This window comes from Haemaphysalis longicornis, unplaced genomic scaffold (genome assembly GCF_048455015.1).
Source record: "Haemaphysalis longicornis isolate Haplotype H1 unplaced genomic scaffold, Haemaphysalis longicornis Haplotype H1 scaffold_4, whole genome shotgun sequence".
In the NCBI taxonomy this organism is placed as follows: domain Eukaryota; kingdom Metazoa; phylum Arthropoda; class Arachnida; order Ixodida; family Ixodidae; genus Haemaphysalis; species Haemaphysalis longicornis.
Window position 1 is genome coordinate 130191691 of NW_027526361.1, and position 132551 is coordinate 130324241.

At 47.3% G+C, this 132551-nt stretch overlaps 3 protein-coding genes across 4 annotated transcripts; 2 read left to right on the plus strand and 1 right to left on the minus strand.

Annotated features, from left to right (window-relative positions):
- The first annotated feature begins 15133 nt into the window (after positions 1-15133).
- Positions 15134-17068, plus strand: LOC144180003 (uncharacterized). Its single transcript, XM_077708414.1, has 2 exons — positions 15134-15614; positions 16092-17068. Exons 1-2 carry the CDS (start codon positions 15134-15136, stop codon positions 17066-17068), a joined length of 1458 nt encoding a protein of 485 aa, XP_077564540.1.
- A 2552-nt stretch (positions 17069-19620) lies between these two features.
- On the plus strand, positions 19621-53086 carry LOC144180004 (uncharacterized). The gene is made up of 13 exons (XM_077708415.1): positions 19621-19629; positions 20261-20386; positions 23640-23831; positions 26984-27251; positions 28830-28888; positions 30410-30492; positions 38987-39148; positions 40471-40533; positions 40829-40989; positions 44869-44948; positions 46294-46540; positions 49764-49818; positions 52842-53086. Exons 1-13 carry the CDS (start codon positions 19621-19623, stop codon positions 53053-53055), a joined length of 1719 nt encoding a protein of 572 aa, XP_077564541.1. The 3' UTR covers positions 53056-53086.
- Positions 53087-64855: 11769 nt separating this feature from the next.
- On the minus strand, positions 64856-72712 carry LOC144180565 (cholinesterase-like). 2 transcript variants are annotated; one of them, XM_077708893.1, is made up of 3 exons: positions 72621-72712; positions 69672-71169; positions 64856-65287 (listed from the first exon to the last, which is right to left on the minus strand). In XM_077708893.1, exons 2-3 carry the CDS (start codon positions 71141-71143, stop codon positions 65131-65133), a joined length of 1629 nt encoding a protein of 542 aa, XP_077565019.1. In that variant the 5' UTR covers positions 71144-71169; positions 72621-72712; the 3' UTR covers positions 64856-65130. The 2 variants fall into 2 exon arrangements, with proteins under 2 accessions (XP_077565019.1, XP_077565020.1); XM_077708894.1 differs by having other exon boundaries at positions 72615-72712.
- Positions 72713-132551: the final 59839 nt, after the last annotated feature.

Sequence of the window (132551 nt, forward strand, 5' to 3'; positions counted from 1 at the left end):
GCCCGAAAATTTCGTCCTGCGTTCATTAATTTCCAACTTATTCCTGAACATCTTATCTCTATTTTTCTTTGCTTTGCAGCGGCTTAGACAACAATTTAATAGTTGATTTTGCAAGAAGAGGCGGTAATTTTATGCTATCTAATAGCTCGCGAAACATTTGAGAAGGTTAACTCCTATAAGTATCCGCCCCATATGTGCTTATATGTATTTAATACGGCGATATAAACGCGTGAAATATTAGATGAAGCACAGGAGAACCGCTGGGTGATAAACTACACTGCTACAACTGTGTTTGCGGGCCCTCCGTTACCGAATGTAATGCCTACAGCCTACTAACAAGCTGATCGTACACAACGGCAGCATGTAATCCGCTCGCTAGGCATGGGCTTTTCAAGATTCAGTAACCATGCTTTATATCTGTGAAAAAAAATTGGACCATCTTTCCACGTGGGAACCCTGAGGGGATGCAAAGCAGTGGAGTAGTAGCGTGTTAATTGGTTGTTAGAGCAAAGACACGTGTAGTAGCGTATTAAATGTATTGTTTATTTATCGAGTAGTGGGGAACGTTTTGCAGCTTCTCGTTCGCGAAGCGAGGAATCCGCTGTTCGACGCTGGCGTTTCCAAGCGTTGTCACGTTGCCGAACGCCATCTGGATCAGCTACTCGCCGCTGGCGTTTCAAAGCGGCTTCTCGTTCTCGAAGCGAGGAATCCGCTGCTCGACGCTGCCGTTTACGTTCGGCGTCGCGAGCTCTCCTCTGTGCAGACTTGTCTTCGGAGGTGCTCGCGGTTCTGACAGTGTGCTGGCTGGCGCTAGTTGAAGGTGTGCCAGCCAGTTTGCTGACGGAATCGTTGGCGTCCACTTGCACTCATCGGACGGCGCAGTACCAAAGAAGCAACTGAGCGGAGCGCGGACAGGTTTATTAGATGCGACGCTGAGAACTTCTCTTGTCGTCGGCCCTGTCCTTCCTGCGTGCGTCCGTCGTCGTCGTCGGCGTCGTCGTCCGCACTCTCCTCCGCTCCCCCTCTCCTCTCCGATAGCGAACACTCTCGCGAGGGGCATTGGATTGGATTCGATTGGATTGGCTTGGCTTGGATTGGCTTGGATTGGAAATAAAGTGGATTGTGTTGGATTGTGTTGCGTCATAGCCGCGGCAGACGCACTGGCGCCGGCGCGTGCCCAGGTGAGAGCGAACACTCTCTTTAACATCTGCGGGTGTGCGGCCCAGCGTGCTCTCACTCCGCCGGTGGGCGGCGCTGCACGCGGTGCTGCGCACCGCGTGCAGCAAGAAAAATGGGCAGCGAGGGTGTTTAAGTACCTGTATATGAGGAGCGTGGACACGCGGTGGAGACGGAGGACCAGACAGCTGACCAAGCGGTACGGAAATTCGGTAGGGGAAAGTGGTGTTTACACAACAGTTAAAAAGCAGGTAAAGGCAGCAGAGACGACGAAGTGGGCACAGAGCATGGAAGCGAAAAAAACCCTGGAGACTTATAGGGCAGAGAAACGGGAAATTAAGAAGGAGGGATTTTATGACAATACGAGAGGCAGTACTTTGCTCTTCGAGGCACGGGCAGGGTGCCTGAGAACCCGGGCATACACGGGTACCTACAGGCAGCAGGATGAAACATGTGCGTGCTGCGGCAGGGATCGGGAAACTATAGACCATATTGTCAGGAACTGCACAGAGATACGACCACCGCGGGGTGAGGGGGAAACGACGCTGGTGGAGGCTTTGGGATTTGGGGCGAGGGTGAACCTCAACTTCAAGGCCATAGAGGTGACGAAGAGGCGACTGGAGTGGTGGTGGAGGAAAAGTAGGGAAGGGATGAGTACGCAGGCGGAGGAATCATACGGATCAGAATTTAGAACAGCGAGGGGAGAAAAAAAAACGGGGGTGGGGGCGATGAGTTTTAAAACAGGGAAGAGAGGGAGTAGGAGGGAGGATGCAAATATATTAGGTTAGCTGGGAGTAGGGCGAGTAAGCGTAATAAAACTGGCAAGTCGGTTGCTGACAACCGACGCCCCGATTCAAAGGGAAAGCCACTAATCATCATCATCATCATCGCATGTGCAGTACTCTCTCTCCGCGGTCTCCTCTCTTTCGGGCGCGCTGTGCATATAACCGGTGTGCCGCTCTCCGGCGGCCTTTCGGTCGACGGTTGCTCTCCGGTTGCGCTTGAACCCCCCTCAGCGTCGCATCAAACCAGGGTTCCCGCTAGGGGAGGTGGGCGTAATTTTTTGCAGAGCAGAGGGAGTGGAAAGGAGGAGCAGCGCGCATGCGCGTGATTGGACAGCTGGTGTAAAGCGGGGAGAGGAGGAGCAGCGCGCGCTAGCGCACAGGTGGTGTGGAGGGGAGGAGAAGAGAGAGAGCGGCGTTATCACAGCTGTTGTGGGGAGAAGGAGAGGTGCAGACGCCGGACGACGGAGGGTCGACTAAGAGATGTTTTGCATCTAAAAAAGACAGAAGAAGAATCCGCGGTAGAATGCAAAACCTTGAACACACGCTTCCCAGTCGTGTCAACCTGCTGCTCGGCAGCAAGGTTACAGCATTTTATCGGCACCCAGTTTTATTTGGAGGCTTCCCTCTATATAATAAATTTTTGCATGACTTTGTTGCACTGTGTAGTAAACATACACATAAATAGCGTTATGTCACACGTTTTTGCAAAGTTGCGTTCACGGGCGCTGAAGGCGTTGTGCGCGGTGGGACCGACCCAGAGTCGCGTGCGTCTGCCGCGGCTGGCGCTGTGCTCGCCCGGCAAACTTCGCTGTCCGGAGCCTATACGCCTCGAGCGCGGCCTGTAGGGGCGCCACTGAAATCCCCCTAGCGGCCCGTTTCGAAAGCAGGCGCGGGAGTCCCCGGCCCGCTCCCCCCTGTCGCCGTTGCTTTTGGGGCTCGTTCAAGACAGCGATTTACCGTTTGTCCGCGTTCGAAATACCGAATAACGTGGAGCAGGCACTCTGTTTGCAAGCGTGGTATGTTCACGAGAGTATAAACGTTTATGACGCGATATTAGTGAGATCTATATGAGCGCCAGGCGTGTGTCACAGGCCGGCGTCCCGAAGCCAGCATTTGCATGCAGCTGATTGCAATTCCGCTGCCCTGAAATTTAGTGACTGTGTCTCCGTAAGCAGTCTTTCCTCCGATGGTCATGTTGCGGCCATACACACTATGATGTAAATAGACTTTGTGCACATACAAAATCTAGCGGAGCACTCATACCTGACAGCACACAAGTTACGCCTGCCAATATCACATATCAGATATTGATCAGTACCATGAACAAGCTAATGCGGCATAAATTTCACAAACATTGTACCAAAGAAGTACGATGGATAATGCAAAATTACACTCCGGAGTCAGCACACGACGACAAATTTATTGCTGGGTCGTCTTGTCCCGAGCGAGGTGAGCGCTCGCAAAGATTCATCTGTTACATTTATCCTCCACGAGAAACGCGAAGATGGGTTTAAAGAGTAATCCGCGTCCGTGACCAAACTCTTCTTCGAAACACCGTCATATGAGTCATGACAGAGGGAGACTGCAGAATCTAGCATAAACCGAAATCAGAGACCCTTATCAGATACGACACTCTTCCAACGAGCCCGTGTGTACGAGATTTCGGCGCGCGTTAAGGCTCTAGGTGGTCAAAATTAATTCGGAGCCCTCCACTACGGCGTGCCTCATCGTCTCCGTTGCGTCGGCGCGTTAAACCCTGCAATCAATCAATAAACTCTTCCAACGACACCTCGTATCGCTTGTGAACTGCCTACCCAGTATTCTTCAAAAAATGAGTCCGCCGAGTGATCAGCCGTTTTTCAAGGCGAAAAACAAACGAAAAGTGAACACGCAGCTTGTGTGTGTGTGATTACTAAAACGTTCATTCGTTGATTTCGCTCCGCATTTGTAAACAACGCGATAGTTGAGCGTCCTCCTCCTCATCCCCCTCCCCCGCCCCCCGCCCATGTCTAGCGAAATATCAGGGCATTTCGCATCTACTTGGTCTGGTGAATACTACCTTGCTCAAACAAACGTCTTTAGCATTTCAGAAGCTGCACTCGTTTTTTTTTATTCCCGTACTATTCTATTTATTCCTTACTTGCAGACCATTCATTTTCCCGTGGTTTCATTAACATATACCTTGGTTCTTACTATAAGGCATGAGTGGGCACATATCTGACTTAACATTTTCTTTTCCGTACTTAATATTTTCGCGTGGCTTACATTCCCATAAAAGGCACTAGTTTTTGTCAGCTATTGGGTTATCACATCCCCGAAATATATTTTTCTACGACGTGCGTATTCGAAGCAAAGCCGCATTTGTTGTCCGCGCTGCAAAACGAACCAACCTTTTACCCAGGGACGGGGTTCTGCGCGCACCGTCGCCGCTCTTCCGGGCGTCGGCGACGGTAGCAACATATCACCCCTGCCACCTCCAAATACGTCAGGCACAAATGAATTCTACTGCCGCCTCGTTTAGACCTAATACTGGCACAGTAAGAGGTTGACTTCATTTTGCAGCGTGGACAACGAATGCAGCTTGGTTTCGAACATTTACATCACAGAAATATATGTTTCGGGGATGTGATTAGCCAATCCCGGACCTGTACGTCGTTAAATATGTGCCCACACACGGCTTATAGCAAGAACCAAGGCAATCAAATATGAAACGACGGAAAAATACATGCTGTGCAAGTGCGGAAGAAACATAATAGCTCTAACGAAAAAAAAAATACAGTGCATCTTCTGACATGCTAAAGACGTTCGTCGAAACTTACGCCAGGTAGGGTTCACCAGACTATACGAGAGATGCACTGCTATTTCGCGAGACATAGGGGGGGGGTTAGGGTAGGGGGACGCTGTGTAAAACTTCGGGGCGGAATCAAGCAATGAACGTTTTAGTAATCACACACACAAATATCGCGTTCACTGTCGTTTTGTTTTTCCACTTGAACAAACAGCTGATCGCTCGGCGGACGTATTTTTGGAAGTATGCAGGGTAGGCAGTTCACAAGCGATGAAAGGTGTCGTTGGAAGAGTGTGTTATCTGATAAGGCCCCCTGATGTCAGTTTCTCCTTTATTCTGCAGGCTCCCTATGCCATGTGACAATATTTCGAAGAAGCGTTTCGTCGCGTACGCCGATTATATTCTAAGCCCGTCTGCGCGCTGCTCGCAGAGGATATATGTAGCAGATGAATATTTGCGGGCGCTCACCACACGACAAGACGGCTCTTTGTCGCGTGCTGATCCCGGAGTATAATTTTGCACTATCCATCGTACTTACGTTGAATATTCCCGAAATTAACACACACTTGCTTGTAAATGGTGGTGATAAATGTCTGAGGTATAATATTGGCAAAAGTAACGCGCGTGCTATCAGCAGGGGTGAGACAGCCCAAACAGATTTGGGAGCAGTTTTCGGAGCAGCAAAAGTTCGATTTTGGAGCAAAATACTCTTGATTGGGAGCTGTTAAGGACATTTAACACATCGTCTTGTGAGCTTAAAAAATCATTATTTCAGCAATTTGCAGGGTCAAGAGCACATTTCAATCAGTTTTGAATACACAGAACACTCAAACAGCCTTACCTGAAAGAGTTTTTAAGAGTATCACAAAGTACTAACTGCACTACCTTTTTCCTAACTGGTGATATTGTGTTGCGCCTGCACGCAACACTGACAACAAAACTGCCGTTAACATTAGAGAGTTTTAGCAGTTCGTCTGTTCTGTTGGTTACTTTGTTATCGGGTTGACCGCACCGGTCTGCGCCTGCGCGCACGGAAGGGAGAGGAGGCGCGGACAAGGCGAAGGCAGGTCCGCGGAACTAATCCCCCTACGGCTACGAATGCCCAAGTGCCCAGACGAGTCCAGGTGAGCACAGTAACTATGTACACGACCGAACAGACGGACTGCTAGAACTCTTATCAAATTTAAGGGCTCCGAAATTGTGGCGTTTTTTTTATTTTTGTAATCCCAGGCTGCATTGTACAAACGACTGCAGTCACGGCAACAGTTGAGAAGCTTCGAGCTAACGGTCGCATAGCCCAACCAGCCTACCCGTTTCAGTCCCCGGGGCGCAGGTTCACCCTATGGTCATTTAAGTAGCGTTATTGTTTAGCCACCCAGATTTTGGCATTAAATTTCACTTTGCATACATCAAGTGTTATAGTCGCGTGCTATGGCAACCGTGCAGTCCTGCAGCTATTGGGTGCTGCCTGAACAGGTCGCGGCGCCGCAGCAAATCCCGCAACTTTCGTGTCGACCATTCCACCCCCGAGGCTCGCGATCGCACTTCGAAGCAAAGCAACACCTCAGCATTTTACAACAGCACAACCAGCCAAAAAATTCACTTAACGAACCCGATTATAGACGCGCGCACCGCGTTTCGCACTCAAGGACAAACCACGCTGAAGTCGTAGGCCCCACATTTCAATTAACTTTTTTCGAGCCGCCCAACTTCCCGTAATCTGGCACCAATCTCAAACCATATCCCCGCATTAACGTCACTGTTCAGAGCCACAACAGATAGAATGAATAGACTGGAACCCAGCTGATAGCGTAAAATAAACCCGGGGAAAATATCGGCGATACGCACTGAGCGCGTTGGTAGCAGCCAGATCAGGCGGCGGCCATGTTTGTTGCCACAGCGATGCCTAATCAAGAAGGCCGTTTCAGCGAACCCGGACGGAAAGCGAATCGAGTTTTAGAAGCTATCGCTTGCTTCGTTTCAGTCTTTCTATTTGTGCCATTTCTGTGTTTGCGATTGACCGACGACAAAAGCGGTGACCGGGATGCGGGAGGCTTTTGTCCCCGCCGAAACTGACATGAGCATCAAAATCCATGCCGTTGAGTCTCTTCTGGTGCAGTTTGGCGCAATTTTCGCAATTTTCGTGCTTTTGGAGGAGCTTGGCGCAGGAAAATGGAATCGTATCAGAAAGGCGCAATATGCGCAGCTGTCTCACCCCTGTATCAGGTATTAGTGTTCCACTGAATATGTAAGCGCACAAAACTGATTTACATCGTAGTGTATACCCGTAGCATGAAAATTTGAGGAACGGGGGGTTCCGGAGACACTGCTAGTAAATTCAGGGCAGTGTAACTACAATCAGGTCCATGCATACGCCGGTTCCGCGACGCTGTTCTGTGACACACACCTGGTGCTTATGCACACCAAATATTCCACACTATGATTGCGTCAAAAATATTTACACTCTCGTAAATACACCCCATTTGCGAACAGAGTGACTGCTCCACGTAAACATGGATTTCCAACGCCCGCGAACGCTAAATCTCAGTCGTGAACATGCCGCAAAAGCAGCGGCGACAGTGATGAGCGGGACGGAGACTCCCGCGTCTGCTTTCGAAACGGGCCGCTAGGGGGATTTCAGTGGCGCCCCTACAGGCCGCGCTCGAGGCGTATACACTACAAGAAACGGCGTAAACCGGGAGACGCGTTTCCAAACGCGTTAGGGTGCCTCGATTCACGCACGTCTGCAGTACAGGGTGGAGACACGTATGCGTTACGCCGCCATTTTGGGTAACCCGCTTCCAGCCGCAGGAAGTCATTGTATCAAAACCGCGCTATAATTATCGCCGCAACGCGGTTTACTGACGAAGTTGGAATCATCTTATGTTTCGCGTTGCTGGGTCTTTTGGGGAACGGAAAGAACAGCGCGTTGAGCAGCTTGACCCAATAGCGCGGTACGGGACCGCCCAACGGGTGTCTCCACCAGTGTTGTGGAATGGGCGTCCCCATTCCATTCCAATTCCATTCCGGGGAATTACAAGTTGCCTAAATTCCATTCCTTTCAATTCCTCTGAATGCCGGAACATCGCCCATTCCCACTCCGGGAATGGCCTGGCAGTTCAATTCCATTCCTCTAATTCCTCAACGTTTTATTGGGTGATTATCAAGTTACCAATGAACCCATCATTAAGCTGATGGTATTACAAGCATTACGAACTGCTAAAATGCGCAAAACACGTAACCAAGGTCGAGGGATAGTGGCTTTGTGGCATATCTCGTTCAGTGCAATCACCCTACTAATTCCCACAGGGGCCGTTCTCCAGGTAGTTATTATAGTATTTGCATGGTCAGCACGTCTCTAGGAGTTGTGATGCTTTAATATTTTTTAAGTGTGAATGCGTTAATGCTAACGTGACGACATGTTCTATTTTTGTGCTGACAAAAGTATGGTTGAAGAAGACATTTTATTCCTTAAGCAGTAAACACGCGTATGGAGTGGTCGTGAGCATGGTTAGAACTGTAATTTTGTTAACGAGGATGGGTGTCTCGATGAGAACCAATGCGCAGGGAGAATTCTTTTTTCTCTCGTTAGTGTATTCTGGGATAGTTCATTGGTTCGTATACTAATCTGCGTCTTGTTCTTTTTTCTTTTATAAGTTGGGAGATTAATGTTCACACTTTAGCACCACGCAACCTTTGGCTCTAGCTAACTGAAGAAGGACTTAGAGAATGAGTTGCGGCCCTGGACTCAGCAAAACTGAGTCCAAGGCCTGCATACCTAATTGTATAACTGAGGTCTGTATAACTAATTTGAGAAGTTGCATGCAGTGGAGTAGCAATGAAGGTTCCCCCAAGTGTCCTATGGTCTGGGCGATCAAACGAAAGAAAAGATGTAAAGAAAAATGATAACGATAATATTAGAAGGATACGTTCGGCAGCCGGTCAGTCTAGTGTTGTGGAAATCCCTACGCCAGAAAAAAGTGCGTATGTGTACTCGTTGATATATTGTAGGGTTTAACGCGTCGACGCAACGCAGGCAATGAGGCACACCGTAGTGGAGGGCTCCGGGTTAATTTTGACCACCTTAGGCCGAAATCTCGTACACACGGGCGTTTTTGCTTTTCGCCTCCATCAGGAAAGCGGCCGCCACGGCCGGTAATCAAACTGCAACCTCGTGCTCAGCAGCGCAATTAGGTCTCTTCGTGAATTTTATTTGCTGCAAAAAGGTCTCAAGCTGCCGTGAAAGGTCGAAAAAAAGTTTATTTTGGTTTCATTCATCAAAATTACGTAACAAAATGGTGTGAGCCAAATGGGCGCTTCGCCGTTCAGTTCTGAAAACACGAAGTGTAAATGACGGCTGCTTCAACGATCAGTTCTAAAAACAAAAAAAAAAGTAAACTAATACAGTTGCCTTCTCCCTGTGTGTTGCGCTTGACAAACGAACTGCTTAAAAAGAGGTGTTTGAGAGCCGGTTTCGCTTCGCTGTCAGTCAATAAAAGAGATGCCGTGGAAAACACGCATTCCACGTCAGCTGACATCACATTTACAACGAAAACTGCCCTTGCGAGTCGAGAAAGCAAGGGAAAGTGGCTAGCGTTCGCTTTCCGTTAGGTCGGAACTATTTAGGAACAAGGCTTGCAGCTTGCAGGTGCAGGCGTGACCGCAGTTCCTATCACATGTGCTCTCCTGTTTTGGGTGGATTTTCGAACCAATATTTTAGGCCTTCGTAGAAGCTGCTTCGGGCAAAGGCGTCCGAGTGTCTAGACAGGAGGGCCAGTATTACAAAACGTCCTGGGGGACGGGGCGGAGAGCGAAGGGAGATGGGGCGTAAGCTGATATGCGGAATTTAGCAGTGAACACAAGCACCGCGCCAGCGTCCCGATGACGGCGAGGTGGGATGCGATCACCGATGGTTCCGGCCGCAAAAAACAAAAGTGAAGCGTGGGGAGATAGCTCGCAGCCGGGGCGAAGGCGCCGCCAAGGTAAAAAATTGTTGTTGGGAGAGAAAGGGGGGATGCCACCACGGTAGTTCCCTACGACGTATACCGACGGCTTAGAGCCGCGTTTATTAGGCGGAGAATCGCGACGAACTTCGTAGCAGCGCTGTATTTAAGGATATAATTGTAGTAGAATCGCTGCTTATAAATATACCATGCTTGTAATCAGCCAATAGATTTCAACAGTACTGAGTTATTGTTAAATTCAAGACTCCGGCTTACTAATGTTTGAACTTGGGCTGGTGGGATCTTTTGCGGATTTTTGCATATTTTGACAAAAAACAGGGCGTCGAAGGCAAAGAGCGCTTTATTTGGGGGAAAATACATGTAATTCCATTCCAATTCAATTCCGGACAAAAAGAGCTTAATTCCATTCGCATTCCATTCCTTCAAGTACTGCAGCCATTCCATTCCCATTCCATTCCGGTGTCGCGAAAATGTGGAATGATTCCGGATTCATTCCAATTCCGGAGTGGTAACTCCGCAACACTGGTCTCCACCCTGTACGGCGGCGCTGGCATCGAGGCACCCGAAAACGCGTCGCTTCAGAGCGCTCCATGGCGATGTGTGATATCACTGCGCACTATTCTATTGTGCAACTGCTAAAAAAGGCCCTCGTTCGACCTCTGAGGACTGTTTAGTGGCGCTGACGGCATGGGCTCGAATCCCAGCGGGTTTAACCATTTTTCTTAATTTTTTTATTCCGAAAACGCTTTCTAAAATATATTTACGCGTTCTCGTTATTAAGGGGACATGTAGACAAAACTCAAGTTTAGTTCTTTCAAAAGATCGCCTCGTTAGAATCATACTGCCGCAACTTCTAACGTAAATTTCATGCGAGTTACTAGGTCATTTCCTGCACTGGAACCAATGAGATCATATGCACAGCTGTGCGATTGGTCGGGGCTAGCCAATGCAAACGCAAGTTTCGCAGGGCTTGTAAACTTGCAAAACGAGCTATTCTCGCTTAACTGTAATGCATGTTCATTTCATATCAGTAAGAATGGAGGGGCAAACAATGGAAGTTAGGAAAATACACGCAAGCACAGAAGTACCAGTGTGTACTGTTGTTGGTACTGCGTGAATTATGCTTGTTATAGCTGCACAGCAGTCTGGCGCTTTGTGATTGGCTCACGCTAAGCAGGCCGAGAGGCGTAGGCGACATTGTCCTACGTGACGCTGTTTGTCGACCATACGTCGTGCTTAACGAAACGATTATTGCCCACTGTAATACAAGCCAGGTGCAAATGCGGTCAGAAACAAAGGCTGTAAGCGGCCCTGTGCAGTATGGTGGCGCCATCTAGAAGGACTAGGAAATATAAACAAACGAAACAAAAATTCGCTCAATTTGGCTGTTGATAATCAAATGTGGCCATTATCGTCTATCAAAGAAAACTAAACAAATAAAGGAATAACAATCATGACGCGAAACCATAAAGGCCCCTTTTATATAGCCAGCTTGCGCGAGGAACTAAAAACAAGTCATAAAAAATAAACAAACTGAAAATGATCTAACAAAGTCACGAAGGTTTGTTTAGTTCAGCATTCTCACACGAATGACTGGAAGACGACCGAACGAAACAAGAAAAATCCCAGGAGAAAGTCTGCAAACGCCTCAAATGCGAAAGCATTAGCTTCGGCCTCGCATGTATAGGCACGATCGCAACTCTGCGCTCCCGTACCTCCTGTTACTATGCGCACTTCCGTGTTTGGCAACATTTCCCTGTTGCCGCTGAAGTACCCGTCATAGCATACATTACACCGACTCAAACGCGCGATACGATCAGAATGAGAAGGTGGGAGAAAATTCGCTTTCTTCAATTAGAGCACTAATTCCACAGAATCAGCGCTTTCCTGGCTTCGATGCCCCTGGTCTCCTGTCGTACCGGCCCGTTCATTTATCTAACCGTTGCACGCACAAGGAAAGCTTTTGCTCAGATACATGCATCGTGTTGATGTAGAGTGGAGGTAACGGACTGAGTTCTTAGTGTGGAGACATTCAGTACCATACTAATATATACTAGATGGAAATCTGACGCTGCAATCGCGGGCCGCCGTGGGCGGAGCCATCGCAGCTAGCGACGTTCCTCGTGTACTTGGCTTAGCGTGCCTAATGGCTTCTTTTTTCTCTCAAAACCAAAATCAACAAACAAGGGCAACATTTTTTTCTTGTTCATCGCGCATGAAGCTTCTATATACTCATTGGCATATAAATCTTTTGGAGCTTGAATTTTATAATAACAAAACAAATTTGAGTAATCTTTTATAGTAATATCGTTGCTTTTTTGCAGCCAGAGCCAACATTTAAGCCTGTTCTTGAACCATGCCAAGGACAAGTGGAATGTGCTGCTCGGTAAGTTGTAGTTGTTGTTCCACGTCTGATGGCGCATACCCGCGCGGCAATACGGTGACGGAACGCTCGCTGAAGTGGGCCTCCCCTAGACAGTGGCGGCTGATTTGCTTCTAGTATATACTAGAATGAAACTCTATGTGTGTATACCCGTGCTTGATTCACATACGATCGCAAACAACGTCTGACTGTGCTTTAAGCGCTGGACACATGTACGATTGGTACACGCGATTTGCATGCTATTGATCGTTACGACTGTCGCCACGACTAGTCGTACGCGTGAATATGAGACACATGACCCGATGCGCGCATACGATGCGTCGTCGGCGTCGCTTCGCCCACTGTTTTCGCTCCATGGTCAAATACGACGATCGCTAAGCTGAATTTGTAGATTCCGCGCGTTTGTTCGCAAGAAATGGATAAAGCAGACAATCGTGAATCGTTTTCTGCCTTCGGAAACAGTCCACGCACACGCCGGCCGCGCCTGCCAGCTGTTGTGCCAGAGCGCCTGGCCCAAAGGCGTTGCACGAGGCGACGCGCCGACAGCGAGGCTGAGTCACGCCTCTCCCTTTCGTCGCTGCGGCGCGGCCGAATCCTGCATCTCGGAACGCTGCGGCGCGGCCGAATCCCGCATCCCAGAACGCTGCGGCGCGGCCGAATCCCGCATCGGAGAACGGCCAAACAAGGGCATGTCGCTACGCCCGGAGGCGAGGTCACGCAGACGGCGGTGGCGTCGCCCTCCAATTCCCCATCGGCGGCGCGGCTGACTCACCGCTTCGCTACCATTCGTCGGAATTCAAACTTCAGGCAGCGAGAGCTCTGATTGGAGCTATTTGAACTTCTCGGGGCCCCAACGAACTCCCGGGCTATAAAAGAAGCCCGGAGGCTCTCATCGTCGGCATTCTTCGGCGGCTTCTCTCCGGCACCAGTCTCTTCGGAAGCACCGAGTGAAAAGGGTGCTGTCGCCTTTGTGCGAGTTATGTAACGTTTGCTTACCCTGTAAATACTGTATATAAATGTTACTTCAAGTTTTCGTCGGCTCGAGAACTTCTTCGCTCTGCTCTGCGCCGCGTCGATAGCGGACGGAGCAAGGCAACATCGCTACACCGGTGACTGCGCTCGGGTGGCCAGTCGCAACAGTTGGAGGCTGCGGTGGGATAGTCATTCCCAACAGCGGTGGCAGCGGTGGGATGGCCGATTCCCAACGTCGGTGACGAGCTGGATGCGAGTCACAACCTTGGCGACCGCCCTGGGATAGTCTTTCCCAACACAGCTTGGCACACTCAGCGGCTCGAACCGGCGCAGACCACGGTAGCAACCGCTTCTCGCTGCTCTTATGAATCAATCTGATCGCTAAAATGAAGTTCCACATGCGAGAAAGTAGGCGTTAGTGTGATGAAAAATTGTGCTGGGGATTGTTGTCAGGGCTTATTTTAAAAGCGGCGATCAGATATCTGCCGCGATGCAAGCGCACGGTGCGCCGAGAGGCCGAGAGATGGCGATACCTGCGCGACAGCATCGAAACAGGCTACGCAGATGTCTTGGTCACCGATCGCTCAAACGGCCGTTATAGCTGAAATAAAGTTTCACACGCGAGAAAGGGGATGATAGTGTGGTGAAAAGCTGTGTTACGGATTGTCATTCGCATTTTCACAGATAGTGGCGATCAAATATCCGCCAGGATGCTAAGCCCAAAGTTTCCAACACCCGAGCACCGCAAGCCGGTTGCGGGCGGTTGGGGCTCAACGGGCTCTCATTGGCTGTGGCCTCACGACGATCGCAACGATGGCACGACTGCATCTGGCTTGCCAGTCGCACGTCGTGAGCCTTCTCCGACCAGCGAACGACGCCAAAACAGGTCCTAACGATCAATCGTAACGACCAGTCGCATGCGAATCGCGTGCACAGGTCGTACATGTGTCTAGCGCTTTAACCTTCACAGCAGCTACCATTATCATCGCAAGAACAACAATGCCGCTACTTCACACATGATCATGATCATCATCAGCCCATTTTATGTCCACTACAGGACGAACAATTTTTGGCGAATTTCGAGAAACGCAAGTTCGGGAATGCGGACAAGTAGTGTAAGAATGCTCGCGCATTCTTGGACTATTTACAAAGCTTTTTACCGCTTCTTTGTGGCGAGCCATCATCATCATCACCAGCCCACCTACGCCCACTGCAGGGCAAAGGCATCTCCCATTATTCTCCAATTACCCCGGTCCAGTGCTAACTGCGACCAATTGATCACCGCAAACTTATTGATTTCATCTGCCCATCTAACTTTCTGCCGCACCCTGCAATGCTTGCCTTCTCTAGAGATCCACTCTGTTACCCTCAACGACCAACGGTTATCTTGCCTTCGCATTACATGCTCTGCCCACGTCCATTTCTTCTTCTTAATTCCTACTAATATGTTTTAACACGCGTTTGTACCCTCACCCACTCCGCTCTCTTCTTGACCCTTAACGTCACACCTATCACCTTCCGTTCCATTGCACGCTGAGTCGTCCTCAATTTAAGTTGAACCCTTTTAGTGACCTTCCAAGTTTCTGTCCCGTAGGTAAGTACCGGTAAGATGCAGCTGTCATACACTTTCTTCTTAAGGGACAATGGTAGGCTGCCATTCATTATCTGAGAATGCCTGCCGATTGCAGGCTAGCCAACACTTCGTCGAATCATTTTCAGGTGCTTTGGTCGTATCCAGCTTTTCCAAGGTTTCAAAATATTCATACCGCCCTGATTAACAGCATAATATCCCGCCGCAGCTACCCACATTTACTCACTTCAGAAGTGTCTAGTACGAGTATAGCGGAAGCTATGCCAGAGCTTCTGTCAGTCTATAAAGCCACTACCCTGACAACGCTTTTGTTCCCGATAGCGATAGCGCTTGCCCAGGGTGCGCAGAAAACTTGCGCCAACACACCCGAAGCCAGTCTAAAATGCGAAGCCGAAGCCCGTAGCCGGGCCACACAGTCGGCTCCAGGATGGCGGACATGGGCCCGCATTGACGCGGGGCCTGTCCCACGACGCCATGATTCTGGCGGCGCCGCTTCTGATAGCGCTCTTGCTGCCTGGCTGTGCCGTGTCGATCGCCGACGGAGAGATCGACCAGGGCCAGCAGCGAGGACTGCTTGAAGCGTTGCAGAAGCTTCGGATGCTGAACCTCGGGAGCGGACGCCTGCTACGCAAACAGGCCCCCGAAGCTGCAGCTCAACCATTGCCGGGACAACAGGTGAAAGCGGAACAATTGTCCCTTGACACAGTGGTGGCACGACAGAGTAAATTAGCTTCCCAGGACCTGGATTCATTGTTCAGGAATCAAATGAAGCGAGACCAGTCTCTGATGGTCCAGATAAACGTGTTCAACAGTGCTGGAAAAGGTTGTTGGAAGCGGAGGAAAGTGCTGCCACATCCGACTGAGATCTGGCCGGAGGCCACTACCGCCTTTTCCACAGCCGCTCGGTCTTCTCAGGACACCACAAGCAAGACACCTGCGCTGCCCATCGACTCGAGTATGGTGATGATGTCCTCGCTAGGGTCGCAACTGCCTACTACAACACTCTTGCGGGGCGTTAATGAATCGGGGGTTGATTATAATCAATCCCAGAGTGTCATCAAGCAAGTGACGCCTGTCAATTTTGTGGAAACCGCTGGACCACTTAATAACGTTCAGGGCGAGAAAGACTTGGTCAACAGTTCAGCTGGTAGCATTACTAGTGCCCCGGTAGCGTCAAGATCGTATTCGTACAGTGAGGAATATCCGCTGACACTCTTAGATCAGCTGCTTCCTCACGGCAACATCACCAATCCACCGGGAACTCCGGTCGCACCCATGTGGAAACCGCTGAGACCTGAGCCGTTTTTTCCCAATAACAATTTAAATCCTGGCAACATAAAAGGAAATTCAAACGTGGCCTTCGGAAATGCGGGTGGCTTGCTCAGAAATTTACCACCCGCGATAAAAATAACAATACCTGCCATGGTACCAGCTGACCGACCCGAGGACGACATGCAGCAACCGGACACTGGCACCACCATGTATTTTCCTGCCGGGGCTCTCGACGTCACTCAGAACAACCCGTGCGAATACACTTACGGCGATGGACTCAACTGCGACGACAATGGTCAGGTGTACCGGGCTAAGGCGTCCGGCATTCCCAGTTCCCCTTTTGACGTGCTCATCGGAAGCGTTGCCGCGGCCGTGGGAGGCAAGACTTGGCAGCGCACTGGTGCCGTTGCTGGAGACGAACCCTGCCAGTGCAGCGACACTGATCTCGAAGCCGCCTTAAAGAAACGCGCTTCGACCACTAGGCTGCCGCAGAACGGGCGTTCCTCCAGGGCACAACTCAACCTTCAGAAGCGGCTGTGGCCGGTGCCACTCGTACAAAAGCCCGTGGTCAGGGTATTTGGCAGCTTACGCTACCCGCCTACCACCGATAACACGTACGACTACGCAACCACGTATGTGTACGAAGACTACTACCCTACAGCGTACTACGAGGCACTACCAGTGCAACAGAAGTCGCCTCCAGCTCAGTATCGTCCCCGGCTGAAAATCCCGTCCCAGCCGCGGTCACAACCGCAAGCACAGCCAGTGAAGATAGGGGGAGTGAGTTTGTTCCATCAGCCCGATGTGGGAGTGTACGCTGCCCGCGTGCCAAACAACGATCCGGCGGTCGGCAACAAACTACTACGGCCTATCAAGCCCGCCGCAGGCCCAACGCGCACGAACGACGCCGCGAAAAAGAGGGTCGCTCGCGATGTGAGGGCCGTCGACGTTCGCGCTGAGAGCATGTGCCCATGCAGCACCACACAAAAGCCGCCTTGCACGAAAACGCGGAAGAAGTGCGTCAAAAAGCCACCTTGCACAAAGAAGGTGAAAAAGTGCAAGAAGCCATGCCCGAAGAAGGTTGAACAGCCCATAATGCCGTATCCGTACTTCAGTGGCTCAAGAATTCGCCGGTAGCGTCTGTAACACAGCGCATGAACACGGATGGTCGCTTCCTGCGGGAGGTATGCATGTGACACCTCGCCCTCACTGCCCATGCAGACGGCCTGAATAAGGAGTGCTCTCTGACCTGACCATGCATTTCGGTATGGTATGTTACGATATAAGATACGTTATTCGGGGAACTGGAACACGTAGCTTTTGTGGTGCAGATCCCTCGCTAAAACGTGTTACACCAGTTGGTTAATTGGGCATACGTGCAAATACCGAAAATCTGAATTTTAAATGTAACTCAATTTCGGATGAGTTATGCTGTTTCGCCTATTCGTACTAAATACGTGACTTTTTATAGCGTAATGTTTTGCAGAAAATAAAACTACTGGGTGACGAGGGCCTTGCTAAGTAGTGTGCCAGACAAGCATTTCACGCAGTGATTCATGTATTGAAATGAATGTCAATGACTGCGGCCGATAGCGTCTTCACTATGACTCTTGTAGACCAAATGCACCTCAGCGCATTATAGGGGTAGAGAATTCGAAAGCATTATTGGCAATAAAGTATGCACCCTGGACATGAAGTTGCGCTGAACCTATATGTTCCTGCACTGTGGATGCCGCCATAAACCAGAAGCTGTCACGACTTACAGGCCCTTATGCGCACCCCAGAGCGCTGTGCGCTCGCAAGCCTTACCTCTTCGATGCTATCTTTAGGGGAAGTCGATTTTATCGAGCGGATAATTTTTCCTGTGTTTCTCAACTAACGTAGATTGCGTATGAACCTTTATTGACTCGCTTTTTATTAATTGAGCTGTCGGCCTTTTTGTGCGCCATGGACGCCAGCTTTTTGACCTACAAGGGTAACTAACGTCTTCGCACTAAATGTTGCTTGCCCTTTGGCTGCGACGCGCCTCATAGTGCGTACTTCACAACTGAACGATATGAACACCACGTACATCAGACATAAAACGCAAAGCGAGGCCAATGGCGGCGACGTGTTCTATAACGCGTGCATCAGGAAAGCTTTCAGTTTCGGCGGAGGTGGTGGCGGAGTAGCGTAGATATATTCTGCAGCAAACCGCTGCAGAGAAAAATTGTATGTTTCCCCACTTTTGATGTATCTGAGCTTCCCGATTTTAGCATATTCTCTTGTCTGCTTGACTCTACAGTGTTTTGGTACTATCGCATCGTTTGGGCGTATTCTCCTATTCATTGAAGGGGACATGAAGACAAAACAAACGTTTGGTTCATTCACAAAATTGCCTTGTTAAAATCATGCTGACACCACTTTTAACGTAAATGTTGCTCAAATGATCTAATAATTAGAAAAAATGGAATGGGCCTACGACCCACTAGCCCATTTCCGCAACAGAACCAAAGATGTCATACCAGCCTGCTCTGCGATTGGCGGAGGCCGGCAAAAGCAAACGCAAATTAGGCAGAGCTAACAAGCTTGCCGAACGAGCTATTTGCGTGTAAACGTAGGGCACATTTATTCTAAAGCAATAAGAATGGTGGGACGAACAGTGGAAGTTACGAAAGCACACGTAAAAATAGAAGTACCGATGGGTACTGCTGTTGGTACTGCGCGCACTATGTTTGGTTTATGAAATCGAGGGCTGGACGGGAGCACGTCGGGTCAGGAAATCACATGACAACAATAAAAACTGGCACCGACCAAGAATCTTTAAAATCTAAAAAAGATGTTTGGGCTCCCGTACGTGTGCCTTGTTCACAAATCCTGTGCCAGTTTTTATTCTTGTCATATTGTTACGGCGAAGGTATTGTATTAACCAAAGGTATTTACAAGGGGAAGCCAGAGCAGAGTGTCCAGATTCACGCACGAACCAAGTCGAGAGCGATCGTCGTCGACTTCCTCTTCTAGCTGCTGAGCTCTCATCAGACCCTCTCTCCAGCACAGACACTGACGCATACCCGTCGGCTCAGTACATAGCCGAACATCCCCGTCACAATATGTTTGGGTTAGCTGCACAGCACTGCGGTGCTTTGGGGTTGTCTCAGACGACACTGGCCGATTGACGGAAGCAACTGTGTCATACGTGGCCATATTTGCTGAGCGAGCACTATGTTTTACGAAACCATTATTTTTTCTCAGAAAAAAAAACAAGCAAAGTTTAAATGCCGTCAAAAACAAACCATCTAGGTTCACTAACGGTAAACAAGGATTCGCAATTGGCTGCAGAGCGGTAGGTTCCTGTGATGTCATTGCAGACCTCGAAAACACACAATTTAGTGGGAAAATCAAAATTCTAACTTAAAATGAATAGTTTCTCAGTGAATAAAGCATCTTTTGCCTCCGGACAAGCGTTGGGGGCACTATAAAGTCCGAAATCGTTCGAATAAAACAAACTTGTATTTTGTCTTCATGGCCCCTTTAAAGAAAAAGAAGAGTCTGATGTCGAGGTTGTATCGTGGAGTCTCACTCCATGTAAAGTACAGCAACATGTATCAGAAATCACTACATTATCCGATTTGAGGTCAATTTTATAGGCATTAATTTTCTTTTCCGGCTCTCTATTGTACCATACAGTCGTGTTTTTTGTTCTAAGACACATGAAGGAGGTACGTTTAGCTTGGGACCCTGGCTATACTGACATCAAGGGAAACCAGATATATCGGGCCATTTAGCTAATCTCGCTGTCACAACTCCCGTTCAATTCGGCGTACCTATAATGGCTCTTGCTGCATATTCAAGGGTAATACGGTATTGGCATTCAAACGCTGCTTGCTGAGATGAACTCCAATCATTTGAAGAGTATCAACATTTAATGTTCGGGTGTAGCGTTCCTGTTTGGGGTTCTCGGCAACGCAAAGTGACCTTCACCGAGTTGCGCTGCAGGATTCCAAGGCTAAATTTCTATGTGTTTAGAACAAGGCTTTCCCCTACGGAACTATGTGTGCGGTACCTCGTACCAGAAAAAATGGATCATTTTTTTCTTGCTTGTCGCCGCTTCTCGGTAGCTGGACAACTGCTTTCGAAGAATCCTATTGAGCGTTCTGGATTGACTCTGTCGGTTTCACTTATATTTCTATCGGGACACAATCTTGGGTATGAAAAAATGAACCGATATATTTGTATTCATGCTTTCCTTCTTGCTTCAGGTAGTCTGAATTGCGGAATGGTACTCATTAACGGGTAATTGAGATTTTAAGCATAACGAAGTTTGATGCTACGGCCCTTTTATTTCCGTAGATAAAGCAGTATTCTGAGGTCCTCACCGTGTACGAGCATCCAGAGAACCAGAAGAATCTGGTGAACAGGGTACGGCAACTGCCGCCAGAGGTTTCCTGGACTGAGGAGACCTACCACGTCGTACCGGCAAGGACCAAGCCCTAGCTAGTCTTTTCAACCAAACAACGTTTATTTCTCTCTCTCTGACGTCCTCACAAGCTTCGATAAGTGATTAAGCCCTAGCCAATCCCCCCTTGTGGGTACGTCCGAAATCTTTGAGGACATCATCATCATCATCACAATCATCATCATCAACAACATTAGATTCACGGCGCCGAGTGAAACTCCACACATCTCCGTCCCTACTTACCCAATACGCCTCTCAGGCCTGGTGCGTTCCTATACTCAATAAACAGTTTACAACAACGTTGCAACTGGTGCAACGGTTAATTCATTTCAATGTAGCTTTGCGTGCAAGTGGCCTGGGGCACATTTACAGCACAACGCAAGGGCATAAACGAAAATCACGTCGTACGCGTCGCGTTGGCTTTTAGAAAAATAAATAAAACACCCGCGTTAAAAAAAATTCAGGAAAGCTTGCACTCACGCGCAAGACTGGAATGCCAAGCTGTTGTAGGTGAGCATCACAGGACAGATAGTTATGTTTAGGTATCATTGTTTATTTGCATAGTTGCGGGGCGAGTAATCGCCGTACTATGCATCGAAGATGTCCTCTTCGCGGCGAGTGGTTGATTGCAAAGTCACCCTCAGCATTTTACAGTTACATCAGCTCTTCGTCAGAGTCACGAAGCAGCTGTGGCGGGATCTCCAAGTCGTCTCGGGAAGCAGTGGCGCGCTCATAGCCATGTCTCCAATTATCCATAGTGATTTCTAGAGGATGCCTAGGCCGTGGTGACCTCTCCGCAGCAAATATGACGAGACAGCCAAGCAGGGTGTCTTGTCATATTTCGTATTAGCGCTGGAGGTATTTTTACATTGCGGTAGCGCTTGGCGACCGTTCTGGGGATTTTTTTTTTTTTCGCTAAAGGAACTGCCCTAGCCGGCGTCTCGGCGGTCGCCGCGAGGCACGCGCTCACGAGCGCTCGCCATTCTATCGCTCTTTGGGATTTCTGCCAGTGTTTTTGCTAACGCAGTGTCTAGAGTGCCGTCCGACGGCGCCCTATCTGATCGTTGCAGGCATGGCTACAGTGCCGTCCGACGACATTCGAATATTTAACACTAGGCTAGCAACGGCCACAGGGTCTGTCGTTGTAGTGTAGAGGATACGTCTTAGCTACTTTGTCCAAAAGTCGGTGATTCGAGACCGCCTCTTGCCTGGGTCGTTTTTTTTTTCATTATTTTAATTGAATTGTAATATTGATGCCTTAGGTTAGTTTTGGTCTTTTAAATTATTTCTTTGTGTGCGTTAGGTTACCTCATGTTATGTTTAGGTTAGGTTGCCTAGCATTGCGTTCTTTAGAGCGATGTACTGCCAGACGCAGCAATTATGTTATAAAACGCCGGTGGACATCGACACAGTGGAGTGCTTATAATACCGTCGGACGGCACTCTAGACACGGCCTTTTGCTAAAGCCAATGCGCGTGCCGAGATTGCTTAGAGGTCACCGCAAGGCACGCGCTCACGGGAGCTCGATATTTTCTTGGTGTCGCGGGTTCGATTTCCGGCCGCAGTGGCCGCTTTTCTGATGGAGGCGAAAAGCAAAAACGCCCGTGTTTGCGAGACTTAGGCGCACGTTAAAGATCCCCAGGTCGTCAAAATTAATCCGGAGCCCTCCACTACGCCGCGTCTCATCGCCTGCATTGCGGCGGCGCGTTGAACGGTATACAATTAATAAATCATTTTCTTGGTATTCGTTCCTGCAACGGCGAACTTAAGGCTTGTACAACAGCTCCACTGTCAAACCGGCTTCAGACAAAGGTGAGATGAAAGCAGAACATGAACATACATTACACACTTCAGCCTCGCGCTGTCGCAAACGGCGTCATACCCGACAAATGGAAAAAAAACCTAAATCGAGACAGGCGCCGAAGAAAGGCAGTAGAAAAGCAATCCAAGAAGAAAAAAAAATTAAAAACTATTCATACATGCTGTTCACAGCAGCAAACACAACAACAAAAACAACAACAAAAAAAAAAAAAAAACCAACGGGCATCTGCAACTCCGGTTGCCTGGTTCCAATAGGGCAGATCCGGCCAACTCCGCCAAATATCCCCTGAAAAGACAATGTCATGCACAGTATTTCAATATGATAGCTACGTACTAAATGGAAATTCACCAGCATATAGATTCGGCCAAATGTGTTTTATTGGGTGTCATTTATTTTGCTCACGATAAAGCTTCTTTAGAGCTAATTGGCAACAAGCCATGGTAAGGCACTTCTCATGGCACACGCTAGCTCTCTAATGGGCAAAAAAGGCTAAAATCTTTGGCCAATTAGTGTCATTGAATCGACTAACTAAGCGCGATGAATATCACTCATAACATATCACAACTATTCATCCAGATAATCTTTCTATGATTGCGGACTGATATTCGGTTAAATTCTTCAATTTGATTATCAACCTAAAAGAGGTGGCTGTTTACATGGGGAACATCTTCGCCACATGATACGAGAGTGCGACGTCAGCCCAAAACACCCACCCCTCATCAGCAACTCCTCCACTAAGAACCCCACCCTTACCCCTAGCGAGCGATGGGAGATCTTGCTGTCCAGCCCCGCCTTGGAGGATCAGCTACGGCTTGTTACCAGGGGCCAGGTGGCGAAGGCAGATATGAAATCCTGTGAAGAGGGATCCACTCTCATCCAGCGCGTTTAGCGCTGACATACTGTGCAATTAAAGTTACAGCTCCTCCTTGCCACTAAACTCTCCTCATTGTTCCTGAGCGACTACGCTCTAAGTTTGCTAAGATATCATCACCACCATATTTCTTTCTTGTAGCCCTCTCGCCTAACATTTGTGGCCAGATAGATGGAGAGAAAATTATTAGTCACGATGTGCCCGTCAAGAGCAGCAGCCACTGCACCATCGGGACGACCAGCACTTACGTCTCAGCGAGAGGTGCTTCTTAACAGTAGACGAAGAAAAACAAGCAGGTATCGCAGAGGTATCCGCCTCTCGAAAACGATTAGTCTCCACGCCTTCATCCTCGTCACCACCATCATCATCATTAGAATACCTTGAGGAGACGAAGAAGAAGAACCAGGCCAGGCTTCCATTTAGGTCACAGCTCCTCGTCATCTTCGTCAAAGCCGTGCGTTAGGCTGTGGCAGCGCCGCGCATACCAGGCAGAATGGCTACAATGGCTCTGCTGCATCTGCTGTGCCTAGTGGCTTTGAGCTGCGCGGGCAACTGTTTTTTGCTGCCACCCGACTCCCAGGCGTTCACAAGGAAAGCTGGGGACCTCCCAGACTACGACACCTACCGCGCTCAAGAGCGGGGGAGACTGCAGCAGCTACAAGAGCAGCAGCTGGACGAGACCAACGGCGTTGACAACACCAGCGGTAGGCCCGCACCAGCACCAAACCCAAGCTTGCAGAGGCACGACCCTCGCGGGGAGGTTTTCCTCAATGTTGGCCACAACCATACAAAATGGAGCAGAGAAGAATATCTTCGCCAGATTGTCCACTTCATGCACAGCAATCAGGTGTGCACACCGTTCTTTTCAAGCATCGTTAGGTGTTCTGTCGTTTCGAGCACAAATATGTCTTTCACTTAACCGTATTGGCTTAAAACTAAAAAAAAGGTAATTAGGTACATAGATGGTTACATTACCCTAACCAGCAATTGTTTTTTTTTTCGGAAGCGTATTAATGGCGATTTTCGGCGCGAGCCTGTAACATTACCGTGAGACTGAATTCCCCAGGAGACGTATTGCAGAATTGCAGAAACACAAATTTCTGAACAATAATTTATTTTCGCTTTGTTTAACCCGATATCACGTCAGTAATTTCAATTGAATTTTCTTGTGCAAAGCGTGTAGGCTTATTTTCACCGTATTTAAGCAGTATATATCAAGCGCCCTAAAGTACAATAAGCCTATTTACCCCTCATGACGGTAGTCTAACTGTGTCAAGCTAAAGCCTTTTTAAGTGCAGAGCACTTTAGGGGCTCGCCTTGACGTCGTAGCTGGCTCGCTGGACCCAAGTAGAGCCGCACGGCCTACCGTCGGCCCGGCGTAACCCAGAAGCCTCGAGTGACAAGCGGTGTATATAGTCATACGCGTTGGAAACTCGTGAACCGCTGGCGCTTGACATACATCTTCCTATTGTTAAGCGCGAAGAAAACTGTATGTACATTTGAGGCAAAACATTCGTAATTAACCTGCAGCGACAACGTTCATTTAGTTAGGAAGCTTGATTTGGTTGGTTTTTACGAAAGTAAGCGAAAAAAGTGGCAGTGCAACGCCGCAACGTGCGGGTGGAAAAGCAAGTACAAAACGAACAAAACTCCCACTCGCGCAGTTTCAGGGAGGGGGCGCGCGAGCACTGCGAAGGCGGGAAATTTGAGCGGTTAACGGCAGTACAGCCCATTCAGCGAATCTTTCCTCTGCACTTCCGGCAGCTTTAACATTGAATGGAATAGCTTTTATTATTTTCTTGTTAGGAAAGCCGTACATATTAATTTCAAAAACGTATTTTAAAGTACAGCCTGTAAAAGGCTTGTCTATAACACAGCTTTCGTACTTTCAGCCCTATCCTGCCCGGCCGGTGCGGGATGTGAATAAAACTACTGCGGAATTCTGAAGTCTTAGCCCTTCCCTTTGACCTCCGACATGCTTGGAACGAGTATGTTTCGGCAGTTTTCGGATGTGACCCGCCGCGGTGGCTCAGTGGCTAAGGCGTTGCGCTGCTGAGCACGAGGTCGCTGGTTCGATTCCCGGCCGCGGCGGCCGCTTTTCTGATGGAGGCGAAAAGCAAAAATGCCCGTGTGTTCGAGATTTCGGCGCACGTTAAAGATCCCCAGGTGGCCAAAATTAATCCGGAGACCTCCACTACGGCGCGCCTCATCGCCTGCGTTGCGTCGGCGCGTTAAACACCGCAATCAATCAATCAGTTTTCGGATGTGGCTGGTTGAAGTTGAAATCGCTGTTATAGACAAGCGTTTTACCGACTGTACACTGGGTATTCTACAGGAACTCTATAACCATGGATGGGTTCAAGATATTTTTTTTTGCTACGTAGTGGTTTTACTGAGGACTTGAAAAAGTTATCAGAAGTTCCATTCATGTCATATACACTTTCCTGTGTAACGAGGGAGGGCACATAAAAATGCTTTATTTGCGTTCTAAAACAGACATATTGAACCTACATAAGCTAGATTTGTACCCTAGCCAGGTCCCATGACTATCAGAACTGTACAGATTAGATTGACAATCATAGCTGAGTGACTATACACAGAAGCACAACATAGCTTACTTACTGCACTTGGCGTCTTCTGTTCATATCACTTGACATCATTGTCAGGCTAAGCACTGCGTTGCTTCCTGAAAAAACGTTGTACTAGGGTACATATCTAATTTAGGTATTAGAGCTCCTGTACTTGTACGACCTATAAATGATTCATAATCATTTGTCATATTCAACTGACATCGCCATGCAAACAAGTCTAAAGTAGAAATATAGGTAATGATTGGGGATCTGTTTTCGGAAAACTTGTTTTAAAATTAACATAAATAAATCGAAAGCAATTCAAACCAGGCAACCAGTGAAGCAGCTCTTCTGTTTAGGCAATGAAATGCAGAGGAGTAGGATGTATTAAAATATTTCACGCACGTTTTCAGTACTACTGCCACTGACGCGAGCGAAACAGGTGAATTAGAATGGTCCGGGATGAACTAGGGAAGCACGCTAAGGTAATTATGATAGATTGCATTTCTCAATAAGAATTACTTCAACCAATTTGTTCTGGTATTGGTACCGTATTAGGCGGAAACCACGATTCCTAGTATACCAACTCGGAATAAAAAACTTCGTGCAGCTCGAAGGGTCATGAAAAGAGAGAGATTCAGCAGGTGTAGCGTTAGGGATATAAAATGAACGCCATAATTAGAGACCACACTACTGTCAACTGAAGTTATGAGTACACGTGGCCGCTAATTGCTTTCCGGAATACCGTAAACAGATGTACCACCCAAATAACAGAATGCTACCAAGGGAAGACGAAACTCGGTGGATAGACGTGATTCGGAAATGTCGCGCCACAGCCGAATAACCCCCTCTACGGTAAACTCGCTATTGTCCACTTTAAGGAATTCTTTTATCAACACGGGGTGTTGAAAAATTTCAAATCTCGATACCACGATTTACTTACCGTACCTCTCTTGAAACACCACGTCTACGCGACTTCTTCTGCGTGCTCCGTGTTCAATGTTTTTACTACCACCATTTTGCTGATGCTCTCGTAGTTTCGCAACATTCATTATGTCCGCAGCCCTGGTGTCTCCATGCCACTAACGATAATGCAGAACGTTATAGTCAGAAGTAAGAAGTAAGGAAGCGGAAGTAAGGAAGTAAGGAAGCGGAAGTAACTCATGTTCCATTATTGTCCCTATTTGGGGCTCCATTATGGTGTCACTACTCGCGTAGTTTCTCGTGAATCCTGTAGGAAAGCTTTCTTGATTACCACGAGCAAGATGCCGCCAGGTTGTCCACGCAGCTGCCTTCTTCGCTTCCCCTTTCGGCACTTCGTGGTCGATGTCTGTGGTGCTCTTCATGAACGCAGGTGGCGCTATACATAGCCTGCGCATGCGTGCTCATGGGCGTGGTCCTACTTTTCACGCTCGTTGTGGTGTGCGGCGGAAAGAGGGAGCACCCCGGAGACAGCAGCAGTTTCCCGCTGGGCCGGAGGAGGCACCACCACGCCGACTATATTCCCCTGCTCGACCGGAAGCCGCTGCTGGCGGGCAGCTCGCGACAGAGCCAGTACGAGAGCGGCGACGACGACGAATACGACGAGCTCGACACAGCGTTGCTCATGCAGAGCCTCCGCGGTAAACGCTCACCGACCCTCTCGACCGCCACGATGTCCGAAGTGGGCGTGGAAACGAGCTCCCGGCTTCCTCACGGTATAGAAGCTGAAAAAAAAATTGATTCACTCGTTGTTGCTTATTACAGGATTACGTGACACGTGGGAAGCGTGATAATTTCGATTGTCATAGCACTGTATGTGATGGCTCTTTCGAATGCCTCTCGTGCAGTCTCAACGAAATGAACCACATAATGACCGCAACTAGTGCATCATTTTTTATTTATTTAATACTATCCTGTGGGTTTTGCTGTACCCGTGCGCTATTTTTACTCTACATTTTCAGCGGCGGCGAGAAAGAACTAGAATTTAGGTTTCCGGTTTTTAAGGAGGAAACGCACGGGGCTGTGGTTGAGTTGAGAAACCAACTCCCGAGCATGTATAAAACTTGGTAGAGGCTATATGACGTAGTGCATAGTATGCTAGAACAAAGATTGCACTGTAGCCGAGAAACGATACCCAGCACCACACCATCTGCGGCATCACTGCTGTAATTGTATTAACTTTACTAGAAAGGCTTTCTCAATATTACAGAATTCACATAAAGTATACAAAGACGTTCATGGTGACTTTCTTATCGAGAACAACTGACAACTCAGAATGTCAGGGAAGTTGTATTCATAAACAGGAAGGCACGCGATGAACGAAAGAGGGCAGTTTCCACTGATGCCAAATCACTCGGCATTTTCTGCTTCCCTTGCTACCTACATCTTCTCGCGGGGGCACTGCAAACGCTGTCCGGCGCCAGTGCGCAACGTTTCGCCGAATTGCCGTACACGCTCGTGAGCGGCAGTTAGTACGATGCGTCGTCACGTATTTGGCTAGCAATAACCATGACCTACGGAAGATGAACCCCTCATAACTAACCTCACGGTGCAAATGGACAAGTGGAAATGAACAACGGGATGATGGGAGGCAGTTGAGGTCATCCCGCTCTGCATAATATTGCATAGGATCGAAACGCGAAAACACTATCCAGCTAACGACAGTGACGGATTAGAACACAGTAGGGACACGCGATTGTCCCTGGTAGATTCTTGGTATTGAGAGGAGCTGTCCTTAGTTCTCTCCTCCAAGAAGCAATGCCGAATCACGCACATCTCATTGACATGATGAACACGCTGATGCGGAACTGTGTGCGGTGTTTAGTCTGTTTATGGTATTTTAGTCACGTTCTGTGCTCCTGCCAATTGATTCGGTAGAACTAAATGTATCCATTTACAGCCAAGCTGTTCGTGTCGCTGTCGCGGAAACTTCTTTCGTCCTTCTTGCTGTCGATGTCACATTTCACTACGACCTTCTACAGAACAGAAATTTAAGCGAAAAATATTTCGTTACTTAACGGCATACCCCTCCTGAGCTGGGGGGGGTTCATGGTTCTTTATCCCAATAGTAGAAGAGGAATGGCGTCGGTCGGGAATAGACTGGCAATCACAATGGGTGGCCGCTTTAATTATTGAGATTCTCCCATCAAATTATAGTTACCAATACTGGTCAGGGGTTTTTCAGGTGTATTACGGTAGGTTTCTGTTTTATTTTTCAGAAATGCTTTCAGAATCTTCTGAAGCCGTCATGAAAGCCCACAAAGAAGCCGTTAAGCGGGTAAGGTCTACTGGCTTGCTTCTTGTTCATCATCATCATCACCATCTTAATCATCCTGTCTACGCCTACTGCAGGGCACAGGTCTCTCCCATAGATCTCCAGTTATACCGGCCCTGTTGAAACGGGATCAATTTATCCCGGCATATTTCTTGATCTTGTCTGTCCACCTAACTTTCTGCCGCGCCTGCCACGGTGGCCTTCTCTGGGACCCACTGTGGCACCCTTAATGGCCAACGGTTATCTTGCCTTCGCACTGCATGCCCTCTCCACGCCCATTAGTTTTCCTTAATTTCTACTAATATTTCCTTAACACTCTTTTTTTCCTGTCTCCCTTCGCACTCTTCATGTCCCGTAACGTTACACCTGTCATCCTTCATTCCATTGCTCGCTGAGTCGTCCACAATATAAGTAGAACCCTTCTAGTGCTCCTCCAAGTTTCTGGGCCATAGGTGAGTACCGGTAAGATGCAGCTGTCATGCACTTTCTTGTTCAGGCACAATGGTAGGCTGCCATTCATTATCTGAGAATGGCTGCCGAATGCATTGATTCATTCGTTGTAGGGTTTAACGCGTCGACGCAACGCAGGCTATGAGGCGCGCCGTAGTGGAGGGCTCCGGATTAATTTTGATCACCTGGGGATCTTTAACGTGCGCTGAAATCTCGAACACACAAGCGTTTTTGCTTTTCGCCTCCATCAGAAAAGCGGCCGCCACGGCCGGGAATCGAACCCACGACCACACGACCACGTGCTCAGCAGCGCAACGCCTTAGCCACTGAGCCACCGAGGCGGGTGGCTGCCGAATGCACTCCACTCCATTCTAACCCTTCTAATTACATGTGCCTCATGGCTTGCTTTTAGGCGTACAAATAAACTGTAGCTTCTTTTCTTACATTACGTGCATAATTATTATATGGTCAATGCGTGCGATTTAGGCTACCTTGCGATCGACCTGTGAGGATCTCGGCCGACCGAGGCAGAAAATTGTTTACGTGATAGTTCAAAAAGTTTCTAAGTGGGACACTCAGAGCCACGAATGGCATTGGCGGTTACAGGAAAGTCAGATATTTAGTAATTCAAGCAATTATTGTTGGGATTTTAAACTTGGAATGGTGAGCAGCAGACGTGCAACCAATCATTAAAACTTGTGCAGGGCCGAACACGATGTGAACTCGGCTTAGCAAGCTATTTGCGCCGCAGTAGATGAAAAAGAGCATTCTTGAATTTAAACTTCTCAGAGGAAATGTAGAATGCGTGCTTCTCAACCTGTTTTTAGTTGAGAAAGTAGTACACCCGCATTTGTACCGGTGATAAAGATTGACAGGAAATTATGGGCAAGAACTTAAATGTTACAACATCACTGAACACACCCGAAATTTATTGTGCGTTTTCCAAATAGCTATGAGACAGAAAAGACCCTTAACACGAATAAAGGAAGAAAGAAAAGACACTCTGCCAAAGTTAGGCTACTCATAATCCGTGTAGTCAGTGCGAGATAACAGAAAAAATTTTCTCTGCTGCAGCCCATCGCCGTGTTTCCCAGCCACCTACTGGACGTCTGCAGCCAAGACGAGCCGCTCACTTTCTCTTCCTTTCTTCCCAACGGGTGAGAGGAAATGATAACCAGTTGAAATCCCATTCTCTTTACTTGGACGCTGCCGAAGGATGCGGTGTAAATCTGCGACTTGTCTCGATGATATCACTTTAGATCTCATTGGGGCACTTACGTAATAATTCAATGAGCAACCACCCGCGATTTCACTTGCAATAGCTCCATTCTAAGTTTCCATCGGTTCATAGCCGCTACGTTCCGGTTTGGCGATCATGGATAGGTTGGTGGAGTATTATTAGCGATGGTGTTTCGTTTTCACGATCTCTTGTAGCAAGAGTAGAGGAAGGGGTAACTAATACCCGGAAATGAGTCACTGCGATTGGAAATTTACACCATCGGGTATCGCGTAGCTGTTCCATGTGTGGTAGGAACAGACGTGAAGAAGGAACGAAACCATCTTCGACGTTATTTCGAACTTCCCGACCTGGCCTCAGCCTCAGATGGGAGGTGGTAGTCAGCATCGGCAAGCTCACATCCTCAACTGTTAAACATTGTTTTCCCGATCCCAGTACCGTTCGGAACTACTGGCAATGTGGCACGGCTCAACACGTCAACATTGTATAGAGAAAAGGAAACCACTGGGTTATTTGTGACAAAATATTAGTACGAACGAACACTTCCAGCGTCCTTGTAGTTCAGAAGCACCCGGGATATGTTTTTACACGAAAGAGAGAGAGGACACTTAAGGATCGCCTGTAAGCGCGGGTGGGGATGAGGTTGTCGTATACGCCTTGAGCGCTGCCGGTGGGGGCGTTACTGAAATCCCTCATGCGAACTGTTTCGAAAGCAGCCGCGGGAGGCTCCGGCCCGCTACCAAAGGTCGCAAATGCTTTTGCGCCACGTTCACGACTCATATTTAACAGTTGTATGCGCTGGAAATACATACTTACGTGGACGAGTTACCGTATTCGCAAATGTGGCGTATTTACCAGAGTGGAAATATTTCTGACACTACCTTAGTGGGGTACATTCGGTATGTATGAGCGCCCGGTGTGCGTTACAGACAGAGCGCTGCTAAGCCGGCATAGGCATGAAGCTGATTGTAATTCTACTGCCCTGAAATTAACTAACCGTTTCTTCGTAAGCAGCGTTTCCTTAGATGGTCATGCTACGGCTATGCACTATGATGTAAATCGGTTTTGTGCGCTTCCATCAATCATCTAGCAGAGCCCTCTTAGCTGACAGCAGGCCAGTCACGCTTGGCAATATCATACCTCGAATATATCACTGTAGCCTGGACAAGCAATGTGTCATTAATTTCGCGGATATCCTACGACAGAAGTACGGCGGATAACACAAAATTACAGCCGCGACGCAGCTTCTCGGCAAAGAATTTAACGCTGGGTCGTCTTGTCATGAGGTGAGCATTAGCAAATATTCGTCATCTGCTACATATATCCTCCGCGACGAGTGCGGCATCGGGCTTATAGAGTAAGCCGCATCCGCGACTAAATGCTTCTTCGCAACATCGCCTTTTTAAACAAGGATCCTGGAGAATTTAGTGCAAACTGAAATCAGACGGCCTTATCAGATTTCATTCACTCTTCCAGCCACAACTTTTATTCTTTGTGAACTGCCTGCCCTGTACTTCAAAAAATGCGTCCACCGAATGATCAGCTGTTCGTTGAAGTCGGTAAACTAAAGGAAAGAAAGCGAATGCGGATCTTGTGTGTATGGCTACTACAACTTTCGTTCCTTGATATCGTTCCGCATTCGGACTCAACAACAGAGAAGCGTCCGCCCCTTAGCCTGCGAAATGGCAGTGCATTTCGCATTTTTTTGGGGTCTGATGAGTCCTACCTGGGTTAGGTATAGAGGAACGTCTTTAGCATTTCCGAAGGTGCACTGTATTTCTCATTCCCTTACTAGCTACTGTGTTCTGTATTTTTCATTCCCTTACTAGCTACTGTGTTGCTTGCCTACCTGCAGGTAATTGTTGTCCCGTGGTTTAATTGACCTTCTTGGTTCTCGCTATAAGCCATGAGTGTGCACACATTTAGCGACGCAGAGCCCTGCACTATAAAAATTTTCGCGTGGCTTATATTCCCTGAAAAGACAGAAGTGGTTGTCAGGTGTTGGGATAATCACACCAGTGAGGCAGATTTTTCTACGATGTATATATTCGAAACGAAGCCGCATTCGTCTTGCGCGGTGCAAGAGGAAGCCAACCTTTCACGGTAAGAGTATCACGTCTAAACGACGTGACGGTAGGATTCACGTGTGCCTGATATGTTCGGAGGTGACGGTGGAGTTACGCTGCTGGCATCGTTGACGCATGTAAGAGCGGCCAGGAAGCGCGCTTAACCACACCGCCGGATAATTTTTGTTGGCGTCCGAGCACTCTACCAAGCCGCAGCTGTTTTATTCAGGTGCCCTAAACGTGCTATGTGCTCACAGACGGGTCCGTAAGTTTTCTAGGGCGCGGAAGGCAAATAGCAGGGAAATAGAACGAAAACATTGACATTAGCCCTTATCAGCTGCCAGTTTATACTTCAGGGCGCTCGGCGTAGCACGCCGTACCGCACTGGCTTGACGCGTGCGGAAATTCGTCTAGTTCTGTGTGGCACGAAGTGACGCAATGCCTACATATATTAAATTGAGGCTCCAAAAAGGATTGTAAAATATATACTGCCTCTGCCGGTACCACTTGCGTATAACCAGCCTTTGCCAATTGTGAAATAAATGAATAGGCCAAACGGCAAGAGAGGTTTGAACCACCCGAAGGTGGAAATAAAATAAAGTGGGAAAAATGCTACTAAGCGACACCACAGCCAGGAGAGCGGGCCCGGGGAGACTCCCCTGATCTCCCCTGGGAAGTAGCAGGAAGGGTTGGGATGAGGGAAAGGGAAGTGGGAGAAGGGAAGGGGTTATGGGAAATAGGAAGGGATTGGGGACAGCGGTCTTTTGTTCTGATCCTTGATGTCCGACTCCTTTTCAGGACTGAGTTGACTCAGAGAGGGCATCAGACAGTGCCAATATTGCCAATCTTGCGGCCCCTGCACGGGTTAACCGCTACCCTTTGGGCTTGTGAGCTTTGCCCCGACCGTCGGAGACAGGAAAGTCAGCCTAGCTTGAGGGCTGGAAGCGTAGTTCCTCCCAAACTCTCGGATCTGCTGCCGGAGTTTACTCATGGTACACAGTCGATGGTCCTGAGAAGCAACTCTGCACTCTCGCCACTAAGACTTCAGGTAACGGCGGCTTGTCCAAGGCCGTCGGCTTAGCGGACCAGCGCCCAACGGCCACGGTGCATTTTTGGTTACAGGAGTCTGCAATCCTCCCGGCCTCTGACAGCTGTACCGCTTTGCCCCTGAGACATTAGGTTACAAGGGTTCGTCAGTCCCTCGGCCAGCGACCAGTCCTACCAGTCCGCAACCGTACAGTCCGCAGATACGGACTGTACCGTTGAATGCAGTATTTGCTGATGGTAACATTGAACTCCCAGCCTCCTCTCATGCTGGATTACAGGGGCGCGTTACTACCCCCGGCCGTTGGGTCATAATGGGGGAATTGGATCGTCCCCGAGCCAACAGGAGTCATAGTTACCTGGACCGCCCATTGCTGGAACTGGTATAACTTTGCGCTCTCGCCCCGAGACTTCAGGTTACAAGGGGTCATCCATTTCCCTTGGCGTGACGGACCGGCCCGCATTTAGGCTCCCTCATGCGTTGTGGGTTACAGGAGTTGCGGCGCTCCCAGCCTCACATACAGACTGTACCGCCCGCCCCTGAGACTGCGGTTACAGCAGGCATCACGCAGGACGAGGACACACTGAATTCCGGGTGACGATGCTGGAGCCACCGACGTGAAGTGCAGCATGCCGCATCTCGCCGGGGATGGCACCGGGACGCGCCGCTTGCCCGTACTATAGTCCCTAGAAATATTTGCTAGTCTGCCGTCCCCGAGCCTCGTCTATGGGGAAGCTTGTGTGCATCGCTGATGCTCGCACAGCCCTGCGCAGAGGGCACTGCGAACAATGGGAGCGCCGGAGCGGTCGGAGCGAGAGCGACCGCCGGGAGGTCTGTGCCGCGCGCTTCTGCCGCGGAGAGCGGGTGCGCATCAGGGTTTGTCGGCCAGTTAGAGCGGTGAAATCCAATGGCTCGAGGTGCATCAGCTCACAGCTGAAGCTGCGATAGAACTACTATAAGACCCTTTAATTTCTCGGCCCGCATTTTTCGCGATAGGGCTACGGAGCCTATTTGCGGCCGCGAGTGAGACCGAAGGGTGGAACTGCAGCTGCGAGAGTAGCTGTTTCGCCACCGCCGCTGGATCCATTATTTCGCGCAATGTTGAAACCGTGAGATCACGTTCAAAGAGAGCCCATCGGCGCCAGACTCAGTGTTTGTTCTAATTATGTGAAAACTACTGGGTTATCCCCGAACGTCACGTATTGACGATGGTCCGCAAGTAGCCGGCCAGGCTAGCTCGAGGAAAAGGGAAATAAAGGTGTAGTGAAAGGCTTTACCAAAAAAAAAAAAAAAAACCTGTTCCCAAATACTTCGGGACAAGGGGGGGGGGGGGGTAAAGTAAGGCATATGGTCTTGGGACTCAATAAGCCTCAAGAAGTTTTCTATTTAATTTCAAACAGCCTAAAAAAATGATTGGCCATAACGCATATTCTCCCTTGTTGCTTCCTCCCGTGCGTTTCGCGATTCACACCGAATATGCAGCGATCAAAAAACAACCAAAAAAGGCCTGTGCAATGAAGACTGCAAGTGAAGTTACTGTTTCTCAGCCTGATTGTGTTAAAAATAAGTTTCGTGTGACCCCCAACTTAGCGAATTTTGCAAATCGTTGAATTCACAAAAATTACAGGCGCTGAAATTAAAAGGTTTCATAATACCCCAGTTTCTGCGTGTGGAATGATAGTGCCAAAAGACATCGTATGCATGCTTACACACATATTATTTTGATTCGGCATTTATATTTAACGGATATTCCTAAATAAGGAGAAAGACGTGCGATAGGGCCTAGCTAATTATTGAACGATGCGAACTGGTCCGATCAGGTTCAAGCATATATTGGACACGCAAACCAAGAAGCCAGGATGGTTCCAAAGGGCCACAAAAGAATTTGCGGAGTGCCCACACACCACACCTCATGCGTTTACATATCCATAGCACAGTACTCGGGGGGGGGGGGGGGGGGGGGGGCGGAGGTGTACACAAAAATGCTTTGTTAAGTAAAGTAGTCGAAATTCCGCGTGATGTGCTCCAGCTAGCAAAAGATGCCGTGACAACAGTGTTTCCGATGCCCCGAGAATGTGTTGAAACCTTTCTCCCGGAATAGGATTGAGCGCCGTGGCACGATTACGTGGTTTGGCTCGATCGTTCATAATACGCGACAACGTACTCGCATCAATTGACGCTTCGGTAAGAAACTCTTCGTATTCGTAGGAACCAATTTATCTGGCTAATCTGTTGTGTAGACAGAAACCAAGAGATGACGAAAACACGCAGTTAAAATCCGCTGAAGCCGCCCAGACCTACGAAGGCACGAATTTCAAGCGCGAGAATGCAGACAGGGCTCGAACGGGACAAACAGGACGACCGGCATTTATATATGTCGTTTTGTAAATAAAATTTCAGTTGGCAGTTAGCGCTTGTCCTTGTCCCGTTCGTCCCCTGTCTGCATTTTCGCGCTTGAAATTCGTACCATGGATTACCAACTAGCTCGAACCCATACGTTGTTCAGCTGCGAAGGCAGCACGGCGGAGGCTCCCCGCGCCGGCACTGGCCGGCGGCGCTCCGACTGCGTGCAGCGCCGCCGCTGCATGCATCACGGAGGAACTCCCTTCGCGGCCGGCGGACGGCAGACTAGCAAATATTTCTAGGGACCATACCCGTACTACATCTGTTGGGGCAGCCCCTTACTATCCCGGAGTTTCAGTGGGCCCCGCAGGTGGCACTACGAGACATTTTGCTTACGATCAACGCCGCCGACGTTGTCGACTTCTATTTTGCCAATAACTATTTTCGGTGGGTTTAAGCAGAGTCCTTCAATGCTTTTCTGGTCACGAAACTTCTCCGTAACGCTATGGGAGAGCTTCATACGGGGACCAACGCTCCCGCGCGGTGGCGCTACGAGTCTGGTGAAGGCGGCTTGGACGGCGGCGGCCGTATTTGCCGTGCGTTGGAGCGCGAGCTTGCTGGTGTTTGTTGTGTGATATAGCTTTCTAAACTCATCACGATGGGCAAACTATGTGAACTACCATGCCTCTGACGTGCTGTGTACCTGGTTGCCGCTCTGGCTATCGGAATACAACGGAAAAGGCTTCGTTGTTCTGCCTCCTAAGCGACCGCGAACAACGCGACAGGTGGAAGCGAGCCATTCCACGACAGGAGACGGACGCTTTCAGCTTCGAGTGGAAGGCCGTTCGTGTGTTCGGGAAATATTTCGACCCCACGGACATTATTCGAGCCGATGAGTTCAAAATAAGTGGACAACCTGTGCTTCTGCAGCGAGAAGCTCAAGCTCCGCGTTGCCCCGGATATTTGAAAACCTGCCGGCGTATCTTACGAAGCCCAAGCCACGATCGCGCTCACAACGAGAAAATCCGTCTGCTAAACGTCGTCGCGTTTCGTCGCCGCGTTTCGTCGCCGCACAAAGATCGGACTGCAGCTACTGTGATTTTGTTTATCCAACCAGATATTTTGAATTTGGAAAGCGGAGCATGGCTATCTTTGCCTGCATATATTTTTTTTTACTTGCCCGCCGCGCTTGCCCAGGGGCTAAGGCGTTGTGCTGATAAGCCCGAGGACGCGGGTTCCCAGCCGCTTTTCTGATGGAGGCGAAAAGAGAAAACGCTTGTGTGTTCGAAATTTCGGCGCAAGTTAAAGATACCTGAGTGGTTAAAATTAATCCGGAGCACTACACTACGGCGCGCGCCCCATTGCCTGTGTAGCGTCGGCACGTTAAACATCATAATCAATCAATCAATGTTTTTTAACTTGCCCTTTGGGTTGGAGGGGTGTGACAGGCACTGAGCGAGCGAGTTTTTATCTGTTGACACCCTATGCCTATGAGAACAGCCGAGAAAGTAGCTCAAAACTGTAGCATTTACTCCTACCCTGGCCCCTCCGCGCGCCCATTCTGCTTCCATTTCGTGAGCGTTTTTTTCCCTGCTGTCCACGCTAACTTTCCGAATCTCGATTATAGTTTTACATTATTATCGCGCTATAAAATAGCGCGAACACAGCGCTAACCCAACGTGCTGTACGTTTGCACACCTATTTGCTCAGCGTAGCATGTCGCGCTCAGGGGTAAATACAGATTTAATTCTGGCGCTAGTTCACTCAAATCATGCAGGCGGCTGCAAAGGCTAGTCAAAAATTGAAAACGCCAGATGACCGCCTCTTCGAAGCGAGAATGTAGCGGTGCTTGCCGGAATGAACGAACACTGCAACATATGCGCCTCGGTAACACCCGTGGTCTTGCCTCAGTTTCACAGCTGAGCTATAGTATACGGGACAACAAATGACTCAAAAACAACAGCTGACTGACTCAAAAGCTGACTCAAAAACTTCGCTCGCATTTTTACTGGTGGAAATGAAGAGCAGATGAAAGCAGGCGCGTTGCCGACGGAGAAACCGCCTGCCCGCAAGCGTCGTCGCCTGCCGGCGAAGCCTTCACGTTAACAGGGGCGATCCTAGCGGCAGCGTTTGTCCCTGAATGAAACTTCGGCCGGAGTTTCGTGACCAGAAAAGCATTGAAGGGCTCTGGTTTAAGCTTCAAACAGGCTATCAACTCCTGACAGTCGAAAGTTATCTCGACAAAAAGAGGGACTGCCGCGCGCAGCCGTTTCTCGCGGCCGCCGCGGTGCCCACGTGCTTTAGGTCAAGAGCCCACTTCGGGGCTGCCAATGGGCGTTACAACGGCCGACGGTCGGGGTAGCAAAGCTTGTTCTCTTGTTTGGCCGTACAGTACTACTACTACTACTTCGTAAGCGATTTATCCCAGGATTCCCAACGAATATTTCAGCTCGTGAAATTAAACGGACAATTATCATATCTCTCGGGCCTAATATATGAAACGAGACTAACAATCATCCACAAGAAGTGTCTACGCTATTAGGAATATGCATCGGATGCCCTTGAACAATTCTAATCGAGAACTGTTGCAGTTTAGAGTTAGCTTTTAACCTCCCTCTGGGTAAAAGAGCGTTTACCTGCTCGGGTGTATATTCTGTCAGATTGAACGACGTTTGGGTCATTGCTTCCTTCTACTTTCATGTTTACCCACCTTCCAGAATGCCATTTCAATATGTGTGGTGCGGGAAGCGATAAGCTTTCGGCTCGGTCTTGCGTAATAAGACAATGTTTGACCTTAGAGCGCACGTTTTTGTTGGAGCCTTCAAATCACCGCTTGATTACATGTCCAAAGAAACAGAAGTGAATTTTCATACCTGCATTACTTGCTGCCGAGCATTCATCACGGATAGCTGGATAATGTGGGAAATGTTCGGCTACCGCCTTCGCCTACCTCTGTGCAGCAGCCGGGACCGGTCCAAGTGGATCGCCCACGGCACGCACTGCGAGGTCTTCAAGGTGGTGTCACTGCTGAAGCGGACAGTCCTGAAGGTCCTGCCCATCCAGACTGGCGACTTCTCCGACAACCGCATCAGCACCATCACTTCCGCGATCGAATGCCACCTGTAAGTTTGATTAAGCCCCCTCCCTGCTTCTCCGGTAAAACTACGCTTGCACAATGATTGTGGTTCAAAACGCACACGCGCGCACACACGCGGGCGCACACACACGCGCACGCACACACGCACGCACACACACACGCACGCGCACACACGCGCACACGCACACACACACAGACACACACGCACACAGACAAAGGCACACGCACACACTCACGCACGCACACACATACACGCTCGCACGCACGCGCACGCGCACGCGCACGCACACACATAAATACACGCGCGCTCAGATACGCCGCGCCCACGCACAGACGTTAAGCCAAATTTCTGCCCGAGGGAGCGGCTATTGGTTACTCAAACACATTGGGGTAAAGCAGACGCAGAAGATTTTTCCGTAGTGCCCACTATTCAATGGGCACTTGGCACATCTTAGAAAATGTAGCCAGGGAGATTATGCAGAAAAAGTATTCTTCGTTGTTGTCTGTAAGTACGCACTTATGACAGGAGTACGCACTTGTGACAGGAGTGAGATAAACTTTTTCATTGAGGTACATTGCGTTTGTTGGGCAGGCTTTGCTTCAGCACCGAGTATCCAGGCACGCCTTACACTGAAACTGATATTAGGAGAACGTACTTCTGTCCTTCATTAGATTGGAGAGTAAAAAAATTGTTCACGAGAGAGCTTATGGTAATTTGGTGGTTGAGTGTACGCTGACTTTGTATGGAATGGTAGCAAAGACGCCGGTGATTTTACTCTTGCTAAATAAATGCGACACCGCAACCTACTCGGTAGTAGCCATTTTCTGCCTCATAAAGGACTCTGCAACACCTAACATAAACGATTTGACTCTTTCCGTCGCGTCTGTATGCACTGCGAAAGCTATAGTTATCGCCAGCACGGAGCTGCACAGCGTAATTTGCTCGTCGCAGCTGATGTGCCTTCTGTTTCTACTTTGTTTCTGTGGCCATTTTTTTGAACTGGCTACCGAATGCGCTTATAGCTGCAACAGAAATAAAGCCAACCAATAACCTCTACATAGCTCATTATAATGACGTAATCCAAGGCCGGGAAAGAAAGATCTTGTGAGCAAGATTCTAAGTTATCTGATGGGCATAGATCGGCAAATGTTGGCTCAGGTAGTTTGTAACCCCAAATTCGAAGTACTGGATGTGTTTTTTTTACTACGTTGTGACAGTATGCAAGATTTAGAAAAAAGTTGAAAAGAGTGTTGCAGGGACTATTTAAATTCAACCTCTATCTACCTTGCATTTAGGCACTTATCACACAGTGTTGTGCTGACGTCTATCCTTCTTTCTCTCTTCAGCAAGCTGAAGATGCTGAAGCACGGCACGAACTACAGGACGCCGAATTTCATCGAAGTTCAAAAGTAAGCGTCTTCAAGTACCTGTGTGTTCGCCTACTTTCTGGTTTTTTTCCGACAACCATAGGGCTTCTACACCTTGCTCTATCGCGTTGTAAATTTCATGATCAACATTGCATATCTGCATTACGTTGCATGAATAAGATTACACTTAAAATTTCAGAAACGTAATTTCGCCCACATTACGCGAAAGTCGTGTATCCGGATCTGTAACGTCTTCGCACATCCACAGCGAGCAGCGTCAAATGTTCTGCTTCGATACGGCCTCCTTTATAGCGAATCATTCCGCATTTTTGTGCAGGATAGCGTGTGTGTTTGACCGCTTCCCGGAATGGCTGCTCCGTCACGACCGCAGCCACTGCGCCTCGACCGAGTCCTTGTCCGATGATTCGGGCCCGGCAGAGACAGCGTCCAAAGACAGCCCGGGCCAGGATTTGCTTGCAGCGTTCCGCAGATGGAAAGGTACTGAGGGGTTCGTTCTCCCATGCTGAAGTGGAGCGACATAACCCAAATTATCTGATTAAGGGAAAGGGTATTTATTCCTTAGTTCACGAAACAGAGAGAGGGCTAGCTGTCAAGGCGTGACGGTGGCGTGATGGCGATATAGCTGATCTCCCTTTACATACATGTAATCACCTTGAGCTAGAGTACACGGAGGAGAGTGCTAGAAGGTGAAGGCGCTTCGCGTGCTGCAGGGACCCCAATAAAACAGGTACGTGCGGGTCTCAACTCATTTCTTAGTTTGCAGTCCTCTCCAACTTAATGCCAGTGTCAAGCCGCTAGCCGATCAACTCAAACTAGCCAACGTGGCTTAGAGAACGTTAGTATGAAAAAAGTAATTGGTTTACGAGGCATTTAGCTAGCTGCCGCGATCTCTAGACCAAGTGGCTAACACATCGTAAGATTGCGGACCTTGCCGTGCCATTTTGCGTGTACATGGACGCTCTTATGACGGAGCCGTTGCAGTTTGCTTCGGTTTCACGGGCGCTGAAGGTCTCCAATGTGGTTTGTATCCCAAGGTGCACATGTACAGAGCCCACAGCCTTTATTAAATGACACATTTAACGGCGAGCTTGATTGCGGGGTTAAGATGACCGTGTTTGATGCCCTCGCAATATTTTTTTTTTCTGGAAAAGGAGTCCCTGAGACTTAATTACCTCCCCAGATATTGCCAAAAGAAAACAGGAGTACTGATTCACAGTCTCATTAAAAAGTATAATTCCACCACTGAAACTGTTTTTGGAGGAAGTTGCCCGTTCAGCAGGTTTTCATATGATTCTGCATTATAGCAGGCTGTCTAATGAAGGACGTAATTAATAAGCCTGGAACACAGTGCCACACTTTGTTGTATAAGTAGATGCAAACCCATTACCCTGTTTCACGTGTCAGTGGACCTTGCGACTGAAGGATATTAAAAGATAACTTGCTGACCATTCGATGTCTCGGACCGGTTGGTGACAAAAATTGTAGTACACCTTTTCTAGGAAAGCCGTCGAGGTCCATAAATCTGGGAATAAACGGCCTGATTGAGCAAGCCAGCCAGCGGGCAAGTCAGCAACTAAAGACGCAAAATAGCCGGCGCTGCCAGCGTGGAACCTCCAATCAACTGCGCAACCACTTCTGCCGCCGTTTACCGCAGTTGAAACGATTTCACATTGCTGGCGCGTTATCACCGCACCGTCACTCGCGTTATGATGCGATTGTTTCGTGAATGCCTATGGTCTTATGACTTTGGAACCAAACAACGATTCCAGGAGGGCGCTTTGTGGTGTCCATTTGCTGCTGTGACTTTGTTCAGTACATGCTAGGATGTATTCCAAACGGCCTGAAAGACTCATCAGCTCCTTCCTAATAGTCACTAACATGATCATCAGCTGTTTTGACGTCCACCGCAGAATAAAGGCCCCTCCCATTGACTTTCGAGTGGCCCTATCATGGGTTGTCCGAATCTATTATTTGTGCCCGACTTTTCTTACTTCATCCTCCCACAGAGTTGGTGCTCTTCTACTTTTAGTCTCGCCTGTCGGTAGCCGCTCTGTAAGCCCGGCGGTGACCGCGTGTGCGTTCTCCGCGTCTAGCACCACTCTACTTCTAGTATAATGTCCACCCACGTTTGCCCCCCCCCCCCGCCCTTCCCCCCCGCGTAATCGGAGAAGACCATAGGATAATATCTCTAGGTCACTTTTTAAGGGTAGAATAAATGACCTTTATGCGGTCCTGCAACAACGTACTTTCACGTGAAACCCGATTGACGAATTCTACCTTACCAGAAAGTCCGGCACAAAATGGTATTCGAGATTTTTTGACACGGTGGCTCATTAAGTGGCGGGTGTAGATTTAGTAGAATAATGTGCTTGAGTTGTAAGATTTACGTTATGAGTGCTAAAAAGCTTTGTGTTAAAACTACTCCCTCGTACGTGGTTCCGCTTTTGTCAATAAAGGGCGTTTATGTGCGCCACCACCGCATTCGGTCACATTTCCCATCCTCTTCATGTTACTCGTTATGAATTAGTAGCCTGTGTTTTTATTCAACAGAAGCTACCGTCTCAAAATTTATTTTACAATTAAGCCTCGAAAAGCACGTTTTGTATTACCCACATACTCTGTGCGTTTAAACACTTTATAGTTTGTACCATTGGCGCGCTATTTACAATCCGCATTACCAGAGCTGCCAGCGCACGGGATCGATCCAAAAACTGTCGTATTCTGCCCGTTCTGAAAGCGCTATACATAAATTCTTCAGTCGTGTAAGTCTCTGCTATGGCGAATATTGTCGTAGGGTAACGAATTTTATATTTTAGTTTACGGCTTTTGAGGCGAATTCGACGTAGGCTGTCGTGCAGTGATATACTAGTGGTACGGGGAATGACACTTTAGAGAACCTTTGAGCAAGTCTTACTTTCTCACGGCTTTGCGTGTTGCCTGATTATGTAGTTCTGGGCAGTTTATTTATTCTATACGTAATTTGTTGAATCCTTTGGAAGGTAAACTAAGAAAAACAGCGCAAACGACGGGACGAAGAAAGGTAAGACTAAACACAGGCGCTGACGAACAACTGAGCGCTTTATTGCAGCAGAAAACATATATGTAGACAAAGGAAAACAACAGAAGGACCGATAATGACCTAGGAGATAACACATCGGGAAAAACACGATATCTCGTAAACCCGAACCGCCACGTGCCGATACAAAGTCTAAAGTTCAAGATAGGAACAGCATTTCCTTTTCCAGAAGGGAAACTGATGCCTCACTGATACAAGCACCTCCTTTCTTTTTGATCTTGAACGCTTCAAAGATTTCCCGCTCTCTTCGTCCAGGATACCGCGCGAGAATCGCGCAGTCATGGAAGAGGGGTTCGCAGCCGCAGGAAGCGCAATGCGTTGCCAAGGCGGTACTTGATGACGTCCTTACATTGTTGGCATGCTCCCTCAGGCGAAGAGAGCGTATCCTGGACGAAGAGAGCGGGAAATCTTTGAAGCGTTCAAGATCAAAAAGAAAGGAGGTGCTTGTATCAGTGAGGCATCAGTCTCCCTTCTGGAAAAGGAAATGCTGTTCCTATCTTGAACTTTAGACTTTGTATCGGCACGTGGCGGTTCAGGTTTACGAGATATCGTGTTTTTCCCGATGTGATATCTCCTAGGTCATTATCGGTCCTTCTGTTGTTTTCCTTTGTCTACATATGTTTTCTGCTGCAATAAAGCGCTCAGTTGTTCGTCAGCGCCTGTGTTTAGTCTTACCTTTCTTCGTCCCGTCGTTTGCGCTGTTTTTCTTAGTTTACAATGTACCAACTGGCCCGTCAGCATACCCTTTGGAAGGTATTGTACAATCGTCGGCGAATTTTTACGATCTTGCTTAAATGTTGCACCGGTGATTTGCCGTCATGGCTACTTTTTATATTCAGAGGATGCCGTATATTTTTATCCATGCCCTAATGAAGGAATCGGCCGCATATTCGGCAGAGATGCAACTTCGTGGAACTTTTCGTAAGAGCATAATATTGATTCGGACAGATTCTTCATTGGGCACAGTTCGTTATGAACAATTTCAGCTAATTTTAATTTCCACGTCAATGCTGCTGCTCCTCCCAAAGACTGTTATTACATGTTAAAACGGATGATATTTCTTGAGACGCAATACACCCACAGAGACTATGCTCTGTGTACGTGTAAATCTGTATTTTGGAAGCACTTTCACCAGTATACCTCTGCGGAACACCGAAATTCGTAGAGATGCTACAGACATTTTTGGCAGACCTGGTCAAGAGGCGTACTTTTTTGTAACAGCAGAAGGAAGTCAGAATATTTGGTAATTTGTATTAACCTACTTTCACTGCTCTTTTCAGGGACCAATCAATGCTGCCTAACTCGACATTTCATCGTATTCGAGCTATGCTTCGGCGGGAAATCATTATCCCGCATAACGGTAAGCTTGACTAATCACTGCCGCGTACAAGTAGTCTTACGAAGCACCACGTTTTTGGTTTGCACAAAAACTAGAACCCGACAACGTTACTGGGCATTTTGTTTGATTCATTCCGCAAAAAAAGGCCCTGCTTGAAAATACTGATGCAAATAGCGTTCACAAGCCGATGGTAATATGCGGGAAAACCAGTACGGATGTTAGCGAAAAGCAGGAAAACCAATTCAGTTTTAACGGAGACAGGATCTACTTCTATATTTTTGTTCTTCTTTTTTCCACCTACTTTTGAAAATTACCTAGTTCGCAGTGCAACTAAATATTGTGAAATTCCTGTCTGCGGTCATATATGGTAGTCTAGGGGAGGCAAACAGACAGCTAAATGTTTGTCCCCCAGAATGAAGTTCTTGTCCTTTCAAGTTTCATGCAGGAGATTCATTGGGATGTATGCACAGTCGTAAATTGCAAGCAAACGTGTTTTGATTCGTGCTTAGACGCGTCGATTGAGGTAAAACACACCACAGCTTAACTGATCGTCTTTATTCAGAGAACGGAAGGGCCGACGAATTTTAAATGCAGAGGATTTCTTTAACTCACATGTAGCGTCCGCCGTGCGTCCGCAACAGCTCAGCGCGCAGGCGCGCCCTCTCCCCCACTCCTCCTCTCGCGCATCACGCTACCCTCCTCGCTCTGAACAACAGGTCCGCACCCCTCCCCCTACACTATATAAAAAATAATACTTACCGGCGCCTGGTTTCGATCCCACGACCCTGCGGGCGGAACGCAAGGTACATGGTGCTCTACCCACTGCGCCACAAAGCCGACACAGAATGGGAGGCTACGAACGCGCCTTATATCCTTGACTCATTCAAACTACGTCAAGAAGCTGCTGATACAACGCATTCACTACTTGTGGGCGGAACGCGAGGTACAGGGTGCTCTTCCCACTGCGCCACAAAACCGACACAGAATGAAAGGCTACGAACGTGCCTTATATCCTTGACTCATTCAAACTACGTCAAGAAGCTGCTGATACAACGCATTCACTACCACCAACTCCCCAAACACTAAACGTTAACGCAATACAGCCACCCCCTATGCGACGCATTTACTCGAGTCCCCCTCGCGGGGAGATGGGCCCTTTTTTCCATTTCGTTCTGCTTTCTAGACTAAGTGGACGCCACCCCTGTGGCACCACCCAGCGCTTCACGATAAAGGATGGCTTTAAATAAACTGCAAAATAAAAGGAGGAAACAAAACGAAGTAAAACGAGCAAGGAATCTTGTTCAATCTTGCGCAACTTGGCCCAAGGTCGTCTTGTCCGTTAAATAGTCACTGTACACTGTTGCAGCTCCGCAGCGCGGCGCAAGGGCGCAGCCTGGTGCGGCAGGCTTCCTGCTGTCTGGCGGTGGCAGAGAGGGCGCTGGGATTTCGCATGTCGAGCGTGGACCCCGACAAGCTGCTCGTGATGCCAACCGACGCTGCCGCGTTCGAGTACCGGATCCGCGGCCGACCCTCGGTGTCTGTGGAAAGCGCGGGCCTCAAGGCGCACCTGGCCGGCTGCCTGTCCTTCGAACTCAGCAAAGGCTGGGGTCGCGGTGAGGTCATTCTCGCACAATATTGGGTAGGAAGCTTCAAAAAACGCATGAATCATAGACAGAGACAGACTTACTCTTACGTTCTGACGCATACAGACATACGCATATACTTACAAAGATACATACATACATACATACATACATACATACATACATACATACATACATACATACATACATACATACATACATACAGTCGAACACGGATATATCGAACTCCAAGGGGATCGCAAAATAGTTCGATATATGAAAAATTCGATATAAAAAATATGGGCTCTGAGACCTCACCTATGGCGGACGATCAGTTACCGATCGTCGCATTCAAGAATGACAACTAATTCCGCACTCACGACGCAACAGGACGCTTTATTTCCGTGCAAAAAAAATCGATGATCTTGGCCTGCTTCTTCGTCTTGGAAATGAAATTAAAGACGCTGGTCTCGATCTTCTCGAGGCTGCACAACTAGAAAATTCGAGCAGTACGCTGCGCCTTCGCACACCATGCACAACACGCACGCAAAAGAACAGCGCGCACGTACCACAAGAACTTTGAAGGTAACGATTCCAAGGCTCTCTGAACGGACTCCAACAAAGCGCTCGCGATGGTCCTCTCCCACAGAACCAGTGATCTCCGAAAGGTGCGGGACAACTCGCCAAACAGCAGCAACAGCAGCAAAATGCAAAAGGAGGAGGATCAGTGCCTTCATTCCCTCTTCCCTTTCCCGAGACGACATCGGGGGATGACAGACCCAGAGAGAGAGAGAAAAAAACCTTTTTCGGCAAGCCGGGGAACGTACGCAGCCGCAAAAAAAAAAAGAAAAGAAAAAATAAAAAGGACGTGCGCAGTCGGGGCATCCCTACCTCACACTGTCACATTTTCCGAGCGTTCGGGCTTGTGTGCCTAGAGAGATTTAGCATATCCGGCTCCGTCCGCTAACGCTACGGCGGCCGGTAGCGTGGCCCGACTAAGCAAGCGCAAATTCGTTCCGGTAGGGGGGATTATTACCGCGAGCCAGTCTTCGCCATAGCCACGCATTCCTCCATATCCTGCTCAACCTCAATCGGGGGTGCAGCGACCGCCGAAGAGCACCTTCCAGCTTGGGCGGCGTTCGATATACCCAACGTCGGGAAAAATACGGTGCGATATAAACGTACGAATTCCTATACTTTTACACAGAATTTTCAAGGGGATAATTTATGAGTTCGATATAGACAATAATTCGATATACCCGTGTTCGATATATCCGTGTTCGACTGTACATACATACATACATACATACATACATACATACATACATACATACATACATACATACATACATACACACACACACACACACACACACATACATACATACATACATACATACATACAGTGAATCAGAACAGGAAATGAGGGGCTCGTTGAAAATAACACAGAAATAAGATTTGGCAGTCAAGAAAACCTCGGAAAGCAAAGGGGAGGATGTGGTAGGTCATTGAAACAGACAAAGAATTTGGAGAGAAATAAAGAAAGTGGAGAAAAAATGGCCGCCAGGTGGGATCCAAACCCACCACCTCCAGAATACCGGTCTGGTGCGATAACCACTACGCTACCGGCGGGAAGATTTTCCCCTCAACTTTCTGGGGTATTTATGTTTAGGTATTTTTGTGTGCTGTGCTTGGGGGTGGTAGCCAGCGCCACTCTGACTACTCGGGGTGAAGGGGACCTTCTTTTTAACTCCCGGGCCGTGACTCGAGTGTCTACGACATGTCGAGAGTGGTCGACCAGCGTTGAACCCTCTTAAGCTTCCTATGGCACCAAGACTGCCAGAACAGAGGCCCTCGCTATGCATGTAGCGAATCAGAATAGAAAATGAGGGGCTCGTTGAAAATAACACAGAAATAAGAGTTGGCAGTCAAGAAAACCTCGGAAAGCAAAGGGGAGGATCTGGTAGGTCATTGAAACAGATAAAGAATTTGGAAAGAAAGAAAGAAAGAAATTCTAAATTCTTTATTTGTTTCAAATTACAAATTCTTTATATGTTTCAATGACCTACCACACCCTCCCCTTTGCTTTCCGAGGTTTTCTTGACAGCCAACTCTTATTTTTGTACATACATACATACATACATACATACATCATCATCATCATCATCACCAGCCTATCTACGCCCACTGCAGGGCAAAGGCCTCTCCCATTATTCTCCAATTACCTCGGTCCTGTGCCAACTGTGACCAATTTATCCCCGCAAACTTCTTGATCTCATACATACATACATACATACATACATACATACATACATACATACATACATACATACATACATACATACATACATACATACATACATACATACATACATACATACATACATACATACATACATACATACATACATACATACATACATACATACATACATACATACATACATACATACATACATACATACATACATACATACATACATACATACATACATACATACATACATACATACATACATACATACATACATACATACATACATACATACATACATACATACATACATACATACATACATACATACATACATACATACATACATACATACATACATACATACATACATACATACATACATACATACATACATACATACATACATACATACATACATACATACATACATACATACATACATACATACATACATACATACATACATACATACATACATACATACATACATACATACATACATACATACATACATACATACATACATACATACATACATACATACATACATACATACATACATACATACATACATACATACATACATACATACATACATACATACATACATACATACATACATACATACATACATACAGCACACAGACGTGTTTCTAAGGCCCCAATGTATTCACAAGGTCCCCCTTTAATCGACTAGAGCCGTACAGCGGTCGTGGCGTTGGGATTAAGGCTCCTATTGCATTTAGGGGGCCTTGAAATTGTGCTCCATCCAGGTTCAAATGGTGAGATTTGCTTTTAAAATCAAAAAGTTTTCTTTTTCAATAAATTAATTTACATTAGTTGACCCATTTGGGTCCTATAATGCAACCACATTAACAACGCTTGGCTACATTGATACGCCGGTTCCTTGCGCCCTACCTAAAGAATATGTGCTAATTCTTTTTGGCTATTTCCTAAGTTGTTATATTTCTGATTCTGCAAACTTTTTTGTTTCAGACCTCAAGCAAGAAGAGCACTCGTCAGGCCCTCCCAGCCCGTCCTCTGTTCGCAGGTGCGCCACGCCCCCTTTGGAGCTGTTAGAAGTGCCTAGGCGACGATGTGTGCATTCCGCAGCGAGGTGGCTCGTACAGCCATGAACATGGCTTAGCTAAAAACTTAAATTCACTATAACAGCGGTTTGTGTTGGGTGAACAGGAGCACTTTCAACTGCGCTAAAAGCGATCCCGCTAGTTCCAGCGCCTACCAAAGTCACGCAGGAGGGGGGCGTTGACCCGCCGCGGTGGCTCAGTCGATAGGGCGTTGTGTTCCTGAGCACGAGGTCGCGGGTTCGATTCCCGGCCACAGCGGTAGATTTTCTGATGGAGGTGAAAAGCAAAAACGCCCGTGTGTACGAGCTTTCGGCGCACGTTTAAGATCCCCCAGGTGGTCCAAATTAATCCGGAGCCCTCCACCACGGCGCGCCTCATCGCCGGCGTTTCGTCGGCGCGTTGAACCCTACTATCACTCAAGGGGGGTGTTGTGGCTCATTGATTGATCAGGGAGCACTTTTGCCTCACCTAGAGTGGCCGAGAGATGCTACTGCGTGGACAGCATCGGCGTAACAGGAGTGCAGAGAAGGTCATGTGACCTTTTTGATATCAATTCCGGCTTTATCCCCGAGATGAATGCCCGAGAGAAATGTTCAACGCGAGCGCCGTCACAGAGCGAGCGCGGCAAGAATTTTCGCTTGAAGCTCAACATCACCCTTCCCGTCGTCACAATGCTGAGACTAGGGCTCCCACCCATACGGCGACATTCCGTCACCATATTACCCGGGGCGCGTAAGGACGTTTTTTAAACGGCGTCATACGCTGCGCTCCATCCCTAAACTGACCTAAGGTTACCAAATCCCTCTTATTAACGAAAACAAGGCGTATATTTGATCCCAGAAAAGGTTTTTCAAATAAAAAATTCCACGAATTTGTCACATCCGCTGCTACTCGAACAATAGTCCTTCCGCGCCAGTGCCCAGAACTATACCTCGGGGCCTAAAAGGCCAAGCGGCAGTCTCCTTTCAGCAGTAGTTCAGGAGAATAGGGGGAGCGTTGCTGCTCGTGCGTGCTGCTCTGGCTGCTCGTTTACCTTTCTCCTGCTCGACAAGTGTAAACAGCCATGACGACTCCGGCCGTGGCCCTGAACGAGAGCAACCGAAGAGCTTTTGGAGAATATAGTTCACCTCGGTTTTTTTGTTGTCTAATCTGTTATGTTCGTCGTTAATCGACAGTTCTTGAAGATGTGCTGCAAGGTTGATTGATTGATTGATTGAAGGGTTTAACGCGCCGACGCAACGCAGGCGATGAGGCGCGCCGTAGTGGAGGGCTCCGGATTAACTAGTACGGATTCTTGGGCAAGTTGGTGTGGCGATCTTGATGAATTCATAGCGCAAAAAAGGACGAGGACATGTCCTCGTGCGTGCTCTATGTCCTCGTCCTTTTTTGCGCTATGACCTCCGGATTAATTTTGACCACCTGGGGATCTTTAGCGTGCGCCGAAATCTCGTACACACGGGCGTTTTTGCTTTTCGCCTCCATCTGAAAAGCGGCCACCGCGGCCGGGAATCGAACCCGCGACCTCGTGCTCAGCAGCGCAACGCCTTAGCCACTGAGCCACCGCGGCGGGTGCTGCAAGGTTAATCTGCCCTGTTTCTTTGATACGTGGATCAACACTGAAATTTCTCTACCAAGCAAAATTGTGAATAACAGAATTTTAATGCACCACCTCTTCGTGTATGTGTTTTCGCCCTCGTAGAAACCATAGGGGGAGGGTATCAAGAGCGTTAACCATGTTCTTTTTTTTCAAAAATCGAGAAGCCACTTCTAGCTTGCTGTACGAGTGCTCGCCGAGCAAATCACATCGTTTGTGCTTCTTTTCTTTGTCCGCTGTTTGTGTTTCGCTCAGTGCGCGTTATAGTTTACCAACTAGCCGGTACTTGCCCTCTTTCCCAGTTCCCGCCGCTCAGGTCAGGTGATTTCTGGCACCATTAAAGTTGGCAACTACGATGGTCACTTTTGCAGGTCAATTTTCGCGTTCGATGAGACACATTAGGCTTTCACCGTAACTAATATTTTCTGTTCGCTCAGTGCTCATGCCTATCTACGATATCTGGGGTACAATATCAACCGTTTCAGGCAATCCGGTTTTCTCGCTATGTTATGTCGCTGTACTTATCTGGCCATACCTAATCGGTATAGTTATCGCTATGCTTATATTAATCACTATGCTACCTAATCGCAATACTCATATCGCTCTACTTGACTTCTTCGTAACGATGTATGAAACCCCGTCCCTTATCGTAGAGTCTGCCTTCCTTTTTTGTCACTAATTCTCTGATGCTTCAATCGGTGAGACATTCGTTATACCACCGGTCACTGCCTATTTGTTAAAGCGCAAGCTTTATGTCTCTCATCAAACGCGAAATGTGGCTGCCATTGCCCACACGAATGGTACCAAAACATTTCCCTGTACAAAGGAAATAACTAAATAAATATACAGTTATATTCCTGCTAGATTTGAGCTCGCGTTACCCGACGAAGAGTCAAGCGTGCTAATCGCTGCGCTAAACAGGGACCTTGCCAGAATGGAACAATTGGAAATTAGCCTGAGGCGTGCCCCCTGACAGCTACAAGTGACGGCACGTGAGTAGGAAAGGTGCAGGTAGAGGAGAGCTGTGCCTGTGGGGAAGCTGTCGCGTGAACTGGGGCCAGCCTGCCTGTCAAAGTGATTCGCTTCAAAAGACAATCAAAACGAAGAAAGAAACGCGAAGACGACGTAACTCTAGAGAAGTGATTGATAATCAATAGGCTTTCACCCTCATACCAAGCAAGTAGATTTAAGTACCCGATGAATATTCCATTCAGAATTTTTATGGTTTTCACGTTCTCGCGTAATGATTGCCATTCCCTCGGTGCCACCGCCATATGATACGCCGGGAGTAGCAGTGTTTTCTTTATCTTCTTACAAAGCATAGCCTTTGCTTGAAAGGAAGGATAATTCGAAAAGTGTATAGAAACGTTTTTTTTTTTGTCTTTGCTGCAGTGAGGAATCGACGGCGGCGTCCACGCCGCGATTCAACGCCAACGTCACGTGGCTTGACTCGGTGGTGGACAACATCTTGCACAAACTACGCACTGAGGTTCCAGAGCCGAGGGCAAGCACCGAGCACGCCGTCTTCGAGGAGCTGGAATTTTGGCACGAGCGACTGTCGAAGTGCAACTCAGCCGACGAGTTCATTTCCCATCTGAACCTTTGAAACGGTACCACGTCTTCGTTTCCCGGATTAAGCGACGGCTCATACTTTGCTCTTCCAAGTGGCGAACCTTTGTGATGTCCTTTGCGTGATAGTAAAAGGGTGTATTCTTTATTTTCACGCCGTGTATATTTCTTACCAGGTTCGGCCGAAACAAGGAGATAGGGGTTCGTAATATGCGTCAATGTTACAAACGCAAAACATCATTTTTTTTTACCCCGTGGTGAATTTTTAACATAAAACTCACGTGTTTTATGCCAGGGTACACAAACCTCAAAGACGTCATATCCGTCACGAAAATGACATCACTAGAAAAAGTTCTATTGACGCGGGGGCGCTACGATTCGAGGCCACGTCCAGTCTGACCGCAACGGAAGCTGTGAAACGCCCTGCCAACTGAGCAATGAAGTCGCGCCCCGATAGTTGTGCGAACGCACCTTTTGTCCTTCCCTCTAACGTCTCCATTCAGATGGTGCTGCTGTCTACAAGGTGTGAAGCGAAGTAACAAGCGGCGATAGTTAGCGCCTCGATAGGGCACCGTAAAGCAGCGGAAGCTGCTGTTTATCCGTCCGTCACCTATGAGGAACGCCGATCATCTTGTGGAGCGCCACCGTCGCGGTCCACAAGCTGAGCTCGTCCCAACGCAAGCGTCTGGCATACACGCCACGCAGCAGAACCAATGTGGTCGCACCTTTGCCGAAATTGCCCGCCAGCAGGACGTCTCTCACCAAGCACAACCAGAAGACAGCTGCCGAACCGCAAATCACGCTCATTTCGCTGTAGCGGATCTAGACTTCACCAAACGATTCACTGACAACCCGTTCGGCTTCGTTCGCACGGTTTGCGAGCGCCTTGGGTTCAATCGGATGTACACAATGCTCCGGCGCGTGTAATCCAGTGTAGAATGCTGATGCGTCGGAGGGTGCAATACCGACGAAAAATAAATAGCGATGTGCAAGTTCATATCGATGCTCAATAAACATTAAAATGTTCCTGTAAAGGCACATTTCCCTTTCGTGTTTTACCGGTTCCTGTGAACGAAGGATCAACCACATTTTTTCGATTTTGAGTGATCAGTTTTTTTTTAACTTTTGGCAGGGACAAGATTCGTTCGAGCTTATTGTTGCATTGGCAACGACCGGGAAAATAACTATGCCGCGGCGAGAAATAGCGTAAGAAGTCTGCGTGAACGCAAGGTGTGAAGCACGAAATCCATAAAGGGGACACTTTTGTACAGCTACATAATCGATGTCGACCAAGTGTACGAAGTCCTGGTAATAGCGGCAATGGTAATGAAAGCAATGAGTGAGATATTACACAATACAACGAAATTGAGGAAAAAGGTCCGATGACACCTACACACTTTGTAAACGTCCTGCGAAAGCATGAATGTCCACATGAATACCTGACACACTTTGCTTCCGCACCGACTTTTCAAAGTTCAATCGTTTCTTAGCCACATGACGCGATTTTCTTCGCTATACGCTTCCCCGTTACGCTTTCGAACGTCTTCGATTTCTGTCCTACCCGTTGCGCCGCTGCTCGCTCCTGCTTTGTCATGTATTTGGAGAGTTGACGACGCTGGTGGATTTCGGTGCTTGTGTGTTAACTCTTTGGCTGTGCTCTTTTGCACCTCTACGTCATCTGCGGTGCACGAAGGCTTGGACGGCCACCTATCACTAATGCTGAGATTAAACGACTTCTACGAAACACCTAGACCTATGGAACGCTTCAAAGACGGGGTCAGGTAGTCTTTTCGCTTTTACAGGGCGCCTGAGCCAACGCCAAGATCGATGCCACAGTACGCGGTTCCTGATGGCCCGTGCCTGATGGCGCGGGCGTGCTAAACGACCGTGTTTGGAATTTCTACTGGTATCGTTTTTGCAGTTAAGCGGCGGGCTTAAACATTGCCAGTTTAACAATGGCATTATACGGCAGAGGCTAAAAGGGCCACAATATACACAGCAAATGCGCACTTTAGGTGTGGTCTTTCCAGAATCGGGTCAATTTGGGAAAATGATATAGTTCATAAACACCAGTTCTTAAAGTTTCTTTTCTCTTCTGCGCGTGTACGTGGGAGCTGCTGCTGTTGCTGCTGCTGACAGGGCACACCGCTGGGTTTTATCTTACACCAGATAGCGCTGGGCTCGGCGTATCACGGCCGCGGGGTACAAACCAAAGACTGCAAACGTCGCCTCAGGGTCACCTCATCCTTTCAGATCTAGGTGCTAACACCACACACCAACAGCACATTCTACCACAGCCGCCTCCCATATCAGCTAACGCAACCTTGAACTCTATGGCCAAAAATATGGGTCCATACCACGCAGGTCGCCACGCTGTCAGGTCTAACGGCACAACCGGTAAACATTCGAGTAAGAAGCACTAACTATACTACTGTAATTTGGGCCCCTGGACACGTAGGTGGCAAAAGAGCGAGGTCGAACGCTACCCCTTGACTTTCACGTCCTGCGTCTGAAATTTTGCGCGCTCAAACATGTTGGTCATGGACTATTCACGTGCTCGCCGCCACGCGGTGTTAAATGGCCTCAAAGGCTGAATAACATTTTTTATCCACCTGCAAGATCATATTTTAATTCTCCGGGATTTTGTTCGATGGCCAACGATGTCTTATTTACTGAGAAATAAACAACTAAAGCTGGCTTTTCCACCTCCGGTTCCCTATCCTTTTTTCGTGACGTAGTACGTAGTCGTCGCATCACAAAAGTGGGTGCAACGTACGCACCGGTCAGCGGGGTAGTGTTTACGCCTCCAAGTCATGGACGATCCCGACAGCAAAACGAAAATTGAGCCGAGGTGGCTCACCGTGATTTGACACCGATTGAACGAGCAATGACTTTCTATGCTCGACCGCCCGCTATCGCCGTGTGGGGAAGCCACCCACACCCTGTCGAGCCGGCGGCGAGCACACCCCCTGCTCAAGCAATAAGCGGCGATACTAATCACTGGCGAAACGGTTGGACCGAAGAGAACTCGCTCAGCACGCTTTGCGGACGGCCGCGCCGGGGCGCATGATAGTCCGGATCGGTGGGACACAGGCTGCAGTGATCCTAGTCGAAAGGTAGTGAACGATTTCAAGCACTTCAAAATTACTTCAGGCGCAAAGGGTTCGCGAGCCCGAACCCACCCGTCGAAGTAACGCGGACCCGCAAGAGAACAAATCACCAGCTTATTTTGGGAAAACAAAGACGGAACGAAAAAAGAAAGCAAGTGAGGAGGCGCTATTACGCGAGTACAGCAAAGTGTACGCGTAAAGGAAACATTGCGTCATATGAAGCACTGCTTGTCCAGCAAGTCACGAGATGGTGCTGTTCACTCACGACGGTGTCTTCAGTGACTCGGGCCTACGTCGGGTCAGAGTCCTTCAAAAGCATTGAAGGACTCTGGTCGGGTGAAGAGGGTCCACCGCGGACGCTGGTTACTCCTCGCTGTCCGGGCGTCGTGGTAGTGGTTCGGCGGCCCTCTTTGCTCCCTTCCGCCGCTTTTTGAGGGCCGCTTTTCCGTGCGCATTTTGCGCACGGAAAAGCGGCCCTCAAAAGCGGTCCGTTTGCGCGTGTGCAGGCTTACGCGCGCTTCGGCCCCCAGTGTCCGCAGCACGCTCGCTTTGCCCAGTCATCCGCATGTACGGGACACAGGGCACGTAGGGGCTCATTTGCGCACAGGACTGCACAGGCGTATCTTTCGCGGGTAGTGCCATCTAATGTGCTCTTGTCTAGTATCGTTGGCGCAAACGCAGACAAGTACCGCCTTTTCGTGGAGCCCGATTTATTCGGCGGCACATGTGATTTTGAGCTCGCGCTAAGACCGAGACTCCGGCTAGTTCTCAATAAAGGGTACATTCTTTGGGTTCACTAAGTGCGCCTCTACGATTCCGGCATGGTTACGTCGCACCACCCAGCACCGACAACTAACAATAAGATGCCGAGTTGCTCGGTGGGGTGGGCGGGCTTCACCGACTGGTTGTCAAGATCAGCGATCGGAGAACGGAGGCTCCGGCAAATCGGCTAGCTACCTACAGTGCATCTAGTTCATTTTGCCACTGCCTGCCGGGGATATTGTTGGTGTTAACTTTGTAATATTTGTGATTTCACTATTTGAAAATACAGGTAAAATCCGTTTTCAAAGAACGAAACTGAAAGCCTGGCTGAATCATTCGGGTGACCTATCGCGAGGGTTACCTCGCAATGTTTATATAAAAGCTGTTGTGTGTATCTTTTAAATAAGATGAGCTCCCAAATAGTTTTGATTTGCATTTATTTGACGTAATGTAGCACTTCGAAACTGGGTGTCAGGAAAGCAATTATACAGTCTTCTCAAATGAGGTCTCACCATTCACACGTTTTGTGACGCCACAAACCGTAGAACTCAAAACCGTACGGGTAGGTGACACCTGCATCCACGTTTCTGTCATTTTATGCCTTATTAAACAAGTGCTGGTTGCGATAACGGTATATTTGGATTATCGGCGCTATAAGCTAGCGGTACAGGCTAACTGGTTTCCCCGCATTAGTGTCCCTTTAAGGGAATGAGAAGGCCCACGCCTTAGACCGAGCTGCTATTCATGATCCGGGCTCCCGAATAACCGAGAATGACTTCTGTTACCCAAAAGAGCACAGCAACGAAACGTACCACACACGCAGACAGTAGCCGTCTGCGTCGGAAATCCAAATACCAGCCTTTACTACCCCCCAAAATTCGCCCTGCCTGAAACATTACTCACGAGCACAAACCGGCCCCTACCAACACCGCACATCAAACAAGCCTGGTATTCTGAATCCCTTCTTCGAGTCGGTCCTCCCGTCGAATAGATCCTCGAAATTGATTTTTGCATGTAAAATTATTTCGTTCTCATCCACTCCAGTTGAGTCGAGGGAACACGTGGAGTTGATTACGGGCTCAGAATACGGCCAATACACGGGATTCCAAGCACTCCAAAACGCCCTCAGGACGTGCCAACAAATACCTGTGGTCTTTCTTAGAACGACCTTTCATCTGGGACATTTCGGTGACTCCTCCGACCCCCTTGGATGAGCTTGATTCAACCGAATCACTGACCCTCCTCAGAAACAAACGTGGGCTAGATTGTTTCTGCTCTCTTGTCTCCCTGTTGTTTTTAGATGCAAAGCATCTCTTGCTCAGGACTATGTCCGGCGTCCGTCCGTTGTTCGCGCCTCTCCACCTACACTATAAAAAAAAGAAATAGTTAGCGGGGTCTGGTTTCGATCCCACGACTCTCTGGCAACAACGGGAGGTGCGCGGGGTTCTTCCCACTACGCTACAAAACCAGGACAGGAGCAAGTGCTACGAACGCGCCTTATGTCCTTGACTCATTCAGACTACGTCAAGAAGCTACTGATACAACGAAGGCACGCGAAGCTGAACGTCAACGGAAACGACGAACTGAAAACTTTAGAGGAGGATGTTGAATTTCCCGTGGGAAAGCTGTGCCGGGAAGCGGCACGCGCCTTGCAGCTCAACCAGCCCCGTCCGCAGCGCCTCTGATGCTGATTGTGGCAGGATGTCCCTAGGGATTGGCCAACCAAAGAATCCATCACGAGATAGCTTCGCGTTCAACCACCGTCGTCATCTTCCCGTAGGGGAACCGATTAAGAAGGAGAAGAATACATAGCTGCGAAGAGGATGGCGTGTACGTTGCTCTCGCCCCGTCCGCAGCACCTCTGATGTTGATTGTGGCAGGATGCCCCTAGGGATTGGCCAACTAAAGAATCCATCACCAGATAGCTTCGCGTTCAACTACCGTCGTCATGTTCCCGTAGGGGAACCGCTGAAGAAGAAGAAGGAGAAGAAGGCAAAGCTGCGAATGTCGCTTCGGGTCCTACAATGGAATTGCCGCTCTGTCATGTCAGCTATCACAGACCTTGATTTTATAGTCTCTAAAGAACAACCAGACATTATTTTATTGCAAGAAACCTGGTTGACTCCGTGTAGGCCATTTTATTTCCATAATTATTGGATATTCCGCTTAGATCGACTAACCAGAGGAGGTGGATTGTTAATTCTCGTGTCATTGCAATTTTGTCATAAAGCCCATAAGTCATTTGAATTCATGTCGGTGGATTGTGAAATTCTAGCAGTTACATTTAGCCTGCCCGGGTGTTTTGCATTTTCGGTGGTTAACTCCTATTTTCCGGAAGGCGTCATTTCTACCTCTCCTCTCGATGCTGTTTTGCAATCGTGTGAGAATCGCGTTATTATTTGCGGTGATTTTAATTCCCACCATGTCTCTTGGGGGCTCCGCACAGATTCCTGTGGTAGGCGGCTAAGTGGTTGGATGAATGATAACAATATGCATTGTTATAACTCTGGTTCAGCAACATTTTTTCGATGGAAGACTACTTCAGTCTTAGACTTGACTTTTTCAAACTCCGGCATTATCTCTTCGTGGACTACTTTAGGTCACGCGACAAGTAGTGACCATGTTCCTATTTTATTTGAGATAGTGTGCCCTTCTAGGTCCCCACGTGCTCGTATGATTCGGCATGCAAATTTACACCGTATGCAAAACAAAGTAAAAATAGCACTTCAATCTGTTCCATCCGGTAACGAGGAACGCAGGGCAGTTCAAGTTACTTCGATCATTTCGGATGCTGTTAGGTCTTCCCAATTCATTATCTCTTCTCAAAAAGATGGCAATAGCCCGTGGTGGAACGAAGATTGCGCACGGGTGTGTAATCAAAGGCAGGTGGCTTGGAAGGTACTGCTAAGAAACCAATGCCCGTCTAATTGGACCAATTACAAATTTGCGGCCGCCATATTCAAACGGACAGTGTCTAAAGCGAAAGAAGCTCATAACACCCAGAAGTTTGCCGCTCTCTCAAAGCCAAAGAATAGGTGTTTGCTGTACCAGTTTCTTCGCTCGAGAAAGGTGGTTCAAGAGCTCCACAATGAAAATTCAGTGGTTCATTCAACACAGGAATCTATTGAAGCTCTCGAACAAATTGCACAAGAACTTAAATCCCGCTTTTCTTTTGTGTTCTCCGCTCCTTTTGTCAGTCAACTTTCTAATGTTGGTTTCAACCCAGTGAAAATGTCGGAATTGGCTGACGTTGTTTCACAGCTGTCTGAGGCTGCTCCGGGGCCAGATGGCATTACTGTGCCAATGTTACAGTTTTTATTTGAGGAAACCCCTGAAGATTTACTCAACATAGTAAACACGTCAATGAAACATAGCTGGATACCTCCAGAATGGAAACTCTCCAAGATAGTGCCATTGCTAAAAAACGAAGGATTAGGTTACGTCCCAGATAACACCAGGCCAATTTCCTTAACTAGCAACTTGGTAAAGCTCGTCGAGAGGATATTGAATGGTCGCCTTATGCGATTTCTTGAAAGCAATAAGATTTTAAGCCCCACTCAAATTGGCTTCAGACCCGGGAATTCCATTTGGAAGGCTCATATTGACATTGAGAGCCGCGTAAACTAGCCCGTAGCCTAAAACACGTGAGCGCACTTGTTACTCTTGATATAACAAAGGCCTATGACAGCGTAGAGTATACTACCTTAATGTCTCATCTTGAGAGTAGCGAAATCCCTCTATACATCCAATCGTGGATTGGTCAGTTTTTAACTGGAAGGACATTCTTCTGTTCGAAAGGTGGCATATCATCTTCGCACTATCAGCAGTTTCGAGGGGTTCCTCAGGGGTCAGTCCTTTCTCCGGTTCTTTTTAATATTCTTCTCAGATCAGTTCCCATAATGGATGGCATATCAACTTACGTTTATGCCGATGATATTGCTTTTTACTCATCGGAAAGAGATATTCATGACTTGTGCCAAAGACTACAAACCGATCTGGCCACCCTAGATAATTGGCTTAACAGGATACATTTGTCACTTAATGTGGGAAAATGTGCGGTCTTAGTATTTCCGGTGACCATCCCCATTTCTTTATGCCTATTGTACCGACAGCAATCCATCCGTCAAGTTACAGAATTAAAATATCTCTGTATAATCTATGATGACAAGCTTACATGGCGTCCTCATATTAAACATATTGCTACTAAAGGAGAAAGAGCTGCAGGCGTGCTCCGCAGGCTATGTAGCCACAAATTCGGGTTGCGTAGAGATACACTGTTAATGATATATCGCAGTTATGTCCGCCCGGTATTAGAGTTTGGCTGCGTCCTATTTTCTGGTTGTGCGGCGTACAAATTAAATCCCCTATTTATCGTCGAGAGAATGGCTTTGCGACTATGCTTGGGACTGCCAAAATATGTCGCTAACCCTATTTTACACCTTGAGGCACGGTTTCCTCCACTGAAGTTTAGGTTCCAATTATTGACCGTACTAACCTTTGTCAAATTGTTTGAACCCCCACTGCATGACGCCCAGTTCATTTTCCGTCTGAGGCCTGATCTTTTTCAAGGCATTCAGTGGACGCGGTTCCAGAGACCCCAGATGGATCTAGTACAGTCATGGCTCCAGCCACTTCACGCAGACCTTTTCCGGCTCCCCTCTACTTGTATTAGTGTGTCATCTGTTGAAATAATGTTTGATAATATCTTCCCCCCGAATGCCAAGATGTTGCCAGCCCGAATTCTAAATGGATTGCTGGAGGATCATTTGTCAACCCTTCATTCCCATATCGTCATTGCTACCGATGCCTCACAAGTTGATGAAAAAGCTGGAGTCGGGATATTCTCCCAGTACCTCGATTGGTCCTTTTCGATCAGGTTACCTGATTTCACACCTATTTTCCAGGCGGAATTATTGGCAATAATTTTGGCTCTTCAAAAACTTCAGCATAGATTTTCCCATGTAGTTATACTTTCTGACTCCCTCTCTGTGTGTTCCGCATTAACATCCGAAAAAGATTCTCCAATTATCCGCACATTCCGATCATTTGTTCCGCATCAGCTTTGTGAGGTTCGGCTAGTGTGGGTACCAGGACATACAGGAATCTCATACAATGAAGTGGCTGATCAATTAGCCAGCATTTCTCTTGGTGGCCCTGTGGTCGTGCAATGTCCAAATGACAGTTTTCTATTGGGGGCGAGATTTAAACGTCTACAGCTACTCCAGGCTTATAAGCAAGACGCCCTTCTATCCTCTAGAGATTATAGCCACCTTCGTCATGCATGGAAGCCAATGTTTTGTGAAACAAGGATATGCGAGGTAGCAATCACTAAACTTCGGTGCAAAATTCCCCCACTAAATTTTTATCTTTATAAATCTCGTCTGGCTCCATCTCCGCAATGTCCTTTCTGCAACGAACTGGAAAATTTAGAACATTTTCTATTTAATTGCCGCAGCTTCTCCCCAATGCGACGCACGCATCTGGAGTCAACCTTTAGACGCCTTAACCTTCCGCTATCTAGTTACGAGGTCCTGTCACTAGGCGCTTCCGCCCTAGGAGTCTGCCACAGGGATGTTGTGTCTGCCCTCCATTCTTATGTTGTGGCGACAGGCAGGTTTTCCTGCTAGCCAGCTAAACATTCACACATACCTCATTTTTCTTCCTGAATCTACTTTCATATTATACATATTTAAAAAAATTCTGTTGGGTATTTTCTTTTTTAAATTTTGGGATCTAAAATAATATACGTCACATCCTCATTAGGCACAAAACTTCTTGGCCAATCCCCCGCGTGGGTATGTGCCATGGTGGGAGGCAACCAACCAACCAACCAACCGAAGACGAGGGCGTGTACATTGCTCTCAGGTGGTGCACCAATGTCAACAACTTTTACCTCACCAACGCTGACGGAGACTACCGATTCTACCACAGAGACGACAACATCGGCAAGAACATGATGGACGAGTTTCGGCGCCTCGAAAACCACCGCCTACTCACCGTAACACAAAAGTACTTGCGTGCCTTTGCCCCCGGTGTGGACCCGGACACGGAATTTCCTCTGGCGCTAGTAAACACCAGATCACTCAACATAACGGCAACACAATGGAACCACACGGAACCGCCACGATGCTTTGCATCCTCATCAGGGTTCTCCACGGGAAGATGGTGTAATTTTGTTTCTCCTCCTATATTTACCGCCGTCTGAAGTAGGAAGCGTCGCTTTTTTTGGGCCTCTACAGTATTAATTAAAACTTGATCCGTCTACCTCTCTCTGCAACAACGCTTACGTAAGCTGTCAATATTAGTGTAATAGATATTACGTACTTGCGATAACTTCACATGCAAGCGCGCGAACCAAGCGGCACAGCAAAGGGGGGTGTTTTTTTGTCAGAAAAACATCCGATATTTTCTGAGCGCAGAATCCCTCCTTCCAAATTTCTTTCGCCCTTTTTCGCCTATGCAATATTCACACCGAATCGAATAACACAAATAGAAAATCTAAGCTCCCCAAAAATACTACAATTTCGGGGGTGCGCAGGATCTCTTTTTTTTCCCGTTACCTTAGGTGGATAACACCCCAAGAACAAAATATCTGCGCTCGGCTCTGGCGTGCCGCATGAATGAAAGCCTTCACAACCTTACCATACCATGAACTACGGAGGAACTTATATCTGCGTAACCCGGGCTGCTGCAAGGTATTCGGGCGTTATGTTTCTACGCGTTAGGTGGTGGCACACAATAAAAATGATCTTGACCCGGATCATTGCGAATAAGTTTGTATCACCCCCGCTGCCAGGACGGAACCAAGGGGGAATATCGTTATGCAAGCGTCAATGAGAGGCACTCCATTGCGCTTGCTTCGCTAAACGCGTTGCCGCTGCCGGCTGACCACCTCTGCCGAGGCAGCATTCATCCCATCAATGCGGGAATTACACGCAGCCTTACACAAAAATTTTATAGGGCACCTTAGACTACTTGCGAGCTTTAAGGGAAAATCATTTCGGCTTCCCCAGGCGACACTTATAAAAATACTTCTTATATAATACTTGCACTTTCTCTTCGCTTTAGTTTCTTCGTCTTTTGAGGCGAGTTACTTCGACAGACGGACTGCGGACACTTCACGACACAGCTTGCCGAGAATCAGAAGACTCGGCTCCTAATCTGCAGAGCGTGGGTATATTCTTATACGACCTAACTTTTGATTTTATTTACTCTTTATTTACTGTTTATTTTTTTATTTACTCTTCACCAAGCAACAACTTCAATTTGTTGTACAATAGCGCGAGTAAAGCTTACGCATTAATAGGCGCTACATTTTCCTTTCTCTCATGCGTACAACAGCCTGTTGAACGTAAAAAAGAGCTTTAGGTCATACAAACCAATCTCGGCGCTGTGTTTCCGGGATGTAGATAGCGGCATAGTCAAGTTACCGAATTACAAAAAAAAAAAAAGGAAAACGTCGTACCTATCGCTTCTTCTAAGAGGCACACCTCGTCTGTTAGGGTCGACACTCAGTGCGGGCGAACACAGAGCTAAAAAGAAAACAGCATTTCCTCAGCCACCTTCGTTCAGCGGCAAATAAGTGATAATATACGCGCGAAATTCGGACATTCTTTTTCAGAATTTTCTAGGACATATTTTAAGTTTATGGGCCACGAAACGAAGAATTAAAAGTCAAAGCTTAAACTTCAGCGATAACTCGAATATTTATTGAGGTTGAGAAAGACGGTGTTTTTCTCCATCCTAAACGTTTCAGTCTCACTCGAGAGGTAAGCTTGTACTCAGAATTTTTTTGGCGCATGCACGTTTGACATGACCAAGAAAACTGGCGTTCACAGTTGTCCCCTCTTTTTCTTAATGCATGCCATTTTCTGAACGTAAGCGAAGAGACAGGAATGCCAAGAAAAAAGAAATGTCTTCACTCATGACCATCGGTAATCGAGATATAGAATGTTTATTGTTCTGTTGGTTGTTAGTATTCGTAGCATGCGCGCACAATTGCCAACATGCACGCACCCGCAGACATTTTTCTTACTTCATTGTAAACACCGAAAAGCCAGACGGCCTCGGTGCTCGCCGTCACGATGATGCATGCAAAATGTTGTTTATTTCGTCGATATGCCACAAAGAACAGCCCGAATACTTGACCTGGGTCGCATGCTGTCCCCAAGAGGTAGCATCCCTTCGAACTTTCCACAGAAAGGAAGAACAGCTTACTGCGTTTTGGTATCATGAGAAAGCTAGCTAAAGTTAGAGCTGAGTATCTTCTTCCATTCCTTGCATCTTCCCTGCGATGCGTCTTCGACGGTAGAGTAGTTTCCAGGCTGCAGCCACTGGAAAGCGCGGTGGTCTTTGGAAAAAGCAGGCCACGGGAGACCACCGGGGTGTTTTGGCTTCCTGCGGATAAAAAGTGACACCTCTGTAACATGTTTGAACAAGATCCTCATCGCATTGAACATAGCTTTTCGGAGCCCAATCTTTAGCATAGTCAGGACGGCTCGTCACGGCATGTATAAATCGTCTCGCTTTTCAGGCAGGTCCGTAGCGAGAAGCTGTCTGAAGGTGTGCTGGCAAAAAGATCAACCAACTTCATTTATTAAAGCGAAAACTTTAAATGGCCCATACAGCGAAAACAGCGGTTCCCAACGTCAGCAAAGAAACACTTCCTCCGTAGGCCTGTGGTCCCGACGCCTCCGTCGCTGGCCGGGAAGGAAACAGCCCGCGCTGCGGCCCGCGAACTCCACTACCGGGCCCTCCTGACGAGGCCGGCCGAATTGGCCCTTACGACAGACATGCTACACCCGTTCTTCGCCACATACTGTAATATCTTACAGCACTAGCGACACACAAGCAGAGAACACGCTCCTCCACACCCTAACCGCGCCATCAAAGAACCCCACATCTGGCGACGTCTACAAACTAATCATGGTGCAAGAGCACAATCCTGCTCCACATGTCCCAGAACGATTCACCTACAATGGTCCTAACTGCCACATCACAGCCACTCCCCCACACCTCGTATTCTTCACCCCCGCCCCGCCAACAACACCCCACAGCCCTTCACATACTCCCCAGCAGTGGGAATGCGCGCTGACCTTGCAGGACGAACGAACTTGCAGAACTTGCAGGACGAACGAAACATTATCTGGCGGGCCACCCTAGCAGCGAAAGCACGTGGCTCCCTATACCAAGGTGGCCGCCCACCTGCTGTAGATTTAGATGAAATAAACGTTTATTCCTCGTGTTTTTCCTTCTTCGCTGTCGTTCCGTTGTACGACACATTCCTTATCCCGAGGCTTTCCACCGCGAGAGCTTTAACTCAACAGTAGCAAGGGGTGGTCATCTGACCCCAGCTACTCTGAAAAGACACCATTATCCGCCTATGCGGGTTATTCCCCATAGAATGGATGATAGAAGAAGGTAAGGTGATTTGTCCAGATATTTTGTTTGCAAGAGTTATAGGCGTCAGCTCTATGTGAATCTATCTATCTGTGATCTATCAGTGAATCTATCAGTGTGAATGTATATGTGAATCTATCAGTGGTGGTTGAAGATTGAATTTGTTGTTTTTGTTCTAGGCTCACCTCACGCAGCTTCTTCTTGGTCTGTTAACTTCGCACGGCATTCTATCACCGCAGAATAGTGTCTGGAATCCGGAAAAAGGGCCTGTACACACGCGCATATAATTTGAGGAAGACATGTTTGAACTTTTGCCTGCCGGATGCACCATTGAGTCATTCGGGGATCGGGAGGAAAATTCGGAGGCCCTTGCTATCACAATGTCGCCCCATAGTGAACTACATCGGTTGTAATTCCGTCGTCATCTGGTGGTTTGCCTGTATTCGTGCCTAGGGGGGCCTTCGAGAACTTCATTCGCTGTTTCGTTTGGACGAACCGTTCCCAAACTCTCCTTTGAGATGTCGTCAGGAGCGAAGAATTTTGTGTATGAATACAACTTTTCGGCTATTCCTTATTTATATGGGAGCCAGGCGACATGGAGACGCTTTGCAACGATGTAGATGTATTTACGAAATGGGAAACTGATGAGACAGTCAGCGGTACTGTAGCAGCAGACGGCTAGCCTAAGCGAACTCCGAGCGATGTCTTCGTCATCGTTCACGAGCGCTGCCCTTCCGCGCGCTCCAAGGTTTCCTGTACTCATCGAGGTTTCCCCCAAAAGGGCATGCTATATTCCGCGATCTTTCTGGTGGATGAACAGGTAGAAACAAAGAAAGTGCATCCATAAAATGGACGCACTATTGGACGCACTATAAGCACGAGCAGTCCAGGGAGTTCTATTGCGCACTCTCTAATCTGGAGATATTACAGAATAACATAACAGAAATGAACCATTATGATGAACAAAGCAACTTAATGAGATACATTACGTGCGCAGCTCACATGCCAGATGTGTATTGACGCTTTGCTCAACAGACACCGCAGAATAATAGGTATAAATGTGTGCATAAGCAGAGACGCTACCTACGCAGCCCACCCAGAAGTTTTATTGTTCAGTACGTGCCCTGCGAATTTGCCGGGACAGAGAGAGGCAGATAGTATGTGCAAGCTCCACTGCAACAGTACCATGTTGAAAGCTGGGACATGTGACTGCCTTGCCAGCACTCATCCTTATTTTTGCAGGTGCAGCGAACGATGGCTTAACTACATTACTCAAGGTAGCAGCTGAAGGTCATGAAGCTTGGTACGCAGCGTTTCAATGAATGCCTGATCACGTTTATGAGAGAAAAGAATGGCAGCCGCCTGTAGGGCTGCATAACAAGTGCGTTCACGGCACAGCACTCGTTCGAGTCTGTCGAGCATAAATTAACAGACGTGTTCGAATACTTTTGACAAAGCATTCAGAAGTAGGTTTCGTGCTAAATTAATTACGGCACTCTATGGCGCTCAGGCCCTGCTTCCACTCGGAACAGCAAGTGAATTTCTTGGTTCAGTGCAGCCGAGAATGTATACTTTTTGTTCGTCGTCTGCTCCTTTTATAGCTTGGCAAAGCGATCTGTAATTTAGCTTGGTATGCATGCCGTGTTGGTCTTCTTTTTTCTCAGGGGCAATGCACAACTGCAGTACAAAGTCCATTTAGCGCTATCTTTTGAGGTCATCTGTTTCCAACGTGCCTTTAAGCATCGTGTGGTGGCTAAACCACTTTTTACCGTTCGGATGAAAACGTGTACAATTGTTGCACAAGAGAACTTTCGTTGCTTTTACCGCCGGATTTTTTTTATTTCTGCTGCTCCGTGAAGTCTGAGTTAGGGCTGGTCTGTTCACCTTCTTTGTGCGCGCACTGCGTGCGTCCCCTGGCTACGTCTAGTCAGCGATATAGCACGGGAACATACTTATGGGATAAATGCCCATACGTCCCATGAGCCTGACCTCCCTGCTTCCGATGAATATTTAAGGAAAGTTTTACAGACGTTGTTTTTATGTACAATACCTCTAAATGTTTTCGGTCTATGTAAATAGTGTAGGTGTCTACACTGAAGCATCAAGCCTTAATTATTTAATGTACCGAGTCACACTAGGGGGCTGGAATATCAGATGTATGGAACTGTTTGTGTGGCGTGTTAGACCCGCATATACCCGTGTACACAAAACATTTATGGGCTTCTGTGTGTGTCTGTTGACGTGTGTGGAGGCGTGTGTGTGCGAGACGTAGATAGAAAGAGAAAAGAGCCGTCCGACTGTCCTACTTCCTGGTTCATTGACGTCCAGCTGGAACTGCTGTACTTAGAGAATTAGAATTGGGGAGTTCATTCCTGCTGTCGTTCAGTGCGTCATGAGTGGTGTAATTTTGGAAAAACACCCCTAGAAGAGTCAAATGGGCTTAATTGCATTTTAGCCAATTATTCACCACATCCCACGACGTTATGGCAGCAAACTGGTTTTGCAGATAAAATTTACACTATAAATGCCTTAAAAGTTGTTTCAAAATTTCGCTCTAACCAAACCCAATGGCCTGAACAACATTTGAGGGTTAGTACCATGCTTTACGGATGCCTCAACATGATGTTCGGCCCATTTATATATCTTTTTGAATTTTTCTGTCATAAGTTACCCAGATAAAAAAACAGAAAACATTGTTTTAGGACTTCACCTTCTGAAGCATCCAAAACAGGTGAGTGGAACCTTCCACTATTACAAATTCACCATAGTTCTGAAAAGGCCTAATGGGGGTAATAATGCGGAGCCAAACAGCTGCGTCTATACACTTGAAATTTAAGCTACATTCCAATCATGTCCATGAGCTCAATGTGGTTGTATTTTTAAAAGTAGACTGCTAAGTGAACGAACACGGATAACACGCTTTTGAGGTATTAAACTGGTATTTACCTAGAGATATAATGCTTACCAACCTCTTCAAAGTAACTTGCGCGTCTAATACAGAACTTAATGGAATGAATCTTGATTTTGGTCAAGTGACGTTTTTGACTAATTTCTTGTTGTCTGTAAAACCCATTCGTACTTTCTTCTCTATGCCATCGCTGGGTACCCGCATCAGTGAATACATTGTCACGGGAACAAGAAGAGAGCTGTCGGCCCAACATACAGAGGAGAAGAAGACCCATCTGTGAGGGCTCTCTCATGACCGACATCGTGTATATAGTGTAAATACATCGCTTTCATCTTCCATGGTTCATTTCCTGTGTCCTGCCACCACGTAACAATATATTATGTACATGCATATATCACAGAATAACCAAATAGGCATCTAGTATATCCTTGAATGCAGAGATTAGGCCACATTTACCTGCTAATAACTACTCACCCCGTTTTGGCAAAGGAAACCAGCAGCTCCATGGCCTTCCTGCTGACATCCCTGTCTTTGTCCGTGAAGTTCTCCAGCTCTAGGAACGGAGTTCCGGTGTAGTACGGAATGTCACTCGTATGGGGCACTCCGAAGAACTTGGGGAATTCGTATTTGTCCGATCGGTAGCCGAAGACAAACGGGTACACCTTACCGCCGGCTTTCGAATGCTGCTCGCAGAAAGCGATCGTGGGACACCTGAAGTAGACATCTCCGATAAATTCGATCACTGCTTTTCGCGCCGCCTTCTTCCCTCTGGCCGCCGCTTTCTCTACGTATACTCTTCCATGAGGAGTAACCCGGGCTGTACTCCACGCGTCCGCAATAACGCCAGCGCTTTTTTTGAAAGTGTCATCGTCGAAGTCCGTAAGTTCCTCTACCAGCCATCTCTGGTCCGGCTGAAAAACAGCCGCGAATGCGCCTTCATCGGCCGTGACGCTGATCAGGGCATCCAGGGGTTCATACCTCTTTCCTGCGCCCGCAAGAGAGGGGAGCTTGGGCAGGAACTCGTTTTTGAAGGTGGGCTGGAAGCTCACTATTTTAGTACCAGTAGCCTCCTCGGAAGCCCGGTGGAGGGCATCGGCTTCTTTAGTACGTAGGCACTCCAGTGCTTCTGTGCTTTTCTTGGTCGGATTCTTGACCGATGCACCACATCCTAGTAGCTGGGCGACTCTGTTTCCTTTCTCGATGCTTTCAGACACGCTGTCTAGCACCATGTTCGTACTGAACGTGCCGCTGAGCATGAACGCCCGCTTGAAGAGTCCCTTGCTATGCGGGGACAGCATGTGGCCATGGACGCTGTATGAACCAGCGCTCTCGCCGAACACTGTGACGAGGCCGGGGTCACCGCCGAAGTTCCTGATATTTTGCTTGACCCACTTCAACGCAAGGTGTTGGTCCCAAAGACCCATGTTTCCAGGGGCGGCGTTGTCATCGTAGTCGAGGAAGCCGAATATCCCCAGCCTGTATTCCATAGACACGAACACGACGTCGTTCAGCGCGGCCATCGCTGAGCCGTCGTACCAACGCTCGTGCGACGAACCGAACTTGAAGGCTCCGCCGTGTATCCACACCAGCACGGGTTTCAGAGGTTCGTCTCGCCCGGGAGTCCAAACGTTAAGGTAAAGGCAGTCTTCCGAAAGGTCTGTGGGGACGTTGAAGATGACTTTAAAGCGGGTCTGAATGCAAGCGTGCTTGGGACGAGAGCCATCATACGTGCCGTTCCATGACTTCAATGGCACGGGTTTCCGGAACCGGAGGTTGCCGATGGGTGGCTGGGCGTAAGGGATTCCAAGATACGCTTCTACCGCCTTGCCCTGTACGGTTTCAGCCTTACCAGAGAGCAAACCTTGAGACGTGGATACCGTTACTTTTCTCTCGGCGCCTGCCACGCAGCAGATTATCAAAGACAGCAGAAACACTTCAGAAAACATTGTGGGAGCGTGGACTGCCGAAACACCTGTGGAAGTCAAAACAAGATCGCAATCTGAATACTTGAAAAGGTTACCAGATTACCTTACACAATAATTAAGAATCTGTACCTTACACAGTCTAATACATGCTTCAGGCTGGCATAAATGGCTCTCACAAAAGTTGTCTGCTGGAAACCTAATTCTAAACTTAAATTTCCTTCCACACCCTGCGTACGAACTGTCTAGTGAAAACTTAAAATTCCCGGTGTCGTTATTCACACCGTAGTTCTAATGTAATTTTTGTCACATTGCTGTTAAAAAGCACCGGTTTGACTGCGCTCACCTCTAAACCAGAATTTGTAAAATTTAGTACACACCACGTTCTTCCAATTCGCTGACACCCACAAGCCCCTTTCCAGTTAACGACCCCTACGTTTTTGATACTGGCTCCCATTTTTACTCACCGCCGACTGAACAGAAGCTTCGCAAAATTCTTCAAATTTTTCAACATGATTAAATGGTGCTTTTTTGTGTCGCTTTATAACTGCGTACATTGCATTTCGTGTGATAAGATTTTTGCAATGCAGATGCGCTGGTTTCGATACCGTAAAACAAACCATTTGAGGTAGTAGGTTTGGCCTTCATTCTTTCGCCTGATATTAGGACATGAAACAAGCGCAAAACCAATCCCTCCGAAATATTTACCTTGTTTTAGTATCGTCTAACTAATAACAGGCGATGGTGGTTTTGGCCTAGCGTAAGACCATAAATCAAAGATCCTATCCTAAAAGAACGATGGTAAAACGAGAAGCATTATCTCATGCAAGCTCAGTCAAAGTCAAAGTCAAAAATCCAAGCTGCATCGACCGTATCAGAATGGCGCAGTCGGATAGTTGTCACCTGCATAACGCGAAGAACAAAGGTTCGATTCCGACCACGGAAAACATTTTTTTCCTAAGGCCCACTGCTCAAAGTTGGCTTTCCTGTAGAGCGTTTTGCGTGACGCAAGACGCCATTAGTGAGGCATGCAAGTTTCGCTTTAAAATTATATTGAAGTTTAGGCATTCTGTTTTTTTTCGCATAGGGTAACAATTAACAACAACCTGCCTTATAGGAGGTTGGTTAACCGTTCGGGGAGTTTAGAAGTTTCATAGATTTGTTGCACTCAGCCATCGGCTTGGCTACTTTAAGTGGCAAGACAGAACAGAAGACGTATCAGTACCTTGGAGCGTACGTATTGCGTGGAATGAAGCATAATTCTAGAAGAAATGGACTACACGTTTAACAGAGTCGATGTATGGGTCACGTATGCATAGCGAGGATGCGCTTTCTTGTTTCGAGCCACCTTTGTTTTTAGAGATCAACAGTCTTGTATGCTTTCGCCTTTATGTACGAAGTAAAGCTAAAAGTGTCCAATACGGTTCCTTTGAATAACTCACACAGGCGAGAGATTGGTAGGGCGGAACTTTGTACAGAGAGAGAGCAGGCTCACCCGTACCAAGCTTGTGGCCGACTTGGCGCACTGTGCAGTACCTTGGGCGACAGAGCTAAGTCGGATATTCGCTACGACACAGCCGTTTAGTTGAAGGACAAGATTTTCCTCTGCTCTCTCCTCTTTCGCAGTGCATTTATATTCGCACTCAGCCGGCTTAGCGTCAAGGCTGCGATTGCGTCATTATCTGATAGGTGCCCAGGAGCTTAGGTGTCTAGTCGCCTATAAAGAGTACATACGCGTTCAAACGTGTCACCGAACTTTCTTATCACTTTAAATCACAGTGAGAGGATAGAAAAAAAGGAAGTTCTAAGGTTTTATGCGCAAGGACACTTTATCAAAAACATTAGCCAGTGCCAAAGCCATCTAGTATGCCCCACCGCTTCTGTTTCATTTCGTTCGCGTTTGGACTCTATCTTTTTTGTTGACTCAATCTGCGCTTAATTCTCTGCGTTGGTAGATACTGTGGGGTTCTCATAAATGAAGTAACGTGAGTAATATGAGGACTGTGTCAATACAATAAATGTAAACATTTTTTGGAGTAATTACTAGAAAAAAGATGCCGAAGCACCACATGAATACACGACTCGAAACTGCAGCTTTTCAAGCATACCTGAATGGTTTTTATGGATACATATGGCGTTACGTCACAGATTTCATGAAGCGCACCGGAAGTGGATTGTTCCCAGTACTCTCTCATTTCTCTGGTGTACAGGCGGATCCCCGATGGGTGGGTATTAATCGGTCAGTAAGAACCATGAACGAGTTTCATAACCACAACAGTGCGATTAAAGTAATGTAATCCACGTGTCCTTCTTGGTGAGTTCGGGGCGCCACTTTGGTATGGAGACACAACGTTTGACATAACTGTATGAAAAAGCGCCAGAGGGAATGGTGCTCAGACGACAAAAGTTAAATACAAATACAACACAAATGTTGAAATGTTGTAAACATTTGCCAGCTCATCCAGAATTTGTTTCCGAATTAGCTTTGACAGTGCATTCAGGTGCGAGCGAAGGGGGGAAGATATGAGACCACCGTTCAACAACGGGGCGGCTCAGTGGCTAAGCACGTGCCGTTTTTTTCTTATGCAGACAAATTACGAACACATTCGTATTGGAACATTTCGGTGCACTTTGTAGATATGGTTGATGTCTAAATTATTCCGTAGACCTCCACTACAACACTAATACTATCGACTAGGGGCGCCTGGGGAGTGAAAAAAAAATCAATTTTTCCCTCCAGCTTTCTCAGCCTTAAGCATTCTGACGAACCTCAACGGTACGAGATGCGGCACACGCACTTTCGGATATATCAAGAATTTCCTATCCTCCCGTACGGCGCAAATCTCGGTGGGCAACGAGCGATCGGAACCCATCGAACTTGGGGAACGAGGCACCCCTCAGGGAGCAGTCCTGTCACCACTCCTTTTCAACCTGGCTCTGCTACCCCTCCCACGCCTGTTGGATCAAATTGAAGGGATCGGTCACGCGCTCTACGCTGACGATATTACAATATGGACGAAACAAGCGGGTTCCGATGGTTGGATAGAGGAGACCCTCCAAGCAGCGGCACTGACCGTGCACGAGTACGCGAGGACCTGCGGACTCAGCTGCGCGCCACAGAAATCGGAGCTCCTCGTGGTCCAACCCGGCAAACCCCGCCAACAGCTCCCGCCTGACATCGCTATCCAAATCGAAGGCATCAAGATCACGCCGACGGACAAATGCCGAATCCTCGGGCTTACCCTACAAGATAACGGAAAGGCACACGCCGCCGTCGATAAAATTAAGAACAGTGCTGAGAAGATCCTTGCGATGCTGCGAAGAGTCACCACCTGGAACAGAGGCCTGAAGGAGGACGACGCCCTCAGGCTAGTACAAGCGTTCATAATATCAAGAATTACATATTCGGCACCGTATCTCAATCTCAACAAGACCCAGAAGACTACACTCGACACCATCATCCGAAAGGCCACTAAGCAGGCCCTCGGCTTACCGATATACTCGTCAACCCAGCGCTTACAAGCCATGGGCGTACATAACACGGTTGACGAGCTCATCGAGGCCCACCTATCCAGCCAGCGTCTCCGCCTGAGCCAGACAATTCCCGGCCGCGCGGTGCTGGACAAGATAGGATGGCGCAAAGAACAGGCAACAATCAAGACCACCATACCAACAGAATGGACGAGGACCTTAAACACCAAGCCCCTACCCCGGAACATGGCCCCGGGCAAGGACGACGGTAGGAGGCATGCTCGAGCCAAAGCAGTGTCCCAGCAACTACAACAAGAAAATGGAGTGCTCTACGTAGACGCCTCTCTTGTGAAAGGAAGCAATCGCGCAGCGGTGGTGGTCACCGATGCGGAACGACTCATCAACAGCGCGGCGGTAAAGACTAAGGAGCCCACGACAGCGGAGGAAGTGGTCATAGCCCTGGCGCTCGTTCAACCGGGCGTCGGGGTGGTGGTCACTGACTCAAAGAGAGCCTACAGCGGTTTCAGAAAGGGGGTGATCTCCTCAGAGGCAGCCACAATACTATCGAAAAAGAGGGCACCGGGCCGAGCCATAGAGCTCACATGGGTGCCTGCCCATACAAAGGTAGCCGGCAACGTCATCGCTGACTACCACGCCCGAGCAATGACCCTCCGGGCAGGGCAGGACACGGACACCCCAACTCCGGCACTCACATATAAAGAAATTACGAACGAATACAAAGACGAGCGGCGTACCCTCCCCGAGCCACACCGCACCCTGACCAGGGAGCAACAGACAATACTCAGGCGCATCCAGGCGGGGTCACTAGCCCACCCCGTCCTGTTGCATACATTTTACCCTGAACACGAGGGGGACCGCTGCCCATTCTGTAAAACAAACAGCGGCACGCTCGCGCACATACTGGCGGAGTGCACTGAACTAAAGGCCCCTATACCACCCCACCCTCCCTCCACCCCCCCTACCCCACTCCACGAGCGATGGGAGACCTTGCGGTCCAGCCCCGCCCTGCCGACCCAGCTCGCGCTGACGGCCAGGGGCCAGGAGCTGCTGGCCCAATACGGTTCCCGCGACCTGGGAACCGCTCCGTCTGGCGTCTGAACACGCCTCGAGCTCAAATAAAGTTACTACTACTACTACTACTACTACTACTTATTTTAGGCATCTTGAACATGTTCGATAGCTGTGGTTTAAGAACGTAGCTTTCTGGGAAGAAACGCAAACATGCAGTGTTTACAAACGGCCTGTTTAATTGCTGTGACATTTTATTTCGTGGTCAGTGGTTGTTGTCCTGTAGTTCGTCGCTTATCATGACTTTCAGGCCACAAACGCAGCGCGGATATCAACGCAAAGGTACAAACGCGCTATTACTGCGTCGCAGGTGATAGGAACCGGCTGACATGCGAATATAGGGCACGCATCGAGACAAATGTGTGATATCGCCTAAAACAAGGACAGCTAGAAGACGAAACGAAATAAGAGATTTTCACCACACAAGCGGTCACCAACAACTGATTGTGGTTTCTTGAGGTAGAAAAAAGTATGTAAAAGGGGGCAAAAAGTAACGCACATACCACCCAATTACGAGAATGAAGTCAGAAGACCACAACATGTCATCACTCTCGTGTGGATACATCGTCGACATACTCGGAAAAAACGCAGTCTACTTCTCCAGTAGAGATACCAATAGTTCACTAACGTACGCATTGTTCTATTCGCGAAAGGTTCATACATTTCACGCTCTCTCCAGTCAGTTGCTCGCCATTGCTTGATCAGTGTGAGTCCCTTCTTTTGACCCTTCTCCTCACTGTTTTCCTTCGAAGTGGCCTGCACCAAATCGCAAATCAGCAAATGCCTGGTGATTATAATATTTTATCACCTTTAGTTTCAATTTTGTCTAGCGCAGATAATGAACAGAATAGCAATCAGGGGCACGTCATAATCATCAGTGTCAAGCGTCCATTCATAACGTTGTTTGTTGAACCAATAATTTGTATATTTGGCTGTTTTTTCTGCTTGAATACCGTAATAAAAACATACCTCCTCTTTATATATGTATTAGTACCTTCCAGCTATGCGTGGTGGGCCTTGAAAGTGTTTAAAATAAATACAAAATTGCATAGATTTTGGTAACGTACACTTTTCTGTACATAGCCACTATACTACGTGATTCACTTTGAAGCTTCTAACCACCTTCTTCGACGCATACAGTTAAATACCATCCTTACACCTGCTCGTTCCTTCTCCTACCGTATCCGACACTCACCAGCATGTCCCAATTGTCCCGAACCATACGCTAATTTAGAACACTGCATTTTCTCCTGTCCCATTGCAATTCAATCCCCATATTTTCCCCACCCTCCTCCTTCAACGTGGGGGACTTGGCTAGCCTCGGACCAGCTCACGGACCAGTTAGCGCTGATTAACCTGGCCAGGGACATTCTCGACGCTTATAGGAGCCACGAAGAGAAAACACAAGTTTGGTTCATTCGAATGATTGCCTCGTTAGAATCATACCGACACCACTTATAACGCACACTGCGCTCAAATAAGCTATATAATTAGGAAAAAAGGGAATGGCCATGTGACCCACTAGCTCATTTCCCTCAACAGAACCTATGATGTCATACTACAATGCTCTGCGATTGGCGGAGAGCGGCAAAAGCAAACGCAAGTTAGGCCGGGCTTACCAGTTTGCATAGTGAGCTATATGCCCGTGAAACATACTGCACATTCCTTTTATGACACTAAGAACGGTGGAGTAAACGGTTGAAGTTCCGAACGAACACGCAAACAAGTACGCCAATGCGTACGAAACTACCGCCGGCCGAGCTGGACATCTCGCCGTCGCGCAGACGACTTTTCGGGTTCGAGGCTCTTCGGGGCCAACGAACCATTCTAGCACGCACAGCCGCGACCTTGCTTGGTATCTTAATCTCTTTGCAGGACGTTGGTGTCATATCGCCAACCAGAAAAGGTAAAAATAGTAACAAGGGAAGTAAAGAACAGCCAGCAGCGACGAGATAGTGCCACTCGTAGCAGAATATTCGGAATGGTGGTCGTTTTGGCTTGCTGCTGTTGTTACGAGCCCATTTTTTTCGTTTACAATCGACTGCAAACTTCAGTTTGTTCGAGTACTTTACAATGAAATTTCGTTGCTGCGTCCTCAAATGCCTGTGCAGTACGGGAAATCGTCGAGGGAGTGCGACATCCCCGCCGGTGAAGAGATCTCCTTTCATGCGCTGCCCAACGACGAACCTCGGCGAAGCAAGTGGCTACGTTTTGTGAATTTTGCAAATGGAGGAGAAAGGGAGCTAAATGAAGTACGAGTGTGCTCGCTTGATTTCCGACGAAGTGATTACGGCAGGGACCGAGGGCGTAGGAACAGGGGGGGGGGGGGGCAGGGGGAGCGATGGCTACCCCTAATGTACAAATGGGGGAGCACGGCTCCCCCAGTCAAGGAGCGCCTGAAGACTCCTGCTGAGCCCCAGACGGCTGTAGCAAAGTTTGGTTTATTTGAAAAAAGGCAAAATGGCTAAGGATCAGACGATATTCAGCCGAAGTCACGGTGGCGCTGGTCAGACAATATTTTTCGCTTCATGAATGCCCACAAATAGGAAAATATAGGTATTACGACGTGGTCTGTTTGCAGCAGATGTACAGTGTAAACGCCTTCGTTTGAAGCGTTTGGGAAGCTAATCTCCCCGTTGAAATATTCGATGTCTGCGGTATAAATCGAAGGATCGATGGTATAATGGCTTTGCCTTTTGTATCCGGGTTGAAGTATCATGATACAAGCCAGCTACACTGGACAGTATGACCAATAGCTCTTTACGCTAGCCAGTTCAGATTTCTTAGTAAACCGTGGTTCCCTAAGCGGCATGCACCAATAGCATAATTACTCACGCTCCGACAAGTTGCCAGCAGGCATATAAGCAGTGTGGCTGTATATTACAAGATATGAATGCTTCCGTATCAGACCAGTGCAATTTTACTAATATAATGGCGCACCAGAAAGTCAGAAATACTCGGAACAAAATTAAAACAAATTATCCGTTGTGCATGCACGTACTCCAATAATATATTATTATTATTGCACACATGGTACAATCTACATGCACATGTTAACGCATAGCATAACTTCATTCTTCAACTGATATTTGTATTTAAAGGGACACTGAAGTAAATTTGTCAAGCTCCCGTTTTCGCTTGCACTGCGTAGACTGGCTCAAATTAGCACACTTTTCATCGTTTATCCGGTTGACAAATCGGTAATTATTTTACAAAGCGCGAAAGAAGAAAAACTGCCATGCGCGGTTTGCGGCGGCCGCACCACCTAAGCTGTGACGTTGGGAGGAGGGGGCACCGTGATTGGACGATGCCAAAGGTTAGCAATCAAACAAGTTTCGGTTTCGGTTCTGTAAAACAACATGTTTGACATCCGATGGTGTCGTTGGATAGGCATTCTCAATATTCCAGTAATCGTAGTACCGCACTTCTGCGATGTTGTCTGCTTTAAAATGCATAAGATAAGCCTCCCAGGACGGCTTGGAATCGTACCATTCACTAGCTGAGGCCTACGCAGTGCATGAACGCCCTCCGCGTCCCCGCAGACGCTCAAATACATGCGCTTTTCCCCCATATTTGGAGCTGTCCTCACTCATGCCTGTATCGTAAAAAGCGTGTTCGCACCAGGCCAAGGGTCTGTTGATTCTGTCCTGTGCTCGCTGCCCGTAAGCAGTCGGTGCTTATGGCAACAGCACGCTAACGAGAACTCGCTAGCGCGCCAGTGCCAGCCTGCGCGAGTTCTGTGGACTAGTTCGTGGAGCAATGAACGTTGTGGCCCAAAAAAAGATGAACTCAGTATAGAAAACATCGGCGAAAAACGAAAAAGTTAACTGATAAAAAAAAAGCATGTACCCGCGAGGATTCGAACTTGCGACAGGCAAAACACCTGTAACGACATACCTAGCGCTCCAGACCACCAAGCCACGCGCGGGGGCTGCCCGATGATTGAAATATAAGGTATATAATGAATAACCAGTTTACACCTTTATTTAGTTTTAGTATTTCAAGCAGCTTAGGTGACTATTTATTGTATTGCGCTCGTGCAGTAAGCGTCCCCCGAGTTTCCACAATAGCTCACGTCTAGGAATTGCATTTCGTAGACGGAAAAGCGTTCGCAGATGCGTAGTTGTGCTGCTGACCGCTGTGATTGTTCGCCCAGCGCAAAAAAGTGCTTCCCGCACCCTAGTTTTACGCTGTACGATAAAAATATCAGTTGATTTTATTTCCTTAGTACTTATATTGACTTCGCTGACTTCTCCCCCTTCAAGAGGCCTTATATTTTCCTACTGGCGCACCAGTCAGCGAAGCGTCGCATGTGCGCTTGTACAGCGCTTGTGTGAAGCGACCTTGACTTGGAGCTAGATACAGTGTATAAGCAAACGAAGTAAAGAAAGGCACATTCTTCTATTGCCAAACGTGTTGTGGCTTAGTTTCAACTGATCGAGCGAATTGCGACGACCCGTCGGCGGCCGGCGGACTAAACGTTGGGCCGACTGACTCGGTCGCGGAAGGTCGGCGAGCCGTGCAGTAGCGCAGCCAATTGACAGCTCCTCTCCTGCTGACGTCACACGAAAACGCCACAGAAAATGGGCGAGAGTGCAGAGAGGAGGACCGCATTTTCGAATTGATTATTCTACTAAATAAATTCGCGTAAACGTGCTCAGAGTGGTCGAAACAGGGCTTAGGGACTCCGGACTACAATTTGTGCTCGTAATCCCGCATTGTTTACAAATCACTTGAGTGTCCCTTTAACTTACCTGCTTTGCCAATATTCATAAGTAGGCCTTCATTTGGTAGCATTTACTGTGCACGTCTCGTAGTATGTTCGCGATTAGGGGGCATGTATAGAAATGGGCTGTATGTATTTCTCTCCCAATTTTTTTGAATTTGTAATTTATTTAGGTGTGCACTGCTCTTTTGCGTTGATAAATAAAAATGGTTTAAAATCGTGGGTGCTACCGTTTGCTCGTGTGGAAAGCGCAGTCGCCATGAAGTCACAAACTGGCCGTTTTACTGTGCTCTCCAGCATCTATGATGCGCAGTGAACATTCGGTTGGGGTTCAATTGTTTTACGTGGGTGGGTCAATTGTGACTAATTTTGCATGGTAGTCATTGTAGCAGCACTATACAGACGCTGCAGAAGTATTCAAAGAAAATAAATTACGATGTGGTTAAAAACAACCACAATAATGATATAATTGGTAGTGGTGCTGGTGGTGGTGGTGATGATGATGATGATGATGATGATGATGATGATGATGATGATGTTTGTGGTAGCATAATTGTGGCTCCCTCAGGGAAAAAATAGTTCCGACGCCACTGCCAGGGACCCTTACGTTAGCTCACTCGTGGGACATGCTGCCGCTCGTCGCCGATTTCGTCAAATCGCCGTGAAAGTGCTCTGAGCTTGCAAAAAAAATAAAATACCGCACACACCACGCTTTGACGCTCGGATCTTTCTCGTCGGAGCGAGAGCTCGCGGGAACGGCTTTCCATACACGACACCGACCAACTGGCATAAGCGATACTGCTACTTAAATTGAACTATTATTAACCATAATAAAAATGCGGCACGTACGTACCAGTCTGCATTCATCCGTCGCGACGGGGCTGACGAGGCAGCGGTGCGCACGGCTGGGCCTTCGTCTGTTGTGGGTATCGCGGAATGGTCGCTTTCCGGTCCATCCGTGTATCCCACAACTCCTGCCGCTCGTACACTTAGAAGCATTGAGCGTTCAAGTGGTGTGAGGTTGTTAAATGCAAGCCCGAGCTCCTCGTCGAGAGCTCTGTTGTCCGGATCAGGCGATTCCATGACTAGGGCTGCGGGTGTACTAGGTTTTACTGGTAGTTTCAAATTGGCGCCGTCTCGGTTTCGGCAGGAGTTCCGGTTCATGTATGATTCCCGCGTGTGGGTGCTATATGGAGGCAACATACAAAGTATCTGTTTCATGTACCGGCTCATATGACGCCATTGTTCACGTCACGGAATGTACAATTTTGCGGAAGATTTAAAAAGTTGGCTTAAATTGCCGGATTTCTCAGTGAATAAAGCATCGTTTGCTTCCTGGAACGCGCTTGGAGTACTATAGGAAACAACTAATCTTTCCAAAAAAACAAACTTTTGTTTTGTCTTCATGGATCCTTTAATGTTACGTCCTAATAAAGTTTTTTCCTCTCCTCCTCCTCAGTCGTCGGCCTGCTTTTTCAGACAAATATGCACGATCGAATGTATCCGTATTTGGACGAGTATCTGAGAAAAGAAATCCGAGTTTAATTGTCACAGACATTCCAGCGACGTCATCGAGATGTTTGCATTTTGTCTCTACGATATAGGTGCTGTTTAGCGTACGCCAGTGTTGTAAATCTGAAGGAATGACCATTTTGCCTCTGTCCCTCGTTGCACGAGCATGCGAAATTCAATGTCACTGCTTATTACCCACGAGGAAGGAAGGGTGCACCAAACAGGACAGGCTGCCGGGAATACATTCAACATGTCGCTATGTGTTACAGTGGAAAGATTCCCCACGCGCTGGTACATCCACTTAAATTTTACGGCTAACTTCATCACAACATTAGCCTCACCAATGTTAATTCAAACGACATGATCCCAAATTGAAGGCGTTACTTCGCTTCCCTTTCACCACAAAGTGAACTAAAAGGAACAGACAACCGATTTTTGTCGAGTATATAGTCTCTATCCCGAATGAAAGGGCATCACTTAAAGCACCTTGACGAGAAACGGTTTTTGCTGATAACGCCCTAGAACTTTCTTAATCGAAAAATAGAAATTTTTAGGTCTACGAGCCCTGTGTCCCTCCCAAAAATAATGCTGGCAACCATAACATAGAGTAGCTCGGCAACCTACTTTTGTCTGTATGCGAAATGAAAAACGACATTTAAAAACTTGGCCCCAGCTAAAAAAGTTTGAATCGCAGGCTTTCCTGTTTCTTTATGTGTTTTCTTAATACAACGGTCTATTTTGCACGAATGCGCCATCCGTTGGGATAGACGATAGGTAGAATCTGGCTTCACGTTGTGGAGGTGGGAAGTTCGATTCTCCCCGGGCGCGACGTTTTCTTTTTTTTTTAAAGCTGCCGTTGCCGTATTTGGAAACTGAAATCAAATATTTTGGCAGAACAAATGCCCCTGACTCAGGCAGAATCGTCAAAGCTTCTTCGCGGGGTCTGTTTACTGAACGCTGCCGTTGATTCTGGCATGAAGGCTCAGTCAGCCTCACTGAAAGCAACCCTGCGGCGGCGGGCAGCGTGTGTTTAAAGTTTTCAAAATAATGTTTAGAAATACATATACAATTTAACCTTGAACAAATAATTGTGTTAAAAGGTTTTCAATACGTAAATAGTTTCAGCAGTTACAGTAGCTGCTAGGTTTGCAGGTCACGTGACAGGGACACATATTGTAGTGTCAAGTTTCGACACTACGAACCGCCACCTTTTCGATTTCAGGAAGTTTGCTGACAAATTAAAATTATTTCCGCCAATTTGTTTAGAAATTGCTTGTGGTTACCGGGCTAAATAAAACTCCGGCTTTCATATGAGCGAGATCACATATACGCGACAAAAATCGGTTGTCTGTCCCTTTAAAAGCTGACCGCGCCTTCAACGACACGTTCAAGGTGACATTATTATTTAGTCTTCGAGCTAAATTTGCGCGATTTTGTATAGTTTTTGGAAGGTCTGTAGCCAGGCCGGTCAGTCAGGAGCTGAATAATGTCGGGATCAGAACGTCTCCTTGCGGAGCCCAGTGGTATGAGCCTCTGCCAAGCCCAATGTATGCCCCACGCCATACTGGCAGCAATGGGTTAAACGTGAAAGCATTACCTCTAAGGCATCCCTTGTTTTAGTGCCTTAGTGACTCCTTACGTTTTAAATATGATATTCACCAACGTACTAACGTTTCTATCCGAGTTATGTGTGCAGTCACACCACTCGTTGCCCATGACACGTGATTCGAGAAACCTGCCTCTTACGCCGTCGAAATTCAAGAAAGTGTTGGGGACTGAAACACAAAGGCCCTGTTTGCCACGTAAACCTGATTTACCACCACAGCACGGCCACGCACGCCTTTCTTCACCAAACATTTTATCCAAATCGGAAAAAAAGAAGGAAACTCACTGGTGTAATCGACGACTCACTCTCTCACTCCGCCGGTATTCTGAAAAGAAAAAAAAACGGCACAGCTTCTCCTGTTACCACCTTCGAGAGAAGTAACGGCAACTGCAGATGTTAAACCATTATCATACGCCATTGGTGCCGGATAGCGTTGCAGCAGTTAGCTCGAAAAACCAACGTACGGGGAGCAGGTAGTATGCATGAATGGTTTGAAGTAGTTCTACAGAAAGCTTCTGCGATTAATGCAAATCAAGGCAACGATTACAGTTGCAGCTAAAAATTTAAAGCCGTTCCACTCAATGTGATAGCTATCCGAAGTGCCGAGTAGTGATTCGCCATAGTGGGCTGCAGCACCGTTATCCGCTCACTACTGCCACCCAATACATTTCAAATTTCCCGCCTTCGCAGAGCTCGCGCGTCTCCTGCCTGAAACTGCGCCAGCGGGAGTTCTGTTGTTGTTCTGCTTGGTTTAATTTAGTATGCTCGAGCTGTTTTGCGTCATTTCGAACGCGTGATTTTTTCTTGCGTGGGTGGAGCCTTTCTGCGTTATTTCAAACGCGTGATTTTTCTTGCGCGGCTGGAGCCTTTCTGCGTCATTTCGAACGCGCCACTTTTTTTCTTGAGCGGCCGCTTTTTTTAGATTACTATCTTAAAAACCAAAAACTCAACGAGCGTTCCTAACTAAGTAAACGCGCGGGCTGCCGCTTATATAGACAGGTTCTGTCTCAAATGTACCTGCAGTTTTCGCTGCGCTAAACAACGGGGAAAGTGTATGACAAGCGCCAGTGGTTCACGAGGTTCGAATGGTTATGGCTATTTAAAGTGCCTAGTGTTCGAAGCCTGAGCGTGAGTCTTACGACGGTACATCAGGCTATACTTGGATCCGTCATGTCGCGGCGCCACCGGTTTCCGGCAGTCGCATCGACCGCTAGCGAGCTACGATGATAAGGTGAGCCCATAAAGTGCTATTTTAAAAGCTGGCCTTTCCCCAGTTGCACGGGAGCCGAGCATTCATACATGCTGTTTCGCAAACAACGCCGCACCACTACTTGAACACCTTCCATAGGAGCAACTCGTTGGGCGACTATTGCGTCAGCCTGACGCTTTCGTGTTTCGCCTGAGTGGCGAAGACCTCAGTTCGTCGATGTCGTGCAAAACATGTTAGAGAACACCCAATGCGTGTTTTGCCATTTCCAAACATCCTAAGGGATTTCGGGCTATATGAGATCTCGAACAAGTACTGTTGATGCAGGCGGAGCGATTAGCACGACTGGGGTTTTTATTGCGTTACCAATAGATAGGGTCCGCCGGCCAAAACCTGCACCGTGGGTCCGTGGACAAGGAGCGATGGAAGAACACTGAACTACCGAGCGCGTATGGAGAGCAGCGACGGGGGATGAGCAGGTGGTGACACTGGCTGCAGTGGCTCAGCGTTCGCATCGCATTCGACCGGGGGGAGACCTCAGATCAAAGCGGTGGCGGACGGGACCGTAGCAAAGCGTTTCTACTGCAAAGTCACTGCTTGTAAGCGTTGCAAAATTGAGTGTTAACCGGCTGCAGGGCTGAACAGGAACAAAAAATTCACCCATCTCCACGAAGTGAATCATGAGGAGTGAGCGAAGCACTGGGGATCGCCCTTACCGTGATCACCCGTGAGAGTGCCACACGTGAGAGTGCTTAAAGCGATTCCCAATCCAATCCAATCCAATCCAATCCAATCCAATTAAATGTAATCCAATCCGTTTCAATCCAATCCCATCCAATACAATCCGATGCCCCTCGCGCATGCGCAGCACGGCTCTCCAGGAGCACTTTCTCTCTCGCTCTCTCTCGCCAACGTTTCGTGAACCTTTTATTTTGTTTTAGTTAACCTTTTGCGAACCTTTTGTTCACAGATATTTCGATTTACACGGTGCTGTGCGTCTCTCTCTCTCTTTCTCTCTCTTTTTCTCTCTCTCTCTAACCTTTTGTCTTTTGTTAACCTTTTATTTTGTTCTTGTTAACCTTTTGTGAAGATTTTTCGATTTACACGGTGCTATGCGCCCCTCTCTCTCTCTCCCCTCTGTTTCTCTAACCTTTTGTGAACCTTTTATTTTGTTCTTATTAACCTTTTGTGAACCTTTTGTTTACAGATGCTTCGATTTACCCGGTGCTGTGCCGTGAGCACGGACGCCCGACGGACAAGCCTCGGCCTTTAAGGTTCTTCGCCCCTAAAAAGGCCGGAATGAGAATGACGACGAAGCGGTGGACCAGAAAAGGAAGCAACAGTTAGCCGAAGCCGCCGCTAAACTGAGATCACCTGACCACTGAGACTATGAAGGCCAAGCATGGTAGGCACGGTGGGCAATGCGCTGGCGAGAAACGCCATATTGCGGGTTTCGTGGTGAGGCATACGCTGCGAGCCGACCCAATGGTTGCGATGGTGAGAGAACAGGCCCTAACGTATTATTCAAAAATGCACTAGGGGATCTTGCATATATCTCTTCTTTTTCGCCTGTAACTTGAGGCTGAGAGAGAGAGAATAACTTTAATGAAAACCAGCGAGTTGATGCCCGAGCTAGAGAAGCCGTCGTGATGGGCCACGGACAGGTCAGTTGCGAATGTTTTCTCATTTGGACGAAAACCGAGGTGCTCGCCAGTCAGTGGCGAGGTGCTCGCCAGTCAGGGACCTGTTCCCCAAAGCCAATTTTCCCCTTTTCAAGGCTAATTCCTGCCATGACCGCGGCAGCGAGCAGGAAGCCTTTTTAAAACTGGCCCTATGGTTGTCAGCTATGTGTTGTAGAAAAAAGCACTGCGTGTGCGTCCGGCCACCAATCATGATATTTTGGTAGGTTTGCACCCTCCACCAACCCAACCACTCCTCCCATCGGCATCATGGAGCCTCCCCATTCACAGGAGCCACCTGAATCCACCCATGTCGGCAGAAGCCGTGACTCGAATAACTGGGGAGATAGTTGAAGCCCGGGAAATTGTGCGTGCGAATGAATAGTGCCTAATCACAGCTTGGAACTTTTTGTCTCGTAAAAAAATCGCGTTGATGACAACTTCCCGGTCAGTGGCTGCCTGCATGCTATGGTAAATGTGTTGGTTTATTACCAGTTAATGTGTCCGGCTAAAATCCAGAGATTTAAAAACAAAAGCGACTTACTCCACTATTGAACGAGCCAGTGTTTTATACGAGGCGATTTCACAGCTGCCAAAACATTTCAGTGGGACTATTGTCACATATTTGCATAACTTACTGTGCGGGTACGTTTGCCGTCTGTTTCCTAATGTTATACAGCCGATTGCGCTCGAGCTCGAGCCTGTGGGTGAGATTAAGAGAGCGGGACAAAAATGACATCTAAGGTGTGGTTCGCTGAATCTCAACGAATGTGGGGAATTTTATTTAAATATTAAGTATACGCATTCCGTGGCCGTTCGTGACACATTTGTTCGACGGGTAATTTTTTCAAACAACATTTTTGGCTAAATAATCTACGTATAGAAATTCTTCACGGTAGTGCTGTTCACGTGCTGTGGCTTGCTCTTCAACCGCTCATTCCTTATTAATGCAGCGTCCTCTCGTGGGCGTACGACAAACGCCTGTGGTCGGCCGCCGCCTGGGGCTATTCTTTCGTCGCGATCCAGCACCCGTGAGAAGCTGCTTCCTTCGCCGACCTGCGCGATTGTTAGCCCTTCTCCTGCAGCAGGTATCTCCTTCCGGGTCAAACCATTTTGCATGTACAAGGTGGCCACGGCGTACGAGCAGTAGAAGGCAACAACAGAGAAGACTGCAAGGGCGACTGCGAAGAGCAGAGAGCGGGGCCTTTTCACCAGGTTGGCGACTGCTTCCACTTTGGCTGCACGAGCGTGGGCGCCTTTTCTACCAATCAGCCGAGTCGTGCTGTGCGCGCTTGAACGCATTAGCGACGTCCCGCGATGCCCCGTGCTTGACACCGCCTGTCCTTGCGGAGGAGCAGTTGAAATCGCGATGAAATTTTCCGGCAGACGTCGGCGAAAGGGAGGCGTATAGGAGCGCAATGGTGGAGTATGGAAAGTTTCGTGCTCTTTGGCTGCCGGGCTCGACCGATACTCTCCGGTCACTCTCCCTTCTGGAAGCTTGTGCTTGCAGTACAAAGGTAACACTATCTCATTTTGCTGGTCACTATCAGTAGAGCAAGGATTCCTACATTCCATGGCCCGAATGACGTGATTTGGGCAGATTATCGTTGCCACTGCGGCAGGAGGCAACAAGTCTGTCGACTGAACGGTAGTCGTTAGCCAGTTACCACCTCGGCTGTCTAGAAGCACAGCATTCACGACGGCACTCGTGTGGTTGCCGCTTGAACCATTTGAGCCGGAAACGGGGGCGAGCACCGTGTCAGAGGCAATTGCTTCTTCGAAGGCTTTGGGAGCTTTACCACACTCCTTCTGCAGCGTCTTCATTGCGCCATGAAGGGGCGTTGAATGGTTGTCGACTGCCAGGAAATCGGTACTTGGTTGCGACGGCAGTGCCAGTACTGACAGGCTGTCCAGTTCCGCTCCCACTGCGCCCAGATGCGTCTTCAGCACGTACAGGGAGCCTGCCGGGAATTTGGTGAGCTTCGGGGATGTGGAATGTTCCCTGCCGTGGTTCGGTGTAAGGTCCGCACTGCTCGACATGGCGGTTGACGTCTACGGGTGCAGTCGGTACGCGAACGGACGTTATTGTTGTTGTTGCTGTTGTTGCGACGTATCTCCCCTCTGCTTTCTCTTCTTTCCGCCAGGCGTTATGGCTGAGGCCGTACCTACGAAAATGTAGTGCGCACTGAGATACAAATGTAAATATCATCTTACGTGGTCACTACTTCCACTACCAGCATGTGTAGAAATCCGTGAAAATCCAGGCGCAACTATTCGGAATTAGGTCTTGGTCGTGGATAAAATAATTTTGGAGCGAAAGCAATGAGATTAACAACATTGGTCGTGTTGAAGACGAAACAAGGCCGCAACGAAAGCACCGGTATGTAGGGCGTGTTTTCCTATGGTTCACTGAAAAAAAGTAATCGACTCTCACGGTAACTAAATTCTTTTGCACCCGCCACTTATAGCATTCCTACTTAAACTTCTTCGAATTTGTATAATTTTCAACTTCTTTCCACTTTTATATCTCTGTTATGGCTTCAGAATTCTTTCCAACCTCCTGATATATTTTTATGTAAGGCACCCTGAAAAATATGACACTTCTTGCGCTTTCCTAAACTACTGATGATTGGAAAATCCCCGCATTGGGTATGCTCCGTTCGAGAGGACAAACAACCACGAAAGCATAGTAAAGACTCAGTGGTTAGCTAGTTTGCATGTTATCTGTAGCTCGTTTTATTTGTTGACTGGGAGGAAATATTTTGAAGGATTAGCTCCCAGGGCCGGTCCCCCCCGGTTAGCGATGTGAAGCGTAGTTCCAATTTACTAAAACAAATCCTTGGTCGCTGGATCACCACTTCGAAGAAACGACGCATACTCTCTTACGATTGGCCGAAAACTCAAAGGAACTAATTTGTATCAAAAGTGCCTTGCCATCACATGGGATCTACCGTGAAACTAGAAATTGTTATTTAGCTCAGAATAACTACTGCTTTTTGTGTTTTATTGGCGCAAGGGCGTCTGAGGCAAAAGAGTGCCTAGACAATGTTTGTTTTGTCATGTTTGTTGTTAAAATACCATGGCGATGATTGGGATGTACTTGATATAAATAGTGTATATCTGGGTGTAGGAGGCACTTACTTTAAAAAACGAAGATGATTAGAACGAGATGTAACAGTGACGGTGGTTAAGTGTACAAGGGCTGGGGTCGTCATAGCATACCTACACCTCCAGCGATGGCAGGGCTGTCCCTGCACAAGTTACAAAATGGCTCCTAACCCTCCTCACTTTTATCTGGTGGCCCTGATGTCAAACATGGTATGAGATGATGCTTAAAATCCAGTGTCAGCGGGGTAGGCTAAAAGGCGTTCACTTCTGGTCGGGGATTGATCAGATAAAAACAATGATGGGTGTAAGAGTATCGTGTAGACCTATTGTTCGGGGAAGTGTAGTTTCCTTCCTTGATGGTACGCCAAACATTCTACCAATACGTGGAGAACTGTAAGCCGTCATCCGCACTTTTCACAAGCGGGTGGTAGGGTTCCGTTTAAAAGATATGAGTGCGTAGCGTGTCTGTAACCTATTCTTAATCTGCATATTTATATTTTTGTGGACCTGTTCCGTTTGTCTGTGTTGTATTTCCCTATTTTCGGTTTTATAACGTGCAGTTTGATTTCGATTTGTGTGCCCCACTATTTGCCAGCGCCTCTGAAGCCTGCTCCGAACTAATGGCTTCATGTCTAAATAAGGAACATCTGGGATACCTACAACACTGCGGACAGCAGCCACAGCGGAATTTTGGTCAGCGATTTCATTGCCTGAAATGCCGCTGTGCCCAGGTACCCAGCAAACTACTACAGTCAATTTTAGAGCGTAGGCAGACATTATGGGTTTTATTAGACGATTTAAAATAAAGTTCCTCGTTGGTTTGTACTACGCTCAGGGAGTCTGTAAAAATAATGAAACTGTGTATTCTGCTTTGTGTAATGTGTTGCACAGTGGCTAAAATGCCGTGAGCCTCTGCGCTGAAAATACTGCTACTTTTGGTCATTGTCTTTTGATGGCAAAGGTTTGGCCATGTGCAGCGTATGACACAGAACAGGCGGACTTGGAGGCACCTGTGTAAAACGTTGTGTAGGGGTATTTGTGTTGTAGGTGTAGGAAGTGCTGTAAGATGGGTTCCCTTTTTTTTAATTGAATTTTATTGATCGAGCGTGTACATGAAACGTGAATGGGTACAGATGCACTGGGAGGTCCCAAGGTTAGAACCGCAGGCGGGACCTCCCATGATGATTGTAAAAAAAGAGCAATCATCAAGCAACACTAGAATACAATGTCAGCAAATAAACACTCAGCATAAAACAGGGAAAGATGAATACAAAAGCCAAAGAAAACCAAAGAAGAAATATTACACTAAGAAGCAGGAACACTAAAAAACAAAGAATACAACTCCAATCTATTCAAAAAGGAGATATGAATACAACATCAACAACAAGGCATGATACTACACTTACAATTCAATCAAACAGAAGGGCCTAACAAGAAAGTCTTTAATTTGGATTTAAAAACGCATAGTGAATTACAATATTTAATATCAGAGGTTAGTGAATTCCAGAGCGAAATGGCGGAGAATTGAATCGTTTGTCTGCCGTAGTTAGTGTGTATACACGGAAGTAACAGATTCTGGCGTGAAGCAAAGCGCGTTGAATTGAGATTATAAGTGATGCGTTGAGGGAGAATATCTACAGCAAGGTGATCGTGCAAAATTTTAAAAAAGATAATACCAATGCTGTACCGATACAGATGATGAACGGGCAAAACACGGAGCTGATAGAACAGCGGGGAAGATTCCGCTTGTCGATGGCAAAATGTAATGATGCGTAACGCTTGTTTCTGCAGTGTTATTAATGGTGCGATGTGGGTATGATAAGTACCACCCCAGGAAGAAATACAGTAATTTAGGTGACTGTGGACAAAAGCGTAATACAAAGTTACAAGAGTTTGTAAGTTGAAGTATGGTCTAGCTTTAATCAAAACTCTTATACCGAACATAACTTTCTTTAAAATGAAGATTACGTGCTCATGAAATTTAAGGTGAGAATCGATTATTACGCCAAGAAAGTTAGTGCTACGACGAAGTTCAATTTTATCACCTGAAATATACAGGGAAGGGATGGCGGAAATTTTTCTTTGAGGGGAACTAAATAGCAGAAAGCATGTTTTAAGAATGTTAATAGATAACTTGTTGAGGAGACACCATCGCTCGAGGGAAAACAGGTCAGCTTGGAGCATTTGGGTTAAGGTACACATGTTTTGATGGGAGTTAAAGATGGTTGTGTCGTCAGCATACAGTACGCATTGTGAAGAGGTTAAACAGCGAGGAAGATCATTAATCCCATACAAAAATATTGTATGGTCGGCTATAGAAAATCCTTTTTATGGTCGTCTTTAGCTATTTGGCCCAATAATCTTTAGACTTTTCTATGGCTGTCTTTAGCGATTCGTATCGCCATTCCTATGGGTGTCTTTAGCTTCTTCTATAACCGGTTCTACGGCTGTCTTTAGCTATTCTTATCGGCATTCCTATGGGTGTCTTTAGGTTCTTCTATAGCCGGTTGTATGGTTGTCTTTAGCTATTCGTATTGAAATCCGTATGGGTGTCTTTAGCTGCTTCTATAGCCGGTTCTATGGCTGTCTTAAGTCTTCTTTGGATATCGCTACGGCTATAGAAGAATCTAAAGACACCCATAGGAATGTCGATAGGAATGGCTAAAGACAGCCATAGAAATGTCTAAAGATAATTGGGCCAAATAGCTAAAGACAACCATAAGAAGGTTTGTCAATAGCCGACCATACAATATTTTTGCACGAGCTGCAGCCAGAAGAGAATCACCACTACTTGAAACACAGCGACAGCAGCAGCCGCTGAGAAATTATTAGCACGCTGCCATGTCGGCATAGAGCCTTGCAGATCTCTAGAACTTGTCCTGTGGCATTTAGGTGCATTCTGTAATATATGCTCCGTGAACACTTCAGCGATATAGGGGGAGCGCGAGGTTGCGATTGCAAACACTTCGCCAGTTTTCATTCACAAAAGGCTTAAACACAGGCATTCAAGGAAAGCAAAATCAACGGGTTTATTCATTCCATTCATCACATAAATGGCTACTATCTACGCTACTTCACCACCAGTAAACAGTTGTTCACATACGCCGATCGAAAAACACAGCACACGCATTCCAACACCCTGGCTCACGCTTAAGTGACTCGATCGACAGCCACACTACGCGGCACATTCCCCGCGAACGTCCGCCGAGACACAAATACCTACAGGTGCTGGGTAGTCCATAGAAAAGAAAGCACTCAGAAGTCATTCATTACATTGAGTACTCAACGCACACAGCTGCAAGTTCGGTGGCTAAAATGGAAATGCACTCTCAATAAAACAATGAAGATGGTCGCACACAATGCAATGATAAAAAAAACGTTTTTCCAAGTTCACTCAATTAGTTCCTAGTAAGTTTTCTCAGTTCGCGAAAAAATTATTTTTGTCACATCACCGCGGCCAAATCTTCACTTCTGTCTACGTTGCAGTGCCCATGTGGTGCAGGGTAGTTTAGAAAAGTATTCGTGAACACCAAAAAAAGTCCTGCATTTCTCGCACTATAGAGTCTCTTCAGTTCGTAAGATCACTCACCCTCGAGTTTTGCGTACGATGAAATTCCTGTGACAGTATCGCAGGTATCCATTTTCGCATGACTTGAAGTTGATGTTGAATTAATCGTAACACTGTCACCGTAAACACCGAAATTCACGACACCAAAAAGCGACACATTTGCTTGGCATCACACCATCTACACGAGCACATTGCCGTCGAGTCGAAATTCCCAGCACCAGGCAACACGTGCCATGCCCGCGCACATGAACAAGGAGACGAAATGTAGCTGACTGAGTACATCCAGGTATAAGCAGGTCCATCACGATAGCAAATAGTGCGGAGATACATGCCAATCTTTCGATCTTTTTCAAAATTGTTTGCTGGTAATTTTTTTTTTGGTAAGTACAAGATCGCTTAACGTTTTGTTTTCTTCATCCGAAAAAAGTTGTATCTGTTCTCAGTACTCAGGGAACATTGTCTGTCACTAGCATTGCTGCGTGCAGGAATACTAACACAGCGCGGGCCGCACGGCCGTGTCCTTCCGTACCCATCGCCAAAACCAGTATGTCAAACAAACAAAAGAAAATAAAACAGGAAGCAGGGGTGTCTCCTCTACCCTTTCATCGCTTCCCAGAATTTCTTCACCGCGCCTCCTTCGCCCGGCGTGGGTCGCTCTCCCCCTTTCTCAATGACTAATCTGAAAGTGGGGTCCGCGGGAGAAAGACTGCGGTTGTTCGCAGCTTCCACCATATTTCTGAGAGAGGGTACCCTGGGCCGCGAAAGTTATTTCCAATCTGCTTCGACGCTGTGAGGGCCGTTTTCAGAGAAGCCCGCTTTTTCCCTTGACCGCGGCAGCGAAGGGCCACAGAGGAATAATTCTACGAAATTATACGTTTTTCGGTCAACGTCATTTGCAAGCTTTGCGGACGCGCAGTATCCAAAGTTGCAACCTGAATTTGAGCGTTAATCAGTAGCTTCTTTTAATTGTACTTTTCCCGTATCGTTGGTATAATAAGTACCTAACCTTATTGAACAAATACGTTCATATAACCGGCCGATCAACCTCATCATCGTTATCCAATCTGTGTTGTAGATGTAGCTAGGTAAATCATGAGTATATGAATTTCGCGTCATAAGTCATATTGAAACCAGCAGAATAGGATTTAATGGTTGTTCGAATTATACTTTTATAGGCGAACACTTTTCGATTAGCGGCTGGAAACTTGGAGCCGTATGTTACTATGTAGTTAGTTAAAGAAGTCTTTATGGATGCAGGCTTGTCAGTTCTGCGCCAAGCGCTTTCTTATTGCCGGCAAAATGTTGCTTAATTATCACACATCTAAAGGTTTACAGTTATATATTGTACTGTACCCAGCAGCAGAAGCTTTTATGGCTGCCTCACTTTAGCTTTAAAGCAAATTCTCTCCAATAGCTGGCAGAAGACATCCGTATGGTTCCAAGTTTGTAGACTTAGAGCTAAACAACGGCCCATAGCCAGCCAAATGAGCTTTTATGGCTTTCTCTCTACAGCTTTGGGACGAACTCTTTTCAATAGCTGGCAAAAGACAGCTCAATGGCTTGAAGTCTGTAGACTTAGAGCGAAACAACGGCCTATAGCCAGCCGAATGAGCTTTTATGGCTTTCTCTCTATAGCTTTAGGACGAACTCTTTTCAATAACTGGCAAAAGACAGCTGAATGGTTTTGAGTCTGTAGACTTCAAGCTAAAAAATGGTCTATAGCCAGCCAAAAGAGCTTTGCCACGGCTGGTCTATAGAACTAAAGCCATACATATTTCTTTAGCTGGCTACAGTTACCTGAATAGCTGTGACTCTATAGACTAAACACATTAGGATGTTCTATAATCGTCTAAAGAGAATTGTATGGTTTACAGTCTTTAGTGTAGGATCTATAAAAACTTCAATAGCTGGCTATAGCCTAATTTATGCCTTTTTATGGGTGACCATAGAGACCCATAGGCGGCCATAGCTCACCATACATTTTTCAATAGACGCCCATAAGGCATTTTTGTATGGGATGTAAATTAAAAAGAGCAGTGGGCCCAAGATTGAGCCTTGTGGAACGCCTCTGTTAACTGTGACCGGGGGTGATGTTGCTGTGGAAACTGAAACTATTTGTTGCCTATTTAAAAGAAAGCTGCGTAACAAAGTAAGAGCAGGACCTGTAATGCCATAAGCCTCAAGTTTAATGAAAAGAATGTCATGGTCAATGGTGTCAAATGCTTTCGAAAAATCTATGAAAACAGCAATAGCAACGTCGCCGCGATCAATGAAAGATTTAATTTTACCTATTAGACATGCAGTCGCAATGTTAGTAGATAGGGCAGCACGAAAACCAAACTGAGAGGGGGTGAGTAAGTTGAATTTTTTAAGGTAGCGGGAAAGACGGGTCTCAATAAGTTTTTCTAGCACCTTATCTTAGAAGGAAAGAATAGAAATGGGTCGATAATTATCCATACAGCACGCGTCGCCATTTTTGAGTACAGGAACAATTTTTGCTATTTTCAAGGCCTCAGGAAATGATCCGGTTTTAAAAATTAAGTTGAATATATAACAAAGAATTGGCGCAACAAGTCGACGTACAAGTTTCAAATGAAACCCATGAATACCATCTAAGCCTGGCCCGGTAGTCTTTAAACCTGCAATGGTAGCTTCGATTTCATCAGAACAAGTAGGATAAAGAAAAAAAGATTGGGGGCAACGCAAAAGGTCAGAAGAATAAGGGCACGGGGGAAGTTGTGAGCATGTAGCCGAAAAATGATTGCTAAAAGCATTAGCAATATCTGCAGGTTCAGTAAATGATGAGTCGTCCTGAGCAATGGATTTAATGGGCTTATGCTGAGTAGCGTTATTCAAGAATTCCTTAACTAACTTCAATTTTTTCTTTATGTTGTTACCACACCTATTGAATTCGTTGTCGTAGTAGCGGCGCTTGGCGGCTTTAAGAAGCGAGCACAGAACTTGAGAGTAGCGTTTATAACGTGCTCGGAGATTAGAATTGAGAGGTTTACGCTTCATCTTTTTATATAGGTTATCTTTTTTACGCAAGGCAAGAAGAAGGGAAGATTCCCTTCTTCTTGCAAGAAGAAGGGAATCTTGCAAGAAGAAGGCAAGAAGAAGGGAAGGGAAGGGAATAGCAAAGCAAGAAGAAGGGAATAAGCAGCTGGTCAGGGCAATAGGACAATAGCCTAAACGCAGGAGGCATCCTTTCCCTGTTTCAGCAGTGGCACAATGACAGCCTGTTTCTATGTCTTAGAAAAGTGCCCGGTACACCATATTTTGTTAAATAAAAAGAGGAAAGCATGGATTGTGTCTATATGAAGGTGTTTGATCATGATGTACGTAATATTACCTGCACCTGGCGCCTAAGACTTGCAACCGACCAAAGCAGTCATGAGCTCGTGAAGAGAGTATGGAGAGCTATAGGAGTCATTTGATTGCTTGTTGTCACGTATGGACTTCCGCTCAGCCGACTTTTTGTAGTGTATAAATGTGCTTGTGTAGTCTGAAGAGCTTGAGACGTGTTCAAAGTGTTGTGCCAGCTCATTTGCCTGGTCCTCTAAGGTGCCACGAACGGTGTCAAGAAAAGCTAAGCTATATGTCCTTCGTCCGTTAAGTCTTGTTATCCCATTCCAAAGATTTCGCGTATCTGTGAAGGAATTTATTGAAATTAAGAAGGACCTCCAGCTATTGCTTTTGGCATGGCGGCGAATGCACCTTCCCATGGCTTTGGTGCGGTTGAACGCTACAAGGTTATGCGAAGTTGGGTATCTAACGAAGAATACCCCACGACTTGTTCTTTGCCTGGCGCGCCTGTCGACACTTTTCATTCCACCAGGGCCAGGGCCACCTTAGGTTACTTATCTTACCGGAAGTCTGGGGAATTAATTTCTCTGCCGCATCAAGGATAGGGGCTGTGACAAGGCTTTAGGCTTTATAAATACCCAAGGGCTCTGTGGAAGTGTGTGACGATTGAGATTTCTGCTTAAATTTCTACCAGTCTGCAGCGGTTTCGTGAGACCTCTTAGTAGAGGTTGCAAAATAGGGGTCTTTGTCTAGGCACTTCAAGAGTACTGGGAAGTGGTCACTCCCTAATGGGTTCTTGTCCTACTGCCACTCAATGAGTGGAAAAATAATAGCAGAACCGATTGCCAAGTCTATGTGTGAGTACGTGTTGTGTGTGGTGTTACAATATATAGGCTGTTTTTCGTTAAACAAGCACGCACCAGGTGATACTAGGAAATGTTCAATTAAGCGGCCGCGGGCATCTATTCTACCAGAACCCCAGAGTTTGTTGTGTGCATTTAGGTCTCCAACTAAGATAAAGGGTTCAGGAAGCTCATCCATCAAGGACTGGAATCCTAAGGGAGACAAAAGATGATCCGGGGGAATGTATCATGAACATACCGTAACCAGCCGGCCAAAAATGATAAAGCGGAAAGCAACTGTCTCAAGTGTGGTGAATAGTCTAATGGACTCGGATGGCACGGATTTTCGGGTCACAATGGCGACCCCGTCAGATGAGTGAGCAAGGACATCTCTACCTTTCATGAAGACAGTGTATTCTTTCAGAAAGTTACTTTGGTTGGGATTCAGGTGCGCTTCTTTGAGGCAAACAATACTGGATTTATGTTTATAAATGAGTTCATATACACCATTCAAGTATTTGATGAGACCCCTACAGTTCCATTGAACTATGTTTTCAACAGCAATTATGTATTAAAGATAATAAAAATGTAGTTGCGTAGTTGCCTATTTTGGTTCATGTCAGTCAGTCTTGTTTAAGGCCTGTGATACAAGGAGGTGGTTGTTTCCCACAGCCAAAAGCGCCCCGGCGCTACTTTTGTTCCTGCTGGGCAGGTTGAGATGCCGAAGTGTCCATGTCCTCAGGCGGGGCCGAAGAGATGTCCTTCCGACATCTCCCTCATGAAGTGGTTCCTGAGGTGGCCGTAGGCTTCTTAGTTAAAACCTGCGGTTGGCGAAGAGAAGGAGTACGTGTAGGGCCCCCTATTTTCATGCTCTCAAAGCCCTCGGTTGTCGTGCGGGCCAGTGGAGCTGGACTGGAAGAGGCCAGACCAGTCCCAACAGCGCCCGTCACCACGTCCTCCACGGGCTCCGCAGAAGTTGCGGTGGGGGGGCTCGGCTGCGGATTGCCGCCCAGCAGGAGGAGAAACCACCAGGGCCTCTACTGTAGAGGCAGGAGCTGGTGGCTGCTCGGAGGGGGTTAACGACAGCGACACATCAGCTGAGCTGCATTGTGTCGCTGTACTAAACAAATGTCGCCCCAACCCCTGGCGGACGGTATCTGCATAGGATGCAGTCGAAAACATCTGGTGATTTGGCGTGCTTCAGAGAAACTGATGTTTTCGGTTACTTTGACCTGGAAGATCTCTATTTCTTTCTTGAAAGTTGGGCAAGATCGTGAGTATGCAAAGTGTGAGCTACTGCAGTTCGGACATTTCTTGATTGTGTTTTAGCCGTCATCAGAACAGTGATCATTTTCCGCTGCATTAACCACACGTGAGCTTGCCACGGCAAGCTGGAGTTCTATGACCCCAGTGTTGACATTTAAAGTATCGCCTAGGGTTCGGAATATAGGCACGTACACGACACCTAATAAAAATTGGCCGCGTATTTGCTCCTTTCATTGCAAATGTCGTCAAAAGACGATACTCTTTGTAGACATTTTCCAAGGAAATGCCCCATTTTGCTTTCCCGCTCCCCTCTCATGCTGTTCCTGTACCGTGACGCTCAGCCCAAGGTAAACACACGAAGATTTTGCGCAAGGTGATTTGAATTTACCGCGTTCCACTGCTACAGGCCGGGTTCCTCGATGCCAGTGCTGCAGTACGGCGGTGACGCGCGTGAATCCAGGCGGCCGACTTTAAGGTTTATAGAACCGCGTGGCCGTGCTCTACGTGCGTTCCAAACAGAAAGTGGAACCTAGCTAGTGGAACAACCGATTTAGCCCTGGCCAATCCCCCCTTGTGGGTGCGTGCTAAAATCTTTGAGGACACCATCATCATCATCATCTTTCGTTGCTGTTGTCGCGAGATTTTTATATGCCGCCTGGAAGTGGCGCGGGCAACAGCAGGCAGCGGTTTTCTGCAGTAGATGTAGAATATCATGTGCTATCGAAAAACCAAGCACCCATGAATTTTTTTAATAAAGGAACACTTGTGTACTTATTTCCTGTCTCATATTTGCGTAATGTCATGTTCTTGTTCAACAAAGTTGACAAGTATAAATATATAAAGCGGGCTTAGATGTTTACCTTTGGCTGTGAGTATATAAGACTATTGCGCAATATATATTTTTCTTTGGCCGGGAGGCTGAATCGAGTCACAGACAGACAGACAGACATACAGACAGACCAAAATTTCTGGGTTTAAGTAGCCCAAGAAATACTATCGTCTTTAATTGCTGCCTTCACTGTCTCACGCAGTGTAGAGCTAGCAAATGTTAGAATGATGTGTCGGGTCTTCATTTGTGCTCCACCTCTCCTCATAATAATTCTACGGACGCCAACAACACCTTGGTCATGCAGTTCCTCAAGGAGAACATCTCTCATGCAGATGTTCTTTGTCGGAAATGACACCTGGTACGGTGTTTAGCTTGTGGTGTGGCGTGACAGTGATGGTCAAGTTGGCAATTTTTTTTTCTTCCTTCAGGAGGTTCTCGCTTTGATTTTTTCGCATGACTTCCACAAGGAGGTCTCCATAGGGCATCTTTTTGGCACTGTAGTTCTTCCCAAGAATGTTTTCAATGCACTTGGCAATGAAGAAGACTGACAGGTCAGTGATAGGTTTTTCACCGGTCGAGTGGAAAACTAGGTATTTGCTGAAAGCTGCCTGTGGTGGTTGGGTGCGGAGTGCCCCGGTATGACCCCTTTTAGGAGGTCGATCAAAGTGTTTTGCAGGAATGTAGAAAGTAGTCACGGAACATAGAATTATTTCGGTGGCAAAACCACTCGCCCACCACCGAGCCCAACAAGTAAACGCGGCTTTGCAGCAGAAGTTAACTGTACCTCGCCACTATAGTCCTATGGTCGGAATCTAGGGTGATGTCCACGCACAGGGTTAACGCTCACCGCCTGTAGAAGAATGGAGAAATGTGGAGGAGAAAAGACGACAGGACAGGGTTAGGAACAAAATAGGAAAGGGAAAGAGTGGAGAACATGACAGGAAAAGGCGACTGGCTGATTCCCCCAGGGCGGGTCAGGCCGGGGGCACCGGCTACGAGAAGCGGAGTCCGAAGCGGCGTGTTGCCTACGCCAGGGGGCCATGCAGGTCCAAAACAACCCCGGCTGTAGCTCAGCCACCAGGATGCCCTTTTCCCCGGGCACGGAAAGCCACGCAAAGCCTATGGCGTGGGTGGGTCCAACCCACGTGGGCTTGGAGAACGCGGTGTCGCTACTACTGTCAACTTGAATAGACAAGGAGCCCCTGCGGGGTTATCTCAGAATTAACCGTCCATAAGAGTTATAACATTGACTATGACTGTGAGAAAATCCCACCACAGTATTGGCGTTGGCCATGAGCGCCATCCAAGGGAGAAGAATGACCAGAAAATATGCCTATGTTTTCCTTGTCTACTTACAAACAAGTGCGACATAATTTCGGGCGAATCATCTGCCACCTTTGAATTTTAATAATTGTTTCTTTTCCTGATTTTCTATTCTATAATATGGCATAGCAAGCGAGCGCTACGGGTCGGCTAACGTCCCTGTTTTCCATAAAAACTTTTCTTTTTCTTTCTCTATGTCATATATCTAAATTTGCGATATCAAAGTACAATCGACCTCGGAACCATTCTGTTGACACTATATCCGCCGTGTGTCATTACAGTGGTCTCTATATCTTTCGCTGAGGAATTAAGCCTCCGTTAAATACAAAATCAGAACAGTGTTTTTATTCACGCTGTACCCGCAGTGTCAGGAACGGTACCCTTTACGGTCAGCCCATAAAAGAAGTGCGTAGCTATAATAATTTGTGCGATTTCCCCATGCGCGGAGGACCATGTGCATAAAGCGATCTAACCTTGCCTTCGCCCTCAAGCTTATAGAAATACAGCGTATGAATATAATAATTGATAGATTGCCTTAAAAGGACTCTCAACACTCCCGATAAACGCTCTGTATCTTTCCTTCGGGTCTGAAGCATTGTGAAAGCTATAGTTATCGCCAACGTGGAGCGACACTGTATGATTTGAACGCCGCAGCAGCTACGCCTTGCCTTTCGGTTTACGTTTGTGGCTTTTTTCAAGTGGCAGCAAGATGCGTTCACCGCTGCAATTAGGGGAACGCCGGCCAATAGCCGTTACAACGCTGTAATGACTTAATTACAGCGGTGGAAATACGCCAGGATCGGGGAAGAGCAGTAATTTTTTTCTGAGGTAGTTCCCCAACCCCGAACCTACGTACCGGATGCGTCGGCTGACTACGTTCTGCAAGTATTTAGGATTTCGAAAATAATTCAGAAAAGTGTTGTAGGGTCCCTTTAAACACCAAGGTCACGGCTTTCACGGCAGTGCCTAATGAGCCCTGTGCCGAAGCGACGTAAAACCTGCTCTCTGCTCCAGTTACGACAATATTGAGTTCGTATAAATATGGAAAAGAATAAACAGACAGAAAAGAGAAGGGGTGCGCGGGCACAGATTTTATCCCAGAGCCTATGTAGAAAGGTCTAGCTCGGAACGATAAAGCCAAGAGGTTTCTCACTCGTAACAAAAGCTGAAGAATATGCCCGGCCATGCGTTTAGCACTAATCAAAACTTCTAGATTATGCTCGTTGTAGCCGCTTCGTTATGCTGGCCGAGAACATGAACGAGAAGCGCAAAATGGTTGCACTACTTTAAAGTGTGATTCCTTTCTGGTGGCAGATTGCGATATCGAATACCGAACGGTATTTAACTAGCCTGCACGTTCAAGTGGCCTACAAGGTTTGGCTATTCAGGCTACGGGACGCTGAATTTTATATTTAGTTTAGACCTGTCACAAAACGCGCACAAAATTTATGTGCAGTACTGCGCATTAACCAAGTACTTCGGTTGACAACGTGCACATTAGATCTATGGTTTTAGCACCTAAACTCCGGGTTATGTGCCATGCATGACATTAAAAAGCACTTGCTCTTCATTTATCCTCGATTCGATCCCACGCAAAAAATTGCAGCTGGGTTCCTGCCTCCCGTACGACGCAGACGCAGGCTTGCACCCTATCACTGTACAGGACTCTGGGCCAAAAGCGATAGTTCATCTTAAAAAAACGAAAAGGAATGTTTTGCGCTTCCTGCACGATTCTGCATCAGAAAAAAATTTTTAGGGCTCTAACAGTGCAAGTGACTGTAGATGTGTACTCGTTCACGTTGTGATGTCTATATTTCGTGTCCCCCAAATAGTATTTTGGTGTACCCCTGAATGCTGTCCAGGAAGTGTCCCACACTCAACTCTCATTGCAGTCGTCCACATCTGGCGTAGCAAGACCCAGCCGCTTGTAGCAGGGCTGAGCTCAAAAGTTCCATAAAAAAGCCTCTCTGTCTCTCTGTCTCTCTGTCTCTCTGTCTCTCTCTCTCTCTCTCTCTCTCTGTGTGTGTGTGTGTGTGCGTGTGTGTGTGTGTGTTTCTCTCTCTTTCTCTTTCTCTCTCCCACCCTCTCTTTCACTCTTACACTCTTACTGCAATTCTCTTCTCTAAGACATTTTATCTCCTAGGCACTGCGATACAGCCTCCACGTTCGAGTGGCATAATAACTTTGGCTATGCAGGCTACGGGATGCTTACGTTTCTATATTGTTTTAGGTCTACCACTAAACACGCACAAAAAATAACGGGTGTCTTCTCGAAGCTCAAAACCGTTGTAAACACAGTTAGCATTGTCAGAAGTGGATGACCATTTTGGACGCTGCCGACCTTCCAAGGCGTAAAAAGTCCCCAAAAGTTGCGTTAACCGTTTTACCTTCGCTTCAGTTGACATTGCGAATTGATTGACAGACATCGCCTCCTCCACCTGTTCAGAATTGCTACTGCTGAAACCAAAGCAAATCTTCCCGCCACTTCTCTTGAAGTTCTGGCGCCATCTTTTGCTGAAAGCGAAGTCTGCATCAATACACATTGCGTTTCCTCGCCGACAGGTGGCTGCTCTTGTACAAGGCAGAAAAGGAAAGTAGGACAGGTCTTTACGAATTGCAGGTCGTCGCACATGCAGTCCGGCCCTGATCGGGGCAGAACAAATGGTTGTTGACGGGCTCCCTTTTCGCCGGCACCCCCCTCGCTCCCCTCGCCACAAAAATGTCATTCCCTTGGCTGCATGTAGTTATGAAGCCCTCAGGAGCTCTGATAGCCTGCCCGTAGCTCTTGGTTAGGGTGTTTCGCTGGAACTAACCCTATACAAGTCTCGCCCGTTGCACAGTATCGGCATGTGGTATCTACCGTGGAAGTGGACACGCAAGACAACAAGCCGTCATTCCTACCGTGATGCGCACAGTTCTTACATTTTTTTCCAAACTGATACGTGTGCATGCGCCATCACTTGCTATGACTTTTTTACAGCGAATTGTAGTGGGTATTTTAGCGACGCAGTGCTGCGTTTCTTGGAACTATCGAAATACTTGCTAGCAAGCTCGTTTTCAGTCACACTAGTACATACACGATGGGAGTAATTTTAGTCAACCACAATTTAATAAACCGAGAACAACAAAGTGTCAATCACAAGCATGCCAAATTATATGCGACAAATGTTGAAAGCTTGGCATCACTTTCATCCCCATTATTTTGCGGGGTTCGGGAAAGTGACAAGAGGGGAATTGGCCAAGCTGTGGAAAGCATACATTGGCCAGTACTCGGCAATGCATGTTACCATGGTTTTAGGAAATTATATGTATGAGTTGTCTTGCTACCTGATTTTCCCTTTTTATACAAGGCTCTACTAGAAATACAATGTGTTACTTGCAGTATAGCATGGGTCTTCAGGGCCCCTGTCGGCACCCTTAGGAGTCCATATATAATAGTTGCCCTGCTTCTCCTGGCAGGTATTCCAATAGTAAGCGAACCGATAAATTTGAATACTTTAGCGCGGCTTCGAAAGGCCCATGCGGGAAGCGTGTACCCACTAGCCATTTTATGACAAACACCTTATTCTCACTTCACAATTTGAAAAGGATTGTGGGCATAAATAGGGGGATGAATGAATGAATGAATGAATGAATGAATGAATGAATGAATGAATTAATGAATGAATGAATGAATGAATGAATGAAAAATGGAAGCTCACACAAAGGCGTGAGACATGAAGGCTGCGAAGCTGCACACAACCTTACCGGCCATCACGAAGGTTTAAGTCCACGACTACAGCTGATTTGCTCCTTCTTTGCTCCGCAACGACCTTTACTCCACCATTGTTTCTATAAGTGTTAGCTCCTTTCATTGTTTCGGAAGTGATAATCATTGGACATCACCTTGGATGGGGCCCGCTATGTCGTGTCTTTCTCGTTGCGAGTAAGTGTTCCTAACGCTGGAGTCTTTCTTGTTACGATCAACTGTTTCCATAATTATGGCGATCGCTGGGGTTCTTTTTAGTGAATCGTGGCCAATCTACCAACCAAAGGGGGTATGATTGGCTTGACAAACGTATGGAAGGGACGCTGTGGGTCGTCGCGAGGCACGCACACGTGAAGGCTAGGCATGTTATTAGTTTTGTTAACTGCTGCGCGGTCGCCGCAAGGCCCACGCACACGTGCGCGAGCTCGGCAATTTGTTGGTTTTTTAACTGCGCACGCGAAAAATTGCTATTTGCTAAACTTTTTTTTTAATTCGAAAGTTCGCGCTGCGGCATAATAGATGTAGGCGCTTACAGAAACACGAACAAGTTAGTTTCGTGTATAAAGTTCAGGAGTTCTAAACAGTTTCGCTGTTAATATAATACGTGAGTTCAGTTCGTCGAAATTTTAATTTGTTGTTAAACGAAACTAAATAAAATATCGTAATTGATATTATGCGGAAAGCTTCGGTGTTTCTTCATGCGACCACGCGTAGTAACTTGCAAAGGCAATGCAGCTGAAATTTCGAGAGAAAATTTTCATTGAGAAATTCATACAAGTTTGCAAGCAACACATTGTATTCCTACTAATGCCGTGTATAAAAAGGGCAAATCAGGCCGCAAGACAACTTATGCAATACAATTCCCCAATATCGTGGTAACATGCATTGTCGAGCACTGGCCAAGTGTGTTTTCCACAGCTTGGCCAGTCACAGGCTTGTTACCTTCCCTAATTAAACCCCGGCAAATAATGGGGGTAAAAGTTTTGCCAAGCTTGGTACATTTGCCGCTTATAATGAAAATGGCTTGTGGGGCCAGGGGGTGTCGGCAAAAAGGAAGCCCGTCGACAACCATTTCTTTTGCCCCGACCACGGCCGGTCTGCATGCGCGACTACCTGCAATTCGTAAATGCCTGCCCTACTTTCTTTTCCTGCCTTGTACAAGAGCAGCCATCTCTCGGCGAGAAAACACAGTGTGTATTGATGCACACTTCGCTTTCAGCAAAAGATGGCGCCAGAGATTCAAGAGATTTGGCGGGAAGATTTGATTTGTCTAAAGCAGTAGCAATTCTTGAAAGGTGGAGAAGAGGATGTTTGTCAGTCAATTAGCATTGTGCACTGAAGCTACGGTAAAACGGTTAACTCAACTTCTGGGACCTTTTAAGTGCGAATGCACTTTATAAGCGACCCCAAACCATCCACCGCCGGCGTCGGCGGCGGCGTCGGCGTCCGCAGTGCTCCTCTATAAAGAAACAGCATCCGGCGCCAGGTTTCGATCCGCGGACTTTGCGGCCGCAGCGCGACGCTCTACCGACCAAGCCACGGACGCTTTTTTTTTTTTCTTTAATGCCGGTCTTCGACACAACACAGAAACACAAAACAAACTTATTCACATGAGCAACTCGAGCGACAAGCCACCAACCTATATGAAGGCTGGTGTCTCTCTAAAATTCCCTAAGCATAGTCAAGGGTTCTATCCTTGACAGCCACTCAGGAGGGTATGCCTTGCGCTTCTGGACTTCTACGTACTGGGATATAGACTCACGAAAACATTGCCGCGTAGGGCGGGCGTCCACATCACCGTGGAGCCAGGCCATGCGCGAGCGCCATATGCTATGCAAGGCCACCAACATAACGAGGTCCAAGGGCGCCCCCTCCTCGTTTTCGACCGCTAGATAGCGTATGCCATGGGGGCTCAGCGGGAAGTCTTTATGAAGGGTCCTCTGGAGGACATCCCACAAGAATACCGCAGCCCAACAATGCAGAAAAACGTGCTCTATCGTTTCTGGTTGTTTACAAATTGAACACTGAGTTCCCCATGGCACAGATATCCCTCTATCCTGCATCCAGGTTCCAACAGACAAGGTGCCTGTGTGTAATTTGAAGAAAAAGGTTTTCACACCAGAGTGAACCTCCATTCTTTTGACGCGCTTTAGCACATTTTGGCCTGGCCCAGCACGGTAATTATATCTATACATAGGGACGGGGAAAACAACATCGCAAATGTCCTTATACAGTTTTTTGCGTGTCACAGAGGACAGGTACTCGCCAGAAAAACGTGCGAATAGAAAACGGGCCGTCATAACTATTTCCTTAAAATACCCATACACGCCACCTGGCATGCACCATGTTGATACTACATATTCCGGCATAGCACGCGCCAGCCGTACTTGCATGACACTCTGCAAGAACGGGTCACGAACATCTCGCCAAAACAAAAACCGGTTTACCAGCTGTCGCACATAAAGGTGCGCCAGCCCCAAGCCACCATTTCGGACTCTCCGAAACAGGTTTGTTCTGCTGCACCTCTCCCATGTTGAGCCCCAAACGAACACCGCAAATACCCGGTGAAGCCTTTGGACGTTGATTCGCGAACAATGCAGTACCTGCATGATATACCAAATCTTCGCTACAAAGAATAAATTACATGCCGTGGCCCTTGCAAAAATTGACAACCTTGCCCCCTTCCATTTCTCGGCCTTCTCCCTCAACGCCATTGTCTGGCTACGCCAGTATGGTTCACTATCCCTGTAATATTCCAGTTCAACGCCCAAGTACTTCACTGGAGTGGTGACCCAACTAATATTAGCGAAGGTTGGCGGTGTTGATGACCATTCCCCATGCCAAAATCCTAAGCACTTTGCCCAGTTCACAAAGCTACCCGTCAGCATGCCAAACTTTTTGACAGTGTCAACTACCAACTGAACGCTTTCTTCGTTCATACAAAAAACGGCCACGTCGTCTGCGTAAGCCAAAAGTTTAACTTCCGACTCATGCAGTCGGAAGCCTTCGATGGCACTATTTCTGATTATACTCATACACAGGGCTTCGATGTATATGCAAAACAATAGGGGGCTGAGGGGGCAGCCCTGGCGCACCGAACGCTGCACTTCAATTGGGGCTCCCAACTTTTTGTTCACGATCAGCCGCGTAGTGCAATTGCGGTACGCCAGGGCGACGCCCTCTTTAATTACAAACCCAACGTTCACATGGTCGAAAATACAAAACAATATCTCGTGTGACACACAATCAAACGCTTTTTCCAAATCAATCTGCAGGACTGCCACTCCCGTGTGCAGGGCATCGCAGCACTCAAGGACACACCTTGCTTTATGGATATTTGTAAAAATATTGCGACCCTTAATTCCGCACGTCTGATGTGACCCTACTATTTGTTGGACAACAAACAAGTAACAACGCGTATAGAAATGCTAGTACTAATTTGTTATCCGAAATTGTTGCGGATTATGGACTCGTTGATGTCGGGCAATGTCTAGACGGGGAAAAAGACGTCCGATTCACCCACTTTCAAGGTTTCAGCCACGCGAGGCTGGATAGGATTTACGTTTCGCTGGATTTAATACAGAAATGCCAAAGCTATGATGTGCACGCGGTTTCCTTTTCCGATCATTGTTTGGTTAAGTGCAGGATTGGGGGCAAGAAAGAAGAGTCCCCCTTTACATGGGACCTATGGAAATTAAACTCTAAACTTTTGGAGGACGAAACATTTACGACGTTTGTTAGAAAGAAAACTGCCGAACTAGATGTAACACATAGTGACATCGGGGCGCTGTGGGAGTTAAGCAAGCAAGAGATAAAAATAAAAGCCATACAACGGTGTAGCTGTATTAAATATGAAGAAACCAAAAAGGAAAGAATGCTTAGAAACATCCTACAAAAATTAACGTTAGAGGAGGGCAGAATGCCCGGGGTGTTTAAGGACGACATAGCTCAGATAAAGCATAAGCTTGAACTTATTGACGAAGAACGCTATCGCGGTGCCCTAGTACGCGCGAGAGCAGAGCAATGGGCAGTAGGTGAGGCGCCCACAAAGCGTGCGCTCGGAATAGAAAAAGCACATGCACGACGCAATCAGATCAAGGAGATAACTTACATGGGTAAAGTAACGAGTGAAAAAAGCGAAATCGATAATGCTTTTTATGAGTATTACCAAGCACTGTTCGCTCTTAAGGCGGTGGACGCAGAAAGCTTCAAGCGGGATTTCATAGACTGGCTGCCTCGTTTGGAAGACGAAATGAAGGACTGGCTTGAACGACCTATTTCGGAAGACGAAGTGAAATGTGCTATTGAAAGCCTGAACCCGGGAAAGTCGCCGGGGCCGGATGGGTTAAGCGCTGCTTTTTATAAGATGTTTAAATATGAAATGGTACCTGTGCTAACGAAGCTGTTTAATGCAGCGTATGATCTTAAAACACTGCCCCCATCATATTCCACGTCCCACACAGTCCTCATTCCTAAGACAGATGAAGCGGAGAAACTTAAATTTGTCAAGTCGTACCGGCCAATATCATTAACAAACGTCGACTACAAAATCTTTATGAAAGTTCTGGCACCAAGCCACGGACGCGACGTGATATCAGCGTTAGTGACGCGCCTTATATCTTTAACGCATTCAAACTACGTCGTCAGCGGCGTGCGTTGGCGACTCAGCGGCGTTATAGCGGCTTGATAACTGCGTGGTGTACACGTGATACTACAAACCCGATGGAAGAGATGGAAGAGAAGGCGGCGAGGCGGTGGGCTGCGGGGGCCGAGCGCAAGCGCCGCAAGCGGGCCGACAACCGTGCCTTCGCACTTTCACATTCTCCCCCTCGGGGAAATGCGGGGGAATTTTTTTACGTCTTGAAAGGTCGGCTGCGCCCAAAATGGTCATCCACTCCTGGCTTTGTAAATTCCGTTTAAAACGCTTGTAAGCTTTGGGAAGACACCCATTAATTTTTGAGTGCGTTTACTGATAGACCTAAACATACTAAAAACGTAAGCGTGCCGTAGCCTGCATAGCCAAAGTTATTATGCCACTTGAACGTGGAGGCTGTATCGAAATGCCTAGGAGATAAAGTGTATTAGAGAAGAGAATGACAGTAAAAGAGAGAGACAGAGAGATAGAGAGGGGGTAGGAGAGAGAGAAAAAGAAACAGAGAGGGAGGGGCTTTTCATTGGGAACTGTTGAGCTCGGCCCTGTTACAAGCGGCTGGGTCTTGCTACGCCAGATGTGGATAATTGCAGTGATGTGAGTTGAGTTTGGGATACGGCCTGGACAGCATTCAGAGGGACACCAAAATACTGAAAATGAGATGCACGAACACGCTATAAACAACAGCTAGAAACTGTATATGGGAACGCCGGATCAAAATGTAAGGAAAACGGTGCAGGGTAATCAGAGCATGCGAAACCACGGAAAAGGGAAATATAGACATCAAAACGCGAACCAGTACACATTAAGAGTCACTTGCACTGCTTAAGCACTCGGGAATGTTCTCTGGTGTCGAATCATGCAGGAAGCGCCGAATATATATATATATATTTTAAAGATGAATCATCACGGTTGGCCCAGTAAAGTGGCAGGGTTATAGCCTGCGTCTATGTCGTACGCGGCACATGAACCCAGCTGCAATTTTTTGCGCAGGATCAAATCGAGGCCAAATGAAGAGCAAGTGCTAAAGCACAGGTCCTAAAACCATAGATCTAATGTGCACGTTGTCTACCGAAGTACTTGGTTAATTTTCAGTACTGCACATACATTTTGTGCGCGTTTTTTGGTAGGTCTAAACTGAATATAAAATTCAGCGTCCCGTAGCCTGAATAGGCAAAATTTTTAGGCCACTTGAACGTGGAGGCTACTTAAATACCGTTCGGTATTCGGTATCGCTGTCTGCCGTTAGAAAAGGATTACACCTTAAAATAGTGCAACCATTTTGCGCTTTTTGTTCGTGTGCTTCGCCAGCATAACGAAGCGGCGACAGCGAGTAAAATCTAGAAGTTTTGATTAGTGCTAAACGCATGGCCGGGCATATTCTTCAGCTTTAGTTGCGAGTGAGAAACCCCTTAGCTTTATCGTTCCGAGCTAGACCTTCCTACATATGCTCGTGGTTGAAATCTGTGCCCCCGCACCCCTTCTCTTTGCTGTCTGTTTATTCTTTTCCAGGAAGCTGAACTTTCCATATTTATACGCAATCGATGTTTTTCGTAACTGGAGTAGAGGGCAGGTTTTACGTCGCTTTCGGACGAGGCCACATAAGGCGCTGCTGTGTACTCCGGAACCTTGCCCTCTAAAGGGACCACCCCTGCAGCACTTTTTTTTAACTTTTTCTCGAAATCCTAAATGCCTGAAGATTGTAGTCAGCCAACACATCCAGAACATAGATAACGGGGTTGGAAAACACCACAGTGAACAGTTACTGCTCTATACCCATAAGATAACTTAGAAACTGGTTCAAAAGTGACAAACGGTGTTAACATGGGCTTATTGATACATACGTAGTTTGATAACAGCACTAAGGCATGGTTCAAAAAACTTTTCTCTCTTTCCCGATCTTGGCGTTCTTCAACTACTGTAATTACGTCATTACAGCGTTGTAATGGCTATTGGCCTGCTTTCCTTTAGTTGGAGCATTCAACGCATTCGACAGCCACATTAAAAAGAAACCCACAAAGCTAAACCAGAAACGGAATGCGCAGTTTCTGCGGCGAGCAAATCATGCAGTGTCGCTCCAGGCTGGTTATAACTACAGCTTTAGCAATGCTTCCAGACCCGATGGAAAGAATTGAAAGCGTTCATCAGAAGCGTTGCAGGGTCCCGTTATGGCATTCTATCAATTATTATATTCATACGCTGCATTTCGAGAATATTGATTGGGATGGTACGGTGGAAGATCGCTTTCAGCCCAGGGCTCTTAGGCGCGTGATGCAAGCACACACATTATTATAGCTACGCATATTTAGTCTGACGTAGAAGGGTTCCGTTCCTGACACTGTCGGCATCACGTGTATCAAAGCACTGTCCTGATTTTGGAAAATACGGAGGGGTAATGCCTGATCGAAATAAAACATAGAGACCACTATAATTAGACACGGCGGATATAGTGTCAACAGAAAGGTTCCGTAATCCATTGTACTTTTACATCTTAATTTTACACATGTAACATAGAGATAGATAGATAATGTCTTTAATTGAAAACGGTGACGTTAGCCGAGCCGTATCGCTGCCTTGCAACGGCGTATGATAGAAGAAAAAAGCATGAAAATAAATAAATATAAATGAAAAGATGTCAGATGATGCGTCCGAAATTCTGTCAAATGTGGTTGTGAGTAGACAACGGAAACATGGCCATATTTGCTGCTGATCCTTGTCCCCTTGATGGCTCTCATGGCCAACGCCAATACTGTGGTGGGGTTTGCTCACAGTTATAGTCGATGTTATAACCATGATGGAAGGTTCATTCTGAGATAAAAATAACAGTTTCTGCTTTCACGGTAAATCCCATGTGGGGGCAAGTCACTCTTGATACAAATTATATCCTTCGAGTTTTCGGCCAATCCCTAAGAGAGTATGCGTCGTTTCATCAAAGTGGTGATTCAGCGACCTAGAATTTTTTTCAGTAAATGGGAGCTACGCTTGACATCTCTATCCGGGCAAAATATTTCCTCTCTGTCAACAAATACAAAGAGCTTCAGATAACAGTCATAATAGCTAACAAATGAGTCTTTACGGTGGTTTCGGTTTGCTTCCCCTTTAGAACTGGGCATACTTAATGCGGGGGTCGGGCAATCATCAGTAGCTGAAGAAACGGAGAAAATCTGTCATATTTTATCAGGGTGCCTTATCGAAAATATATCTGGCGGTTGGAATAAATACTGAAGTCGTAACAGAGATATAAAAGTGAAAAGAACCTGAAAAGCATACATATTAGAAAACGTTTATAGTAAAAATTTTTAAAGTGACGGCAGCAAAAGGTAGTAGTTACCGTGAGAGTCGATTGGTTTTTTCAAGAAAACACGGCCTACATAACGGCGCTTTTTTTTGCGCCCTTGTTTCGTCTTCAACACGACCAATATTGTTAATCTCATTGCTTTCGCTCCAAAACAATTTTGTCCACGACCAAGATCCTAATTCCAAATAGTTGCGTCTCGATTTTCACTGATTTCTACAAATGCTGGTAGTGCAAGTAGTGACAAGATAAGATGATATTTACGTTTGTATCTCAGTGCGCACTACATTTTCGTAGGTACGGCCTCAGCCATAACGCGTGGCGGGAAGAAGACAAAGCAAAGGGGAGACACTTCGCAACAACAGCAACAACAACAATAACGTCCGTTCGCGTACCGGCTGCACCCGTAGACGTCAATCGCCATGTCGAGCAATGCGGACCTTACACCGTACCACGGCAGAGAACATTCCACATCCCCGAAGCTCACCAAATTCCCGGCAGGCTCCCTGTGCGTGCTGAAGACGCATCTGTGCGCAGTGGGAGCGGAATTGGACAGCCTGTCAGTACTAGCACTGCCGTCGCAACCTAGTACCGATTTCCTGGCATTCGACAACTATTCAACGCCCCTTCATGGCGCAATGAAGACGCTGCAGAGGGAGTGTGGTAAAGCTCCCAAAGCCTTCGAAGAAGCAATTGCCTCTGACACAGTTCTCGCCCCGTTTCCGGCTCAACTGGTTCAAGCGGCAACCACACGAGTGCCGTCGTGAATGCTGTGCTTCTAGACAGCCGAGGTGGTAACTGGCTGACGACTACCGTTCAGTCGAGAGACTTGTTGCCTCCTGCCGCAGTGGCAACGATAATCTGCCGAAATGACATCATTCCGACCATGGAAGTTAGGAATCCTTGCTCTACTGATAGTGACCAGCAAAATGAGATAATGTTATCGTTGTACTGTAAGCACAGGCTTCCAGAAGAGCGAGTGACCGGACAGTACCGGTTGAGCCCGGGAGCCAAAGAGCACGAAAGTTCCCATAGCCCACCATTGCGTTCCTCTGAGCCTCCCTTTCACCGACGTCTGCCGGAAAATTTTATCGCGATTTCAACTGCTCCTTCTCAAGGACAGGCGGTGTCAACCCCGGGCCATCGCGGGACGTCGCTAATGCGTTCAAGTGCGCACAGCACGACTCGGCTGATTGGTAGAAAAGGCGCCCACGCTCGTGCAGCCAAAGTGCCAGCGGTCGCCAAACTGGTGAAAAGGCCCCGCTCGCTGCTCTTCGCAGTCACCCTTGCCGTCTTCTCTGTTGTTGCCTTCTACTGCTCGTACGCCGTGGCCACCTTGTACATGCAAAATGGTTTGACTCGGAAGGAGATACCTGCTGCAGGAGAAGGGCTAACAATCGCGCAGGTCGGCGAAGGAGGCAGCTTCTCAGTGGTGCTGGATCGCGACGAAAGAATAGCACCAGGTGGTGGCAGACCACAGGCGCTCTTGGTACGCCCCCGAGAGGACGCTGCATTAATAAGATATGAGCGGCTGAAGCGCACGGCACAGCACGTGAGCAGCATGACCGAGAATAATCTTTCTATGTAGATTATTTGCCGACAATTGTGTTTTAGGAAATGTAGATTATTTGCCGAAAATTGTGTTTGAGGAAATTGCCCGTCAGACGAATGTGTCACGAACAGCGGCAAAATGATTTTACTTGCAATTTAAATAAAATTGCTCACGTTCGTCACTATTCAGCAAACCACGACTCGGGTGTTCTATGTGGTCCCGCTCTCTTAAACTCAGCCACTGGCCAGAATCCCTTTACCCAGCGCAATTATAACCCTTCGTATAACCCTTCGAAACAGACAACAGAACACTACACGCACAGTAAGTAATGCAGGCATGCGATAATAATCCCACTGAAACTCTTTTGGCAACTCAACTCGCCTCGTATTATACACTGACTTGTTCAATAATGGAGTAAGTAGTTTTCGTTTCCCAACCGCTTGAATTTAGGCCGCAACATTCAATGGTAAAGAAGCAACACATTCACCATAACATGCAAGCAACCACTGACAGGGCAGTTGTCATCAATGAGATTTTTTTACAAGATAAAGAGTTCCAAGCAGCGCTTAGGCACTCATCACTCGGACGCGCCATTTCCCGGGCTTCAACTATCTCCCTAATGAGCCTGTTCACGGCTCCTGCCGACAGGGGTTGATATAGGTGTCTTCTTTGATTAGCGCGGCTTCATGATGCCGGTGGGAGGAGTGGTTGGGGTGTTGAAGGGTGCAACCAACTACAAGGTCATTCTTGGTTCACAGTCGCACACGCAGCGCTATTTTCATTAAAAATTGCTGACAACCATAGGAACAGTTTCAAAAAGCATCCCTGCTCGCTGCAGTGCTCATGGCAGGAATTTGCCTTGAACGACCGTCTACTCATTGCAGGAGAATATGTGGTTGGGGGGAGAAAGCCATTTGCACACTTTCACTCAGGCCGCGGTTGCGTTAGCCAGAATTACGCCTAATTCAAATGTTAGGAGTGAGGGGTACTTTTCTCGCCGCGGACAGCGAAGGTTGCCGCCGGGCTCTAAAACTTTACACGTGCGAAAAATCAGTGTGGAGGGGTGTGGGAGGGGGTTGCGGGGGTTAGGAAGTGGCTTTGGGGCGTGGATATCACCCAACCACTACAACTTCGCTACTTTCAAGTCTCACGCCTTAGTGTCAGCGTGCACTTTTCATTGATTGATTGATTGATTGATTGATTCATTCATTCATTCATTCCCCTACTTATGTCCACATTTTTTTCCAAAATGCAAAGCGAGGGTAAGGTGCTTGTCATAAGGTGGCCTAAGATGGCTAAGCTGCTTGTCATAAGGTAAAAAGATAGCAGTCTAAAATAAAAAGTTGCCAGCCACTTTTTTTTTATATCAGCTCAAATAAATATTTTTCCCTCCTGCAAATCCTCCTGCGTGGAAACAGTATCGAAGTCATACTTTTTGTGGTTCCGTTGTTGTTTCGTTAGTGGCTTTGTTGCGAGAGGGAGGGGTGATGCAGCGCTTATAAAATTTTCACCGAAAGAACCCTCCTCTAACGCCCCCCCCCCCCCCCCTCCCGCCCTGAACCTACAGGAAAAAAAAATAAAGCTGCTAGTGCCAGTATTTACAGCCTTATCGACATTTTTACAGACCAAGATTTCAGTTTCTTGCCCCGCTCTGCCGTCATGTCCTTTGTCCATTTGAGCTTGTTTTTTATAGCGCCAAGTCTCGAGAAAACGCAACAATGGTGATGTCTATCGCAAGAGCCATCGTTGAAGAACCCTCGCTTACAGAACTGGAAGTTTTGATTTTGTTCTGTAGGTGCTGGGGATATGGCACTTAGCGGATATTAACAACATAGCTGTTTAGGCCGACACAAATCCGTTCGGCGTAGACAGAAAACACCGAGCGTACGTGAGAGCGTGCTTCTTGGCCACCACCCGGCATCATCCAGGCTTGCGCCTGAGCTGACGCCACATGAGAAGCTTCCGCCTTTTTTTCATGAACGTTTATTTTTCCGGGCATATATATGGGGGTATGAGTTGATGGTGATTAGACGAAAATGGAAATGTTCGCTTCGCGGATGAACTCAAGGAGTGAACGATGATGGCGCCCATGTATCCATGCGGTGTATGCGGAGGCGTCGTCTACGCGGAGGCCCGTCGCCGCAAGGTGCCGTAGTCTCGTCGGCCTCAAGATGAGGCAGGACCACAGCAAGTGGTGAAGGTCGGCGATCGCGTCGCTGCGGTGGCAAAATGGGCAACCAGGGTGTGTAAAGGAACCTTGGTATTGAATCCAGTGGAGGGTCACGGCGGGAGTTAAGGCCACACCCCCCCCCCCCCCCCCCCACCCTCGAATCCTCCTGAGCGCAACCTCCTTGGCACGGGTAAGACCCGGGGGGAGGGTTGCAGCACACGGTGGAATGAGAGCACGTGTGTGGTGCCGGAGGTGTTCTTTTCTCGTCACCAGGAGAGTGGCATCATCATGCTCTAATGGGGAAGTTGGAAATGGAACGGGTGCTGCCAGTCGGGGTGCTACGTCTGCCTTGCAGTGGTCTGTGAGTAGGTCACGTGGAACCCGTTCAATCAGAATCGTATGAGCGATTCCTCCCGCAGTTTGGTGAATACTCTGAGCCAGCACAGGACTACGACTAACTAACCGTAGTAGACGGACTGCTTCTAGAGCATCGGGGCGAACTACAATGCGCGCCCCGGGGTGCAAAGTGATTCCGGTTACACCAATCAGAGCCTCTCTAATGGCTAGAAGTTCTGCACAGAACGATGATGAAGGTTCCGGGACCTTAGATTTGGACGTCTTGCCGAGGGCTGGATGGCTAGTGCAATGAATTGCAGTGGCAATCATAGTATCTTGTATACTGGCGTCGGCATATAATATTGTAGAGCCGGGTGGAAGGTGGCTATCCGCGTCGGCGATGTGTTGTTTGAGGGCAGACGCAGAATTGTTGGAATCTGGACGCCTTTTTCCTCCTCGTCATGTAGCGACCGGTGCACCACGGGTCCGCCACGCAGAAAACGATGACGACGAATCTGTCAAGCCGATCCCTTCAGAATCCACACCGGTTGTATTGAATGCAATAAATTCATTCCTCAAGTTTTGTTGGATTCCACAAAACTGGAAGGTGTCCAAGATAATCTTGCTCCAACAAAAGCCAGGTCAGGGAATCTGACTTCGGACGTTCTATCGCCCCCCGGCACGGAGATGGCGCTCGAATGCGCCGCCGTGAACTTTTTCACGCACTGAGTGAACTTGCGGTTTCGTGATGGGCCTGGTTTACTTTGGCGATATGCTGTAGAATTTTGCTGGTAGTTATTGTGCAACTTTTCCTTAGCATCATAGCAGTGCGACGACTGTGGTGTATTGTTACGGACCGGTTCCGACCACGGCTTCAGCCGGGCACCAATGGCGAGCCGAGTCGTGGTAGCGCATATCTGGTGGCTGCTGGCGTGCGCAGAGTTCCTCCGTTCTTAAAAACTTGAAAGGCCAAACTTAAAAACTGTTTATCGCATGGCTAAGTAAATAGCATAAAGTTACAGGAGACATGGCTGCGACCAAAAGGCGACCACGAATTCTCAACTCGGCAGAGTAACACTCTGAAACTGTGTTTTTGAGGCGCCGATGCTCGCGTTTGGGAAAATGTTAGGAGCAAACCACAACGGTCAAAGTTATGCGCACGGCATCACAGAGTGTTTTAACGGCCGGCCGTCAAACAAAATATACACAAAACAACCACTGTCCGCGGAGAGACGGGTTGCATGCTAGCACACGCCTATGAACGCAAGCGTAGACGGTCTCCTGAGCCTGAGGGACTGAATCAACTTATCGTCAACTACAAAACTGTAGTACCCTCAAGAGCTATGTTGAAACGAAACGGCTCTTCAACATTGCCAACCACGTGTTGACGAAAAAAAGACGGGTTTGTCTGTCCGACACCAACATCGAGACGCAACTCTTGCTGAGTTCAAACGAAGGACTCTTCTAAGTTCCGAAAATCTGTTCTGGACATTTTTGGCCCCCCTTACACTGTAATATTAAATCACCATTCATTAAACCCGTATGCATTGTTACTTTCGATGCGGTTTGTTGTGCAGTTAAGACATTTATTTTCGTGCATGTGAGTAAATTTCTATTTGTACATCTGAAACGCAGTATCATGACTGCGCATTTGAAGACCCAAGTGGAAAGCGCCATATATGTGACACTTGCTATAGACGAGCACCACAGTTGCACTTAGGCATGTCTGGAATACGTCCGCTGCTACCTAAAAAAATTAGTCTAGGATCGTTTGGTTGGGTTCTTTTTCCCTCCAGATAATATTTTGCCGGTGGTGTTCATATTCGATTAATATACGTAGTTCGATGTGAATATACGAATGCTCACATTATTTCGCCTCAGGATTATCCGACACTATATTTTAATTAAAAAATCAAATGTAACGTTAATGTGACGATTCGTTACAATGTTCGAAGTGTAACTGGAACGCGTTCCTTTCTCAATATAGAAACTTGTAACGGGAACTCGTTTCAAAATTGGGATGGAACGAGGAACGAGCTTTCGTTCCTATTTTAGAGGAACGTGTACAACACTGCTAGCCCGCATAAACCTCCCTGCATACCTGTTTGCTTGGAATAGGAAGTTATTGACCGATCGGGAATTATTTTGTACAAACAGAAGGCTATTTTCAAGAATATTTATACAAATTAGAGGTGTGCTTCAAGGATCGGTTTTATCACCTTTACGTTTCGACATCTTTATGAGTGAATTCCTCTACTCCCAGATGTAACAACCTTAATTTACGTGGATGATATTGCGTTCTTCGTGGCCGCAGTCAACATTCATTCATTATATGAACATTTGCAGGCCTATTTATCGCTCTTGGAGACATGGCTTGACAGCATTTATTTAATGTTAAATGTGTCCAAGAGTGCTCTACTTGCCTTCCCGGTTGCAGGACCAGTTTCAATTTCTCGCTTACGAAAGTCATTCCACAGGTAGATTCTCTGAAGTACCTTGGTATTCCACACACTCCTACTCTTGATTGGCATACACATATAAATGCATCAATCACTAAAGCGGGGAGAGCATTTGGTCGCTTGAAAAGGCTATGTGGGAAACGAGCAGGAATGCTCCGGGACACACTTTTTCTGTTGTACCGATCCTACGTCCGGCCAGTCATGGAGTTTGGCTGCATCTTGTTTTTCAATTGCCCTGTTTACAAACTGCGACCGTTATACCTGTTGGAGAGGCGCATGATTTGATTTTGTCTGGGTCTCCCCCAGGTTCGCCTCGAACCGCGTTTTCAGCTTAGAGGCACGCATTCCTGAACTGAGGGTCTAATATCTCTTGCTGACAGTTCAAACTTACCTCCGCATGCACGAAGCCCCCTCTGGAGCTGCGAAGCCTGTATTAATTTGTGATCCGAGTTTATTTTTTACATCTACGAGGCCGAAGCGTATTTTTCCCCCCAAGTGCAATTCGTTCACACATGTCTTGTTTGTCTTTCTCTTAAGCTAAATAAAGTTACTCCGGTATCCACGGTTGAACGAGAATCTTGGGTTTTCTTTCAAAACTCCTTCCCTTCGGCTGCACATCTCCCATGCTCTCTATTAACCGCTATTTTAAATGAGTATCTGTCCAAGTGATTTAAACTGATGCATCTTAAAAGGGCGAGAAAGCAGGAATAGGTATTTTTATCGGAATCTCTAGATTGAGTTATTCCCTACGAATCCTGGAGGATACATACCATTTTTATGGCACCATTTTTAGCAATAGCTCTCACTCTATGGAAAGTACCGCATCATGTATACAAAATCATCATATTATCCGATTCAATGTCCGTTATATCGGCAATAACTTCCTCTTCCGACTCTCCCTTCTATCGCACATTATTGCTTTTTGTTCCAAGGTTGGAAGCCTGGATGAAGAAAATTGAAGAATTGTTCCAAGGCTCGTGAAGGAGGTACGTTTGGCTTGGGTCCCTGGCCATACGGAGATCAGAGGACAACGAGCTAGCGGACCATTTAGCAAATCTCGCTGTCACAGCTCCCGTTCAATTCGGCATACCTAATGTGGTGCTTTTTGCATCTTCAAGACAATATTGGGATTTAGACGTTACTCGTTCAGATACACTCCTATAATTTGAAGAGAATCAACATTTAAAGTTCGGGTGTAATGCTCATGTTTGTGTTTCTCGGTGTCACGTGAATGGATAATAATGTAGTCTCGACCAGATCAGAGAGATGTACTCAGGAAAGCCCTTGACAAGCTTAACACAACACACACCTAATGCACACTTGAAAAGCCCTAACGCAAAGCACTCCCAAAATTAATTGCCCAGATTCGATAAACAATCAAACCTCAAACAAAATATCCCAATATACAGTTCAAAGAAAAACCCTCGAATCTCTGCAACAGAGTTCTACAAAATTAGTCTAAATACTCATTCCCTCCAGTCCTGATTGTACCACAAATACCTCGTTGTGTCGTACGACTGTGTCCCTAATGGACTGGCCTACCCCCGTCGTCGGCGCTGACGTGTCGCACCCTTGCCTGGCCGCGACTCGTGGTAGCCGTCCTCGTCTTGCTGCGATGCCGGCGTTCGATGCGCGCGGTCGTTCCTTGGATGGCGTGGGCTTCCCACGTCCTGACGCTTCCTCTGTGTCTACCCCCTGGTAGCCTCTGCCGCTGGAGGTCCAAGGTAGGTCTCCGCACGAACGTTGCCGTTCGGGGGCCGTTGAAGCGAAGGTCGACGGAGCGTAAACGTTGGCTGCAGGTGCTCGACCGCCGCCGCTGGGGCTGCGAAGACACGGTTAGTGGTGGGCCTCGCATGCGGCAGCCGATGCGAAGCCCACTCCCGCCCAGGCTTGGTGGGCATAGTCGGTGGCCTGGCCTCGTCCCCCTGGCTCGAAACTCACGTGCTCCTTCCGCCTCCTGGTTGCTTGCCTCCTCCTTCTCTTTGTCCGCCAAGCTTTTAACCCCTCTGGGCTTGAACGCGGCGCACTCTACTTGGCTCCTTGCATTTACATGCCAATATATGGTCATCACGCCACTTGCCCCCTCTGCGGCGCTCTCTGATTGACTGACCAGTGTTCTGCCATATTTGACCATGATGCCTCGGTGTTTAGGCGCAGCGTTCGTTGATTGGTTCGGTCCTGGCGCGCACTTCAAATTGGCGTTTCTTTGCTCTTTTCATTCCTTTTTGGGGGCCCGCGTTTTGGTGCATCCCCTTTCAGGGGATGCCCTGACACAGGACACTCGGCAATGCGAAGTGACCTTCACCGAGGTGCTCTACAGGATTCCAAGGTTAAATTTTTATCGGTTTAGAACTGGGCTTTCACCTACGGAAATATGTGTGCGGTGCCGGGTACTTGGAACAATTGAACATTTTTTCCTCGCCTGTCCCCTCTTTTCGGCAATAGACAACTCCTTTTGAAGGACCCAATTGAGCGTCTGGAGTTTACTTTATCGGTTCCACTTATCCATTGGCGCAACAAACTTGGATTATGCAAAAAGGGCTGTTCTCTCTGCTTCAGGTCCTTGAAGGGCTGAAGGGTACTAATTAATGAGTAACTCAGGTTATAATCATAACGATGTTTCATTTTACGGCCTCTGTCTTTCCGGAAGTAAATCAGTATTTTGAGGTCCTAACGAATTTCAACAATTGAGTTAGCCCTAGCCGATCTTCCCTTGTGGGTACGTACCAAAATCTTTGAAGGTATCGTCATCATCGCCCACAATCCACACACGGAGACGGCCGCCGGACCTGCTGACGAAGAGGTGGCGGTCTACCGAGGCGACGACTCACTACAAGAGAATTTGCCCTATACGGCCGAGCTGTCGAACGACGACGACTAAAGGGATGACGAGTATTTCTATTCAATAAAACACTGTACATATTTCAACGGTTTTTGCTTTACAGTTCCGTCCTTAAAGGAGTACTGACACGAAATTTCAAAGCTGAGATAACTATGTAAAACGCTTCCTTTTTATCAGGAGATATCTCCCAGCAAGTTTCAACAGCAACCGTTCAGCGAAACATATTTAAAATCCATTTTAATCTTCGCCCGCACGAGAAAGCCCAGAGCGGGCCGACGTGACATCATCTGCTACGTGCCCCAAACTGCCGACGTCGGGGCTCCCGCGACGAAGCCGACGCGCTGGCTGTGGTTGGCGCGCGCTGCTCGGGCGTGTGTACGTGTCATGGTTTTGGGACTGACGTCATGCTGCCCGGGCCTGTGGGGACGGCGAAAACCTCGGCCGGTCTGGGCGCGCGCGTGCGCTCGCTCGCGCGCGCTTCCAGAGAGGCAGCGATACGGCAAGAATGGTGACGTCATGTTATACATGCTGTCATGGCGGACGCTCGGCGTTTTTCAGTCGAAACCGAAACTGGCACGAATAAACGACGCCGTAAATGAATGTTTACGCTGCGCTCGGTCGTCTAATCTGTCATTCTATGATTAGTGGGCTGGTAGGCACGCATAGCAGCGAAAAAAACGTAACATAAAAATTTCGTGTCAGTACTCCTTTAACGGCTTTGCCGTACTGGGGTGCGGCTTGTCCCTTTCTCTAGGAATCCGTAGTCAATGTTGGGAGAAACTAAACCGACCTCCAAGCTTGCACCTCTAGTGCAGGCAGCGGCAATTTCGCTTTATTACGTCACAGAATCTTTTACGTCTTATCGGTGGCCACCGACCAAAGTTACCGCTTAGGAAAAACACTGAGCAATTGTACTGGGGCATCTAGCACGGTTTTATTGTACCACTCGTTGAAACGTTAACTCATTGATGAGTATATTTTACCACTGGCCCGTATTACGTCACTGTAGCAGGCAATTCGAGCGTTTTTAATACCTGTGTTTTCTCGAATAAGAAAGTTTGAGCGTTTCCACCATGTGAAGAGACAAGTTTGGTGAAGCTGAAACTTCCCCTGGTGGCTTACCAGAATTTTAAACGTTCAGGTTCAGCTATACAAGGACAGCGGGCGATATGTACGTCACACACTAATGACACCCTTACGGTGGCTTGAGGCAATGGCGTTTTATTTCAGCGCGGCTGCGCCAATCATGGCGCCGGCTCTATTGCGCCGCACAGGTGGTCGTCGAAGAGCGCGCGGCATTGCGCAATGACAGGACGGAAAGGGACAATGCGCGTGACGAGAAGTACATGGAACTCTGGAAAAAGGCAGCATTGGTGGAGATAAGTATAGAGTGTGGCGGTTAGCATACCCCCTCCGTGAATTATCATGCTTCCCAGCGCAACACAGCATCTGGGAAAGCGAGGTTATAAAAACCAAGTGTACAAATCTTCTTCTTAAAGAAATCTAAAAGTCGGCTTCGCCTCTAAACCAAAATGCATTGCTGGATGGACACTTTTTCAAGGGGCAGCGCAAGCCATCTTACATCTAAATATAGAGGAGCTAACAGCTTCGTTTTGGCTTAGCACGCAGTCTTTAGTTTCTTGGGGCCCCGATTACCCCCCTCCTCCCTAAACCAAGGAGAATGGATAGCGTGAAAGGGTTAAAAAGCATTAAAAGTAATACTCAAAAGGAAACTTAGAGACAGATCGAAAAAAACCGCCATGCACAACGGTGCCAGCCTGATGTCACAGCAGAGCTGTGTTCTTCTCAATAAGCTCAACTCCATGAACGCCATTTAATTCACTCAGAACCATTTACCCTGCTTATATATATGGCGCTCGTCACCGGAAGACCAACTAAAGTGCTTTATTTGTACATTGCCTTCTTCACTCTTCCTACACTTCATCGTCCGTCGCCCCAAAGTCTTCGTGGCGCGCTCCCTCACCGTTGAAGACCTGCATTACCACTATTTCTTCTTGTTCTTCTAGGCGATTGCATTCTCCCCTGGAAACGCATGGCACTTCCTGATAAGCCGCCCCTTCTTCGGGCATCCGGATCTTCTTTGTTCACCCTATCCCCATGTGCACGGCAGAGTCGGATAGCGTTCGTATGACCCCGCCGCGGCGGTTTCGGGTTTAATGAGCACAGGTAGTGTCGCCTAGCAACGCGAAGCAAGTGACGTTAGGAGCAGGCGAGAGTCGTTTTGCAGGCATGGGAGAATAGTGAGATTTAGGTTCGAAGCGAATAATTTGAAGCGAACAGTGATTAGGTCTAATAATTTCGAATCGAAAAGTTCCAATAGTACACATCGCAAATTAGATAAAAATGAGGTAATCATGATCCACTATGAATTAAAACTCACGTAAGTCAACATGTTGCGAAACTATTACTGGGGGAGTATTTATTCAGGAATCACATGCACAGCTTTCCTTTTCTGTATTCACAGTTTTGGTGAAGAAATACTAGTTGCTCCACATTCTCTTGGAGAAGGAGCTCCCGCCGCACCCTAACAATATTTCCTGTTGTCGAGAAGAGCCCCGTTATTCTCGCCTGCGTGGCAGGAATTGAAAGGTACTTTTGTGCCATCTAAAGCCGCGCTGGTTAACACCGGATGCCATCGTTCCGCCACCATTCCCTAGAATTTCCAGACCGTGGGAGCACAGGCACGCCCAACTAGTCCGTCACTTGTCTAAAAACCCTGTCCTGTGCACTGTATACAGACCTACATTAGAACTTGGCGGAGAAAAAACGCCCCACAGAGTGTCAGCCTGAGGCTCTCCACGTCTGGGAAAGCAGACGTGTGGGCAAAATCTTCCGTGGCTGACTACAGCTCATCTGCTGCAACTGCAAGTGCCGATTTTGTCCAATTCTTTTACTCTCTTCAATGACACAAACATCTTTGTACCGAGTGTCAGCTAGCATGGCCTTTGCTGAATAAGGTGCCATTTTTAAGTCAGAAAACCGCGTGCCAGGCTGCGCAGAAGGCTCCTCGCAAAAGATACTGTCTCATCACCTTCGCAGATGTGCTAACATGGAACTACTTCTGTGCAATGGACGAAAGGTATTACTTCGGAAAGTGTTGAGTAGCGGTCTGCGAGTAGCTGAGCCGTTGCTTGGCCTAGGTGCAGCAATACCTTCACAGCTGCCGCCATTATATTTCCACTTTTTTGAACTGAAGTTGTCTCGATCAGACTCGCAAAGTTATTGTTATGATATTTGAGTTATGATATTGGAGCGCGGAGTTTGGCCACCCTATCCATCATTGCATACTCGCCACCCAGAAGTTCCGCTAAATAAAAGAGTATTGTAGCCAGTAGTATCCACCAAAAGCGCATGTTACAGGCCACAATTTTGAACAGTGTTCCGCCAACTCTGTATCGAATCGGCTGTACGAGTGCGCTGTCTTCGTATCGCTATGTCGGCAGCGCATCGGTGTCGTATCAGTACCGATTTTGAACGGAAAGTCTGATAGCGGCCGAAAGCTTGTCGATCCTCTAGGCAATGCAACAACTTGGCACTGATTATAGAAATGTCCGCGTTGGCATGATATTGCTGCATGCCTGGTGTGACATCTCTGAAGGGTTGACTGAAAAGCTTGGCCTTTGGATGCCTATTCCGGAGCGCCGCATGATACGCAAAAATCGTATGCGTACATTCGAATCGAAGCGAATGACGAGTATAGAGCAATTCGATCTAATATTTGACGACACCGAATATTCGCCCGCCCCTATCGTTTTGTCGGTGGCGCTGTTTTCTCAAACGCTGACTGGAAAGTGCGCTCGGATTTTTTTCCTTTCTTTTTGCGAGCCCCTAATGTGGCGGAAACCCTCGCGGAAACCAGGGGTGCTATAACCGAAGGCCCGAGATTGAGCGGAAGTCGAGATACACGAGCTCTAGCGGCACCCACGTAACGTGATGATAATATTTCGAGGTGGAGTTAAAATTCTTTAAAATAGCGATTCATTCTATTTGCTAATTTTTGAGGCGACGGAACCGGTCCACGGCAGCGCGCTTCAAGAGGGGCGACGAGGGCGTTGCGCATTTTTCAGTGCGTACTCTCGCTCCACTGCGGCACTGGTGACTACTGGGGGCAAGCAAATCCAACTAGTTTACTTTATCGCGGTTTTATTTCATTATCTGTATTAAGTTCATTTATTTTTTTTTTTCAGGCGTTCGTATGAGCTGCTTGCTTGAAATTTATCGCCCTAAAAGCAGTTTCTGCCGTCGGTGGCTAACAATTAAATCACGTGACTAAGGCCGACTGGCCAACAAAAATGAAAACGGGTGATGGAAACGCGCCCCATTCAAAGTAATTACTGCTAGGTGTTATCGAAGCCCTCCGTCAGCTTTTTGATGCAAAATTTTCTAGGGGCAGTTAAGTCTGCTAACGTGGTTTGAAGGCGAAAGCCTGGCGATACTTATTAACTGATGCATTGTACTTGCGATACTTATTAACAACTTTTTATATTTGCGATAGAATGCCCGTCGGCATAAAAGTAACCTATTTACAGGTAGAGATGGGCACCCGTTTCTCGAAGGAAGTCAAGAAGGGAGCGCGGCTAAGGGAGCGGTGGTGGGGCCCCCAGAGCCACCGCTCGAGGTGGGGGGTCTTCCAGGATCGAGGCCTGTGCCTCTCAGGTGTCGCTTTCGCGCAGGTGTCGCTTTCAGGTGTCGCTGAGTCCAGTGAAGGACACACCCATATGAGATGGTCCGCATCAGCTTGTTCGGCAGGAGCTGTGCAGAAGGGGCAGGTGTCGTCGAACGCGACATGGTAGCGTGGTGGACACGCACGTGAAAGCGGCTCTGCAACGCGAAGTCTGCGCACCAAAACCTCTTCCCAGCGAGAAAACTGATACAGTGCACTTGCGTATTCTCCTCGTTTACATTTCTTTGTGTTTTAGCATGAATTTTGGCATTACTTCGACCGGATTGTTTTCTGCTATACCGTTTTTGCGTCAGCTTCTTCTCTTTCATTTCGTAGTGAACTACGTCAGCAAAAAGAGGGGCACACACCACAGCCTCCCTATAATCTGGGTTCTGCACAGGTAGTGTGCACCTGTCCTTCTCATGTGCCATCACGTTCACGTGTGACGCGGCGCGCAGATTCATGGTGTTGTGAATTTTCTCAACCCGGCCAATTAGCTCCTCGCAGCTCCCATTTGCGGGCAGATAACCCAAGTGGGCATGTGCTACAATGAAAGGAAAAGCAAGAACCACAACTTTTCAAATTTGTTTCCTTCATTTCGCTTTGCCCTTCACAGCTCTTTTCGACGACGCTCTACCCCTCGTTGGTTTTTTTATTCAGTCCAACCCCTCACTCCCCTCTCTTCCTTCGCCCTCTTTCTGCTCTTGTTACCCCTCCTTCTGGCGTCACGCTGATACTTTCGGTCTCAACTCTCTCCTCCACAAGCTTTGCATGCTCTGCTTCCTGACAGACGACGAAGACGCTGGACAAAATATGTTCAAATGCGTTGATATCGTCTTCGATTATAGATAGACTCCGTTGATTATATACTATCCTTCCAGTAACGTTTTCGCAAGAATGGTAAGACACGCGACGCCTCAAGCGAACTGTCTGCCACGCTGATGATAAATGAAACGCACGGTCATACAACGCCATGTTCGAAACTTTTGCGACCAGACGATAACTAAAGCATGCGCTCTGGCTGCGGACGGCTACACGCATTGTAGAACCGGTGGAAGGCATGTCCGGCTAACCACAAAAAAAAAAAAGGCGAAAAACTTGTCTGCAGTAATCCTATAGCGCACACACCGGCTGGCTGTCAACTGATGGCGGTCGCCCGTGCGGACTAAACCAACGCTTCCGTGGAAGGTGTCCTTCGCGTAAAACCGAAGCTCGCACACTTGCTCATCGCAAGTCACGGAGCGAAATCCCCGTCAAAGACGTCGCAAAGGAGGTCGGGTGATAGATGGCTGCACAGTCAATGCATACTGCTTTCGAGAGACGAAAACACGCTCAAAATTCCTCCTCCGCTAAAGAAAAAGATCTGTCGGTATAGAAATATGCCTCCTACGGCGACCGTGAACGATTAACCACGTCGCAGCAGCCACCACCACAAGCGGCACGAGTTCAACTCGCCACGGCAATATCAATTCCGAGCTGCCTCCGAGTTTTCGTGTAAATCAAACACACCCAGCCCTTTCGTGGGCGCGGCGTAGCGGCCGCAGCCCCACCCAACCGTAACGTCCACATTACTCTATCCGGACAGGTGTCTGATCTTCAGGTCTTACACACATACCACGTCCAAGCACTGGAATTACCGAGACAGCAAACGCTTCACCTGAGGGAGACAACTTTTAGCGTACACATGATTGCGTTAGATTTGACACCCCGTTAAGCAGCATTACCGGTTCAATAAACCGCAATTCCTCGTCACCACATACGTATAAGTCGGCTTCACTTGGTGTCTTCTTCGCGTGTTCAACGTAAAACACAGGAATGTATAGAGGGGAAGGTTTAGTGTTCACCCATGCTCAGGCCCACAACATCATTTGAGAGGGTGGAAAGTTGGGCGAGCTGGTGTTGATTCATTGGGAAAATAGGCACGGAAAAGGCGTTGACCAAGAAATGAAATAGCGTGTCGTCTTGTGTATTTCGGTTCTTGACAAACCTCTTTTCCGCGCCTGTTTTTACCATTAATCACATTATTATTCTTTTCGTTAAACTTGCTTGCCTTTTACAATTTCTCTCCTTTGCAGAAAACGAAGCGCCGATCCTGCATAGGGTATACATATCAAGTAAATGTTGACCTCGTGGTGATAACTGGGGCCCGTTGGGATAACGTGTTTGTTCGTTTATAATCCACTAGACGTTGTAACAGAATTTACGATTCGTATTTGTGTCTGGAGGACCTACGGTGTTCGTGACACTCAGTCTTTTCGGGTGTATGTTTTCAAGCTGACAGAAAGCCGCAGCCATAAAAACATCCCAAACCAGGGTGGTCACGCTTGCAACGTCGTGAAACATTTCTATACTTACCATTTAGCCCCCAGGGCGTGTGAAGGGTGCTGACAGCAAATGTAAATGCTGGCAAAGATGTCACGGAATAACGATGCAGGTTGCTTTTATTTGCACATAAAATGAAGGAACAAGGTTTAAAATGTTGGCTTATGTATAGACATGATATATTTATCAAGCAAACACACAATGTCTCTAAACCCATCTGCATAATTCATTTCGTCTTCTCGCCGATACAGGAATCCGCAAAACAAGGCCGATAGGGGAGATAAGAGGTGGCCTTTAGAAAACCAGGTGAATGCAATTACAGACCTTGGTGTCACAACAAGTAGACCATGAAATTAAGTCTGTGCGCGAGGTTTCAGCGAGAACTAGCTCGTTGTTGGAATATCGATGTAACACGCGTCCACGCGGTAGAAAGACGTGATTGCTGCATAAAAAATACAGTAGCTTTAAAAACACTCTTCTAATGGAAAAATATTTGGAATTACATTCATGTTATAACGTATAAAAACTGCTGTGCTTATAACTTGTTAGTACTCTTTATTAAGGAATAAGTCGGCTACTAGCTTTCCTTCTCCTTCTACCATCGTGATGACCACGTTAGGCACATAACGTCGACACTTTCCAGTTGTCAGAATGTTAGGCGACCGTTAAAATTATTAAGGCAACAGCCTTAAATGATTTATTTAAAGGTGACCTTGAATGATCCTGATATCAGCACGAACGGTAGAAAAACAAAAGGAAAACTTGGAGCTAACCAAAGGATGGCAGCGGTGTACAATAGATTATTATAATTATAAAGTCGATTGTTTATTTGATTAGTGATTGACAGCAATACTTAGTAAAGGGAATGATGAGGTAATGAGGTGGGTTGAGATTGATGAAGTGGTATTAAGATGAATTACCATTGAATAATGGTTTATTACTAATTAAGGATTCGGAAGGTGAGTGTAAGGAGCAATAAGATAAATTAGTGTGAATTAAGATGCATCAACGTAGATTGAAGGGTACAAAGTTGAATTATCTGGATTAAGATTGGTTACTATGAATTAGGCGTGGTAAAAAATCGTGGCTGCTGTGTCAACAGGTGTACGTGCCCATAAATGTTAGCTATCCCAATAGTACGCCAGGCTATCGCTTTGAGACCACGTAAGTGCACTTAAGTGCCCAAGAAATTTCCGCTCTAGCTCTTCTAAGTGCAGCTCCCTGGATGATCCTGGTTATATAATATATTCGCTTTCAGATGCGCTCCAGAACGTATGCTTGAAAATTGTCAGGTATCCGCGTCTTCAAAAAAGATTTTCCATGCCTATAGGTTCCCCGGAGCGCGTTTTTTGCAAGAATGATTGTTTCTTTTATTAATGAAACACATAATTTATGTATGTTTATAACTCTATAGCCTACTTGTGGGGCGTTTTCCGTAAGAATGCTTGTTTCTTTTATTATGTCTGTAATAACGCCGCAATTGTTGCCACTGACTCATTCAAGTACCTAGGTATTATCATCTCCCATGATCCAACTTGGACCCATCATATCAACTACATTACTAATTCTGCTAACCGTGCCCTCGGCTTCTTGCGTAGAAATCTGTCCTCCGCTCCGACTGCAATTAAATGATTAGCGTACAAAACATTTGTCTTGCCGAAATTAGAGCACGCCAGTGCTGTCTTTGACCCGCATCAAGCTAACCTTTCGCACTCCATCGAATCCATTCAAAATCGTGCCGCGCGCTTCATTCTATCAGTATACTCTTTGCGTTCTAGCATCTCAGCATTGAAACGTCAGCTCCACCTGCCATCATTGGAATGCCGCCACCAGATATCTCGTCTCTGCCTTTATCACCGGTTTTTTTACTGTCTCCCCCGCAATAACCAGATCATAGTTCCAGCGCATCGTATCTCTCGCCATTCTCACCCCAACGCAGTGTATGTCCCACGCACTCGAACCACAACTTTTCAACGTTCATTTTTTATCTTCAGTGCGCACAAATGGAACAACCTTTCCGCCAACATGGCCGCTATTTCTAGTAACGCCAAATTCAAGAGTGCCATTGAAAATGCTTATCTTGACTAATCGTCTTCTTTGTATTTGTTGCCATGCTGCTGATGTGTTTGCCCACCCCTCATGTAATACCCCCCCCCCCCCCGGAGCACTTTGAGGTACTAATAAATAAATAAATAAATAATGAAAGACATCAGTTGTGTATTTTTTATAACTTGCTATCTGTGCAACTTTTCGTCATCTGCGCCAGCTCAATAAATGTCACCTGTAAGCTGTTCCTGTTCCCTTTCGGGATAGCAAGTAATGACGGCTAAGATCATTCGCTTGACTTCGTCTGCAATAGTCTTGATCAAAGAATCAGCAACTACATTCTCCTTGAAGGTAAACTTTACCGTACATCAGCACCATAATTTGGCCATTTCCGTACCGCCCTCGACAGCAAACGCCTCGACCGCGGCACACGCTGTGTGGTTGTTCAGCTGGGCTTCTCTAGATATTTAGACGGTACCCTCCCCAATAGCCTTCATTTAAACGTCCATCATGCCTGTCGTCAGAACCGCCCTCTCCTCCTGCCAAGGTTTTATCACAAAATTTTATCTCTGGCATGTGTACTTGAATTCGCTCTATTGCTACATTGTCCGCAGGGTTGAATTAGCCATCGCCGAAATGAATACGCTGCGCTCTTTACAATGTACGCAGAATCTCGTGCGTACAAATTATGCTCCTCTAGTACCAAAGAGGAGATAAGCGGCGCAATAACGCACCTTTTACAAGAAAAATCAAAGCCCCTTCTTTAAGAAAAAGGTGGCTTGAACTAGAAGTTCTTACGACCATGTGCACATGGCACATTCGGATATCCATCAGCTTCATAACCCGGGGCCCGAGGTTGCATTCCGACATCGAGAAGCATTTTATTTTCTTGGGGCGCCTGATGTGCCTTCGCTTATCGTCACCATCGTTTTGGCAAACGCATTGTGTAAAAAGTTGGCGTCGCCGAAATGCGTTATGGAAGGAGATAGATCTCCATTAGTGAGATACAGAAAGCTTCGCTTTAAAAACTTGCTGTAGGGTTTGTTGGTAATGAGCTATCATGTTAAGATTGGCGGATGAACACTGACAGGCAGATGCGTTCGAAGCCTTACATAGAATGCTCTTCTGCGTCGCTTGGACAGGTGCAAACGCTGAACCTGCATCTAAGGCTTAATTTACGCTAAAATGGCTTTCCTCTGCAGCTAAAAGTAATAGTGCAGAGCAATGCTTGTTTGTTTTTGCACGTTTCCGGCGAATTCAAACTCTTTAAATGTTTTTTGAAGACGGTATCCGTTTACAGAGCTTTGATGCATTACCTCACGTCGAATATATCGAATCAGCACGGCATCCTTACATTATCCTAAATTATTTATCCAAGTTGGGCGACAGGACATTCCTGTTCATTCTACGCATTCATTGGAATAGGCGTGAAGTGTAAGGGGTATTCATTGCTCCAGGCCTTACAAACCGGGTTTGAAGCACCGTGAATTAAACTCGAAGTGAACGCCATGATTTGTTTGAGGCGTAATCTTTAATACTATATTATCTCCCTATTATAATGGACACTTTTTAGAGTTCGTACAAGTTTTATTATTACTCTTTCAATGCTGCAATAATATTCCAACGCTCGTGCGTGTCCGAAATTGATGGAATTATTATCCAACGTTTGTCCATGACCCATGAACACCTTTTCCCACATCATGCCTTGGGCGCCTTGCCTGTAAAAATCCCTTCTATTCCATTAAGAAACATGTGAACTCGTACGTACGTTCCAACTTAAAGTAAGGGTTTAGGT

What these genes read in the sequence shown, in the direction of transcription:
- LOC144180003 (XM_077708414.1), top strand. Translation starts at nt 15,134, where the DNA reads ATGATTCTGGCGGCGCCGCTTCTGATAGCGCTCTTGCTGCCTGGCTGT. An exon ending in TGCGCTGCCCATCGACTCGA is followed by an intron (nt 15,615 to 16,091) that starts GTATGGTGATGA and finishes CCATGGTACCAG; the next exon opens with CTGACCGACCCGAGGACGAC.
- LOC144180004 (XM_077708415.1), top strand. An exon ending in AATCATTATCCCGCATAACG is followed by an intron (nt 44,949 to 46,293) that starts GTAAGCTTGACT and finishes ACACTGTTGCAG; the next exon opens with CTCCGCAGCGCGGCGCAAGG. An exon ending in CAGCAAAGGCTGGGGTCGCG is followed by an intron (nt 46,541 to 49,763) that starts GTGAGGTCATTC and finishes TTTTTGTTTCAG; the next exon opens with ACCTCAAGCAAGAAGAGCAC.
- LOC144180565 (XM_077708893.1), bottom strand. Translation starts at nt 71,143, where the DNA reads ATGTTTTCTGAAGTGTTTCTGCTGTCTTTGATAATCTGCTGCGTGGCA. An exon ending in GTTTCCTTTGCCAAAACGGG is followed by an intron (nt 65,288 to 69,671) that starts GTGAGTAGTTAT and finishes TTTTATCCGCAG; the next exon opens with GAAGCCAAAACACCCCGGTG.